At 43.5% G+C, this 144,179-nt stretch overlaps 2 protein-coding genes across 2 annotated transcripts in view; both read right to left on the bottom strand.

The window, feature by feature from the left end:
• Pygo1 (pygopus family PHD finger 1) overlaps nt 1-15,394 on the bottom strand; it is a 16,585-nt gene extending 1,191 nt beyond the window's left edge. The window contains exons 1-3 of the mRNA XM_027411180.2: nt 15,039-15,394; nt 1,941-2,026; nt 1-167 (exon numbers count right to left, since the gene is read on the bottom strand). The exon at nt 1-167 is cut by the window's left edge and continues 1,191 nt beyond it. Coding sequence (XP_027266981.1) covers nt 1-167; nt 1,941-2,026; nt 15,039-15,087 — 302 coding nt within the window. The 5' untranslated portion in view covers nt 15,088-15,394. The remainder of the gene's footprint in view (nt 168-1,940; nt 2,027-15,038) is intronic.
• A 7,722-nt stretch (nt 15,395-23,116) lies between these two features.
• Nucleotides 23,117-135,120, bottom strand: Prtg (protogenin). Its single transcript, XM_027411181.2, has 20 exons — nt 134,546-135,120; nt 132,352-132,654; nt 93,607-93,751; nt 91,629-91,762; nt 89,669-89,806; nt 89,234-89,392; nt 87,965-88,124; nt 86,473-86,720; nt 83,393-83,557; nt 82,102-82,407; nt 80,587-80,775; nt 48,639-48,734; nt 47,495-47,681; nt 47,114-47,241; nt 44,812-44,982; nt 37,195-37,377; nt 35,730-35,850; nt 34,078-34,240; nt 30,971-31,075; nt 23,117-30,373 (listed from the first exon to the last, which is right to left on the bottom strand). Exons 1-20 carry the CDS (start codon nt 134,628-134,630, stop codon nt 29,930-29,932), a joined length of 3,630 nt encoding a protein of 1,209 aa, XP_027266982.1. The 5' UTR covers nt 134,631-135,120; the 3' UTR covers nt 23,117-29,929.
• Between the last annotated feature and the right edge of the window lie 9,059 nt (nt 135,121-144,179).

The raw sequence follows: 144,179 nt of genomic DNA, 5'->3' as shown, positions 1-144,179 counted from the left end.
TAGCCTCCAAAGCCAGGATAACCAGGGCTAAGGTAGGGATTGGACGAAGGCAGTGGTTTATAGGAAATAGTGTTATAGTTGTCATCGAAGGGATTGGCAGCCACTAGGTGGTCGGAGTTTGGGTTTGGTGGTGGTGCATACTCAGACAATGGAGGATAGGAAGGTCCCTGCAAGAGAACGTAAAGGAAAACACAGACAGTCTTCATGCAAGAGGTCAGTATAACAGATGGTCTCAGAACCCAGAACCTGGCTTTGGTCACCTTTCTCTTACAGTACTAAGCAAATTTAGTATTTTCAGTTGTCCTTCCCAGTGTTTACATTTAATTATACTTGATAGAAAAAAATACATGGGGCTGGAGAGATGGCTAAGTGGTTAAGAGCACTGACTGCTCTTCTAGAGGACCCAAATTTGGAGCCCAGCATGTGGAGCACAGCCATCTGTAACTCCAGCTTCAGGGGTTCTGTCGCCCTCTTCAGGCCTCTACCAGCTCCTGCACTCTGGTGCACATACCCACAGCAGTCACACGCATATACAAATAATTTAAAATAAATTAAAATCATTTCTTAAATACAGGTTTCCTCTCATTAAGGGATGGAAATGAGGCATGCTTTTCTAGTTCAAAACCATTGCTAGAAGACCTGGGCTCCATTCCCAGCACTCATGTGGGGGCTCACAACTGCCTGGAACTCTGGAACCAAGGGATCTGATGTTGGGTTCACAGGCACCCAACATACATGTGGTACACAGACATATATGCAAACCAACACTCATACACATAAAACAAAAATAAATACGTCAGTCATTTTTTAAAAGCCTACCACAACTTTCCTGTGTGTGCTTGTCTGTAGCTAAATTCTCTCTTAAAACTAAAGTATTCTAATCGCAACTCTTCTTAGACCCCACATAGCAATAAAGCTAGATAATGATAAACAGATTCCAAGTGTTTTTTTCTTAATGTCAAGAGAGCCATAATTAAAGCATTCTCCAAGTTTCTAATCTCTACATCTCTTAATAGAAAAATAATGGTTACATTTCAGATTTAACAGTGACCAAAATGAAAACAAAATATACTTTAGATTCCTATCAAAGTAACTCATTATCACTAGATACACAATTAAAAACAGTTTATAGCAAACAAAACCATAAGACAGGGCTGGAGAGATGGCTCTGGGGTAACAGCACTTGCTGTTCTGGCAGAGTATTGGGGTTTTTAGTTCCCAACACCCACATGGCACTGAAAACCATCTGTAACTCCAATTCCAGGTGATTCAGTGAGCCCTCTTCTGGCTTCCACGGGTACTACATACACAGTACGCAGACATCCAGGCAGGCAAACAAACACTCATAGACATATAAATAAAAACAAATAAATAAATTAAAAACCATAAAGGCCTATATTGTAATTTTATTACAACCACAAGTTACAACAAAGGAGACATCCACTATGATTATTTCATGATACCCACACAATATTGATTACTATAATAACAATAGTTACTTCAAGTTAAAATTACTTAAAAATCTTTAAATAGAACCACAGGTTAGACTAACATCATTGAATGCAGAACTCTTTTTATTAGGCTCTGAAGCAGACAGGAAGCAAAGCACATGGCCAGGTGTAAAAATTCACTGATCCACTTGATCACACCAACAAGTGAAAATTGTTGCTAAGGAAAACACTGGGGCTGGAAAGATTGCTCAGTGCTTAAGAGCACTTACTGCTCTTCCAAAGGACCTAAGTTCAGTTCCCAGCACACATTTCAAGTGGCTCACAACTCCCTGTAACTTCAGCTTTGGGAGCTAGGACACCCTCTTCTGGCCTCCCTGGGTGTCTGCCCTCACATACACATAGATACACAAATAGAAACAAACAGACAAAACAGATCTGAAAAATAAATAAAAACAAAATCTTAAGAGAAAAAAATAAAAGTCAACTTACCTGTGTGCTGGCCTTGCGTTTTTTCTTATCTGGGCTTCCTAGTTGTATATTTGGTCCTCCTAACCCATCCAGTCCACTGTCACCACCTACAAAAAAAAAAAAAAAAAAATCTGATAATATTCCCACTTGGAAGTGAAACTGTTTTATATATAGCTCATGGTAATTTATTTTGTTTTGTTTCAAGATACAGTGTAACAGCTCTGGCTGCCCTCGAATTTGCTTTGTAGACCAGGATGGCCTTGAACTCCCAGAGATCCACCTGCCTCTGCCTTCCGAGTTCTAGGACTAAAGGCCTGAGCCACCACCACCCAGGATATCTCATAGTAATATTATCAAAGCAACATACAAAGACAGGGAAAATTATGGGCTTGGGACACTGGGAAGGAGCCCTCCCCCAGGAATCAGCTGCTGTGGATCATCTTCTTTCCAAGCTGTAAACCTGCAGCCCTCAACCCCTTTGCTACTGTATTGGGTCCTGGTTCCCCTATCAAAGTATAATTTCACCCAAGGCATCTCTGGTGCATCCTACAATTTCACTTACAAAAGACAAAAGAGGGGCAGGAGAGATAGCTCAGTGGTTAAGAGCCCTGGCTGCTCTTCCAGAGGTCCTGAGTTCAATTCCCAGCACCCACATGGTGGCTCACAACCATCTATAATGAGATCTAGTGCCCTCTTCTGGCCTGCAGGTGTACATGCAGAGCATTGTATACATAATAAATAAATCTTAAAAAAAAAAAAAGACAAAGGAAAGGGATGAACATTAGGACTGCAGTCAACCTATTGAGACATAAGCTGAGAGCCACTTTTGTCCATTTGTTTCAGTTACGCATAGAATAGATGGAACAGGAAACCATGCTTATTTTTACTTCATGTGCATTAGGGTTTTTGCCTCCATGTATGTCTGTTTGAGGGTGTTGGATACACTGGATGTGGACTTACAGACAGTTGTGAGCTGCCATGTGGGTATGGGAATTGAACCCAGGTCTTCTAGAATAGCAGCCAGTGCTCTTAACCGATGAGCCATCTCTCCAGCCCCAAGCTCCTCTTTTCTCCTAACTTCCACACTTCAAGTCTACATTAACATAGCTTTAATAAAAATCTCCAACTATAGACCCAACCCTCTAGAGGTAGAGGCAGGCAGAGCTCTGTGAGTTCGAGGCCAGCCTGGTATCCATAACAAGTTCCAGGACAGCCAGGTCTACACAGAGAAACCCTGTCTCAAAAAACAAAAACAGAAACAAAAAACAAAAAACCCCAACTCTACTTCATGCCGATCAGTCCCGAAATTCTTTTCAGCATCAAAGCCACCAATCCCAGTTTGGCCAAAGTGGAGGTCCCTAAAAGGCTAAAGGACAGGAATCATCACTGAGACCACTGGCAAGATCTGTTTTATTTATCATTTTTGTTTTGTTCTTATTACTATTTTACGTGCGTGCCATAGGATGCATGTGGATGAAGGTCATATGGCTGCTTGAGAGAGAGTTGGTTCTCTCCACTGTGGAACCAGGGGATCAAATTCAGGTTGTTAGGCTGTGGCAAGTGCCTTTACCCACTGAGACATCTCACCAACAGCCAGTGTCTATTACACTTAACCCATTTAAGTTAACTGCTGTATTAGTCTCTTGCTATGAGAAAGTGCTTGACAAGACTTGGGAGGGGTGAGGCTGACTACCAGCTCACAGTTTCAGAGGCTCAGCTATGGCTGCTTTAACCATGCACTTGGTCACCATGGTGGTGGGGTGGAGGAAATGTTATACCTCAAGGATTTAAGCAAGATGCAGAGAGCAATTAAGAAACAGAGTAAGGTGGATCTCTGTGAGTTCGAGGACAACCTGGTATATAGAGTAGGTAGACCAGGACAGGCTCCAAAGCTACACAGAGAAACACTGGAGAGAGAGAGAGAGAGAGAGAGAGAGAGAGAGAGAGAGAGAGAGAGAGAGAGAGAGAGAGAGAGAGAGAGAGAGAGAGAGAGAGAGAGAAGAGAAAGAAGAGAGAGAGAGACAGACAGACAGACAGACAGACAGACAGACAGACAAGAGACAGAGACAGAGACAGAGAAAGAAAGGATCAGTACAGCTCTCAAATGCACAGCCTCTCTAGACCTCACCCCCAAGACAGCACTCCCAGCTAGGGACCAAGAGTTCAACAATATAGCACAGCCACATAGTTCCAAATCTCAAGGTCTCTGAGGGTTCAACTCTACAGGGTGGTTCCTCCAACCCTCCAGGTTCCAGTGACCCCAACTTTCATTTTTTTTTTTTTGTTCACCAAATCCTGAATGTGGAAGTTGTTTTCTGCAGTTATGTCTCTATGTTCACAACAATTTGCTTTTTGGTTAGCTCTTCTTTCTGTCTGTCTTTTTTTTTTTTTAATTTTAGATAGTGTCTCAGGCTGCCCTTGAGCTTACAGTCCTCAGCCTTCCCTGCATCATACACCTGGAGCTTCAGAACAACACTCATTTAGTCCATTCCTTACATAAAACTACATTGTAAGTTAAATTAAAGGTCATGGAGATGGTTCAACAGGGGAAGGATTCCCAGCACCTACATCATGGAACAAGACAATCAGCTCCCTCCGGCAAGTTGTGCTTTGATCTTCACATAGGTGCTGTCATTCACACACACCACACACCACACACACACACACACACACACACACACACCAAATACACACCACATAAACCAGACATATATACACACATCACACACACCATACCACACACATACACATATACCACATACACCAGACATATATACATACACCACACATACACAAATAAATAAATGTAATAAACTAAATTATAGGTATAATGAGTATTTCCCTGTCTGGAAGGTGTAAGGTTCCTGATTTCACAGGCTGTGTTCCCTTGGTATGATGTGTTTTTGTTTCCTATAAGTTGGAAGACAAGGTATTTGTGCATATTAAGTTCCTGTTTTCACAAGTTTGCCAAACACATTGTGATCTATTCTTCCATCAGCAGGCAAGGCATTTCTGTTGTGTTTTTAAACATGTGTGGCGTTCAGAGGACAACTCTCAGAGGTCGGTTCTCTACGGCAGCCTTGTGGGATCCTGGGACCACACTGGGGTCCTTGGCCCCCCTGTTCATAAGCACCTGGACCTGCTGGGTCACCTCACTGACCTTTATACTTGCTGTAATTTCCTGTAGTGCAAATTAATACATCTGACTATTTAAAACAATGACCACTTCAGTAGGGGCTGTAGCTCAAAAGCTGAGCACAAGCAAGGCATTGGGTTAGATCACCATGAAGCCCATTTAAACAAATGGGGAGAATACATCCTGACTCATTCCATTAGGCTGAGATTACCTTGATACCAAAACCAGAAAAAAAAAATAACACAGAAAAAAAAGCAAAATAAACAAACAAAAACCTACATACAACACCTATTAGAATAATTGACAGGCCAGGTGGGGGAGGCGCATGCCTTTAATCCCAGCACTAGGAAGGCAGAGATAGGCCCGATCTCTTTGAGTTTGAGGCCCCTGTCTCAATAAGGAAACAAAAAGAAAACCAAAACAAAACATTTTGACACAAACCATTTCAATACAATGCTATCAACTGAATTTAGTAGAGTATCAAAAGGCCACATCATGATACAGTAGGATTTTCACCAGAAATACAAAGTTGCCTCTGAACAGACAAAAATTAAACCATGTAATAAACTACTTTAGAATAAAGGGGGGAAACCTCACATGATCATGTCAACACATGATGTGGACAAAACTTAACAAACCTAAAATATTTTCATCATCATCATCATCCAGCCAGGTCTGGTAAGCCACACCTGTAACACCAGAATTTGAAGTCTGAGGCAGGTTTCAAGACAGCCCAGGCTTCAGACTGAGACCTTGTCTCAAACCAAACCAAATAACAGAGTAGAACTTTCCTTCTTTTGTATTTTGTTTTTTTGAGACAGGGTTTCACTGTGTAGCCCTGGCTGTCCTAGAACTTACCTCTGTAGACCAAGCTGGCCTTGAACTCAGAGATCCCCTTGCCTCTGCCTCCTGAGTGCTGGGATCCAAGGTATGTACCACCAACCACATCCTGGTTAATAAATCATTTTTTAAAAGACCATCACCACACAACCAGGTGCAGATCTCTGTGAGTTCAAGGCCAGTCTGGTCTACATAGTGAGTTTCAGGAAAGAAGGAAGGAAGGGAAGAAGGGAGAGAGGAGAGGGAGGGGAGGAGAGGGGAAGGCAGAGAGAGAGAGAGAGAGAGAGAGAGAGAGAGAGAGAGAGAGAGAGAGAGCAGCCACATTCAATATATGTGATGCTGAAGAACAAACCCAGGACTTCATGCTCACTACGCAAGTACTCTACTGAGCTACAAGGCCCCCAACTCCATGGGGTTTTGTTGTTGTTTTTTAAAGAGATTTATTTGTATCTTACTTTATTGTGTATGAGTGTTTTATTTGCATGTATGTGTACGTACCAAACATATGTGTTGCCCACATGGGCCAAGCAACCAACCTGCTTTAGCCTCCAAAATGTTGAAATTAAAGGCCTGAACCATCATACTGGCTCTTACTACCAATCTCTGAGCTGTTCACCATTATCTTCTCTTCCATAAAATGTGTGATAGTTTGAATAGCAAAGGTTCCAGTAGGCTCAGGGGGAGGGACACTATTAAGAAGTGTAGCCTTGTTGGAGTAGGTGTGGCATTGGAGGAAGTGTGTCACTGGGGGTGGGCTTTGAGGTTTCAGATGCTCAAGCCAGACCCAATGTCACTCTCTCTTCCTGCTGCCTTCGGATCCAGATGTAGACATCTCAGCTCCTTCTCTAGTACCATGTCTGCCTATATGCTGCCATGCTTCCAGCCATGCTGATAATGAACTAAACTTCTGACCTGTAAATGAGCAACAATTAGATGTTTTCTTTTGCAAGAGTTGCTGTGGTCTTGGTATGTCTTCACAGCAATAAAGCCCTAACTAAGACAAAATGCTCTCCTGTTTGATGGCTCATTTAGTTCTAGCTTCTGTTACATTGATTCTAGCAGTATAATCTAATATTAAGAATTATTGGGGGCTAGAGAGATGGCTCAGAGGTTAAGAGCACCGACTACTCTTCCAGAGATCCTGAGTTCAATTCCCAGCAACCACATGGTGGCTCACAACCATCCATAATGAGATCTGGTGCCCTCTTCTGGTGTGCAGATATACATGGAAGCAGAATGTTGTATACATAATAAATAAATAAAATCTTTTTTAAAAAAGAATTATTAGGTGGGGGGATAAAAAGATGGCTCAGTAATTCAGTGCTTGTTGCTCTTGTTAGAGAACACAAGTTTGGTTCCCAACACTCACATCAGGTAGCTCAAAACTGTATATAACTTGGCTCCAGGAGATCCAAGGCCCTTTACCAGCCTCCTCAGACTCCTGTACATACATAGAAATAAAGTAAAAGTCTGTAAAAAAAATTATTATAGGGTCCAGCAAGATGGGTAAAGGTGCTTGCCATCAAACCTGATGATCTGAGTTCCAGCCTCCAAATGTACATTGTAGAAGAGGAGAACCAACTCCTAATAATTGTCCTCTGACCTGTACCTGTGTCTTGGAAACCCTCATCCCTACCCCTGACCCAGTACATAAATGTTATTTTTTTTAATCTCAGAGAGCTTAGGCCGAAGCCTGAGCATGGTGGCACACACCTATTATCTCAATACTTTGAGAAACATAGGTAGGAAGATCATGAATTGGGAGCCAATCTAGGTTACACAGTGCTGGGAATTGAACTTGGGTCCTCTGAAAGAGCAGAAGGTGCTCTTAACTACTGAGCCATCTCTCTACCCCAGCATCAATTCATATATGTAAACCCTACTTAAATAACAACTAATGGACAGGGTGACTGAGAGAAAGAGCACTATCCATTTAAGCCACTGGCAGAACACTTGGTACGCAGTCATAGCAGGTGCCATTATACGAAGTGGCTGAGCAAATGGATAAATAAGGGCAAAGGGGGAACCCAAGGCTCTGTAACAACCAAAGGGAGAAGCAAAACCTGAAGTAAAGAATCGGTTTGGGGAGGGCAAGGAAGGCAGTAAGCTGAAATAAGGATACTGTGACCACACTGTGTGCAAACAGGGGTACATTTCAGCTACTGGAAAAAAGAGCACCCTGTGTGTCTCACAGACAGACACTGTTACTGTCTGAATCAGAAACATCCCCTGCAAGGGCTCATGGTTTTTCTTTTGAGACAGGATCTCCCTATGTAGCTGAGGCTAGCCTGGGATTCAAGATTCTCCTGCCTTAGCCTTCAGATTACAGGCTTGTGCTATGACACCTAGCCTGTGTGCTGTGCTGAAGGCAGAAGGGTCTTGAGGAGGTGAGTTTGCTGGCACAAGTAGGTCACAAGAGGTTGGCATCATCTTCTCTCCCCCCCCACCCCCCGCATTTCTCTGCGTAGCCCTGGCTGTCCTGGAACTTGAGCTGTAGGCCAGGCTGGCCATGAACTCCGAACTCACAGAGATCTGCCTGCCTCTGCCTCCCAAGTGCTGGAATTAAAGGCATGAGCCACTAACACCTGGCTTGAGACTGGCCTTTTAAAGCTTCTACTAATTCTTGATTCCGTTCCAGCTGTCTCTGCTTTCACTCTGCAGCCATGTGACCAAGCCTCCACCGAAACCACCTACAGCTGTCCCTTCCTCACTGTGAAACTTCCTGAAACCGTGACCCAACTGCTGTCAGAGCACAGGAGTTTGTGACCAGTATCCACACTAGGTGGCTATAAAGGCCTGTGACTACCTCCAAGGTAAACAACGTGGGTGTGGGTAGGTAGGGGACACCAAAGAGAGAAATCTTTAAAAAAAAAAAACCAATGCCCCAGGTGGGAAAGATGGTGCACACCTTGAATCCCAGCACTCCACAGGCAGAGGCAGGTGGATCTCTGTTAAGTTCCAGGCCAGCCTGATCTACATAGTGGATTCCAGGCTAGCCAAGGTTATAAGTAAGACTCTACTAGCCAGGTGGTGTTGGCACACACCTTTAATCCCAGCATTGGGGAGTCTGACACCGGAGGATCTCTGCGAGTTTGAGGCCAGCCTGGTCTACAGAGTGAGTTCCAGGATAGCCAGGGCTGTTACACAGAGAAATCCTTTCTTGAAAAAGGAAAACAAGGGCCAGGCATTGTGGCACACGCCTTTAATCCCAGTACTCAGGAGGCAGAGGCAGGCGGATCTCTGTGAGTTCGAGACCAGCCTGGTCTACAAGAGCTAGTTCCAGGACAATCTCCAAAACCACAGAGAAACCCTGCCTCAAAAAAAACAAAAAAAACAAAAACAAAAAAAGAAAAAGGAAAACAAAACAAACAAAAGAGTACTGGCTGCTCTTCCAGAACACTTGGTTTCAGTTCTCAGCACCCACATGGTGGCTCACAACTGCCTGGAACCCCAGTTCCAAGAGCTCCAATGCCACCTTCTTGCCTCTGCAGCCTTCTGCATGCATGTAGTACACATAAATTCATGCAGGCATGCACACTTGCACTTACTAATTATAAATCTCTTTAAAACACCAAAATGTAGGGCTGGAGAGATAGCTCAGCGGTTAAGAGCACTGACTGTTCTTCCAGAGGCCCTGAGTTCAATTCCCAGCAACCACATGGTGGCTCACAACCACCTTGAATGAGATCTGGTGCCCTCGAAGGCAGAAGACTGTATACATAATAAATAAATAAAATCTAAAAAAAAAGTAAAAAAAAACACCAAAATGTGCCAGGCATTGGTGGTACACGCCTTTAATCCCAGCACTCGGGAGGCAGAGGCAGGTGGATCTCTGTGAGTTCGAGGCCAACCTAGTTTCCAGAGCGAGTGCCAGGATAGGCTCCAAAGCTACACAGAGAAACCCTGTCTCGAAAAACAAAAAAACAAAAAACAAAACACCAAAATGCATCCATGTATCCCTCATAAACCCACACTCCTTTCTATGCATGTGACATTCTCTTAGCATTTCTCCTTCGCTGGCAGCTGTCTCCCTCTGCCTTTCTGAGTCTTCTCCATCTGTCTCCCAAATGTTGATGTTTTCCAAGTTGGTGACCTCAAGGCTCTTCTCACTGTTGGTTCTCTCGGGTACGCTTGTGTATTCCCAAGACATTAATTAGTATCCACCTGTTTACCTTCGACTTCCAGATTTCTATTTCTGGATTAAATGGCTTTAGTTACAAGCCATGTCAGGCATATTCACTACATACACTGGAATGCCCTAGGGATGGGGTGGGGCAGGTTGGGGGCACAGAGTCAATAGACTTAGAACCAAGCTCAGATCCCCAATCTTGTACTGAGCTGTACACAGTCCAGTGTTAAACACGGAAACCTTTACCTCCTCTGCTCTTCCGCTAGCTTTTCTGCCCCTAGTTCTCCAATCTCAATCCTAACCCTCCACACATCCACCCGCCTATGCCGCCAGAGCACTGGGACTAAAGGCATATGCCACCCCACCAGGCTTATTGTGATGCTTTGGATCGGCATAGCATGCTACAGTGAAGTCCTGAGTCAATGACATCTTGTTTTTGTCAAATCTAAGTTCTACCTATATTAGCTTCTTAGCCATTCATTCATTCATTCATTCATTCATTGTGGAGGAGTAGATGTGCCACAGCACTCATGTGTCAGCTAAAGGACAGGTTTTTTTTTTAATCAGTTTTCTTCCTTTTATCTATTCGTGGGTTCTGTGAACCCAATCCAGGTCACCAGGCTTACATAGCAAATACCTTCAGCTGCTGAGCAATCTTGGATTTTTGTAATATTTATTTTTATCATTATTTTAAATTATGTGTATATGTGTACGTGTGTGTGTTTGAGTGTGAGGGCAGATGCCTTTGGGAAGAAAGAGGCATTGGATCCCCTAGAGCTAGAATTTCAGGCCCTTGTAAGCCATCCAATATGGGTGCTGGGAACTCAACTTAGGTCTCTGAGAGAGCAGTGAGCCCTTGCAACTTCTGAACCACCTATCCAGCCCCTATATTCCTATATTATTTTCTTTCTTTCTTTCTTTCTTTCTTTTTTTTTTTTACAGCTGAAGTCAATCATTGGAAAAAAAAACAGTGAAGGCTTCTTTTGCAACAAAGGTCTTTCTGCATAGCCCCTGGCTATTCTGGAACTCACTCTGTACACCAGGCTGGCCTCAAACTCAAAGATCCACCTACCTCTGCCTCCTGAGTGCTGGGATTAAAGGCATGCACCACAATATCCAGCTTTATATTACTTTCTTAACAATTCATTTAGGGTTCCTGAGTGATAGCTCAGTGGTTTAGAGAACTCATTGCTCTTTCGGAGGACAGGAGTTCGGTTCCTATCACCCATATCAGGTTGCTCCAGGGCATTACATGCCCTCCAGATTTCAAGATCACTGGTGCTCACGTGCACAGACACCCCCCCCCAACACACACACACACACACAGACATAATTAGAAATAACCCTCTTTACAAAAACAATTCATCTTAATTGAAATATGTATATATCTATGACATATATATGCATATATATGTACATATGTAAATCTTATCCTAAGCCTGGGATTTAATGAAATCTGTAATGTACATAAAATAAACAAATAGCCATTACAAATAGTCTACCAGCAACAAACAAGTAGGTGAGACACTGTGAGAGGCTTTGCTCAAGAGTCTATGCCCGGGAGACAGAGGCAGGCAGATCTCTGAGTTCGAGGCCAGCCTGGTCTACAGAGTGAGTTCCAGGACAGCCAGGGCTACACAGAGAAACTCTGTCTTGAAAAAGGGAAAAAAAAATGAGTCTATGCCCACAAAAGCCATAGCTTGCAAAGTCTCAAATTACAACGACCAGGGCAGCTAATTTCAATAGAATTGTGCTTCAGACAAGCTCAGATAGTACTCATGCATGTCTGTAGTCCTCACATTCAGGAGGCTGAAGCAAGAGGACTGCTTGGAGTTTGAACCAGCTTGGACCACATAACACAAACCTGTTTTTCTTTTTTGTTTTTTAAACAAACAAACAACAACAAAAACCCACAAAACCTTTATGGATTATGAACTAATACCAAAATGTCTGTTAAATTAATGTACTTGGAAATAAGTTATTATTAAAAACACTCTCCACAGGGCTGAGAGATGGCTCAACGGTTAAGAGCACTGGATGCTTCTTCAGAGGTCCTGGGTTCAATTCCCAGCAACCACATGGTAGCTCACAACCATCTTTAATGAGATCTGATGCCCTCTTCTGTAATGTAGGCATATGTGCAGTCAGAGCACTTGTACATAAAAATAAATAAAATAAAAATTTAAAAAACAATCCACAAAGTAAAAATATTGACTGTGCGTTTTAAAAAGTGATTCTTGTAGTTTGGAATTTAACTCTGAGAGTATTCCTGAGCTAAAAAGTGAGTCAACTCTCTACTGCTGACGTGGGATTTAATACTGCAACTGCAACAATAGGAAGGATTCCCTGTGTTCCTGCCCACACTATCAGGTACTGATAAATTTTACTTGGCATTACATTTGGTTAGGACAGAGAACTAAGATCAAAGGCATAAACCTGAGAGTTCTTTCCTTGCCTTTAACCCCAAAGCGATTTATAATAATAGGCAAAACTGTACTGCAAAAATCTCAGGGGAAAAGTGCATCTCAGAAAGGCCTAAGCCTTAAGGCTTTGGCAACTCATAATCATAAACAAAACAGGGTTTCAGTATTTCACCAAGCAGGGTATTGTGGTGCATACCTTTAATCCCACAGCTCCCTGCAAAGGGCAGGTGGATCTCTCTGTGAGTTTCAAGCTAGCCTGATCTAGTCATTTCTCAGATAGCCAGGGCTACATAGTAAGACCCTGTCTCAAAAAACAAAACAGAAACAAACAGACAAAAGAACCCACAATAGCCAGGTGATGGTGACACACACCTTTAATCTCAGCACTCAGGAGGCAGAGGTGGATGGATCACTATGAGTTCGAGGCCAGCCTGGTCTACAGAGTGAGTTCCAAGACAGGCTCCAAAGCTACACAGAGAAACAGTATCTCGGGAAAAAAACAAAAACAAAAACACAATAACAACAGCAACAAAAAAATAAACCACACACACACAACAACTACAACAAAATTCACCAAATGGAAGGCTATCTGGACATCAATAAAAGCAATGCTCTACTCAGTTAAAACTTTTGCTTAAATGACTAAAAAGTCCATTTCTCTTTTTCTACACGTCTCTGTGCACGTTTAAGGCAGGGTTGATTTTTTTCTTTTGAGTTTTTTGAGTAGTCCTGGTTGTCCTGGAACTTGTTCTGTAGACCAGTCTGGCCTTGAACTCACAAAGATAGCCTGCCTCTGCCTCTCGAGTGCTGGAAGCAAAGGTGTGAGCCACCACTACCTGGCCAGGGGCTGATTCTTGATTGCTTTCCAATTTATGTATTTCAGCAGGGTCTCTCACCTGAAACCAAAGCTCACTGAGTCTAGCTTGTTCTGGGGATCACCTGTCTCCCCTTCCATCTGCCGGAATGACAAGGAAGCTGCCACACCTGCCTGGCATTTACCTAGGTGCCGGGGACCTGGATTCAGTGCTTTACCCACTAAGCCACCCCCAAACTCTGAAAAAGGGGAATTCTACCTAAATAGTTGAGAGCACATCTTTTAGATCCCATGGCACTGGTGTCACGAGGCAGTTCAGTTATGCTCACTCTGTAGTCACACTAAACCAAAACATCAATGGATGCCTTTAGTCAGTAAGTCAAATGGAAATTTATCTTACTAGTTAACTGATTTACGTGTACCTTACCTTTGTTTGGATGAAAGGGTTATTGCAGCAGCCTCCCTGCTCCAGCTGTTTCCCCCCGTCTTACTTTCTATACAACATCCAGAAAAACCCTGTTAGAAACTCAATCATTGCTTTGTTCGCAAAACTATCCAGTCTTAGAGTAAAACCTGAAGTCTGTCTTCCTCCCCTCACCCCCTCTCAACAGGGTCTCAGTATGTAGCCATAGCTGGCCTGGAACTCACTAGGTAGACGAGGCTAGCCTCAAACTCACAGCAATCCACCTGCCTCTGCCTCTGGAGTGTTGAAAAGAAAGGCCTACCAGTCACAACTAGCAAGAGCCAAAGTCTTAATAGACTCTCAAGACACACTCCCTTAACCTTAGCCCACCATACCTGAAAGTTCTGGCTGTCCTAGCTTATCTTGCCACAGTTGCCACAGCTTCCTCACCACTGCTTGGATGCACAGGCTTCCCCCAGGTATGACAGGGATTCTGCTATCTTCCTTTCAGCCCATCTTCCAGGTGAGCCTGTGATCACCTTCTGTATACCCCCTGCCTCCCCTCCCCACTGGTCTTTTCTACCCCCATTCCGTGGTTTCATATTTTGCACAGTACCATGTATATTGTTTACTGAGTGTGTGCAATCCTGCGTGAAGAACATCTATCTACAGTCTTTATTCACTGTTTCAACCTGTGCCAAGAACAGTACCTAGCACACAGTACATGTTCAACAAATATTTGCACAAGGAACAAACTTTGAGACTCACAGACTTAGAAACCCATCCGGAGCTGGAAATAAGAGCTGGCGGATATCCACACATTCCCAGATGGTATTTGGTGGCGTGAATGTTTTAAACTTACATGTAGTACCTTTTGTTCAGTACATCCTTCTCTCTGATTTTTCCGAGACAGTAAGAGGGATTCAAATTCCTCGCTAGTTTGCAAGGAAGAAAACCAATGATGCAGAAAGCTGATTTTGGATGATTTGATTCTTAATCTCATTGGTTAATAGAGAAAACGCCTTCTGAATGTATCTAGTTTCTCTCCTTAAACTAAAGGAAGATATAGCGAATATGTGTTGCCTTTTGGAGGGAGGTGCTTCCTCAAAACGTCTCAACTCTCTTGCAGTGCAACTTAGTTTTCTGGGGGGGGGGGTACTGTTCGGGGGTGTCTCTTTTTCGCCCCGAGGTGTCTATTGTGCTGTGTGGTGGGAAGCAAAAGAGGAGCCTGGTAGGAAGGGATGCTGAGCGCTGCACGTCTGCACACAAAGTGGGGACCCCGCGCGCCTGGGGCCGCGCACTTAGGCCCGGGCCGCCCCGGTGGCCTTCCCGTGGGCCCGCGCTACCCCAGTCCTCCGGACCCGACTAGGTTACCTCGAACTCTCTTCAGCGCGATGGGCTCCTTGTCCTGTTCCGCTGACATTACAGACCGCCGCGCATGGCTCGCCCCCGGGCCGCGGGAAGCCGGCGTCTTTGATGCGGTGGCCCCTCCTCCTCCGGGTCCTCCTCCTGGTCCTCCGGGTCCTCTTGCTGATCCCCGGGGTCCTCCCGGCCGAGCTCTGAGCCCAGGCCGGCCGGGCCGTGGGCCGACTTTGAAAAGTTTGGGAGGCGGCCAAGGCCTCGGGGCTCCGCACACTCTCGGGGTTCAGCCGGGCTCAGGGCCGCGGCCTGGGGGCGGCGCCCGCGCCCGCGCCCGGCCCGCAGAATACGCGCGCCCTGGGCCGCGCTGCGTTGCGCTCCGCCCGCGCGCGGGGGAGACGCGGCCTCCGCGGACACAAAAGCCCCCGGTCTGCAGCGGCCGCTCGGGGGGACGTGGCGCGGCCCCGCGGCCTCCCCGCCCCGCCTGTGCTCCACAACCCAGCACGGGGCCGGGCTTCGGGGGCGGGGACCCAGGGCGCGCGGAGCCCCGCACCCGCACGGAGCTCCGGGGCCGCGGCCTCGCTGGCAGGCTGCGCTGCGCTCCGGGGCGTGCGCGCCAGGCCCTGCGCTCACCCCGCACCCCTATGCGCCGGGGTCCCCGCGCCCTCCAAGGCCCGGTACCCCCAGCTCTGCGGTTCCAGTACGCGCCACGCAGCTTGGGCTTCACTCTCTCCGCTGCCCTCCAAGGCCCAAGACTCCCTGGCTCCTCGCACCCTGTGCGGGGCACAAGGGCGCCACGTCCTGCTCTGCGCTCCCCGCCTCCCTCCAAGGCCCCAAACCCTCCAATTCTGCGTCCAGCTCCTCTGCACCCCGGGCTGCTCTCTGCCCTCCAGGCCCCAAGATTCCCCAGCTCCACGCCTCTCTGCACGCCCAGCCCAGCCCCAGCCTCCACAAGGAAAACAGCAGCTCCCAACTTCATCCCAGCCCCAGCAGGCATCTTGGCCTCGCAGTTAGATTTCAGAAAAACTTTCTCAAAGAAAGCGGCATAGTTCTAGGTGGGGGTGTGAATGCCCCACATTTCCCATGCCCGAGGTTCGAACTCGTGTTTCTGCAACGCCCCCCTGCCTTGGAGATGTAATGACAGGGCTCTTCAAAACAGTGCATGGAATTAACATTTAGAAGAGCACTGGCAAAGAAGACCTCACATGGGCAAGTTGTAGGGAGATTTCCCCATGACAATCCAAGGAGACTGTAAATTAGATTCTACTAGTAGTTCACTTACTTCCCTTGGCCAGTGTGACCCGAGACAACTGAGGTACACACACTATCGAGGTTCAGTTTCTGATTCATCAAGTGAGTGGGATTTCATCTCTCAGGTGTCTTCTAGCTCTGACATTCTTTGGTGAACTTTTATAAGTTTTCCCGGTTTATTGTTAGGTTTTTTAGTTACTAAGAGAAACTAGGTGCAGACTATTCCATCAGGTAAAACACAGTTTGTTTCTACTTCTAACCTTAGACAAGCACTTTTTTTTTTTTTTTTTTTTTGCTTTTGCTTTTTCGAGACAAGGTTTCTCTGTAGCTTTGGAGCCTGTCCTGGAACTACTGCTGTAGCCAGTCTGGCCTTGAACTCACAGAGATCTACCTGTCTCTGCCTCCCAAGTGCTGGGACTAAAGGTGTGCGCCACCACTGCCTGGCTCTAAATGAGCACTCCTTAAACTCAGAAGGACCTATGACTGACCAAACAGGATTCTCATCTTTCTATACACAAAACTTACAGAACTCATTCAAGTGCCCAGGCAATGACCAAGGCAAAATCCTACACTAGTGGAGTCTTCTTTAGGAAAAGAATAACCTGGCTATAGCCCATGGTGGTGCACATCATTAACCCCACACTCTGGAGGCAGAGGCAGACAGATATCTGTGCTCAAAGCCAGCCAAAGCTAGGTATTGAGACCTGGTTTCAAAACAAACAAACAAACAAACAAAATCAAAACAAAACAACAACCAAAAAAAAAACCCTGAAGACTGCCTGCCAGACAAGCACGAGGACCTGAGTTAGGTTCCCAGCACTCACATAAAAGCTGGTCATTGGCATGTCTATAGTCCCAGGACTGGGAAGTTGGAGAAGGATAGGTTTCTGGAGGTTATTGACTAGCCTGTCTACCTAAAGTAATAACAAGGCTCGCCTGTCAAAAAACAAGGTATGGGCTAGAAAGGAGGATCATCGGTTAAGAGCATGCTAGCTGAGTGGTGATACACACCTCAGGAGGAGGGGGAGAGGCAGAGGCAAGTGGATCTTGGTGTTTGGGGCCCACCTAGTCTACAGAGTCAGTTCCAGGACAGCCAGGGCTACATAGAGCAACCCTGTACCAAAAAGCAACAGCTACAGCAACAAAAAGAACATGTTCCCAGTACCCACATTTTGGCTCACAATCATCCATTACTCCAGTTCCAAGGGATTGAAAAGTTCTCTTCTAGCCTCCTCAGGTACTAGGCACCTGGTACCTGACAAAAGACATGGTTTCACATACTTACATACATACATACATACATACATACACATACATATATACATAGACACATACATACACGCATACATATATACAGAGAAACACTCATACATATAAAATAAAATAAATCTTAAAAAAAAACTGGGCATAGTAGCTCATGCCTTTAATCCCACCACTCAGTAGGCAAAAGTACACATATTTCTGTGTATTCAAGGCCAGCCTGGTCTACATAGTGAGTTCCAGGCCAGCCCAGATCATACAGCAAGAACTTGTCTCAAAAACTAAAATAAAATAAAATGGAGAAAGAGCTAAGCACTGGGAAGCATCCATTGCTCTGTTTCCCAAGTGTGGACATGATGGGACCTGCTGCTTCAAGTTCCTGCTGCTTTGAACTCCTCACCATGGTGGACTGACCCAGAATTAACCTTCCTTTCTTAAGTTGCTTTTGTCAGGGCATTTTATCATAGCAATAGCACTAAAGCAGCACCTAATCTGAGTTGTGCAGGAGGCATCTTTATGGTCTGATGATTCCCTAAAGGCCTCCTGATGCTATCAAAGTGACACCTGAATTATGAAGGAGTTACATTCTAAACAATAACAATTATGAAATGATATCCAAGGAATGTGTGAGGGCCTCACCCTCTGAAATGGGGTAGAGGAGTTCAGGGAATTGCACAAATCAACAACTACATTGCATGAGGCATCAGTCATGAGCTGGCTTCCTGCCATGGAGAGAAGACAGTGGTGGTGACATGCGCTGAAGGTGAGCTCGGCTTTGGATGGCCTGGGTCTGAGGTTGGGTGACAGGGAGATACACTTATTGAATTCATAATACCTCAGGTCATATGTGTACCAGTACTTAGGGGGCACATCTGCATTGATGGCATTTATAAGCTATTGTGTGTCAGTGCTGTGTAATGACCCCAAACTCAGTGGTTTAAGTTATTATTTAGTTGTTTATAATTCTGTGAACGGGCCATCTGTGCTGGACTCTGACAGAATGGCTTTTTGTAGCACCACCAAGTGATTCAGGAATTTGTGGTCAGTTGGTGGCCAAAGCCCTTACACGTGGTAAGTCGGTGGCTTTGAGCAGGAGCAATGAGCATCGTGCCTGGGCTGTAGGGTAGCATCCGGCCTGCCAGTCTGCACTCTTTCAGATGATAATGCTTCAAGAATTGCAAGAGGCCGGGCATTGGCGGTGCACGCCTTTAACCCCAGTACTCGGGAGGCAGAGGCAGGCAGATTTCTGTGAGTTCAAGGCCAGCCTGGTCTCCAGAGCGAGTGCCAGGATAGGCTCCAAAGCTACACAGAGAAACCCTGTCTCGAAAAACAAACAAACAAACAAACAAACAAATTGCAAGAGTACCAAGCGAGGGCAAACCCTACTATGTGAGCACTTTCCAAGTCTTGGCTTGTGTCTCTTTGGTTAAAGAAATGTATTTGGTTAATGCTAGAATTACTGTAGGAGTGCATTACTAATGGACACACACACACACACACACACACACACACACACACACACACACACGAAAGGGAAAGCAAGTTGGGACTGTCACTCAAAGCATACATGTGTCCTTATCCTTGAGGCTCGTGGGATAGGGAAGGCAGACAGGAAGACATGGTGCTTTTACACAAATCTACACATACTCTTCATGCTTTCATGTCTGTCATGTTCTTCCACTTTCGTTCCTCTGGGAAATGCCAAAGTCCTATGAAGAGTTGTCACTATGCCTTAGCACACATCATGGATACAAATCCTTAGTGTCGAAGGAAAACTGAAGTAGCATCATATTGACACAGTCATGCAGACATGGAGGAAAATGTCATTTTGTCACGATCTAGGATCGGCTAGGAGACAAGCATCAGGGCTTGCCTGTGAGGAATTAGTTAGATTATGCTAACTAAGGTGGAAGACCTGCCTTAACCACAGGCAGCGCCAAACTACTTCCCCGGGGTCTTGGACTGAATAAAGAGAAAGGGAGCTGAGCACCAGCTTGTCTTTCTGCTTCCTGAATGGGCATGTGATTGGATTGGGCGCCTTACGCTCCAGCTTGGTGACACCCACCATGACAGATGGTACTCTCAGCCTGTGAGCCAAAACAAACCATGCCTCCACCCCCACCCCCCCACCCCCCCCACCCGTGCCCGGTTTTTGGAGACAGTTTCTCTATGTAGCTTTGGAGCCTGTCCTGGAACTCGGACCAGGCTGACCTCAAACTCATAGATATCTGCCTGCCTCTGCCTCCCGAGTGCTGGGATTAAAGGTGTGTGCCACCACCACCCAGCATGCCATCCTCAGGCTGCTCTGGTTGGGCATTTTGCTACAGCATAATACAGGTTCTTCCTACCCAACCCTATCACTCTCCTCATGTTTCCAATACAATATAACTCCTCTAAAAAATGTCCGTTCACCTTGCTGTAGTCAAATCCATGTGACTTTGGCTATGAGTTCCAGAGTTGATCTTTATTGCAACTTTTTTTTTTTTTTTATTTTTCAAGACAGGGTTTCTCTGTGTAGCTTTGGAGCCTATCCTGGCACTCTCTGGAGTCCAGTTTGGACTCGAACTCACAGAGATCTGCCTGCCTCTGCCTCCTGAGTGCTGGGGTTAAAGGCGTGTGCCACCAACGCCCCAATGCAACTCAGTCAGATGTGCAAAAAGTAAACAGGTTCCACTGTTCAGAGTGACAATCTCAATGCTTGGACAGAACCAGGCTACAGATACAAATGAAGAGTCACATGAAACCAATAAGGACAGCCAAGAATAGAATTCAGCCAACACATGTTTTCAAGGTTAGATGGAGATAGAGAAACCTATGGAAATTAAGAGGAAATGGAAAATTGCCATGCAGATTGTTAAGGGTAAGAAAAGGAGTCATCACCCCTTGTATGACCACACTCCAGGGCAGGCTCATGCTCAGAGTAGCTGATTTCATTCTTTTAGAGAGAGGTAGAGGTAGAGAGAAAGAGAGAACATGAAGTTGGGTGGCTGGGGAGATTGGGAGGTCCCGGGAGGACTTGGGGGAGGGGAAAGGATATCAAAATATATCACATAAAACAATGTAAAAAATCCAAAGAAAAAAAGAAAAGACAACACACACCCTATATATGACCACTGATGACATCAATATGGCAATCAAGTAGGGTTCTTGCCTTGCTTTGCTCTGGGTTTTGCAACAATAGTAAAAGGCAGTTTTGTTTTTTGTTTTGTTTTGTTTTGTTTTCAGGGCATACAAACATCCAGCATAGGCAGGTTGCAGCTTGAGAAAATGTTTTAAGAACAAGTAAGCCAGCTAGATGTTGGTGGCACATGCCATTAATCCCAGCACTCAGGAGGTAGAGGCAGGAGGATCTCTGTGAGTTCAAGGCCAGCCTGGTCTACAGAGGGAGTTCCAGGATAGGCTCCAAAGCTACACAGAGAAAAACCCTGTCTTAAAAAAAAAAAAAAAAAAAAAAAAAAAAAAAAAAAAAAAAAGGTGCTGGAGAAATGGCTCAGTGGTTAAGAGCACTGGCTATTCTTCCAGAGGTCCTGTGTTCAATTCCCAGCAACCACATGGTGGCTCACAACCATCTGTAATGAGATCTGCTGCCCTCTTCTGGCCTGCAAGCATATATGCAGGGAGAACACTGTATACATAATAAACAAAATCCTTTTAAAAAAAAGTAAGCAAGATGTGTGAGTATTTGTGAATGAAGCACAACAAGGCGGAACTAGGGAAGAAACAGGACAAGGCTTAATGAAAAACAACACTCTGAATATTGGAATGATCGGCATTTTTATGAAATCTTTGTTTGTTTGTTTGAGAAAGGGTTCCTCTGTGTAACCCTGGCTGTCCTGGAACTAGCTCTATAGACCATGCTGGCCTCAAATTCACAGAGATCCACCTGCCTCTGCCTCCCTGGTATTGGAATTAAAGGCATGGGCCACCACCACGACTTACAAAATCTTTTCTTTATGGGTTTGTTTTCAAACAGGATTTCTCTGTGTAGTTTTGGAGCCAGTCCCGGAACTGAAACTCTGTAGACCAGGTTGGCTTTGAACTCACAGAGATCCTTTGCCTCCCAAGTGCTGATTGCTGGGAGTAAAGGTGCACCACCACCACCTGGCTACAAAATGTCTTTTAAAAGATAGAAAATGTGCCTATTTTAAGCCTTTAAAAGTCTGTTTTCCTGATTCATCCATGTTGTACTGTTATGGGGTCCTCTTGAAGCCTACACAATTCACACACCAACTCAATGCAGAAAAGAAAAAATTATTGTAATCAAGTTGCTAATGATCGATCAGGGCCTCAGATTAGACTCTATTTAGAAGTGTGTAAAAAATTTCCAAGTGTCTAGCATCTTTCTTTTCATAATTAACTTTCTATCTCATTACCTTGGGGTTAAAGACCATGGCCTGTTTGAGTTTCACTCTGATATTTGTTCAGAATTCTAGCAAGGGCAATCTTGTGAGCATCTGGGCTGGAGAGATGATTCAGTGGTTAAGGGTGACTCAGGGTGCCCTTACAGAGGACCCAACTTTCATTCCCAGCATCTACATTGGGCAGCCCACAACTACTTTTAATTTTACCTCTAGGGTATCCAACACCTGTGACGTACATGGGCACCTGCACATAAGAATGTGTGCATATGCACACAATCAGTGGTTAGAGCACTGGCTGCTCTTGCAGAGGACCCAGGTTCGGTTCCCAGCACCCACATGGTAACTAACAACTAACTGTAACTCATTATCATGAATCTGACTCCCTCTTCTGATCTCAGTGGGCACTAGGCACATACACACATGCAGACAAATATACATATAAAGATATGCATCCTTAAAAAATAAAAATAATAGTTTATTTTCTTTTTACATCAGGGCTTTACGCTCATTAATTCAAGCTTGTTAAAATTTCTATTCTTACACTTAAAAAAAATCAAAATTTTACCAGGCATCTGGTGGCACAGACCTTTAATTCTAGCACTTGGGATGGAAAAGCAGGCATATCTCTGAATTCAAGGCCAGCCTGGTCTACAGAGTGAGTTTCAGGACAGCAAGGGCTACAAAGAGAAACCCTGTCTTGGAAAGCAAATAAACAAATAAAACCCAAACAAACAAAAAAAATGATTGTTTTTATTGTGTGTTTAAGATGCAAGTACAGTGCCATGGCACATGTGGAGGTCAGAGAACCATTTGTACAGTCACTTCTCCCTTCTCCATCACATGGATTCCAGCATTAAACTCAGGTCATCTGGCTTGCACACCTTTAACCACTGAGCCATCTCTCCAGCTCCATCTCTAGATGTCCAATGGGAAGGTTTGTCATTCCAAACTCTCATACTAGCACCTTCTTCATCTGGAGTCAGTGCTTTGTGTACCTGAATATGCCACAGCCTCTCAGGGTCACCTAATAATTGCTTCTTGACTGTGTGTTAATCAAGAGGAGTGGGAAAGGTTCTTGCTGCTACTCAGTAAATGCCATGTGGCTACAATTCTTAGAGGGAGGCCTTAAGCAGGGTACACACCTCATAAGTCACTCCATCCACCAAGTCTGTAAAACGCATACGTGTATTCTCTAGTCTCCAAAGAAAGAAAACGCATGCCTTTGTTTTTTAACTAAGGAAAAGTTTTATTTAAACTGTGCAATCAATCAGTATGTAGACAGCAGTTTTCATAAACATTTTGGCATTTAAACTTTTATTCATTTTTTTTTTTGGCATGACCTGTAGGGTAGAATATAAACTACCCCGGGGTGGGGTAGAGATACTAAGAAATATTTGCTATCATGCTAGGAAAAGAAAACAAACCCACATTATTAAACAATAAAGAAAAAACATGTTTTAAGAAGACATTTTAAAAAGTACATTCAAAAATCAAGGCAAACATTCACTTTCCTCATACGGTGGGATCTGCAGAGCTGGTCCCCTGAGTGAAATAGAAATCGAATGTAGCTCAGCCCCACAGTCCACCAGGAAGCCAGCAAATGCTGCCCTTACAAGGAAGCAGAGAGTGGCAGGACCCAGAACACCCACTGCATAAAATAACTTAACTGGCTCCCACACTTCATTAAATTCACATCTTTGAAACAGAAAACAAAATTCCTACATACACAGACATAAACTTTTGTCCAACAACAGTAACAGACAGACAGGTTTTCTTAATACTTGTCCTACACTCTACCAGGTGACTAAGGCAATGTCTGTGTTCAGGCTTACCACCAGGAAGGGTTTAAAGTTTGGGAATGAAACAGATAACGTAGAATGTAGCAAGTAAGAAACTCTATGACTCAGGCAATGAAGAGTAGTTTCTTTCTTTTTTCTTTTTTTAAAGTGTCCAATAATAAAAGTAACTAACACTCTTGGTAAAGGTGTATTTCTCTATCATAAAATATGGCTGAGACAGAAACTTGAGGAAGTCTGTAGCACTTGGCAGATCATCGAAGGAGTGAAGCTGGCTGATGCAAGGAAAGAGCTCCTTTGTTAAAAATGAAAGATGAGGCCGGGGTGGGGGGTAACTAACACCTTTAATCTCAGCACTCAGGGGCTGAGTTCAAGGACAGCTAGCTTTTTCGTATTCAGCATCTCATCCAGTGAGCCGAAACAGCTTTCTCCCTTCCACTGAAAAAATGCTGAACATTAGGGTAGAATTTGAAGTCATCCCTCAAAATGGAAAGAAAGCCAGTATTGAGATGATCCAGAAATCAGAACAGACTGGACCTCTGGGGTCTAAAACGTCCAGGAAAAAGACATCTAAAAGATGAAGCAGGTGAAGAAGGTTAAGAGTATCCTAGGAGATACACAAGCTGAAAGAGGAGACGCAAGGACAATGGAAAGCCTCAGAGCTGCCCAATCAGAGGGTTGAACACCCATTGCTGTTTAAGTGAAGGCAGAAACCAGGCTGTAAGTTGTAAATGCCAGTGTGCTTTGGAAAGAAAGCAGAGGATGAATCTGCCCGGTCTTGTTCATCTATCCAGGATCCCTTTCCTCAGCCCTTCTCCAGCAACAATCACTGAAGGGAGAAAAACAATTTTCAGAATTTTCTGATGAAGTCCAACACTGTTGGAGGCAAACATTTAAGAGATTTTCCCTACAAAAACAGGAGCCAGGCAGTGGCGGCACATGCCTTAAATCTCAGCACTTGGGAGGCAGAGGCAGACAGATCTGAGTTTAGGTCAGTCTGGTCTACAGCGTGAGTTCTAGGATGGTCAGGGCTATAAAAAGAAACCCTGTCTTGACTCCCCAACCCCCTCAAAAAAGACTGGAGTTAGGAAGTGAATGAAGCCTTTTTTCCAAAAATCCTTAAGGGTGAATTATCTTTGAAGAGTTTTAGAGACAGAAGATTTTTAATGAGCTTTCAACAAACTACAGGATCTATTTTCCAGTCTTTGAAATTTTAAAGGTCTCCCAGGAGCAAGGGAACATCAGATTTGCTGCAACCTCTTGAACACCTAGTACCATGCCACTGAGAAGAATTCCACAGAATTGATGGATCTGTAGTAGGAAAAATATGGACCACCCATAGAAGTCTACAGAGAAATCCTCAGAACCTGTGAGAATCTTACAATATATGACTAAAGAAACTTGGCAGACATGGTTCATCTAAGCATATCATCTGGATGATGAAGGCCAGAATAATCTAACCAAATGAATACTTAGAATTGAAGAACCTTTCTTTCTTGGGGTCAGAAAAAGAGGAGAGGGGCTATGTTGCTGGTTCTGAAGAAAAAATGAGTTTACAGCCTTTAAAAGCTGAAGAAGGCAAGGGAATGGTTCCTTCTTTCAGCCCTCAGGAGAAATGCAGCTTCATCAGCACCTTCATTTTATCTTATAGCGGTGGTGGTGGTGGCGCACACTAATCTCGGGAGTATGAGGAAGGAGGGTTGCCACCCGGTTCAAAGCTAGCCTGGTTTACACAGTAAATTTCAGGAACAGCAGAATTTCAAAGCCAAAGCAAGCAAGCAAACAAACAAACAAAACAAAAACTGCCTCAAAAAGAGTTCTGACCTATAGTTGTGTTGTTTACAGACACTAAATTAGTGATCGTTTGTTAGAGGAGATTGCAAGAAAATCAATATGGTATCTACCTGCTGGAAAAAGCCTGTAACACACACATTGCATTAGCCTGTGAACTTACATCCTGAGCATAAACAACCCAGCACAGAACCTACGGTTGCCTTCTAAACACCAATAAGATTCACAATGAGACGAACGGCTGATCAGGGTAGTCACCAGAACCCACTGCTCTGTGCTCACAGAGCCCCCGGGTGATTTTTGACTTCTACCAAAGCAATTTTATCAGAGACACATGTAGTAAGATTTGAGGCAGAAAATCTGCCTCAGAAAAGTTAACAGCTCTTTACAATACAGTTGAAACTTTTTCTCCACATTTGGTATTCAAAACGGACATTTGATGGTATGTAAATGTACAAAAGTGAACTTTGAATTATAACAGTTACTGACCCATGTGCAGCAACATTTCCTAAAATGACACCCCTCACTCCCCAACCCTCGATGTGTTACGTAGTGCAGGCAGGCTGGAGACTCAGTAATCTGCCTATCCTTCCTTTGACTGCTGTGATTGATTGAAGGAGGATACCATGGCAGTTTTGGATGACATGAAAAACTGTTTTCAATGGTGTCTTCCTAAGGACTTGAACAGTGCTCCTGAGTCATCGGCCATGAGCCTTTTTATTTATTTATTTTTGCAGAAGCTCTCTAGAAAGCATAGACATGTTACAGACCCGAGTCACTGCCGAGTTGTTGGCGTTGCTTGTGTTTGAGGTAACAGCAAGAAAGCCTGTAACATGTCAGCAGCATTTAATTCCCTTGGTACCTTTCAAAAAACCATTTAATGGATAAATCTGTCTTTTAGAAATCTCTAGATTCTGTTAAAAACAAAAAAGAAAAAGAAAAAAAGCCATTCTTCATCCAGGTTTCCATTTGAGATTAAAGCCTAGCTTCTCTGATACAATGAAAACTTTATAATTTAGGAACCACCTTTTGACTCAAAGCACTGCCCACCCAAACAGTGACTCATTTAATTTGACTTCCTCAAGCTGTCTGAATAGCCAGAGAAATGACTTTATGTGGTGATGCAACTATACAGGCAGATTTAGGGGTTGCCATAGTACCCAGTAACAGAAGAGCCTGATGTTACATCTGCCGATCTGTCACAGTCACAGAGTCCTATGGAAGTATATTGCACCATTAGGCAAAAACATCCCTGTGGCTGAACCAGCAGATTTCACTGAAAATCCTCAGGATGAGCTCTGGGCACAGAGGAGAGGTTCTGGAGAGACATCTCATTAACATAAAAACAACAAACAACAGTTCAATGTACAGCTAAATTTCCCTATATTCGGAGGTAACCTTAAATATCTTTGGTTTTTAATTTCTTTTTAATTTGTTGATATAAAGTACTTGAATAAAAAACACTGATAAATAACCAATATAAATGTATTGCCTTTAACTATGTAAACTTAGCCTTTTGGTATTTTCTTTTTGCCACTAAAGCTAGATTCCCTATCTGCTTCTAAATAAATTTATTTTAAATCTGCTCATCTTTACTTACAGGCTAAATTATATATTTTAATGGTCTTTGGTATGAAAATACTGATGAGCAGTATTTTGTAATATTTGACATTAAAAATGACAGGCAGGTTATCAGCACTTCTAGCAAATATTTCTTTCTTTGGAAAATGAAACAGTTTCCAATTTGCATATCAGCTTATTTGGACTGAAATATGATGAAGTAATGACACCATGAGGAAGAAGTGATAACCTTCACATTTTAGTTAGAATTTTGTACTTCAGACTTCAAAGAAGCTCAGATTCATCAAGCCAAAAGCCTCTGTTGAACATTAAATACCTTATTCTATGAGATTAAAATACATATTTTTAGTGATTTTTTCCTCTCCAACAAGCAATTTCAAAAATTTGAAAATACGTTCATACTATAGAGTTAAAGATTTCTTTACTTGCTGAAGGAAAAAGAAAAAACCCTACAGTTGAAATACTTTATAACCATCTGCTGGCAAGGAAATTACAACTTAAACACTCTGGTGACAGTAAGGTAGTTAACGTCACTACTCTAATTAACTGTAACTATACATCCTACAGTTTAGGGTTAGAAATTACTTGTAATTGAATCTATTTATAGCTGTTTCTAGTGACTTCAATTTAGGGTAATTATAATAGAAATTTCATTTTCTACTGGAAATTCTTTGGTAACAGAATTATGATAGAAAAGTCTGCATAAGAATAGAATGAAAAGGTTAAAAAAAGGAACTAGCAAATAGTTATAAGCTAAAGGTCTATTTTAACTAAGGGCCTATTCATCAATAAACAGAGCACTTTCTTCTGCAAGGGTCTGTCCCCTCAGACCCTTTCAGATGACCCAGGCAGAGGACACGGTTCGATGTGTGTGGCCCTAAGCCTGAAGTTTCACCTTTACGTTCTGTTTGCTTTTGAAGACTGAAAACAACTGATCCCATTGTAGCTCTTCCTTGTAGATAACTGACAGAAGTCGGCCCACAAGCTTCTACAACGAACCAAACGACACCATACCCTGTCAATGCACCTGCCCATGCGTCATGAGCTCAAAAGAAACAAAACAATAAGACAAAACAAAACACAATTCCCTGAGTACAGGAAAGAACAATAACACTAGAATAACTTTAAAAAGAGGTAGTATAAACAGGAGCACCAAGGCAGGGGAAGCCATTTTTCTTGCCTCCCATTGTTCACCTAAAGCTCTGCTTTTTTTCTTTTTTTTTTTTACCCCCCCCCAAGCATTTTGCCACAAAACCCACAATGGCAGGGACAGAACTGTGCTCAGAAGTGGTGGCTGGCACAGCCGGTGGGTCGGGTTCTAAGCACAGAGTTCTAGAATCACAATGAAAAAACCGTGTGGTAGGGTCATCAAGATAGATGGCACCGGGATGATTATCCAGCAGAGTTCCCTTGACTTTAGGACACCATTTGGCAGGACCTGTTTCATCTGTGGAGGGAGGGGTTCAAGGGAAAATCCCACAGAGGGCCTATCTTTTAAAATACCATTTCCAAAAAACTGAGGGAGGGCAAAACCAATGATTTTTAAAGGCTAAGGACATGCCTCTCTTTCATGAGTCTCATTTTTTTTTGTCCCTCCCATGTGGCTCAGCACCGAGGTTGTTGCCTCATAATTGACAGCTCTAAGGGGCTGAGTAAATAGCTTGCTGATTTCAAACCCGGCAGAAGATGAACTCACTCCTGGAGTTAGTGGGACAGTAAGCTCGGCCACTGGGGTGGGGGGGCACAACATCCCCAAGGCAAACCTGCGCTTCAACGCCAACAAGGTGCCAGATAGCAAGAGCTATCAGTAAGATCCAAGCTTTGTTAAGGCAAATTTTTGGTACCCTTTTTCCTAAACATCTTCATGAATATTAAAAAGGTATAAGGCAAAAATTTTCAATATACTGGAAGGCACTGCTATTACAAAAACCTCAAGTTCATCTTTTCTACTGCTTTATCTTCATTCTTAATACTTCATGACATGTCTTCGACCCATTTGAAGCCCAACTGGGATTTTAAAAGAGAAAATCTGAACCATTCAAAAAAAAAAAAAATCCACTTTTCTACATTGTGTTTTGCATCTAGCTAGGAAACTCTAGAGATGTCCTGAAAGCGCAGCCCTTGACTGACTATGGGGCAAAGCAGAAGGTGGTTTTTTCAGGCTGAAGGCAGGCTGGTGCAGGCTAGAGCAAAGGACTCCTGCCCTGGTGCTCCAATCCCAACAGCCTTGCAAGGATACGCTCCCCTACATGCTATGGAATGCTTTTCTTCTCCAAAGAGACATATTTGTTTCATCCATTCAAATAAATATAGTCCCATATTTTCTCCTCACAGCCAGAGGTCTTAACATTATACAAATTATGCAGATGTCACAGTTCTTAAAAAAAAAAAAAAAAAAAACAGAGCTTCAGATCAACACATTCTTCCTCATCTACCCATCGGACTCCTCAGTTACACACATCACACACACAATGGACACACGGCGTCACTAGAAGTCCCGCTGGCTATGCCGCAGAGAGAAACCAGCACGGAAGGAGGCAGCACACTTCTTCAGAGTCCGCCAACAGCAAACTGAGGTAGCTATTCAGCAGAGGGCTCGGGCAGTCTTCCCTCCGCTCCAGTGATATATCTTAGAACCAGTCAAGCATCCTGACTGCCCTTTTTCACATTGTTGACAATTGAAACATTCAAAATTCGTGCGCTTAAAAAATAATAAAAAAAAAATTTTTTAAAAGATGATGAAAAAAAAAAAAAACCAAAAAAACAGTAAGACATCAAGATTTTCACAAAAGGCTTTGGCTCCCTGTTCATTGTCCTTCGAACAGATACGCTCCGTTGTAAATCCCTGAGCACGGACGGACGGCTGCTAGATGGGAAACCCGTCGGCAGCAAAGCGCAGCCCTGCAGACTGAGCGGCTGAGGTCGAGGAGGAGGAGGAGGGGGAGGAGGGGGAGGAGGGGGAGGAGGAGGTCTGCTCAGCCGGCAAGGGCTCTGCAGGGTCCTGGTGCTTCTCCAGTGTAGCAGTCCCATCAGGATCTCCACCAGTCAGGGAATCCGAGATGCGGGGTGTGCTGCTGATGACTGAGGACAGGTGTATCTCATCATTGGACTCGTGGGAGAACCTCCCAGAATCCCCTGTCTCGTGGCTGCCTTCACTGTTCGCCGAATGCTCAGAGTCGAGGGCAGCCCCGAAGGGTCTTGGGAAGCTGGTGGTCTGGCCCGGAGAGCTGGGGGAGTCTTCATCGCTGATCAACACGGTGGTGCCTGGCTGGTAAAAACTGACGGCCTGGGTGGTAAACCTTCTTGGCGTCTATGCAAAAACAGATAAGGTAGCAATGAGACAGCAGATAGCTCACGTGAACCAACTGTTTGGGTCAGTGGTTCCCACTGACAGCTGGGGGCATTTCTGAACCACTCTACCAACTGAAATGCTAAAACCTTCCGTGGTGAGGCTGGAGAGATGGCTAAGGGCTTAAGGCCACATACCACTCTGGTGGAGGACCCTTTAGTGGTCAGCACCCATATCTTTTGTAAGTCCGGCTCCAGGTGATCCAACGCCCTCTTCTGGCCTCCAAGGGCAGTACTCGTGTACATACATCCACCCAGACAGGCATACACACATAATAAAAAAAAAAAAAATCTTTAAAAAAAACACCCCACCAAACCAAAACCTTGGATATTTTGATACAAGCTCATGTCTCTCTCTTTCCTTACGGTCCTCATGCCCCCACTGAAGACCACATCTCTGATTACTATCCCAAATGTCTTTTTCACCCAAATGTCACCCCTCTCCACTGTCACAATAGAACCAGGTCTGTCAAGGATTACTCATTACATTTTCCCATTCTTTTTAATTATCATTTCTTATGCTGTGGACGGGTAAAGGAGTCTCACATGGGTAGATTACCTGTTCAGTTTTCATCTTTTTAGTGTCTTGGAAGAAAAGCCACTTTTTCTTAGTGTTGTTTTTAATGATAGGACCATAGCTATTGATGATCAGGTCAGTCCCTCCCTGAGGAAATACAAAATGAAAATACCTCAGAATTGAGAGATTTGAGTTCATTACAAGAAGGTCACAAAGATCTGAAATGTCTTAAGGAGACAAAGGTCACATATGGCACTGCCTCTTGTACACAGGAGAAAACATATTCAGGATATTTGTCACCAGAATCACATCAAGGCTGGAGGGATGGCTTACTAGCTAAGAGAACTGGCTGTCCTTCCATAGGACCCAGGTTTAATTCCCAACACCCACATGGTAGCTCACAACCATCCATAACCCCAGCTTCAGGGGATCCTATGCCTTCTTCTGGCTTACACACACACACACACACACACACACACACACACACCAGGCATATGTGAAGACAAAACACCCATATATACAACAACAACAAAAAATAATGTGAGGTATATTTATTTTCAAAGATGTATTATATATACAGTGTTCTGCCTACATGTATGCCTGCAGGCCAGAAGAGGGCACCGGATCTCATTATAGATGGTTGTGAGCCACCATGTGGTTGCTGAGAATTGAACTCAGGACCTCTGGAAGAGCAGTCAGTGCTCTTAACCTCTGAGCCATCTCTCCAGTTCTTGCTTGCTTGCTTGCTTGCTTGCTTGCTTGCTTGCTTGCTTGCTTGCTTGCTTGCTTGCTTGCTTGCTTGCTTGCTTGCTTGCTTGCTTGCTTGCTTTTTGAGGCAGGGTCTCACTATGTAGCCCCAGCTAGCCTGGGACTCATGGTCATCCTTTTCGGCTTCCTGTGTGCTAAGGGATGACACGAAGGCACTACAACACCGAGCCTGGCTTACTCTGTACCTACCTCCTAACCCTCTCTCTTACATGTCTTCTTTAAAATTACTTCCTACCCCTTAGTAAAAGCTATGAACACACTGAACTATTTGGCAAAAAGGGTAATGCTGACAAAATTTTTGTTATAGCAAGAGAAAAGTATGGAATTATGGATATTACTGACTATTTGTGCATTTGTTTATTAAGTTCTCCATCCATGACTGAAACAGTTTAAAAGCAGTTGAGAGAAACAATGTCCTGGACTCACATTTACCCAAAGGTAAGACATTGCCATCTGTGGCCGACCAAGGGGACCGACTGGGCCTCCAGCTGCTCTCTGCCTCTTTGACTTTACATTCTGCCTCTTTCTCCCTATCTTCTCCTTCACTTTTTTCTCTCCTATCTGTTCTTGTACCTGCTGCCAAACTGATAATAACAGAACTGCAATACATATACTAGTATTTAGTGATTTTGGATTCTAGGGTGAGGACAAGGGTCACTTGTACAGTGCTTGCCTGGTAGGAAGGAAGCCCTGGGTTTGATCCCCAGAGCCATGTAAACTGGTTGTGGAGGTGCAAGCATGTGATCCCAGAACTCAACAGGTGGAGGCGGAGGAATTATTTGAAGAGTAGCTTTGTTGACATAGTGAATTGAGCCAGTATAGGTCATCTGCCTTGAGAACACACACACACACACACACACACACACACACACACACACACACACACACTAAGATTTTATGTCCTATATTAATTTGAAATAAGTTGAATAGGGCTTGATTTTTATTATAAAGTAAAAGCTAAAACAGGCTGCAAACAACACAAATGCAACAGCAAAAAAATCAAATGTCTGTTAAAATGGTTGTATAAAATTAACATAAACTTGTAGGCAAGAGAAATGGCTCAGCAGGAGAAAGGCACTGGCCACCAAGTCTGATGACCTGAATTCAATCACTGGAACCCACATAGCAGAAGGAGAACTGACTCTCTCAAGTTGTGCTATGAGCACCATGACAAACAAACGCCCACATACATCAGAAACACAATATAAAGGAATGCAAAAAGTTAATACACAACCTCCCAAAACTTTAGAATATTTTTGTCACTGTAAACTTCAGGAAATGGCTGATCAGAAGGGAGAAACCTTCCACAAGGGGTTGGCTCTGCAGGACACAGGTGGCACCCCTCCATCATCATCTTCTCTAAGAATCTCTTAAGGAATCTAGAAAACATTCTTTGCCAAGGCAGTGGACATGCACCCCAAGCTCTGGGAATGTGGGTATGTCTGCAATATTGGTGACTGGCACATGTCACATTGGTTATGGAGCATAAGAATGGGATGAGGCAAAAGAAAAAAAAAAAAAAGTGACGAGGCTGGACAGAGGGGTGGTTGCACACGCCTTTAATCCGTCAGCACTCCGGAGGCAGAGGCAGGAGGAGCTCTGCAAGTTTGAGGTCAGCCTGGTCTACAGAGTGAGTTCCAGGACAGCCAAGGCTACACAGAGAAAGCCTGTTTTGAAAAATACAGGAAGGAAGGAGGGAGGGAGGGAGGGAGGGAGGGAGGGAGGGAGGGAGGAGGGAGGGAGGGAGGAGGGAGGGAATGCTTGTAACTTCTGAGTCATCTCTCCAGCCTGTATCTTTCTAATTTAAAAAAATGTTCTTTGGAGGTGACAGAGGTGGCTCAATGGTTAAGAGCACAGGCTGTTTTTTTCAGAAAACCAGGGTTCATGTCAGCTCATAACCACCTATAACTCCAGTTCCAGAGGATATGGTGCCCTCTTCTGCATTCCTTGGGCACTGGGCACACACATGTTGCAGAGACATACATGCAGGCAAAAAACTCATACATACGAAATATTTATATAAAGTAAATTTTAAAACTTTCTGTAACTGGTGTGCTCTGAGAACCGATTCCGGCAACCATTAAACTCAATACAAATAATTTAATAGAAGTGCTGATGCCAGAAGTGCAGGGGAGCCCAAATTACACTAAATAATAGCTAATGATGATGTATCCCAGCTCCCGTAATCCTATCTAATATCTCTGTCACCACCTCTTACTGTATCTTCCATTCTTTGTTCTTTCTCATATGTCCTCAACTTCTCCCCCCAATCTGTGGGTGGAGCATATAATTATAATTAGCAGGAATATATACACAACACATTCAACACCCTTTCCTGGTAAGTTAATTTCACTCAAGGAGAGAAGCATTACATAGCAAACCTTCGCATCAATGAAGCTGCTCGGCACCATGGGTACCAAGGACTCTTCATTCTCTGTAGCTCTCTCCAGGTTCTTCCCCATTTCACTCCCCGAAGCTACAGAGGCACTGGCTCGAGATAACAGCTGGGTTCCATTCTGTGCTGTCTTGGAGGCAGATGATTTCCTGAAATATTGGTAAGAAAAGAAAGCCTTCTCATCTCATAGAAGATATGGGCAAGTGTACTAAATTTGGCATTTAACCATAAAATGCATCATCCATCCATCCATCTATCTATCTATCTATCTATCTATCTATCTATCTATCTATCTATCTGAGACAGTAACTTGTATATCCCAGAATGACCTCAGCTTGTAGAAGACAATGACTTTGAATTTACTTTTTTGCTTTTAAAATGTTTACATTTATTTATTTACTGAGTGTGTGTGTGTGTGTGTGTGTGTGTGTGTGTGTGTGTGTGTGTGTGTGTGTACATGCAGATGTATATGCGAAGGTAAGGGAATAACTTGCAAGATTCAGTTCAATCCTACCATGTGGGTTTTGAGGACTGAACTCTGGTAGTCAGTCTTGTGAGCAAGCACGTGTATCCACTGAGCCATCCTAAACCATACACCCAGGCATCCTGAACCATCATCCACTGAGCCAACTTGAACCACCTCCTCAGCCATCCTGAACCATTCTGAGCCACCCATCCACTGAGCCATCATGAACTATCTCCTGACTGCCACCATGAGAGGTGTGAGTCACCACAACTGGCTATATGTCGTGCTGGGGAATGAACCCAGGGCTTCATGTTAATTGAGCATGCTACTACACAGGGCTAGCTCCTCAGGCTGCAGGTTTGGAAACAATGGGCTTCTTCAATGCCTATGTTTCAAATATCTTTGGAATATAAATATTAGATCTTTAGTTCTACTCACTGCTGCAGTGTTTGTGATTTGCCTGATAGCTAAGGGCAATCACAGCTCTGTTCACTTCACTAGCCTGTGATTCCGGCCACTTGTTCTTTACCTCTCTTGGTGACTAACGCAACCCTGCTACCAATACTTAGACATGAGATCATAAAGGAATCCTATGGGGGAAGGGGTGTGCTGGATCAAGTTTGCCATGAAAACAGACTTCACTCAAATAGACTTCTCATTTTCTCAAAATGATACAGAAATGCCGAAACCAAATCCACATCTAGGGATTTTTATTGGCACAGCACACAAATGGCAGGAAAATGATCTCAGTATAAATCTAGCACACTCTGAGCTGTAAAGACCCCGTAACATAACACTGCTTTTAAGGAGGAAAATAACCCAGTTGATTCCACAAGGCCCTTGCTTTTAATGTGTTTCCTGCAGCTGCTGTCATTTAAGTTTTTGTAACCATTACAGCATCTCTCCCTCTGCATACATACATATACAAGTGTGCATGTGGAGAGCTGAGGATGACCCAGGTGCCAATCACTTCCCACCATTTCCACCAGACTGGCTATGGAGCTGCAGGGGCTATCCTGCCTTTGCCTCTTGAAAGCTGGGATGATAGGCAAGTACCACACCCACCTAGCATCTCTGTAGATTCTGGGACCTTTGATTCTCACACTTGGCATTTTACCTGTGAGCCTGTCACTCCAGGCCCTACATCAGCATCCTGAGCAAGGGAAACGTACCTGGCTTTGCTTCGGTATATCAAGATGAGAACACAGATGAGGATGCAGGTCAAGGCTATACCAACGCCTACCGCAATACCCGTCATGGACTTCTGGTCCAGGTGGTAATACCCTGAGTAAACTAGAGAGGGAGCACGATTATTCAAGCACAAGAAACAGCCACATTCTACATATCATTGTTCACACAGTTGCTTTTCTGTAATTTGCCTTCATCTCACAGGAAAGTTTCGATGTCCCTTCTAAGCAGAAAAGTCAAGAATTAATTTCTGCCAGTGATTACAGAAGTCAATTTATCTTCTAGTATTGAAGATTGAGACCACATTTAGACAGCATATTATTATAACAAACAATGAGCACCAATCTAGAATTTCATTTATTTATTTGCCTTTTCTTTGTTTGTTTGTTTGTTTTTGTTTTGTTTTTCAAGACAGGGTTTCTCTGTTACTGCTTTGGAGGTTGTCCTGGAACTCACTCTGTAGACCAGGCTGGCCTCGAACTCACAGAGATCCGCCTGCCTCTGCCTCCCAAGTGCTGGGATTAAAGGCGTGTGCCACCATGGCCAGGCAAATTTATTCATTATTAAAGATTCCTTTTATTTTTAATTTATGTAAGCTACCTCCTTCCTGTTTTATTTTTGTTGTTGTTGTTTTTAATTTTTTTACTGGTTTTCAAGACAGGGATTCTCCGTGCAGCCCTGGATGCCCTAGAACTCATTTTGTAGACCAGGCTGTCCTGGAACTTACAGAGATCTGCCTGCCTCTGATTCCAGAGTGCTGGGACTAAAAGTCGCCACCACAACATCTGGCCCCTTTCTGTTCAGCAGGCAGCTTCTCTTTACAGACTTTTCTATTTCTCTATAGAAACAGAGTGACCCCAGGACCCCGGGGGCACTGGCTCCCTTTAGACCAGGGGACATTGAGAGTCCTGAGTGAGGGTGGCTACTTAGCCACATTTCCCCCATTCCCAACTGTTTCTGGGTAAAAACCACCTTCTGGCTGGGAGAGCTGTTTTTCTTAATGAAACCAGGATCCTCCCAGCCTTGGTACCACAACCACCTCCACTGTTGGTTTCCTCAGAACCTTCTGGGATGCTCATGCCCACCAGTGTGCAGCTCATCCCGCCCAGTGGCTACACAGCTGGGGAAGCAACTAGAAACACGGTGGTCCGGGAAAGCAACTGGGAGCACTATGGTTGGGAACACTATGGTTGGGAGCACTATAGTTGGGAGCACAGTAATCTGGAGCACTCTCATCTGGGAGGACTGTAGTCTGGGAACTGAAAGTTCATTCTGAGGTATTTCCCCTCTGCTTTCTAGGACCACAGAAGAGAGCCACGCAGTCCAGAAAACCCAGAGCCCCACTCGAAACAATTCAGCAAACCAAGTGTAGGGTTGGGGTGTGGCAACTGTGGTAGTTGAAGTCAAGCATTAGGGATGAAATCCCTGTGACTGTGGCAACATGCAAACCTTTCGCATCAGAAGAATCCAATCGCTTGGGCCTCTGGTTCGATTCTGAAGTGTCCTTGGGGAGGACAACCAGCTCCACGGAATTCGAAAAGGGCCCTTCTCCCACCTCGTTGGATGCAGATATCTTGACAATGTACACGTTCCCTGCCACCAGGTTTTCCAGTAGAGCCATGGTTATTGCCCCTAGAAACATAAGTAAATTAAGTAAACATTTCCAGCTATACAAACATGGACCAGCACTTAAGAAATATTTTTTCTGAGAATAAAAAAAAAAAAAATTCCCCCCAGGGGTCTGGAGAGATGATGAATCAGCCATTAAGAGTGTTTGCTGGCCAGGTGGTGGTAGCGCACAATTCCCAGCACCCAAGTCGTACAGTTTACAACCACCTGTAGCTCCAGCTCCAAGGGTTCTAAAGTCCTCTTCTGTCACTCGCACACATGTGGCATTCACATAAACATAAAAACAAAAAACAGGGGCTGGAGAGATGGCTCAGCGGTTAAGAGCACTGAACTGTTCTTCCAGAGGTCCTGAGTTCAATTCCCAGCAACCACACGGTGGCTCACAACCACCTTGAATGAGACCTGGTGCCCTCTGCTGGTGTGCAGGCAGAAGACTGTATACATAATAAATAAATGAAATCTTTTTTAAAAAATAAAAAATAAAAAAAAACAAAACAAAAAAACTCCTTCCCCTGATTATAGAAGCAACTTTTCATCATGGTCATCTGGAAAACAGATTTAAATATAGGTCCACTGGTTATTCTACTGTTGACATTTGAATTACTTATGTGTGTACAAATGAACGAACACAGATTTTTCTGTTCATTTGCCTTTTCAGAAACAATGTTTTGGTTTGGCATGGTGCTAGGATTGGAGCCAGGTCCTCGTGCTTGGTAAGCAAACGCTCTTCTAAGGAGCTACATCCACAGCCCGAACACATAGTCAGCTCACACACTTCCACATCTTAACGTTTTCACTTAACATTGTACTGTGCATATATGGTCATCCCACAAAGACCTGTAGAGTGGTACTCAGGTGGAGGATTTCTGTTTGGTTGTTTTTTTTAAAGATCTGTTTTATTTTTAATGATGTGTATATATGTTTTGGGGCAGGGTACGTGCAATGTGAGTGTGGCACGCACATACACCTGAAGGGGTATCAGACCCCCCACCCCCAAGCTAGAGTTATAAGCAGTTATGAGCAGCCCTGATTCAGATTCTGAATACTCAACTTGGGTCTTCAAAGAGCAGTATGTTTTCTTAACCACCGAGCCATTTCTCCAGTCTCTTAGAAGGAACACTTTAAACATAGCATATAGTTCTGATTTTTAAATGTATAATTTATTTTATACTGTTTTTTTATATTGTATATGCCTATATAATGTCTTACTCCTTATATACACATGACACTTGGGACATATAATTATGGCCATTTCAACACATACAAGGAATGGACATGTGATGAGCCTGTATCAACAGTTATAATTAGACTTTAAAAATCTAGTGTAAGAAAAAAAAAATGCCAGTGTAAGACCAGTCTTTCTTTCTTAATTACCATCGTTTAAACTACTTAAGGTAACAGCTGTTTTAGATGAGCCTGTTCTTTCTTCTTACACAAGAATGGGGCTGAAGAAATAGCTCAGCAGTTAAAGAGTTTGTACTGCTCATGCAAAGAACTTAAGTTAAATCCCCAGCACCCATGGCAAGTGGCTCACAACTGCCTGTCACTCCAGCTCCACGGATCAGGGCCTCTGGCCTATGCAGGCACCTGCACTCACAAACATCTCCCCAGAAAGGCACGCATACATATACATAATTAAAAACAATTAGCTGGGCATAGTGGCACATGTCTTTAGTTCCAGCACCCTAGAGACACAGGCAAAGGTAGGCAGATCTACGTAAGTTGGAGGCAAGCCTGGTATTTAATGCCAGTTCCAGGACAGCCAGGGCTACACAGAGAAATCCTGTTTCAAAAAACAAAAACAAAGAAACAAAAATTACAAAAAAAAAAAAAAAAAAAAAAAAAATTGGGGCTGGAGAGATAGCTCAGTAGTTAAGAGCACTGGCTGCTCTGCCAGATGATTTGGGTTCAATTCCCAGCACCCACATGGCAGTTTACAACTGTCTGTTAACTCCACTTCCAGGGGATCAATGCCCTCTTTGGTCTCCACAGGCAGGCACCAGGCATGAAAGTGGTATACAGATATACGTGCAGGCAAACACCCACACACATAAAAATAAAATTAAAAGTAAAAATATTAAATAATAAAAACACATATTTCACTGAGAAAGAACACAAATACTTTCCACATGTTGAACGAATCTCTCAGTGCAGATTATCTCGTTTCTAAAACAAAACAAAAACACAGGTTTCCATGGGAACCACAGAGGCCGATGACCCCTCCCAGGTTAACTCCTTTGAAAGCATTTTATTACATTTCTGTCCTGTGTGTGCTGTATGTGTGTGGCTGTGTGTACACTGCCATGCACATGGCGCTCAGAGGGCAGCTTGCAGCAGTCAGCTCTCTTCTTCCATTACGTGGGACCCAGGGACTGAACTCAGGTCTTTGAGCTTGGTGGCGAGTACTTTTACCCACTGAGCCATCTCCTCAACCCCATGTTAACCTCTAACCTGCAAGGTGGCAAGGCCACGGCCATCAAGATGGCTTGCTGCTGAGCCTGAGAGTCTGACTTCAACAGATAGGACCCACAGGATAGAAGGAGAACTGACACCCCCACAGGTTGTCCCCTGATTTCCACCGTGGCATATACCCCACCTCAATACACACACACATGGAATAAATAAAAATGCTTTAAAAAGATGCCCATGCTTCTTTTTAAAAGAACAACTGCCTGAGATCCGCTTCTCTCGGAAGGTAAGCATCACTGGAATCCACAGATGTTTAGCATCTGTAGGTGTTTTTCTGTGATGGACACTGAGGATTCCTGTTTGAACCTTAGTATTTATTTCTGCATTTAAGGTATTTCCCTTTAAGAAGGTCAGTCGTAAAGCTGTCGAGTACACAGGGACACTTAGCTTTCCAAGTGTGGGGAGGGAGTGTTTTCTTTTCTCCCTGATGCACAGGGACCTACAACTTCAGAAAGCTTACAAGGGCTTACTGTAGTCAACTGCAAAGCCAGGGCTGGCTTTTCTGGTGCACTCACTAGGGTGTACCTCATAAGCAAAGGAAGTGTGGGCAATCCTATAGCTGAAGCCCCGATACGGCAGCCACTCTGCAGGTCTCACACTGTGACCTAGTGGAAGCGCCAAGAACTCAGAGACTTGTTTTCATGTTCTCTGGTTTCAACTTGGCCTGAGGAGAGTGTGAGTTACTTGAATAACCCAGCTGCTAAATAAACACAAGAAACCCTATTTAGAAGCAGGAAGAGTCTGTACTGTGTACCTTGGATGCAGGCAGAGGCATTACAAAACAAAGATGTACCGTGACAAGTTAAAATTAGCCAGAGGGCCATTCCAACTTCTTCACAAGTAGAGATGAAATTAAATACATTTTAATTTCTATCATTAAATACATTTAACTTTTCAAAATGCTTGGAAAAACTTACCACTACCAAAAGCAAATTTTTCATTTGATTAAAAAAAGAAAAAATGCTTTGGCTGGGAGGTGGTGGCCAACGCCTTTAATCCCAGAGCTTGGGAAGCAGATGCAGGTGGATCTCTGTGAGTTCCAGGACAGCTTGGTCTATAGAGAAAATTCCAGGACAGCCAGGGCTACACACAGAGAAATCCTGGCTTGTGGGGGGTGGGTGGGTTATTTGTTTGTTTTATGAGACAAAGTCTTTGTACCCCAGGTTAGCCTCAAACTTGCTACGTAGGTAAGGATGACCCTGACCTCTTGGTCCTCCTGTCTCCACCTCCCAAGTGCTGAGATACGGCATGCACTACCACGATCAGTTTTATCCAGTGTTTTTTTTGTTTTTGTTTTTGGTTTTTGGTTTTTCGAGACAGTGTTTCTCTGTGTAGCTCTGGAGCCTATCCTGGCACTGGTCTCGAACTCACAGAGATCCGCCTGCCTCTGCCTCCTGAGTGCTGGAATTAAAGGCGTGCGCCACCAACGCCGGGCTCCCAATGTTGGGGTTTAAAACCAGGATTCCATGCATGCTAAGCAAGCATCCTACCAGCTGAGCTACACCCCCAGCCCAATTAATTTAAGGTTTGTAATTGAATCAACATTATGTGTAAACACGTTCTTTCTGCCCATCAAAAATGATTTCAGTTACAAAGAGAAGAAAGAGAGAAAAAAATGAAAAATATGTAACACTCTGTTCCCCCATGAGCACATGAGACTTGTGTGTACAGACCAGACGTCAACTTGCAGGCATCAGTTTTCTCCTTCCCCCATGTGGGTTCCTGGTATCAAACCCAGGAGGTCGGCCTCAATGGCAAGCACCTTTGCCTGATGGTCCATCTTGCCAGTCACAAATATTTTGATGCTCAAAAATAATTCAATCCTTGATCCATTTGGTATTAAATATGAACATATATATGCATACATTTACACATATTAAAGATTATCAGACAGGGGGTGGGGGGATGGGGGCAGAGGAGGGCAGATCTCCAATTTCAAGGTCAGCCTGGTCTACAGAGCAAGTTCTAGGACAGCCAGGGCTACATAGAAAAACCCTGTTTCAAAAAAAGGAAGAAAAATCACCAGAAATGACAAAATCCTTATTTCCCCATCGTTTCCTACACTCGTACATTTCCAAAACTGTTGTGTTCAGATACAAAAGACAGTTTTCCATTTTAACTTTTTCTCTATTCTGAGCCGTGTTCCTTGTTTTTTAAGTAATTATAGGTTGACTCCTTTATATTTTCTCTCTCAAAACAGGGACTTGATTGCTTTTTCTTATATTATTTACTTGTTCTTTATGAGGCACAGCACTAACTATAAAGAAAGCTCTCTCCATTTAACAGAGGACAAATGCTTCTAACAAGAACGTTCCTGAAAGCCTCACCAAGTGGCATGCGGATCATGTTTTCCTGCACACAATTATGTAGTTAGGAAGGTTCGCAGCGACGCAAAGCCTACAATTACTATCCGCGTCTCTATGGAGCCAGAAATGAGGTAAGATATTCATTTCTGAGCTCTTTCCCAAACTCCAGAATGGGTCAATTTGAAAACAGGCAAAGGAAATTTTTGTTTCCTTTTAAGAAGGCAAGAAAGAGGAATTCAAAGCAACGAGCTCAAGTGGGTCCTTATTAATATTTATGGCACCTCATTAAGTCAGATTTGTCATTTGGTCAAGTATTGTGTCAATAAGCCATCCTGGAGACGAGAGACTGAAACTGAACTGCAATAGGGGGGGGTGGAGAGATGGCTCACTGGTTAAAATGCTGCTCTTCTGGAGGACCCCAAGTTCAGCTTCCAACACCAATGTCTGGCAGCTCACAACTGCCTGTCACTCAAGCTCCAGGGGACTCAACATCCTCCTCTGGCCTCTGTAGGCATTGCACATATGTGACACAGACAAATAAAGCTAAAAAGTAAATCTAAAACAAGACACATGGTAGGGCCCCCCCAAAAAAGGCAGAGAGGTTAAAGGCTCTTGCCACCAAGTATGACCAACCAAGTCCAATCCCCAAGACCCATAGTGGAGACCACCAACTCTGGTATGCCAGCGTCTGGCCTCCCTAACCACTCCGGCTGCCACCCCCCAGACATGTTTATTTTTAAAGAACATAAACTAGATTATGATATTAAACAACCCTCATTGGGTTTCCACCTATTCGTACCCATGGGCAGCCCTAATAGTCATGCTCAGGGCTTGACCATGTAATTTCCTGTATCTAACGGGACATCAGTACATGTACCACAGCCAAGGTTGGAGACACTTTGTTTCAGGAGGTTTATCTTTCCCTCCAGACCCTAAACACCTCTCCCCACGGTTCCTAGATTCCTCCTCCCTGTCAGAATCGAGATTCATGGAATCAGTAAGAAAGGGCAACAAGTGTTTGAAGCTCTAGAGGCGTCTTTGAAGCTGCAAGGGACACTGACAAACATGACACGTAACCGCCAAGTCTTTAGTGCCTTCCAATCTCCTCAGAAGCCAGTTACTACTTAGTGGGGCTCATGAGAGCTCCTCAGAACTTCAGGTGACATGGCTGGAGAGAATGATCCAGAGCTAAGAGCACTGGCTGCCCTTCCAAAGGACCCAGGTTCACTTCAAAGCACCTACATGGTGGCTGAAAACGCCTATTCTGAGAAATCTGATGCCCTCTTCTGGCCTATGTGAGGAACTGCATTCATACACACAAACCCAGTTATACATAATTAAAAATAAATTTTAAATCTTTAAAAAAAAGGAAAATTCACCAGGCGGTGGTGGTGGACACCTTTAATCCCAGCACTCAGGAGGCAGAGGCAGGTGGGTCTCTGTGAGTTCGAGACCAGCCTGGTCTACAAGAGCTAGTTCCAGGATAGCCTCCAAAGCCACAGAGAAACCCTGTCTCAAAAAACTAAAATAAATAAACAAACAAACAAATAAATAAATGAAAATTTGCCAGGCGGTGGTGGCGCACGTCTTTAATCCCAGCACTCAGGAGGCAGAGGCAGATGGATCTCTATAAATTCAAGGGCAGCCTGGTCTACAGAGCAAGTTCCAGGACAGCTAGGGCTACCCAGAGAAACCGTCCCTGTGTAGGTTTTTTAAGAAACCAAAAGAAGGGGGGGGATTATAATCCTTAAGTTTTTTTTTTTTCTTTTTTCTTCTTCTTCTTCCATGAGATAGGCTTGGGCTGGCCATAAGATTGATTTTTTTTTTTTTTTTTTTTTTAAATCTCAAAAGTGCCAGGATTCACAGATGTGAAACACCACTCTCGACTCCTTAAACTTATAATTGCTTGGCAAACCCTCCTTTTCTCAGCCTGAGTGAATTAAGGGCGTGGCAGAGTAACACTTTAGACTCCCCATCCAAACTCTGCCGTATGGAACATGTCATGGGAGATTAAATGGGAGATTTAAGATTTTAAAAAGAACGTAATGTTAAAAGCACACAGTGAGAATATTAAGAATTTGGTAATTCATTATTCCTCAGCTAAAAACAGATTAATGTTTAAGAATCTTTAACAGTGCCATTAAGTCCCAACCAGGTTTTCTCTGTACTTAAAAAAAAAACTGGGGCCAGCAAGATGGCTCAGAAGGCAAAAGCAACCCTGGCAACCCAAGTTTGATTCCTGGAACCTGTGCCAAAGCCCAGACGTGGTGGCACACATCTGTAATCCCAGCACTCCTGTGGTGAGATGGGTGTGGAGAGAGAATTGACCAGGGACTCTCGGGTCAGCTATCAGAGGCAAAAACAAATGAGACCCTGCCTGAACAAGATGGAAGGCAAGAGGCAAGCCTGAAACCATCCTCTGATCGTCATACATGTGCTGAGACATGTGCATGTCTGCACACACACACATACAATTGATTAATTGAGTTGAACTGATAGATGGCTTGCCAACGCTCTTTGATCAACCAAAAACTATAGTAATTTGTTACTTCCTGTGCAAGAATGTAAATTCAATGAGAGCTCCGTATCACTCCCCTAGTCTCCCTGTGACACTGATGATAACTTACTACTGTCATCAAGGATCACTTTTGATCACACTCACCTTCTCGGTGTAGGACCTGCCACTCGCCCGCAATCCAGGCCTTCCTGGAAGCATACAAGATGGTGTAGCGTGTCACAACCGTCTCTGGGCCATCGGGGGGTTTCCAGGAAACAAGGGCAGTGTCATCCTCTATCAGTGTCACCTTTACCCCCACTGGGGGGCCTGTGGGTGCTGTGGGGACATGAGAATAATACTGTATGAGCAGGGTTAGAGGAGTTACAAGAACTCCAATGCTGGCTGAGAGATGGAGAACCACGGACGAGTCTGCACAACCAGAAACTACTGTGAGAAATCCAAACACCACAGCTTTTGAGGTTCGTTGTAACAGGAAAGAGCTGAGGCTGGCCTTCAATACCTAACCCTTCTGCGTCCACCTCCCGAGAGACAGGAGCAGCACCATATCTGGTTTATGTGGTGCTGGGTAAAACCAAGGACTCCGTGCATACAAGGCAATCACCCAGCACTTACCCATTGAGTTATTTCCCCAATTTTAATTTTACTTTCAGGTTAAAAACATTATAAAACAAAAACATAAAGCAGAGGGTAGACTTAGCACCGGGCCAGGGGCGCAATGGATAATGCGTCTGACTTTGGATCAGAAGAATAGGGTGGGCTCTACATGGAAATGTCCTACATCTAAGGGACAGGATTTTTGGGACTTTTGAAATACTATTGTTAAAGTACCACTCAGAATGGCTTATGGAGGCAGGGAATTGCCGAGTATGAGTGAGGCCACAGAAACAATTCCTGGCACAGAGCAGGAAGGGGAGGGAGGGTGTACAGTTTATTGTTTCGTCTGTTCACCAGAGAAAAGTCCCTATTGGTACTGACTCTAAACTGTAGCTACTACTAAAATGTTTAGAACAATAACCTGATCCAGAAAGCTTGAAGCAAATGCTCCCGACATTTAGCTATTTCCCGAGACACTAGAATCTGTGTTGATCAGACTCCAGTAAGAATTTTTGTGTGTGAATGCCAGTGAAATCACAGAACATGACTGACTCCACGTTTAACGAGAGCTCAGAGTATGAAGAGATGGGGTTTCCTGCTGTGTTTTATGGGCTATCACCAAAACCACAGATCTAAGGGACACAAAACACTGTAACCATAGCCACAGATGTCATAGATGGTGCACAGTCAGCTATTCACACGGTACTGAGCACAGCACCAGGCTGACACTTATAGGAAAGTGCGTCTACTCTCAGTGAGATAACACTGAGGTTTGAACATCATGACTGATGGGGGGAAAAAATTAAAAAGGAGTCCAAAAAGGGATGGAAACTAAACCTAAATGGCTTGTGATTTTTCCTAGAAGGAAAAAAAGAAAAATTCAAAAGGGAAGAAAATGAAAAAGCACACATCAGCTGGGAGGGGCTAGGGGAGCTCTCAGAGTGGCATACATACTTCCATTCTTCTAATCTCGGCTTGTTCTTGAACTCACTATGTAGATGAGGATAACCTTCAATTTCTAAGCCTCCTGACTCTACCCCCCCAGTGGTGATGCAAGCCTTTAATCCCAGGAAGCAGAGGCAAGCTGATCTCTGTAAATTTGAAGCCAGCATAATCTACAGGATGACAAGACAGCCAGGGCTACACAGAGAAACCCTGTCTCAAAAAAACAAAACAAAACAAAAACCCTGAGTTCGTCGAGGTTGGTCTAGTCTACAGACTGAGTTCTATGATAGCCATTTTGATTATGTCTCAAAAAACAAACAAACAAACAAACAAACAACAAAAAACAACCAACCAACCAAACAACAACAAAAACCAGTTTAAAAAAATTGATAGGCAGAGGCAGGTGGATCTCTATGAGTTTGCGGCCAGCCTGGCCTACAAGGCACATTTCAGGACAGCCAATACTGTGACACAGATAAACCTTGTCTTGAAGCAACAATAAAAAACAAAATAAGGGCTGGAGAGATGGCTCAGGGGTTAAGAGCACTGATTGTTATACATAATAAATAAATAAATCTTAAAAAAAAACATAACGAAAACAACACACACACACACACACACACACACACACACACACAATTCATAGTGGGACTAGAGAGATGGCTCAGAGGTTAAGAGCACCAGTTGCTGCTATTCTAGAGGACCAGAGTTCAAGTCCCAGTCCAACCATCTGTAACTCTATCAGAGAATCGGATGCCCTCCCCTGCCTTCTGTAGAAACTGTATACATGTGCTACACAGACACCATGCAGCCAAAACATCCAGTCATTAATAAATAAAAGAATGAATGAACACATGAATAAATAAAATTTAAGAGATGAACTCCATAGGGCAGCTGCAGTTTCTACCTTCTGGCAGTGTGGAATGGTAGACCACAGGGCTCCAGGGACTGGAGAGCTGATCCACATGCAGCCGGACAGCAAATTCATACTTGGTGTTTGGTTCCAGTCCTTGAACCAACATGTGGGTTTCTGATCTGTGTTAAAGAGTAAGGGGGTTGTTAGTGCCGGTAACTTATTTCCAATAGTCCACAGTGTATCAACTCATGCCCAGGAAGCATAGTTTTCAGAATTTTCAGAACTGAATGGGAACAGAAACATCCAGACATTTTAGATTGACACCTCTGAAATGAGTGCTCTCCATGAAGCCCAAGCTGAGCCCAGGTCAGTAGTTGAATGAGTGAGCAGCCAGCATCAAAATGGAAACAACCATGAAGACAAGCTACATACGTTTGCAGGTAGAGAACCAGAGAGGCGTTCTGCAGGCCAACAGGGTTACAGCGGATGGTGTAGTTAATGACTTGGGCCGTGGTGAATGCAGGCCTCCTCCAGTGCAGGAAGATGGAAGAGGAGGTGTTAGCCTTCGCATAGAGATGGTGGGGTGGTGGTGGTGGAGGGACCATGCGATCACGAACAGCTATCGAGAAATGCAACACGAATTTACTGCAAGGGTTGGGTGTTGTAGAGAGCAGTATAATGTAAAACGAGAACTCTATGGTCGTTGGATCTGAGATCTTTCTCCCACCGTCTCATAATGGTCTATCCCTGACTCACTCAAACTAACAAACTCTTCTGTGAGTCAGATAAAGAGTCAAACGCTTCACTGTTCAAAAAACAATAGCTCTAGACAGTCTTAGTAGTGCATGCATGCCTTTAACCCCAGCATTCGGAGGCATGCAGATCTCTCGTGAGTTGGAGGCCAGCCTGGTCTACATAGTGAGTTCCAGAAAAGCCAGGGCTACATAGTAAGATCCTATCTTGAAAAACAAACAAACAAACAATGACCCTTACCCCCCCACACACTCCAAAAAAAGAAAAGGAAAAGCAAATACTCCATTGTGGTAGCAGATGCTTTTAAACTTACAAGAGGCAGAGACAAATCTCTGAGTTCAAGGCCATTCTGGTCTATATAGCAAGTTCCAGGGCAGCCAGGACTATATAGTGAGACCCTGTCTCAACCCCTGCCCAAATAAAAAACCCCAATAACAACAACAAACCAGATGGAAAAGCAAGATACTAGTCAAAGGCAGAGAAAGCCAGAGCTAGAAGAACAATGCAGAAGCAATAAGAGAAACAACTGGCCTCCAGGCTAAAGCAGACAAAAGGAAATTCAGTGTGTAGGTAACCCATGTGTTTCTCCCAGTTAATTTCAAGCAGTCTTCTGCTTGCAAAACTAAAACAGTACTTAGAATTTAAACATCTCACTTTTACTGAGTACCCGCTTATTCAAGATGTGCCCAGCAGCTGGAGGATATGAAGAAATTACACCCACCCCCACCCAGTCTTCCAAGTAGTAGGGAAATTAAATTTCAAACAAGGAGTGGGGTGGGGGTATGTCTGAGCCACAGAACAAAGCTATGTGGCTGTCACTCACACACACATCCGGGAGTACTGACAGTTTGGTCAGCCTGGTAGCCATCTTCCATGTTGTTGTAAGCCAGCAGCCTCACGTGGTATTTTCTTCTGGGATCTAGAAAGGAGACCAGCATTACTCATGGGGACCAGCTCTCTACAACACTCATGGGGACTAGTTTTCTAGCATCATTCATGGGGACCAGCCCTCCACAGCACTCATGGGGACCAGTATCCCAGCATCACTCATGGGGATCAGTATTCCAGCATCACTCATGGGGACCAGCCCTCCACAGCACTCATGGGGACCAGTATTCCAGCATCACTCATGGGGACCAGCTCTCCAGCTTTGAGCAGAAGCCCTGGCAGAGGTGCAGGTTCGGCATGAGCACTTTCTGAACATATGACAATTCTAAGAACAATGACCCTTTCTTTTTCTTTATCCAGACTCTCGCTATCACTATCTGCTGTAATACTGCCATAGGGACTACTAGTTTTCCTTAAAGTTGATCTGTTTAACCCAATTTCAAACCGCCCCAAACCACTCCTCTTCAAATGACCAATTTTTCACTAAATTTTTTATCTTTATTTTTATTATAAATTACATTTTATTTTATGCATGTTCGTGCATCCATGCCAACACACACACATGGAGGTAAGACAACTTTGAGTCAGTGTTTCTCTTTCCACTCTGAGTTCTAGATATCACTTTCACCAGGCTCGGTGGGAAGCAACCTCACCCGCTGAGCCTTCTCATCAGCTTTAGTTATTCATGTTTTTAAGAACAGGGTCTTGCCCAGGCTGTCTTCAAATTCACTATTTGTGAATTTGTACCCCAGGCTGGGCTTAAATTCCCCATAGAGTCCAGACTGGCTTGGAATTCTACCTCTCCTGACTCAGCCTCCCCTCCATGATGGGTCCCCAACGGTTATTTTATACAGATGTGTTTTGCTGTGGCAATTAAATTTGAGAGTAGTATTTTCTCCCTCAGAGTTAGGGAGAATAAGGACAAACACCCCTCAGTAGAACCTCTGAGTATTTTAAGTGGGTCTCTTCCAAGAAACCTCCATTTTCAAGCCCATATATAATTCGAGACAGGTGACCTGGAGCACCCTCTACTGGTGTCTGTTAGCTATCTCAACACTAAAATGGAACCCATCCCATACAGTTTTTTCAATGTACGTGAATATTCAAGTCATGTTTTTCCTTAAGCAAATGAAAAACATTCTCATTCATAGAACAGTTGAGGAATTCACAGTTGTCCCAAAGGCACACACACATACACCTATTAAAAATAACAAAAATAACCCCATAGTGAATTCATTTAAAACTTGAAAATAAATACATTTGTGAAATTCTCCAAAGTAATTTTTAAGATTTAGATATCTACTTTAGAAATTGGTAAATATTTTAATACTTTATATTAAAATATATTTAAAAAGATGTCCTGGGCAGACAAGAAGGCCCAGTTGGTAAAGGTGCCCATTGCCAAGCCTCACTACCTAACTTCAATCCCCAGGACTCACATAGTAGGACAGGAAATGCTGCCTCAAAAAACAAAACACTTCTGTGAGTTCGAAGCCAGCCAGTTCACACAGGGAGTTCCAGGGCAGCCAGAACTACCTTGTCTCAAGAAACCAGAAAACAATAACAAAAACAAAACCACAACAAAAACACCCAACCAAGCAAAATATGCAAAAAGACTTTGCCCACCTGAAAAACCCTTTTTTCTTTCTTTCTTTCTTTTTTTTTTTTTTTTTTTTTTTTTGGTTTTTCGAGACAGGGTTTCTCTGTGTAGCTTTGGAGCCTATCCTGGCACTTGCTCTGGAGACCAGGCTGGCCTTGAACTCACAGAGATCCGCCTGCCTCTGCCTCCTGAGTGCTGGGATTAAAGGCGTGTGCCACCAACACCCAGCTAAATAATTCATTTTTTATTTCATGTGCATTCATGTTTTATCTGCTTGCATGTCTGTGTGAAGGTGTCAGATCCCTTGAAACTGAAGTTACAAGCAGTTATGAGCTGCCATGTGGGTACTAGGAATTGAACCTGGGTCCTCTAGGAAGAGCAGCCAGTGTTCCTAACCACTGAGCCATCTCTCCAGTCCCAGACAAGTATTTTACAAAGTAATTACCAGAAAACACAAAACACTTGGATTTTATGACCCAAATAATTTACAACAATCAGCACCAAAATTCAAAAGGTTTTGGTTCAGATTAATGACTATTCAAATTTGATTCTATTTTCATCTTTCCAGTCCTTCTGTTGACTCTATCAGTCAACTGAATTCCAGGTTCCACCCTGCAGATACTCTGTGTTGCTACTAAGGGAACACTGCCCTAGATTCCCATGAACTCAGAGCGCAATGTTGGCAAATCTTTCTGTACTCAAGAGGCTGGATCTCTGGGAACATCTGCTGATGGTAGAATGGCACACTAGGGATGGGTAGACACAGAAAAGAGAATATGAGACAGACTTGCTTCAGAGCCCAACATGGTATAGCCGTTCTCATAGAGCATTGCCTGAGGAGGGCGTTAGAATGAGTGGAAGGCTCATTTCTCTGTTCTCTGGGATGGTTTGTGTATTTGCGCGTGTGCACTGTGTGTGTGTGTGTGTGTGTGTGTGTGTGTGTGTGTGTGTCTGTACGCACATATGCGTGCATTTGAGTGCATAAATATGTGTCTGTATGAAGTTATGGGCCCAGAGGTTGACACGGTGTGTCTTTCTGAGTTACCTCTCCATGTTATTTTTGAGGCAGGGGCTGACACAGAACCTAGAGCTTACCGACGCAGCTAGGATGGCTGGTCAGTGAGCTCCAGGGACCTACTTGAATTGGTCCATTCCTGGCTTCTAAGTGGGTGTTGGGGGTCCCAACTCAGGTCATCATGCTTGCATGGTAAACCTTTTAACAACTGAGCCTAGTGACACATTCCTGTATTCCCAGCCCCGGGAAGGCAGAGACAGGATCCCTGAGGTTTGCTGGCCAGTGTGTTTACCCATGCAGTGGAATAGAGGAAGACAGCCTCTGGCTCCACATACATAGACAGACAGACAGACAGACAGACAGACAGACAGACAGACACACACACACACACACACACACACACACACACACACACATGCACTCACATAAGTAAAAATAAAATTAAATACCCTTTAAAAAATGCTTTAAAGCCAGGCATTGGTGGCACACACCTTTAATCCCAGCACTCAGGAGGCAGAGGCAGTAGGTACCTTGTGAGTTCGAGGCCAGCCTGGTCTACAGAGTGAGTTCCAGGACAGATTCCAAAGCTACAAAGAAATCCTGTCTCAAAAAAACCAAACCAAACAAACAAAAAGCTTTAAAAGTTAGAAATGTATAAAAAATATTGAGTCAAGAGCGAAAGGCTCAAATAATTCAATTTAATATACATTAATCCTAATGTTTTTAGTAAAAAAAACATGTACATGTGTGCTTGGAATACACGTGGAGGCCAGAAAACACCTTTGTGGGATTCGTGCTATCCACCTTTGTGGGAATTCAAACTCTGGTCTCCAGAGTTTGGTCTCCAGATTTGGACGGCAAGCACCTTTATGCTTTGAGCCATGGTATTGGCCCCTAAATATTTTGCTTAGTAACAATTCCGATCCACAGCACTAGCTTGCATGAAGGTGACTGTGGTCTCCATCCAAAGGAATGGGCCTCATCTCTTCTAAGGAGTCAACTTCTAGTCAAAACGGGTCCTGACATGCTGCTGAGGTAAAGCCAGTGTCTCTTTGCTGGATCTGGAACTCACCTTCCTTCCCAATTCATTCTCTCCCACATGCTCATCTATTAGGACTATTAATCACAGGAGGCAGAGTGAGCCTGGCTGGCTGATGGAGAAAAGGCTCCCAGGTGCCAGGTGAACATTTACAGAGAGTCTGTCAAAAGTCAGGGGTTGTCTAAGACTCGAGGATTAAAACGACACAACTCTTGCTTTGACTTTGATTTTTTTGGTTGTTTTTTAAAATTATTTATTTTTATTTTATACACATTGTTGTTTTGCCTGCAAATATGTCTATATGCAGGAATCACACTCCTGGAACAAGAGTTACAGACAGCGAGAACTGTCATGTGGGTGCTGGGAATTGAACACTGGTCCTTAGAAGAGCAGTCAATACTCTTAAACACTGAGCCATCTCTCCATCCCTTGACTTTGATTTTTTAAGATTTATTTTTATTGGTTGGGCATTGGTGGCGCACACCTTTACTCTCAGCCCTCAGGAGGCAGAGGCAGGTGGATGTCTGTGAGTTGAGACCAGCCTGGTCTACAGAGTGAGTTCCAGGGCAGGATCTAATAAAACAATACAGAGAAATCCTGTCTTGGTGTGGGGGGGGGAGATTTATTTATTTATTTTTATTATGTGTACATGTGTCTGTGTAAGTAGGCCAGGGGCCCTTGAAGGCTGGAAGCGGGTTCCCCTGGAACTGGAGTTACAGGCATTTGTGAGCCTCCCAATGTGGGTGCTTGGAACAAAACTTGAGTTCTCTAGAAGAACAGTAAGCACCTTTTTAACCCTTAAGTCGTTTTTCCAGTCCTTGCTTTTCCTTAAAACATTTGTATGACATTTTAATTTTTATTTTATTATATGTGGGGGTGCACACATGCCAAGGTGGTCAGGTGGAGATCAGGGGACAAACAGAAAGCAATTATTTTTTTCCACCAAGTGTGTTCCAGGGATCAAACCCAGGCCGTTAGTTTTCACATCAGGCGCCTTTAACCACTGAGCCATCTTGCTAGCCTCTGCTTTTACTCTGAATACACCAAAGGAGATACTAATAAAAACATTCTGCTGGGTATGGTGGTGCACACCTTTAATCTTAGTGCTAGGGAGACAGAGACATGCAGATCTCTGTGAGTTTGAGAGCCAGGTCTACATAGCAGGTTCCAGACCAGCCAGGGCCACATTGTGAGACCTTGTCTCAAAACAAAACATTCACAAACATTCAATATGTTTCACTTACCAACTATATAGATATAAGCAAGTTCCTGTTTCTTCTAAGCCTTGTTTGCAATTGGAACATGGAGATAAAAGGGGACCTTGTCGATACAGATTTTAAGAGCGTTAGCCCAGTAGGCATTCTGTGCTGCCCTAGGATTAGTAAAACACACAAGCCTGCTGCTAGGTGGGGAAAGCTGCCTGAATGAGAAAAGGCAGTCCCCGAACTGTAAACGGAACAGGGAGGCCACAAAAACCTTGATTCAGTTTAATAAATTCACAAATCATCTTGTGGAGGGGTTTATAGACGAGAGACATCTGCTTATACAAAGCAGGTCTAGAGCCCTGGATGCCAGGAAATTAGCAACCAGCAAATACTCAAGCTGAGCTCAATTCACTGTCCTTACTAACATTCCCTGGCATGCAGGGGAGGTAAGGGTTCCCAGGTGTGTGTCTGACATGCCTATGAGGTCCAAGGGTCAACAGGAAAGTTGGTCGCCTCCCCAACCGTGGCATTTAAACCCTCTCAAAGGAGCAAATCCACCCTCACCCATGTCTAACAGCCCTAACACTCATCTAACAGCCCTAAAGTCAATAAACACTTTGGAAAACAAGTCAATAAATGTCTTCCTCAACTAAAAAACAGTAAAGTGTTTCATGACTGAAATATGGAAGCATTTGAGGGCCAGCACTAGAAACAGCAAGCAGATGGACCCCAAGATTAATCCAATCTGTTAGCTGTATCCGGTTTTTCGAATTAGTTACAACCTTCAATAGCGGCAAGGCAGAACAAGAAAAGCCAATAAAGCGACTGTCTCTATAACGCCAAATCTTCAAAAGGCATACTCATCTTTTTCTCTTAATTTTTATTTATGTGTCTAAATATAAATACAATAAATGTAACTAAAATCCTGGCCTTTCCCCAGTTTTACTATAAAACTCTGCATTTCCCCCTTTTCACCACTAGATGGCATCTGTGCATGAGTCAGGAAGGAGCATGATGAGTCCATACTAGGATGGAAGGGACTCAGACATCAACTGATGGACAGGCCAACGAACAAAGTTCCAAATGGAATTCAGCTACTGGGTAAGTTTCATCAAACCATAGTCAGGATTAACTCTCAAGCAGAAAAAAAAAAAAAAAAAACACAGGCTGGAGGCCAGAGAGACAACTCAGTGGTTAGGAGAACTTGAGGCTGAGGGCCTGAGTTTTGTACCCAACACCTACCCACATTGATGCTCACAATCACCTGTAACTCCAGCTCCAGGGGATTGAATCCCGCAGGCATCTGTGCATACACACTCACACACTCTCACTCAGAGAGAGAGAGAGAGAGAGAGAGAGAAAGAGAGAGAGAGAGAGAGAGAGAGAGAGAGAGAGAGAGAGAGAGACCAGTACACTACAGGATAAGACTATTTAAGTTTGTATTATGGTTCCTCACCTGTAAGGTAGGGATTAAAGGGGATTAGATCTGTAAAGTGTTCAGATGAACACTTGGCACTTGTGTTTACTGCTGAACAACAAACTTGTAGGGGAGAAAAACAGCTTGGGCACTGAGTGATTCAGGTCTCACGCTTAACGGCTCTGTGGATGTGGAAGTCATGATTTCCTCATCAGAACTGTCTACGGGGCTAGAATGCGGACTATACATCAAGTCTCAAATTAGTTTAGATACCAGACATTAAGGAATTGTGACGGCAGTATAAATTGGTATCACAGGACAGGAGTGACTGATGCAAAGTAACTTGTTAAGGCTCTAACAGTATTCACAAGTGGGAACAATTAGTTCTAATTCGGCGTGAAGTGACATCAGAGTGGCAGTATTGGAGAAGCTGCTCCTATGAAGCCAGGGGAGGCTGAGATGCAGGCCAGGGAGATGAGTGCAGGCAAAAAGACCAGGGATTCAGGAGCCCAGGTTCCCAGCATGAAGTTATAAGAGAGGTGGTCACATGCAACAGTCAGGCTGGGGACAGATTTGGGAAAGCAGAGAACAGCCAGGCTGGGCTCTGCAAACTGTGTTGGAAATACACATAAGGCGTCTGGCTAAATGGGGCTGTTGAGAAGAGGCACTGAGAAGCAACAAGACCGTTCCCTATTTCCCTGGGGTGACCAACACACTGGGAAGAAGACCCATGTGACAAAGGGCTGCTGACCTTGTATGCTTTGGTCAATTTAATAAACCCAGTGGCGAATGGCCACTAATGTCTGTAAGTCAGACAGTAAAATGTTCGGGATTGTGCAAGTAAGGAAAACAGAAGAACAGCTAGCTAGCTGCTTTCTTACATACTGAGTGACTTCTGGGCTGAGCCCCCTTCTCTCTCATTCCTGATTTTAGATTAGGTTATCTCTGAAAAATGGTAATAGTGTGATCCTTTAGGACAATCAAATATGTATTAGAAAAGCAAGACAAGTCAGAAACTGAAATAAGTGTCTTAGCTTGCTTTCTGTTGCTATGATAAAACCCTGATCAAAAGCAACCTGGGGGAGGGGGAGTGTTTATTTCAGCTAACAGTTTATAGTAGGTCATGAAGGGAAGTCAAGGCAGGAACTGAAGCAGAGACCATGGCGGGGTGCTGCTTACTGGCTTTGCTCCCCGTGGCTCACTGGGTCTGCTTCCTTCTACCACCCAAGACCCCCTGCCCAGGAGTAGTACTTCCCACAGTGGGCTGTGCCCTACCATACCAATAATCAATCAATCAAAATAAAAACAAAAGTGCCCCACAGCCTTTTCTACAGGTCATTCTGATGGGGCACTTTCTTGATTGAGGTTTTCTCTTCGCAGATGACGCTGGCTTCTGTCAAGTTAAAAAACAAACAAACAAAACCCAAAAGACTAACTAGCACAAACAGCGAGGGATGAATTACTTTAAGCCAGGCATGCACAAGCTGTATGTCCAGCTCTTAGGAGGTAGATAGAGGCAGAAAATGGTGGTTCCAGGCCACTCTGGACCCACCATCGATACCTTATCTCAAGACTAAAACAAACTAAAAGTTTTTTTTAGAACAATTCCAGTTCTCTGGTATTCTGATCATTGTTTTATTTTTGTACTTTATTTAAACCCACAAAACACAAAATGTAAAAGTTTCACTTAGTAGGAAATTTTCATACTGTTCTCCCAAACACCATCAAGTGCTCCCTAGGGAGGGACTAAGGCAGAACACCGATGGGCACGGAGCTCAAACCATACGAACAGTGCTGCCATACAAACCCCTTGGCTCGAGTCCTGGAAATCCCACACCAGAAAACAATTATTTACAAAGCATGGGCTGTGGACCAAAGATACAGATAAGGCAGGGTTATGAAGACCAGCCTTTGTTTCCTGCAGTTGCTGCTTGTTCAGGAGGCCCCGGGATCCTCCAGAAGAGCCAGGCCAGAGCCAGAGGTCAGGGTTTGATAAAATTAGGAGAAAACCTGAGGTCAAGACCATGAGAAAACTTCACAGGAGCAGAGTAATCCACCCTTCCAGCCATTCCTCAAACTCAAATCTAAAGTGCAGAGAGTTTTAATTGCCTATTTTTCTATGGAAAACTCCCAGGTGGTGGGAAAAGTATCCCTCCGGCATCAAAGGAACAGGAAGTAATCCGCTAGACTTAGCCTTGTCCTCTGTCTCTTCTTCAATTAACAAATCCGAGGCCACTGGAGTGGCCTGATGAAACACCCTCAAGAAATGGTGTTGTTTTATAAATCACTACGCATTGCTGTGAGTTATTTACCTCTAAGTCTGCCATGGATTTTCTTCTTCTGGTGGTGGATGAGTATACACAAATGTATTTGATTTTGAAAGTGCAAAGCCCAATGAGAAGCTTCTCAGCTTTAGAATGGTTGCTTTAACCACACAGTTCACTGAAATATATAGCGTTCTGGGGTCTGATTAATTTCAGTATGTGGATTTTTTATAAGGTTTTTTTTATTTAAATGTGTATGTGTGTGTGAAGGTTTTTTGTTTTTGTTTTTTTTAAAGAGTGATGTTTTAAAAACCACTAAGTATTGCTTTACATTATTTACTCAAAGGGCCACTGGAAAAAGCTTTGCTGATAGCAACCACAATATGCCTCAATTAAGATAGCTTCAAAGCTTAAGTGAATCAAGCCGGAATATGTTTTCAGAGGTAAAGGGCACTCTCAAACTTTGCTGGCCTGAGGTCAGCTCGTGTTAAGATACTAAAAGAGGACACGGGAATGCAGTTAGGAAGGTGAGAGACTCTGCAGGATGAAGCCCAGCACCCCACCGAATGTCCACTTTTAATTTAATCTTTTGTGTGGCCAGGTTTTGTGCAAGCCTGCTCAGGCCCATTGTTCCCCAGCAACCCCGACCAGAGCTCTCCCTGGTCTGCCTAGCCAGGGTGACTGCACTGCCCTGGAGCCTGTCCCTTCTAAACAATACTGCCCATATAATTATTCAGAGAGAAGGCTGGCAGTAGGGGCGGCTGTGACACCTGGGTCGTGGCCTCTGACACAGAATCTGGGGCCAGCCCAAGTCTGGTCCAGCAGGCAGAAGGGCAGGAAAACTGCTAAGGGGGATGGGTGGGAAAGGCAGGCAGAGAGAGCAGTTTAAGACAGCACACTCCAGGGCCGCACAGAAAGCCCAAATCACATTTCAACAGTGGGTTGTTCTCAAGTTTCCCAAGTGACTGGGGTTCTTCCACTACTGAGACATTATTGCAGGAATGGGTCACTTGTTCTTTCTTTTTAATAAATTTTTTAGTGGGCATGCAAATATAACAGTTTTCATTATTTTTACCATACCCGTATCCCAGTACTAAGTTCCTATCCAAATCACCACACACACAGCAGATCTCTTCAGGACCCTCTCTTATAGGGTCAATACACTTACTGTTAGGACAGGAAAAAGGAAATTCAGAGCCTCAAATGTGTTAGTTTTACTCAAATGTGTTAGTGTGCTGAATTAAAGTTGGGTTTTAGCTGAGGAAGTCAATTTTGCTTTAAGCGTAGACTAAAGACTCATCCCCTTTTATTTACAAGTTGATTTTCTGCATGCCTGTTTATCAGGGATGCTTTTCACCCTGTTTGTACTATAAGCAAAGTTCACATTTACTCCAACGACTGTGCCAAAATGTTACAAAACTGTTCTGTGAGTATGTGAAGTGCCTAAGTCCCCCATACAGCTGTCCTGCAAGCTAAAGGGAGGGTGTGAGTCTAAACCTGAAACACTGGAGTCCTTTTGTTTGGCTTCCTGAAAGGTCTTAAGACAAATAACACCTCTCTCCCCCAGTGACAATATCCCCTCTCTCCTACTGAGTGGAGGGTAATTTAAGGGAAAGTCCTTTCCATGTGACATTTTAGAATCAATTTCCTACCAAAATAAGCATACACTACTGGCAATCTATATCAGAAAGACCTCTGTGTCACAGTTGGCACTGTTCCAGACCCAGGCAAGGGCAAAAGGCTTTCCCAATTGTACTGTGTATGCAATATTTTGATCATATTATTTCTTTTTGGATCGTGTATTTTTACTTTTATATGTCAGATTCCAAGAGGTCTTCTTATGTTTTTTTTTTAAAATAGTTATTTTTAGAAGATGTGTCTGAAGATGTAGTTTCCCACAGCAAGATTAATCAAAGTTTAGGTGTAAAGCTCTCTACTTGAACAGTGCTGCAAGAGAACCTGACTTGTTATAGGCACACTGAACAACTGATCTAGAAGTGACATAACCCCTCCCCCATTGCTGCCAGAGAAGGGGTCAGGTCTTCCAGTATTGTCTAGGGAGACACCTTTCCCTGTGGGTCAGCATGGAAGAAAGGCAGCCTAGGGGTCCTCTTTCCTAAGCTCAGTCTCCCACCATACCACTAACGAATAGAGAGAAGTGAAGACAACTATTTCCTCCCTGTGGGTAGGGAGGAAAAAAAGACGATTCCAAAGGAACAGCAGTTTAGGGGCTGGTGAGATGGCTCAGCAGCTAAGAGATGTGTCTGTGTTTCTAGTGGACCCAGGTTTCATTCCTAGCACAAACATGGAGGCACAATTCCACTGCCTGGGGATCTGACAGCTTCTTCTAGACTCTGGGTACCAGGCACACATGTGGTCACAGACATACATGTAGGCAAGACACTCATACACAGAAGACAAAATAAAATTATAATTCAAAACCAGAAAAGTTTAACCATCTCCAAACTTATGACAGTAGCACATGAGCGGTATCAATGAGCATGTATGTGTTCACGTACGAGATCCCAAATAATTTAAGAGTAAAATGGGCCAGAGGTAATAGGCAGTCCTTCAATCCAAGCAGTCAGAGGGCAGAGACAGGCAGAGCTCCTGGAGTTTGAGGTTAGCCTGTTTTACACAGTGAGTTCCAGACAAGTCAGGACTGCATAGTGAGACCCTGCCTAAAGAACAAGTAAAATGAATGGACTGCTAATTATAAATAAATTTCAATTCTAGCAAAATTAAAGAGCGTGGGCATATCTCATAAGACAACTGGAGGCTATCAAATTTACAAGTGAGGTTTACTTAAAACGGTTATATAAGAAGAGGAATGAAGGCCTTTTTTAGCCATGTTAGTATTTTCATCACGAGCACCCCTTGCCCGGAAGCCCCCAGAGGAGGCTGTGAGGTTCGCACACTACTGTACCTACCTCACATTTGTTTAAGTAGCAGCTCTGTCCGCCCCACATACATCAGTGCCTTACAAACAATATTTTTATAGACTGGCAGAGGAAGCCTATTCATGACAGCCCAACTTCCCCTGAAGCCATGAAATAAATTTCCTTTCAGGACTAACACTTCTCCACCTCCTAGTCACGGACTCACCATGGCATTTTGACCCTTTTGTGAAGCAACGTGAAAATATCATCCATCATTCCCTGAGCCACGGGGACTAGGGGTGGAGGGGCACAGATGCATTGCAAAAACATCTGTAGTTTGATAGCTATCCCTGGAACATGCAACCCTTGGTGGTTCAAAGCATGCTTACGGGATGGGAGAGATGTAGGAAGACGGCCTGAAACCACTCTTCAATGTCTTCCCAAGTGGAAAGCACGCTGTTGCAAGAGCAGCCCCATCAATCACAGTATAAACCCTTCACTGCTTATATATGCCTGCTCAGAAGTTATGAGGCACACTGTTACAACTTACTTAAACGCACTAAGCACATCAATGAGAAACCTATTTTAATGTTAGCACTGAACAAGAGAATTCTTTTGACGCAAGCAAACATTTTAACTGATTATTAAGTAGCATATGCAAATCCTTACCAAATCATCAATCTTTCAGATAGCTAATGAAATGAAGTCCTTTGGGAGAGTGGAAGGCTTTCTCTCTCTCTCTCTCTCTCTCTCTCTCTCTCTCTCTCTCTCTCTCTCTGTGTGTGTGTGTGTGTGTGTGTATTTTAATTTTCAAATTAATGTATTTATTTTGTGAGTACATGTATCAGGGTGAATTGCTACAATGTATGGTGTGGAGATCAGAGGACAACTTTTAGGAATCATTTCTCTCCCAGGGATCAAACTCAGGTCTTCAGGATTGGACGGCAAGCACCTTTATTCTCTGAGCCATCGCCCCGCCCCAATCTTGGGTCATTTTCTATTTAAGATGAAAATTCAGGGGCTAGAGAAATGGCTTAGTGGGTAAGAGCATTTGTCTGAGAACCTGAATTTGGCTGCCCCATAAAAAGCATGACCATGTGCTCCTGTAGCCCCAGAGGTGTGGGAAGTGGAGACGGGAATCATTGGGGTGCTAGCTCCAGGTTCAGTGGGAGATCAAGTCTCAAAGGAATAAGGTGGAGAATGACTGAACTGGAAACCCAATATTCACACATATTGCTTCTCATTGAGTCCCATTGAAGACCAGTGTATAAAATGCACACAGACAGGAACATGGGAACCAAGTGTTGAGCCAAAGAAATGAGTGGCAGAGTAAACCCATGGCAGAGGGAATGAGGCTGAAGCCAGTGCCACAACCATCCAGAGTATCTCTTCACTTCTGGAAGTCCTCAGAGTCTAAAGGTAATCTCTACAGTTGTGTCAGGTCAGACTGGGAGCCCACATGCCATGATTTTTCTTCTTAGACAAAACGTCACTTTCCAAAGAGAAGGGATATAACTATGCAAGAGAAGGAACCAAGCTATAGCTCATCCTGCCTGCCTATTCAGATGGAGAACGTGAATATTAATAAGCAACCATCTGAAGTCTGGAGAGCTGGCTCAGCAGTTAAGAGCATGGGGCTGCTCTTCCAGAGGTCTAGGGTTTTTCTGCTTTCTTCTGGCCTCTGTGAGTACTGCACACATAAGCTGCACATACATGCAGGCAAAATGCCCACATACATGAAATAATCTTTAAAAAAAGAAAAATGAGGGCTGGAGAGATGGCTCAGAGGTTAAGAGCACTGGCTGCTCTTCCAGAGGCCCCGAGTTCAATTCCCAGCAACCACATGGTGGCTCTCAGCCATCTATAGTGAAATCTGGTGCTCTATTCTGGTATGCAGACAGAACACTGTATACATAATAAATAATTAGTCTATCATGGCCTTTTCCTAATAATTAAAATACCCCCGCGTCTCCTAGTTAACAACGCCGGTAGTTAGGCTACAGAAAAGCTCTGAAATGGAGTTCCTGAAAACTGTACAGAACCGTTCAGTAGCAACAAAAAAGCCAAATCCGGGTTTCAGTAACTTTCCAACCTTTACTTATCTTTGGCCCAATTTATTCATCTAAGTATATTCAATTGAAAAGTAATTTAGGGTAGTAAGGTATCTCAGTGGGTAAAGACACTTGCCATCAAGGCTGATGACCTGAGTTTGACCTCTGGGACCCACCTGGTAGAAAAGGAGAACCAACCCATTCAAGTTGTCTACACACACACTGTAGCATGTCTCCCAGCACCCCAGTACAAACACTCATACACATATCCACACAAATAAATTTCATAAATTTGAAATGTGATATAAATGTGACCAAAAGATTTGTTTTTATGTTTATTTATTTGTATAAGTGTGTCGTGTGTGTGTGTGTGTGTGTGTGTGTGTGTGTGTGTGTGTACACCTGTTCATGGGTGCCCTTGGAGGTCAGAATGGGAGGGTGGATCCCTTGAAGCTGGAGTTGATATGAGATGCCAGATATGGGCGCTAGGAACTGAACCCACCACCTCTAGAAGAATAGAAAGAATAGGAAGAAAGAAAGAAAGAAAGAAAGAAAGAAAGAAAGAAAGCACCTTAACCACTCAACCATCTTCCCCAGCCCCAATAAATATAATTTTAAAAATGGAAACATTTTAATTACTATTTTCGTCTAATTTTTATGTGTGTGCTTGTGTTTATGTGCATCCCATGTGCACATATGCAGACAAGAAGCGGGTGTTGGATCCCCTGGAACTGAAATTACAGATAATTGTGAGCAGCCATGTGGGTGCTGGGGATGGAACCTGGACCCTCTGTAAGAACAAGCAGTCTTAACTTCTGGGCCATCTCTCCAGCTCCTTAAATACAGATTTTGTGGGCCTGGGAGTACAGCTCAGTAGAGTGCTTGCCCAGCAGACACCAGGTCCTGAGTCCCAGGACCTCCCTTGTCCCCACAAATTTAGTATTTTTTTCCTTATGATCAAAAGAAAAGTTTATTATTTAATTGTTATAAAATTATATAAACAAAGGAAAAATAATCTTGATACAAGCATCTAAAGCTAAAGTACTGTTAGTTCATTCCATTGACTATTCATGTACACTATATTTAGGTTTTTACAATTTGTATTTTATAGTCTGTTTGTACTCACCAAATACTGTGAACTAGTAGGGCATTAAACATTTTTGTTTTGTTTTATTTTTAAAGTTTTAAAAAAATATGTGTAGGGGAGGTTGGAGGAGAGGAGGCCATGATCAGATGTAAAATAAATAAATTTCAAAAAATAATTTTATGGGTATTTTGCCTACAAGTAAGCTTGAACACCACATGTACTCAGTTCCTACAGACACCAGAAGAGGGAGTCTGATCCTCAGGAACAGGACTTACAGGCAGTTGTGAACTGCCACGTGGGTGTTGGAAACTGTCTTCTGGAAGAATAGCCAGCATTGTTAACCCACACATACCCCTATTAAATACTTTCCTAAAACATTCTTCTCAGGGTCCATACTTTCTCCAATTGTCTGAAATACTGTCATTTATCTTTTAATTCTGTTTTTGTTACATCTATTATCTGCTCGTGCGTGCGTGCGTGCGTGTGTGTGTGTGTGTGTGTGTGTGTGCGCGCGTGCCCATGATCAGATGACAACCTGAGAGAGCTGGTTCTTCTTCTGACAACTGGATCCCAGGGATTGCATTTAGGCTGCTAGGCTTGGCAGCAAGTGCCTTTACCCACCAAGCCATGTCACTAGCCTGACCATAGTTTATTTTTTTTACTCTGAGTGTCTAAATGTTTACCAATTCCCGGTCCTCAGCTCTCCTATTTGCCTTTGATTTTATTGTATTTTATGTCTCTATAGTGAATCGTTTCACTCTTTCTTTCAGGAAAGAAGAGTGAGGGATGCTGGGTGGTCAACATGAGGGCCTGAGCTTGGACAATCAGCACTCAGGTAAAGGGAACCAGCAGGAGGCAGGGCAGAGTCAGGAGGAGCCCTGAAGCTTGCTGGCCAATCAGCCTAGCCTAACCAATGAGCTCCAAGTTTTGGGGGAAACCACGTCTTAAAAATAAGGTGGAAAGTGATTAGGAAAGACACTTGTGTCAACCTCTAGCCCTCTTGCTTGTGGGAGCGTGTGTGCACACATATGTGCACACACACACACACACACACACACACAGACACAGACACACACACACAGACACAGACACAGGGTTGGGGTGGCAGTGATAGAGAAATGTGAAATAACAGCTATAGTAAGACAGACTTACACACCCTTCCTAGGAAAGCTGTACAACCCATGATAACTGGGTGAGAAGAGCTGCCTATGTTTTGCACAGCTTCAAACGGTATCACCATCCAAGCTTGCTGAGAAATCGAGCTGCCACCACCAAGTTCGGCCAGGGGACCAGAACCAACTCCTATGGCTAATTCAGGGGGCCCCAGCCAAGCACGCCATGTGTCCCCTGTCTTCACAAAGTGTTTGAAGACACTAAATGTCTCAAATGAAATTGAAAAACATATTTCAACAAGTCACAATGGAAGGACAGTGGAGAACTCGCCTGAAAACTACAGGTACTTGTTCAAGTCAACGGAGAAGTTGAGTTGCTTAAAGCCAGGCAAGGTGGCACAGACCAGTGATCCCAGCCAGCACTCAGGAGTTGAGTTGGGCCTGGGCTACACAGTGAGACCCCACCTCAAATCTGCCTTCTCCCCACCATCATTAAATCTCATGTTTTTTTAGACAGGAGCCTGCACCAGGTTTAGCCTGTGTCCATGATTGCTGTGACAGTGACCTGCACCTTGCTTTATTCAATCCCTCTACTGTTCCATCAGGGTCCCTCACCTTAGTTAACCACTGCAGATCCTTCAGGTTAGTTCAGCGTCACCCTCTCAGAGAAGAGCATCCACCCCCCCCCATCCTCAGATTGTCCACTACCCATTATTATATAAGCCCTTGTCTCTTTACACCTTTCCAATACAATACTGACTACAGTTTGTAATTACAGTTTATGGAGCAACCTGATGAATGTACGTGTCTTTCCTTAGACTATAAAGCTGGAGTATGGTCTGGCTATGACCGAATACCAGATTCAGAATTTTAGAACAGCAGTCTCCAATTTTTTAAATTTTGCTTTCCACTAATAATTTTATTTGAATTATTGTGTATGTATGCAGGTATGTGTGCATATATGCATGCATGATCATCGGTCTTCAAGTGTCTTCCAGCTTGTTTTCTGAGACAGGGTTTCCTGCTGGCCTCAGGCTCACATATCAGGCTAAACTAGATGATTCTCGAGCCCCAGAGATCCTTATGCCTTGGCTCCCCAGCACAGTGGGGGGGGGGGTGTAGTGGGGGAGTGAGAGATTATGGGGGTCACAAGAGTATGCCACCACATGAAGCCAGAACATGGGTTCTGCATACAGAACTCAGGCCTTCATGTTTCTACAGCAAGCATTTCACAAATGAAGTATCTTCCCAGTTGCAATAATTTTATTTAAAAAATTTTTGCAACATTTTTTTCTTCTGTAGATGAGGAGAGAACCAGACTTACACTGTGTCCCACCACTTGGCTACACCTCAGCCCCAGTAATATTGTTGCTACCATGTGTGCTTATCATATAGGCCTTCATTTACTTACATGTGTGACACACATTTCATTAAAAAATAAACATACATAACTATCTTTAAAGGCTAAGACAAAAATATTTGCCCATTAAGGGCCTCACTTAAAGTGTTCCCCCTTCACTCAGCTACCCCCCCAGAAAGGATAATTAGAACAAAGCTTATAATTCATTTGCATTAAGTTTTTAAAGAACAAAGTTTAAAACAAAACTAAAATAAAATCCACAAGGGTAATTACTGCTGTACAGCAAACTTTTTTTCTATTCACCCAGAAGTTTCTTTCATGTGCTAATGGAAGCCTTTAAAAAAAAAACAAAACAAAACAAAAAAAAACCAACCTCTTCTTTAACTTAGCTCTTCAAGGACCTCACACATCTAAGAAGCCCTTACATTCACCAGAAATTTCCAGAGTGGTCTGAGGGTCAGCCCTAGGACAGCATTGATTTAATTTCCTACAAGGCCTCTTCCCTCTTTAAGAGACGGCAAGTACTCACTGTGATTACGGACTTAAAACACAGGAGACTGAAAAGTTTAGCAAAGACCTCCATTCCTATGAACTGTGACAAAACTGTGGCCCATGAAACAGTGAGGAGCCTTCAGTACCAACCAGCAGCCAGTGGAAGGAGCCTTGCATTGGGATACACAGAAGGGCGGCAGGAAGTAAAATTGTAAATTTAGCTTAATGCACTTCAAAGCACAACACTGCAGACAGTCGTGGGGTACCCGAAAAGAGAGATAAATTAAAGAAGCTATGGAGCTGTTAGTTAAATAATTATTAAACAGTTCCAATATCATCAGATGGAAATCATGGCATTTTTTAAAAGTATCTTGAAGTGTCCCGTGCAATGAAGCTTAAAAAATTTCCCCTAGAGACAAATAAATGGTGGAAATCATGTATTTTGTTTTCTATGTGACTCCCAGTCTCCTGTATCTTTCAATTACATCCATTTTCTGAAAATGTTTCCTGTTGCTTCATTTTCTCTTATACAAATAAGCAAAGAAAACAAAAACCAAGTCAACTAAGGATGTATTTCAGTGTTAAGTTTTTGCCAAGCATAGACAAGGCCCTGGCTTGATCTGGCACCCTGAAACAAAAGCACACAAAAGCTGAGACAAACAATGAAACTAACCAAGTATCTAACTTGATAGGGCTGACATGGTGAGGGATGTGTTCAGAGCCAGGTAGTAGATGGAATAACCATGCTCCCCCACCCCCATCCCCACATGATATCAGATCCTAAAGTTAACAAGCATTAGAGTCGATTTTAAAGCACATCATAGTTGCTACTCCACTCCACAGACCAGAGGAAAACCAAACAAAACATCACAGCTATTTTAAAGAATGGGACTTCCTTAACCAGCTTATGTTCTCCACAGGGGCCTGGCTTTATTCAGAACTCCTTTCAGACTAGTGTGTGAAGTGACTACTGTAAATCTTTGCCCAGTGCCAAAGGTCAAAGAGCTATCTATCTGAAGTTACCTGTGCTGTGGGCTGTTAAGGGCACACTGGCTTCTTCACCCTTTCTCTTCCTTTTCCCCTAAGCTCGAAGGCAAGCTTGTGAGTCACACCAAGTTAATTTAGACCCTAAAAGAAGTTTCGAGCCTATGGATAGAATGCTTTGCTGAGAAAAAAAAAAAAACAAAAAAACAAAAAACGAACAAACATCAACTTCTCAGTCTCTCTACAAAGAGCCCAGATGCAGCTGAGCTCCCTCCCACCACACAGCTGCTAAAACAGTAAAACTTCAAAACCACAAAAGGGAAGGCCACTTAGGCAAATGCACCAATTTTGTTTTAGGGAGGGAGGAACCCTTTGCTTTATTGTTTTTTGGGTTTTGTTTTGTTTTGTTTTGTTTTAAGTAGCTAGGACAGTGGGCTTCTGCTTACACATCACAGCTCATTTAATTAACTAGACAGATGTTTTTCAGGGGGCAGTGCACACACTCCAGAATTTCAAAGGGAGGAGACGGTTCAAGGCAGGACTTCAAAGTTCAGGGGTGGGGGTGGGGAAGACCCAGCAAATTCTATTTTCAAAGATTTTGTTAGGTTTGGAAAAGTTTACTTTTGAAAGATGGCAACAACTCTAAGAAACATGGGAACACACTATTTTTCCCTCTCTACAATAATTTTTTACAATGAAATAAAGCAATGTATGCCACCCCACTGCCATGAGGTCATAACCCACGATGCACAGCAGAAACCAAGGGACACCTCCTCTTGGGGTGCTGCTGGGTTCTCCTTTGCAATACCCTGGATGTGAGAGAAGAGCAGCCGAGAGCCAGTGTTCAACGCTGTGTCACAAGGCAAGTTTCAGGCACGCTTTCAAATGCTGAAGAACTGGCAGCCATCTTCTGCGACTAGCTAGGAATCCGATTTCAAACAGCCTCTGCATTTCTTCCAGAACAGGGCTGAGTCCAACCCCCTTTACTCCTTTCTTCTTCCCCATAAATGGATTGTCTGTTTTTAGTCTTTGGAAACGTTCATAGACTCGTACAATGTCTTGAGCCTATCTATTCACTCTCCACTGCCTCCAGGACCCTCTCCCTCCAACTTCATGCCCTCCATACATACATATGTGTATGTGTATGTATGCTGGAGTCCAATTAGTGCTGCCCACAGGTGCTTAGGAGGGTGATCCACTGGAGCATGGAGCATCTACCAGTAGTCAGAACCTCAGAGAAGAGTGCCTCTCCCTCCCCTAATTGTCACAAATGGCCCCATGTACTTCCTATGTAAAGTTCCTGTATCTTTGGTGGCAAGAGATAGAGATTCAGTTTTTAGGATTGCACCATACTACTGCCTCATCTATTCAGAAGGAATTTCCATTTCTGGAGGTCTTAGTAATCCCCCTACACACACACACACACACACACACACACACACACACACACACACACACACACACACACACACAGACACACACGAGATTCCCCTGGAATATGTCACTCAGAAAAGAACACCTGAAATGTCACCTATCTAATCACACAGGAAGCAAAACTTCAGTGGGGTTTCTCTGAAGTGCCTTGCCTTCCCCACCCCATGACTTAACTTTCGTTTTTAACAAGCCCATTGATGGTTCTCTTCTACTCAAGCCTGTGTTATTTTCTCTCAGGACAGCCTAGCCAGAAACACTGGGTCACAGGTGTGGTGATGCATCCCTTTAATCCCAGCACTGGGGAGGCAAAGGCAGGTGGATCTCTTAAATTTGAGACCAGCCTGGTCTATAGATCGAGTTCCAGGACATCCAGGGCTACACAGAGAAACGGTGTGAATCAGAATAAATCCTTCCTCCCTTAAACGTCTTCTTGTCAGGTATTTGTCATAGCAAGGAGAGAAATAACTAATATATCCACAGAATACTAAACCACTGGGGACACTTCCACTGAGGCATCATGATTAAAACCAAATCAGTATTTCCTTCTCTGGAACCTGGCTGTTCTCCTGGAAGAGCTCCTAAAATGCAATAGTACCCACCCAGAGTTCGTGAGGAGGTTCTACTGTCTTCCTCGGACCAACCACATTTAAAGACAGCTAATAACCTCTGAGCTAACACCCCCGCATCTAAGGGGGTGGGCCTGGAATTTCAGACCCCAGCCATCTGATCTCAAAACCAATCTTCTGATTTAACAATCACCACAACTAGGGCAAACAACAATTCTGTTGTTGTTTAGAGGTTTCCATGCTGCCCCTGGGTGGGCAAGACCTGCTCCTACCCAAATCGGAGGTAATCACCAAGCTGTTTGTTGTTCCCTTTTGTACAGATCTGACACTGAGAATGCCCCATGAAAGCAATCATCTGAGATATTACCTTTTGTGAATGGCCAATCACTCGGCATTGTGTCACTGAAATTTATCATTTTTTTCCCCTTGCTAATACTGACACAGCCTATTTATTTTTATTGCTAAGTGCTTTTATTTGGGTATGCTGGACATTTGGATTGTTTCAAGAACTCTGAACTGAACTAGCAATACAGTGTGTACACATTCTTGTATGAATCTGAGTTTTATTTGTGTGGTGCTTAAATATATCATTCTCCACTGTAATCTCCTGAGACTAGGCTAGGTTTCTCAGTTAGGCTGGTGAGCCAGCAAGCTTAGACCCTCCTGTCTGCCTCCACCTCATCCTCAGTGCTGAATTATGGGTATGCACAGCCATACCAACCTTTTAAAAATGGGTTCTAGGGATCTGAACTCAGGTCCTTATGCCTGCACAGTGAATGCCCATGCCCACTGAATCATCTCCCTAGCCCTAAACTTTTTTGCCTTTTTTTTTTCCTTTGGTTTTTTGAGGCAGGGTTTCTCTATGTAGCTTTGGAGCCTATCCTGGCACTAGCTCTGTAGATCCACCTGCCTCTGCCTCCCCAGTGCTAGGATTAAAGGTGTGCGTCACCAACGCCTGGCTACTTTTTTGCATTTGTTTAAAAGAATAAACATTGAAGAAGGAATTGCTAGGTTGTATTGTATGGACATACTTTCCTAAGAAAACACTGAACATGCCTGGTATAATGGCACACATTTTTAATCCTAGCATTTAGGAGGCAGAGGCAAGTGGATCTCTGCAAGTTCAAGGCCAGCCTGATCTACATAATGAATTCCAGGACATCCAGGTCAAAGCTTTGTGGAGTCAGTTCTCTCCTTCCACATTTACACAGGTTCCAGGGATTGAACGTAGGTCATTAGATTTGTATTGTTGAGCAGCCTTTACCCTCTGAGTCATTTCACCAGCCCTTGTTTGTAATTTTAAAATTTCTTCGTCCATAGACTGGTCAGCTATTAGCCTTGTGTCCCAAGGCCTCTCTCTCCTAGGCTATACCTCTGGCCTTCCTATGAGTTAAGCCCTACTATTCACCTGCCATCTTCCCAATGAGCTAATGCTGCTCACCTTAGATTTCTATAACAAGATCTTACTGACCTTTCATCTTCGGTACCCTGGTCTTACTTGCCCTATAGCCACACCACTGTCAGTTATCTCTCCTGTTTGAAGACCACAGCAGGGGAATGGTGATGCTTGAGGGCACACAGTTTTTCAGTAAGAGCCCAAGTTGATTCCAGAGCCTTTACCCTCCACAGTTTGTTCCCACACAGCCATGGTTCCAGCCACTGCGTGGCAAAGAGGCTGCCTGTTGAATCTTTCTGGTGTTGTGTGCATGTTAAACAGCCTCTGATTCCATGGAAATTCCTCCACACCACCAGGCTAAAAAAGTCTTCTTTACCTGGTAAACATCAGTCATTTATACCCTGAGCTTCCAGAACACTTGGCCCATGTGGCGGCTCACAAGCTGCCTGTAACTCCAGGTCTAGGGGATCCAATGCCCTTTTCCGGGACACATACACACACGTACTTTTTTTTTAATCCTTAAAAAAAAGAAAATAAATTTTGATTTTCTAGGGATCTCTGTCTCCTAGGTAGTGTCTTCAAGCAAAGAACCTCAAGGGCCAAAATTTCATTTTGTGGGGGCAGTTTTGATTCCAGGGTTCGTTGTCAGTGGTTAATGAAGCTCATTATCAGAAATTTCTAGATTTACGGCATTTTCTGTTTTGCAAGACCAGTGTCTGTGATGTAATTCTAGCAGTAGCCAATGAGAACTGAGAACCGCTGGCTCTGCAGTCCAGACCTACTGAGCTCCACTGAAACACTGTGCCACTGTATTCCACAGAGTTATGGAGGGCTTTGGAAACAGGCCTGTCATGCCAGAGACTATCACATGGCTGAGTGGGCTGAAAAGTATTCTCTTTTTGAAGGACTACTAAAGGCTAGGGGGTTAAAAAAACACATCGATAACATCGTGAATTAATCAAGTGCGTGGGTACTTCTCTATTTCCTTGTTCATTCTACAACACAAAATCAAATTAATTTGACAGTGTCACAACTTCCTGATATGAGTCACATCAAATAATTAATCTTTCTCAGGGGACAGAATGTGCTTTTAGACTTGGCATTCGGAACATCCTGGGAGCTAACTCAAGCAAATTATTATAATAATTTAATAAATTAAATGCCTCACGCAGTCACAGACTTGGCTGTGAAGATGGTAAACCAGAGTGTTGATGCTTTACTCTTATAAGTGAAAGTCACAGGTATGGAGGCGCCCTAAGTTCAGTACTTCAGGAAACTTCCGGGCATACTACTGGTCTTTGTAAGGAATTTTGAAAATAAACTAGATAAAGCCTGCACTTGACTGACAAAGTATAATAACACAGCCAGATGCCTGTGGCCCAGTCTATGAACCATCAGGTGGTCCTATCTTTCGACATTGTGATGTGATATTTTCACTTACAAATGGTCAGGTTTCATTCATAGCTATGCTGGGACACATCTGGCCTTAGAGTCACAGGTTGGACATGTCTAGATGCAACTGGTTGGAAAATAATTCTAAAGAAAATACTATTTGGGGCAGGGTGTTTTGTGCACACCTATAATCTTTGCGTTTGGGAGACTAAGGCAGGAAGACCACAAGTTCAAGTCCAGCATGGGCTACACAGTGAGGTCACAGCCAGCCTGAGCTACAAAGTAAGAGATTAAAAAATAAATAAAATAAGGGCTAGGGACCTGGGAGTGTAGCTCAGTGGCAGAGCACTTACTTAGCACATGCAAAACCCCAGACTCTTATTTAAAAAAAAACAAAAACAAAAAACAAAACAAGCAAAAAACAAAAACAAAAAACCACCTAAAACAAAACAGAAACCTACTATTTTGTGACATGTCAAAATTACATTAAATTCCTCTTTTGACGTCCACAAATAAAGGTGGTATTGGAAGACAGTAACAAATGGATTTGTAGAGTTTGGGTTCTTGGTTTTGTTTTCTGAGCAGTGTATTGCTCTGTACCCCCACTAAGCCTCAGCCACATCAGCCTTCTGAGTGCCAGGAAGGCAGATCTGTTTTCTAAAGCAGCCTCTGTGTGGCAGCAGCAAGCTGAACACCTGTGGAGGCAATGTACAGTCCAGGGCTTTGGATGACCATAAAGAGCACAGACTGCTTCCCAGAGGATCTGTGTTCAGTTCTCAGCACCCATGCTGGACAGCTCCTAACGACCTCTTCTAGGGAATCTAACACCTCTAGCTTCTGCAGACACTTGCATTCACCTGGGCATATATCACCTCACCATCAACACACATGTAATGAAAATAAATTCTAAAAAAAAAAAAAATTAAAAACCTATATGGCTTGTACAGTGGGGGCTCCCATTCTCTAGCTCAGGCTGGCCTCAAATTCTTCACTACCCTGCCCTAGCCTCCCAAGGGCTGGAATTACAGCACTGTCAGAATGAACACTTAATTGGCTTTTTTTTGGGCCACCAGCTCACAAATTATGGAGACTTATCAATTATGAAAGGTTGGCCTTACCTTAGGCTTTTTTTTTTTTTTTTTTTTTTTTTTTGGTTTTTTGAGACAGGGTTACTCTGTGGCTTTGAAGGCTGTCCTGGCACTCGCTCTGGAGACCAGGCTGGCCTCGAACTCACAGAGATCCACCTGCCTCTGCCTCCCGAGTGCTGGGACTAAAGGGGTGCGCCACCAACGCCGGGTCCTTAGGCTTTTTTTTTTTTTTAAACTAGCTCTTTTTTGTTTGTTTTTGTTTTTTCAAGACAGGGTTTCTCTATGTAACAGCTCTGGCTGTCCTGGAACTCAATCTGCAGACCACGCTGGCCTCAAACTCACAGAGATCCGCCTGCCTCTGCCTCTGCCTCCCGAGTGCTGGGATTAAAGGCGTGCACCACCACCACAGGTTTAACTAGCTCTTATAACTTAAATTAACCCAATTCTTTTAATCTACTTCTGTCAGGTACCAACCATCCAGCTTCTTCCGTGTGTCCTCCAGTCTCTCTGGCTCGCCTAGACTCTTCCAGAAGTCTTGCCATACCCACTGCCTAGCTACTGGCAACTCAACTTTTTTATTACACCAATCACAATACACCTTCACACAGTGTACAAATATCCCACAACATTTTCCCTTAAGATTTTAATTATTTTTATTTTATGTGCATAGGTGTTTTGTCTGCCTGACGTGCATGTCTGGTGTCCAAAGATTCCAGAGAGTATCAGATGCCCTGGAATTAAAAGTTACAGTTCTGAGTTGCTATATGGGTGCTAGGAACTGAACCCAGGTCCTCTGGAAGATCATCCACTGCTCTTAACCACTGAGCCATCTCTCTAGCCCCAAGGCCATTTCTTGATGCGATCCTTGCCAGGCATAAACTGCTGTTTGCATGTCAAGTCTGTGTAATTGTAAACCTTAAGAAGAAAAAAGTCAACTGTGTAAAAAGCCAGGTTTATAACCTGGGAAGGGAATATGGAAATCCAAGACACTCAGAAACTCTTATGCAGCTGCAAGAAATATAAGTCAAAATGTAACTCTGCTCACTGACGGAAACCAAAGCACTATAAGAAATCTTGAATTTATGGGTGAGAGGGGAAGGGAAGGGAGAATGGAAAAGTCCCAGCCTGTTTGTCCTCCCCCATGCCACCCTCCCAACCCCCAATTCCTTCTTTTTCCAGAACTGCATGAGACCTTAGGCACTTGTGGGAACAAATCAAGGCTGTTTATCTCATCATTACATCTTTTCTTTCTAGAAATTTAACTAGCCTTCCTATTTTCCAATTATTTTGTAATACACGCCTTCCCTTCTTTTCTTGGGAAAATAAAAAGCAGCTTAAGACCCCACCATCAGGCCCCCACTTAACCCTCATCATGCTCACACAGGGTTCTATTCCTAAGCACTGTACATTAGGACTTAGGGCTCCAACACAGGGGTTTTGTGAAGACAAAAGAATTCAGGCCATAACACGCACAAAAGCTAGAGCATTTACTCTCCATCTCATCGGGAGAAATTTTTGCAGACCCTTGGCTTAGATTCTCTATTCTCAAAAGCAGGAAATGCAAAACCTTTATGCTACATCTAAAGTCACTGACAATCTGTGGCTTAAATTACTAACACACACACACACACACACACACACACACACACACACACACACACACACACACCATTCACACATGCATGCAAACACACTTTATGTCCCAAGAAACACTTGTTTCCAAATTTAATAATCACGATAGAATCTTTTTTGAGGAAAGCTGTAATCCTAGAACATGCATGGGAAAACCTTTGTTCAAACACAGGCTCCACCCTGGGAGACCAATTCTTTTTCCCAGGGCTAGAATCCAACCCAAGGCTTCATTTGTGCTACGCAAGTGCTCTGCTACTAAGCTACACTCTCGGGTCTGGGGAAAGAATTTTACAAACAGGCACAGCTGGCATCTCTTGTGGTGCATGGTGCTGCATCAACCTCCATCTGCATCATTTCACCCCACCCTCCTAACATTCTAAAACAGACAGTACTAATGTACTGTCGCCATCTAAAAGATTAAGCAAAGAGCCAGGGTTTGTCATCCAGCTGCATAATTTGAAGTCAACCTCAGGCAAAAGAGATGATGCTCACTTAGCTGGGATTTTTTTGTCTCATCTGTCAGAATGCTAGAAATGGCAGACCGTGGGGGAGTGATGATGAGCACCTTTGGATTCCCAAGACAACCACAGGAAGACCTGACAGTGGGCAAGAGTTTTTTTGTTTTGTTTTTGTTTTTCAAATCGAAGAAATAAATCTGAAGACATGTCTCTAGCTGCAATTGGCTTGTGGAAACAGTCCCACTGTGGTTAGACACACTAATGTCAGATTTGCTTTGTTTTGTTTGAGACAGGTTTTCTCTGTGTAACTGCCCTAGCTGTCCTAGAACTAGCTCTTGTAGACCAGGCCGGACTCAAACTTACAGAGATCCTCCTGCTTTTGCCTCCCGAGTGCTGGGATTAAAGGTGTGTGCCATCACCACCTGAGGCCACTAACATCAGGATTTTAAGCCTCTTTTTTGGCTGCTGAGATGGCTTAGCACTTGCTAAGGCACTTGCTGCCGACACTGAAAAGCTAAATTTGATCCCCAGAGCCCATAAGGTACAAGAAAAGAACTGACTTTGTCCTCTGGTCAGCACAGGCACACCGTGACTGGTGCATACACCCACACACATTCAAAATTAAAACAAATAAATGTAAGATTTATTTTTAAAGAAGAAAAAATTAAGAGGAATTTTTTTTCAATCTACTATTAGGGACAAAGATGTCTTACTAATTTTTTGTTTATTGTGTGATAAATATTGCAAACATTTATGTTGTAACTCAGAAGAACACTCAATGAGACAAGGAAAAAATAGGTCCTGAAGGACCCTCAGCACAACACTTAGAATGGGTCCTACAAATGCCCAAGTCACAAACCTGATGCTTCTTCCTCTCCTCACAAAGCCAGATCCCAGGAAAGCAAACTGCATTTTAGAGTCAAACCTGAAAAAACTAGAAACACTAAATATTTCCACTGCTCAACTAAAATTCATATCACACTTTATTACTAAATTCTGGGGATTGGACCCCAGGCCTTGTTCATATAAATCTATAATACATTATATTAAACTATTATATATTACATGCTATTATACATTATACATTTTATATTTATACTACACACACACACACACACACATATATATATATGTATTATTATGTATTTTAATATTAAAGGCATGAGAATTTCTTCAACTCCACATCTTAAGGGACCTGGCTTTGAGGTATTAGAGCCAAATGAGCTAAAATACCTCCCACTAATAACACCAATTAAATTTAGTTAACTGGGTGTATGGAGGAATATTGGGCAAGCCAGCCAATTAAATATCATTTGGCTTCATCTTTCCTGTTTTTAGTAGAAATTGGGCCCCTCATATCTTTAGATCATTTTTTTAAACACTTAAATTAACTTAAATTCATTTGCTTCTTCTTTCTTTTAGAACAAAGACTATTTCTAGGGAGATCATATTCCAATAACATACTTTTTAAACTGAAAACTTAATTACCAACAAAGAAAGCATCCACACTGGGAGGCGGAGTTGTTTCTAAAGGCATCAGAGGCAGTTAGTGTGAAATGAAATTTTGAGAAAGCAGTTTGTTATACAAAACTGACACTGGATCAGCAAGCAGAAGCGTGTGAATTCATTTCCAAGCCCACTTAGCAAAGCTAGCTCTACTCCGAGCATCCTTCCCAAGCAATGACTCTGTGAAAGCCGGCATTTACCAGGCGAGGCCCAAACAGGGCTCCCTTAACCTACTGCCCTCTGGACACATCACTCTCTGTTAAACAGGCAGCCACTGCCAGATGCTCTGGCTAAAAATGGTCCCAGATGGTCAGCTGTCCCCTTCATAGAACACCCTGCCCTTCCCACATCTTAACACTTGCCTGCCAAAAGCCTGGTCAGGCCTTGGTGGGAACTTAATAAAAAAGATTAGAATCAGGGTCTCAGGTTAGAAGGCACCTTGAAGACAGTCTGCGCAACAGCTGAACAGTACTGGAACCCACACAACTACACCCCTGCCAGCCACTCAGGTTGCTACTAGCAACCTGAACCTGATGCCTAGCGAGGAAGCCCTACAGCCACAGAGGCCTTGTTACCGTGAACTCAGGCAATCCAGTCACTCACACTAATCCCACAGACAGGAAACTCAGAGCTACTTAAATTGATACGGCATGTCCACTATCCCAAAATAATATTCGATTTGATGCATTGAATATGATTTTATGGGCCTGGAGAGATGGTCAGTAACATGCTTGCCTCACAAGCATGAGGATCTCCATTTGGATGTAGTAGCACAGACATAAAAACACAACCTATGTAATCCAGCACTGGGAAGGCAGAGACAGGAGTCCCTGGGGCTTGCTGAGCTCTCCGTTTATCTAGATTGATGAGCTCCAAGTTCAGTGAGAGAACGTGTTCCCAAAAAGTAAGGTGGCGAGGGAAAGGAAGCCAACTGACATTGACCTCTAGCTTCTACACATATGTGTATGATGGGTACATGAGTGAACACGTACACTTCCCCACACAAAAATGATTTTAAATGGAGCTACTTCAAATGGTATACATAACATGTTACAGCAAAACCAGTGTGTGTGTGTGTGTGTGTGCGTGTGTGCACAGATTCACACATGCTATGTGCATGTGTCAGTACTTTGTTTGGCACAGGATCTGTTATCACTGTCCCCTACCCCTACCCCCCACGGCCTGGCCCACCAGGCTAGCCGTCCCTGAGCTTCCGACAGTCTCCTGTCTTCCCATCTCCTCACTAGTACTCTACTGTCACATGATCTGTGTCCAGCTTGACATGGGTTCTGGGCATTCCAACTCAGGTCCTCAGGTCCCCATCGAGCTATCTTCCCAGCCCCATGTAACTGATTTTTAAAACATAAGAGGGAATAATAGTTTATAGTTTTGAAAGCTATTATTTGGAAAACGTTAAGAGTTCAAAGAAAAAAAAAATTTGTGGGCCTGCCTCCCTTCCCCTCCTGTCCCTCTCCAAGTGACTGAATTAAGAAGCACTTCTGTAATAGGGGTCTTTTCCTTATTTACTCCATTAACAGATGTATGTATAGGCATCACTAGGAAAAAATGTAAATGTTAACTAATGGGGGCGGAGCAATGGCTCAGCAGTTAAGAGCACACACTGCTTTTCCAGAGGACCTGAGCTCTCAATACCCACCCTGGGCAGCTCACACCCACCTCCAGGAGAGCTGGCACTCCTTCAGGCCTCTGAGGACACCTGTAATACCATACAAATACCCCCACACAGATACATACATACGGTAATAATAATAATAATAATGTCTTAACAAGACTTTAAAGAAGTGCTTTTATCTACTGGTGATTTTGTGTTGTTTTTCTGAGATGGGCTGCCCTTGAACTTGCTACATAGCTAAAAATCATCTTAAAGTCCTCATCCTCCTACCACCCCATCCAGAGTTTCTGGCAAGAGCAGAGCTTATTTTATTATTTTATTTTCTAACCAATTATTCAACTGTTTAAGATAAACTAGCTAGAATGTATGCCCAAGAAGCATGTTGAAGAATGTTTGTTTCACCTACATATTTAAATTTCTTTAACAATAAGAAAAATCAAAGTGCTGAATTTGATATATATTTTTACTTGTATATTTTTTGAATATTTATTCACTTTATATATATGAGCGTTTTTCCTGCATATATCTCTGTGTGCTATGTATGTGCCTGGTACCTTTGGAGGCCAGGAGAGATTGTCAAATCCCCTGGGACTGGAGTTACAGATGGTTGTGAGCTGCCATGTTGAGTGCTTGTGTCCTCTGGAACAGCAGCAAGTGCTCTTAACTGCTGAGCCAGCCCTCTAGCCCCTAAAAATTATTTTGATTTATGTGCCAGCAGGAGCATCTATGTGTGAGTGCAGTCACAGGTGGGTGTGAGCTGACATACAGAGGCAGGGAACCAGATTCTGGTCTTCCGCAATAACAGTACACGCTCTTAGCCACTGGGCCATCTCCAGCCCCATCTCCAGCTTTTCATCAATTGCTTCACAGCCTGTTTCAAACTGAATACAAGCAAGTCCCCTCCCTCTCATCAACAATGAGCTCAGGGAAAGGGGGGCACCCTGAGAAGCCACAGAGAGACATAAACACGGAAGGCTCGGTGTGTGTATTGGGGGGGAGAGGGGCTGGAGGCTGGGCTAACATCATCATAACCAGTGGATTAAGGAAGCTCGACCTGGACCATATGTCACTGCTCATCATTTACAAGCTTCATGACAGAGATCGACAGTAAATTTATTTAACCGAATGCTGATTAAATTAAAAACCAAATAATAAGATTACAAGCAAAACACCATCTGGAAAACTACAGCAAGGGACCACGGGATGGATTTCTGTGCTCCTGCATCCAAGGACAGACAGGTTCACAGCATGTCCAATTGACCCAGGGATGGAAATGGTGATGCCCCACACCAGGACCACTGGGCCTTTCCCCTTACATCATCTCTAAAGGCTAACCTAAAAGGAAAACCCACAATGCTTCATACACTCCTACTCTGCACATAAGACGCCATGACAGTCCAGTGTGTCTGTCTTTGTCTCGGTGTTTCTCTCTCCCTACTTCCATCTCTTCCTCTCTCATTACAGAGCTAAGGATTAAACCTAGGCTTTTGTGTATGTTAGGCTAGCACTCCACCAGTGAGTCATATCCCCAACCCCAATTTTATAATTTGTTAAACACAATTACATTGTGGAGTTCTTTTCTCCCATAAAGAAAATAAGGACAAGCCAGTGTCTCTGAGAACACAGACAAAGCCAAAAACAAGGATGCGTGTTTCATCTCCAGTTGACCTGAGACCGTGGAATATTTACAGTCATTTGGGACAGAGGTAAGGGCATTGTTATATACCACTTATGTAAATTGTTTTATACCCGTATAGCAATCAGCCAGATTCTAAGTTAAATATACTTACTGTTACCCAATCATTTTTACAGTCTTCACTCTACAGTCTTACTCTTTATTTTACGTGTGTGAACAGAAGTGTGTAACGTGAAAGTAGGCACCCACAGATCAGCAGGCATGTGGAGAACAGAGGGTAATTTTTAGGTGTCACTTCCCTCCTTCCACCCTGACATAGGGGGTGGGGGGGAGTGCCCAGCTCAGGTCATCAGGCTTGCACAAGTGCTTCTGCCCACCAAGCCATCTTGCTGGTCCCCACAACCCTCTTCCACATCCATCCGATACCCACAATAACAGACCAGAATCTCCCTGTATCAACAGAGATCTTTAAAGAGAGAAACAGACTCCCAGAGCGGGAGGAAAGGAGAAGAACCGTGTGTGTAAAGCAGAGACATCAGCTCTTCGTAGTTGAGTCAGTTCTCTTCCCTCCAATAATCCTTCCCCCAGTCGGCCGCAGCAGGAGGATAAAGAATCTGCACATCGCAGACACACTCACCCAAGCCGCTGAGTGTATACAGCAGGTCACCAGTGTCTAGGAAAATAGGTCCGTTCTCCTGCTGCCCTTCCTCTTTATAAAACAGCTTGTAGCCCTGAATGGTGGCTGGGTCCTCGGTGTCTTGCAGCCACCTCACGGAGATGGTAGTACAATTCAGGGGTTCCAAATGAAGTTCAGGGGACTTAGGGGCTAAAAGAGACAGCGCTGTGTCAACAACCCTCAGTCCACAGGAAGCCAGAAGGCAGCACACACCTCTCAGCTTCAAGCCAATGTTACAAAGTCCAACCATCACACTGTGACCTAGTAACAAGCCAGCAGGATGGCTCAGTGGGGAAAGGAGCTTGCTGCCAAATCTGATGAACTGAGTTTCATCCCCAGGTGCAACAAAGTGGAAGAGGAGACCAACTCGCACAAGTTCTCAGCTTTCCACACATGACTTCACCTGCATGCGTCCGCATCCACCCCCCATACCCCACATTTACAAATTTCACAATGATGTTTAACTTAGAAACAGGATTTTTAAATATACTACCTAAAAGACTAAGACATGTAAATAACAAGATAGTATCTATATTTGTAAAAGAGTCAATTGTGTGACCTAATTTTTACTGTAGAGTATTTCTAATCAAATAACAACAGACCAGTCATGCTAAGACTCCACATAAGTAGTAGCCTACGTCTTTTGAACTAATATGACTTAAGAACACATGATACTTTCAGTAGGTCTCAGTTACTATGCTCCTCCGGTATTCAGTCTGACTGGGACTCTTCAAGCAATTCAAGTTTTGCTAAGCAAACTAGTGGTTCGATTAGTGGCTCTCCCCACGAATGGGCAAACAACAAATTTTAATCAAATCCTTAGTTTATTTATGAACCCAGGATTTGCACATGGCAAGCAAGCCCTCTACTAACCACACTATACCCCACTCCTCTTTTCACACTCTTTTTGGATAGACTTTTTTTTTTTTGCCACACTCAAAAACCACAGTCAACGATGAACTTCCAATCCCCCTGCCTCCACCTCCACCTCCTGCTGGGATTATGGGACATAGGCGTGAGCCACTAGACCTGGTTTAAGCAGTCCTAGGTGCTGAACCCAGGGCTTTGTGCATGTTAGGAAAAGACCCTACCAACCTAGCTGTGACACCAGTCCGAAGGGAAGGTTTAGGTTTTTTCAATTAAGTTCATAATCTGTGTAATATTTGAAAACATGAAACAAAAATTTAAAATATAGGATGGAAAAAAATGGGATGGAGAGATGATTCAATAGTCAAGAACGCAGCTTGCCCTTCCAGAGGACCAGGGTTCAATTCCCAGCACCCACATGGCAGCTTACTCAGTCCCAGAGATCTGAAGTCTTCTTTTGGCCTCTGTGAGCACTGCACACAGTGTACAGAGACATGCATGGCAAACTCCCACACACAGAAAATAGAAATTTTAAAAATAAGATATAGATATGTTACATGTAACTAAGAGTGGAAAATTCTAATTCAAAAGTCCTTAGGAGGTGTTTACCTTTCACACTTGTGGCTTTGGGTGTCCTGTGTGAGGTCCACACCGATGACTCTCCCAGTCCCACACGGGTGCCAGCAGTAATCCGGACCAGATAGACACTGTCAGGCCTCAGGCCTTCCAGGAGATGCTCATGCACAGTCCCCGGGAGTTCCACAACTTGGATGGAATTCTCAGTGCTCAGGCGGAAGGACAGCCGATACAGTACCACTTGGCCACGCCGATACTTGGCCGGGATGGGCAGCCAGGAGACGAGAATGTCTGTGGGACTTCGGCTCGTCAAACTAATTTCAGGCGGTCTTAGGGGCACTAGTGAAATGAGAAAATACGTTGTTCATAAAATTTACAATCGGGATGCTACTCAGCTCAGTTGTATTTATGATATCCTCTCTATGGCAGCACACAACATTGTTACGGTGGAGACACTTCCAGCTGGAGCAGAGGTTCTCAGTGAAGCCGACTTCCAGCCAGAGGAGGGAAACACAATGAGGGTGCCATCAAAGCATGGCCATCAGTTTGCTGTGACTGTTAGGTGATTACCCAAGATGAAGATGGGCATATTTGCTAATCGTATAAAATGAGACAAATTCACAACTAAGTCTACCAAAATCCCTAGGAAGCAAGGGAGAGTGTGTCACATGAGAACAAGGAGGTCCAGGGTCCAGAATTGCAACCGAGAAGTTTTCGATGGCTAAGAATCACAGTAAAAATGAACATGAATTTTATTTTATTTTAATTATTATATTTATTTATGTGTTTGTGTGTGAGCCTGAGCATGCCCTGGTGTTGTATGGAAGTGTCCCTCTGAATTGAAGGAGCTCTTGAAACTGGTAGGGTATGCCAAATGCCAAGTGTGGAAAGTCCAAGCTTGGGAGATTCTCGAAAGCCCCTTTACAGAAGTAAACAGCTGCTGGGGAAGGAGACACTGACCAGCCTGTGCAGAGGGGGATTCTTAACTACAAACTCTCACCTTATTTTTTAGAAAGCATGTACTACCTTCTTAAAAGAGTTTATGAGTGTTTGTACGTTTGTATACTCTATGCACGCACTGCCCTCAGAGTCAGGAGAGGGCATCAGATGCCCTGAACTGGAGTTACAGCCAGTTTTGAAAAATGAAATCTCTTTTTAAGTGTCCTTTATCATGTTATGACAGAAAGCAAGGGTGAGACTTGAGAGAGCAATTGGCCTGTGATTTAACTCAACTGTTTTCATTTAACCAAACAGATTAACTCACTGAAGTGATCAAAAATCTACAAAGGTTCACTCTCGGAAACCCAGAACTGTGCTTTCTTACCATCTTCTAGAGTGTTCTGTGTCACATGGTCCGACATCTGGCTAGCTCCCATTGGCATGTATGCCACGATGTAGAAAGTGTAGCTGCTGGCAGGCTCTAAGTCATCGATGATGTAATGAGTTGTGTCATTTCCAAGGACCACCTGGTACTCCTCATTATTTAAACCTAGAGCAAAGCATCCATGTTTAAAAATGACAACTATTCGGCCAGGCTCGGTGATGGCTGAAGCCTTTAACCCCAGAACTCAGGAGGCAGAGGCAGGCTGATCTCTGTGAGTTCAAGAGCAGCCTGGTCGATAGAGTGACTTTCAGGACAGCCAGAGCTACACAGAGAAACCCTGTTTCGAAAAAACCAAAATAAACAAGACAAATATTCAAAATAAAATTAGCAAGGCCATTTCCCCTCATGGTTATCTCTGTTGACATCTATGTACCTGCACGAAAAACCCTTCAGTGTGCAGAAAGGACTTTATTGCCTAAAAGTAACCAAGTTCTTTGTCTACAAACGATTGGTTGGAACGTTTCCTGAAAAGATTCCATCTTCTCTAAGGTCATTTTTACTGTCTAGTCAAAACGAGAGGGGCTGTAAGGAGTAGTGGGCGAGGAGAGCACAGCACAACAGAATACTGTACCACTGCAGCAAATGTCCTTGCTTAAACTTGGGCTTTCTGTTGAACATAAACAGAGAGACGGTGGAAAGTGCACAGATTCTGCTTTTTACAAAAACAAACTGAGTGAAAAGTTGTCCTGCAAAGGCTCTCTCATTCTGTCCCTAGAGAACACACTACATGGGCCAACACAGGTCTCTCTCTCTCTCTCTCTCTCTCTCTCTCTCTCTCTCTCTCTTTTAATACTGAAAGTGAAATGGAAGAGTGTCCCACGGTGATCACTCAATTTTTTAAAGAGAGAAACAAACTCTCAGGGATTCTTAGTAAATCTGCAAGGCAAGGTTCAGAAGGGGTTCTGTCTGTGTGGGCTTAATCCCCGTGGCGCAGACCTGGGGAAGGGAGGCACAGTGCCGCCAGCCACCGTGTGCACGACAGTCCACCGGCAGGGCTTGTCAACTCTATCAAACTGTTCCCAGCAGCGGCCCCTTCTCCCTGCCCTGGATTTATAAACAAAACAGAAGGCACATTCCAGCACCGAGTTTTCCCACATTTCTGAATTAACTTCATAGCATTTTAATTAGACAAGATTAGAGGCGTTTCACAACACACCAGCTAATGGCTCGTTAATTAGGAACTGCATAGTACAATTTCTGACCTACTAAACAAAGTCCTTGAGTTCAGATTAAAAGGCCTTGTTCTGCTCCTGAATAGAATGCTGAGCGCCACGCAGGGGCTCTAATGAAGCCAGCACAATAGTGAACAAGAGTGGGCCCCGCCAAAGCCAGCATTCCTCTCGCCTTCCTGAGTCAGCGGAGAGAATGAACACACTCCAGCATGCCTTTACCAGAACATTCTTCTTGCTACCAGGACCCTTGATTTACATTCAAAATATCCCTTTTCAAAACATTGCTTCAAAGTGTAAAAACCAAACAGCGAACCACCTGTCCGCAAAGACAGCATGAGGCTAGCACCATTCTTTCAGTGTTCACCCCGGTCCATAATGCTTAAAAGCCAGACTGACCATTCCTGCATAAAACTAACATGTGTAAACCTTAGTCGATGGAGAAATCACCAGGATTTCTAAGTAGCTTTTCTGCTTCTGCAACAATTTTGTCTAAAAGAGAAGAAGGATTTTCTTAATCCCCCAAACCAGTAATTCTAAACCAGAATTATAAGAGTTTTTGAGACAGGGTTTCTCTGTGTAACAGTCCTGCCTGTCCTGGAACTCACTCTGTAAACCAGGCTGGACTCGAACTCAGAGATCCACCTGCCTCTGCCTCCCAAGTGCTGAGATTAAAGGTATGCGCCACCACCACCCAGCTAATATGTAACTTTTTAAGACTTATTTGTATATGTGTATTTGTGTATATTAGTGCCTACATTTTTTTTTTTATGTGCACCACATATGTGCCTGTGCCAAAGGGTGCAAGAAGAGAGGGTTGAATCCCCGAGAGCCAGAGTTACAAGCAGTAGGAAGTACCAAATGTGGGTTCTCAGACCCAAACCCAGGTCTTCGACAAAAGCAGCAAGTGCCTGAACCACTGAACTGTCTCTCCAGCTCCTGATATTTAATTTCACATGGTAAATGAGACATAACAACAATGTCTTGTTCAACTTTTATCATGGCTTCTTTTTCATTTGGTGGTACTACAGATTGAACCCAGGGCCCTTTACATGCTATTTGAGGATTCTGCCACTGAGCTTTATCCCAGCCTGTCATGTTTAATTTTCTTTCAAAATGAAAATATCCAACATACATAGAATTGAAAATTGCAGAATTTCTGGGTGGTGGTGGCACCTCCTTTTAATCCCAGCAATCAGGAGGCAGGCAGACCTCTATGAGTTCGAGGCCAGCCTAGTCTACAGAATGAGTTCCAGGACAGCCAGGACAACCCTGTCACGGAAAACCAAAAAAAAAAAAAAAAAAAAAAAATGGGGGGGGCGGGGAGACAGAGACAGAGATTGCTGTGGGGTTGCTTTGGGGGCTATTCATGCTCCTGTCCGTAACTCCTCACCCATGTTCTCTAAGTCATCCCAAAAATGTCACTGGTAGGACAGATCTTTGAATTGCCATTGAAACCTTAGAAAGAGACAAGAGTTGATGTTATATACATAGTTCCCTGGGGTGAAAATTCTCTTTAACAATTGTGTAAGCTGTTACTCATCCCGAAGACAAATATTTTGTTTGTTTTGGTTGGGCTGAGATACTGGCTCAAGTAGACCAGATTGGCCTCAAATTTGCTATGTAGTAGAGAATAACCTTGAACTTCTGATTTGCCTGCCTCCTGCCTCCAGCCCCCAAGTGTTCAGATCACAGGTATGAGCCACCACATGAGTTTCTGTAGTTATGAGGATCAAACCCAGGGCCTCATGCATGCCAGGCAAGCACTTTACCAAGTGAGCCACGTCTCTCACCACTGAAAACAAACCCATGATAGCAAACAGCGCTAGTGAAGGCTGTCAAGCCACCTACCTTCCGCTTTCATGTAGTGCACAGAGTAGGCGATGACCTTGTCAGAGTTGTACAGCGGCCTTTCCCAAGCTAGGAGAATGGCGGAGCTTGACATAGTTTCAGCATGAACATTGTAGGGAGCGCTGGGTCTATCCTCCGACATGACCACGGTCAGTCTGGCTCGAGACAGAGCAGACCCTTGGCTGTTTTCGGCCATGCATTGATAAAAAGCATCATCTTCCGGGATAATCTGGTTAATCACCAATTTGCTGAGGAAAGAAAAAAAAATTATATCTATAAGAAAGAAAATTTCTAGGAATGACATTAAAAAGCTATTGTTAAATGTACTCTTACCTTATATGAAAACACACTGAGAACAACCAGTTTTAATTAAAAATAATCTACATTACTTAAAACTACTCTGATTTATATTCCCAGTCCTCATCAGTATTTATGATAGCCAAATTTTCTTTGCTTTAATCACTGTTTTTTTTTTTTTTTCTTTTGTAAATGGTGTTTGGTAAGATTGTCTGTACTTTACTCATACTGCACTGCACACATAAAGTTCAGGCCAACAAAAAAATGTAAGGTTTGGTTCAACTAAATGAGAATGTTACAAGAATAAAAATCACACACACACACACACACACACACACACACACACACACACACACACACACACAAATATATGTTATGGGATATTTGTACACTGTGTGAAGGTGTATTGCTGTGATTGGTGTAATAAAAAGCTGAACAGCCAATAGCTAGGCAGCAGAGTATAGGCTGAATTTCTAGACAGAGAGAGAACTCTGTTTAGGTGCAGAGGAAGTACGGAAATGAGGTAATGAACTCATTCATGGAAAAAAGTAGATTAAAAACTATGGGTAAGTTTAAGTTATAAGAACTAGTTAGGAACAAGCTTAAGCTAAGGCAGAGATTTAATAAGTAATAAGCTTCCATGTTATTATTTGTCAGCTAGTGGTCCCCACAAGTACTACTGCTACCACACACACACACACACAAACATATATGCATATATGTTTATATATACATTTTTTTTTTAGACAGGTTCTCACTATGTAGCTCTGGCTGTCCTGTAGTCCAGGCTGGCCTCAAATTCACACAGATCTGCCTGCCTCTGCCTTCCAAGTGCTGGGATTAAAGGCGTGCACCCCACCAATGCCTGGCTGACTTACTTCATTCTTAGGTTTTTAATTTGATGAGACAAGGAACTAAGGCAGCAGAGTCCGTGTTTGCTGTGGTCACTCAGCTAGTGGCCTACCAGGCTAGAACTGCCATCTGGGGGACTGTTTAGCATATGCTCCATTATAACACATCACTTTTGATCCATGTATAAAATACAATAGGATAGATGGCACACTAATGCTATGAAACTTAATTTCTTAACATTTAGTGTTAACTGACAAGATTATGTGGCAGTCTGATGCTGCTATAACCATTTCATGCAAATACTAACAAAGGGATTATTTTATTTAAAAGTAGTATCACTTACCTGTTGTACATTTTAATCCTGCCATTTGAATGTATCCTTCTTCCATTTTTCAACCATGACATTTTGGGTGAGGGAGTTCCCTCTGCCTGACACACAAACCGTGCAGTGCCAGCTCGTGGTCTTGTTAAACTTTCAGGCCATTCGACAAATGAAGGAGGAGCTATTTTAAAAGGGAAAAAAAAATATGTCCCCTAGCTTCAATAGGAATGACAAGAAAGAGTGAAAGAAGTCTACAAAAAATGAGACAAGCCCCATATGTAAAGATGTCTCTTACAACCAGCTAGGCTGTGGTGGTAGCTTTCCTTGTCAACTTGACACAACCTACCATCACCCAGGAACTGAGTCTCGGGGAGGAACTGTCTACATTGGGCTGTCCTGTGGGTGTCTAGTCAGGGAATCCTGACTAGAGTGGGGTAATCAAGGTGAACACAAGCAGGCAAGCATGCACACATCCATTTTACTCTCCTCCTGACTATGGCTGTGATGTGAATAGCTATCTGGGGCTCCTTTGACTTCCCCACAACAACAGACTGGAAGTAACTTCGGGTTAAAATCCACCCTTTCTCCTCTAAGTAGTTTTCATAGGGGCGCAGTATTTTATCACAGCAATAGAAACAGAACGAGGAGAGTACTTCTCTCTAATGCTCAGCACCTGCTTTCCTCCACTGGGACCACCTGTGAACACACTGACAACACCCACAACCCATCTTAGCTAAGCCCAATAGACAACACTTGTGAACACAGTCAACAAGAGATTGAGTTTAGATCGTTAACTATGTGCAGATATGTGGGTTGCTTGACAAGGAGAAGGGAAGCTTAAGTGAGAAGGAACGTGGAAGCTATGCACATAAACACGGCAACTTTACAACATGATTCTAGAGCTGTATTTTAACACAGGAATTTAACCCCAACCCCTTCAAAACTCACTGCAGGCTTTTACAATATTTATCAACCTCCCCATCACTGCTGCCAAACTTGGAGTCAAAAGAAAGTTAAGTAGGGCTGGAGGATGCCTCAGTAGTTAAGAGCACTTACTGCTCTTACTGAGAACCCATGTTCTTTCCCAGCACCCACATTGGACAGCTCACAACTTTCTCCAGGGACTATGGTACCCTCTTCTGGAATTTTTGGGCACTGCACACACATGCATATACCTATACTCATACAGACACACTTAAAAACAAAATCTTAAAAAAGAAAACTGTGAAAGAAATTAAAATGACAAATACTGAAACACAAGCTTCTCCTGGTTATAGAAAGAATGCATACCTAACACAGTTAAAGTTGCCATAGCAACTGTGAAGTTCCGAGTGCCAGGGGTGGTGGCCCGACAAACATACACTCCAGTATGCTGCAGCCTGACATCTGATATCATGAGATTGCCATTTCCAAGTACCCGAGTATTGAAGACATCAATGGACTTGTGATCTATTTCAAAGGGAACATAGAAGTTGAAACAAGACACTTCATCTCAAATTATGCCAAATGATCACTATCTGTGAAATCAATCATTACAAAGTAGCAATTTCTCGGGAGCATAAGCTTTCCTTATATTGCAAAGCTAAAAAGAAGTCATTCAGAAGTAACAGCCAAATGTGTCTTATCTATAAAACACTTTTTTTTTTTAATCAGTTTCACCACAAAGAATAAAGTTCAAGGGAAGGACTCCCTTGCCTCCCACCCCCTGTAAGGAGGACTACTTACCAAGCCGGCTCCAGGAAATGATAGGTTTGGGATAGCCTGTGGCCATACACTCTAGCACAGCTGTCTGATGCAGTGACACGGTTACATTCTGTGGACCCGCTACAATGGTCGGCATGTAGAAAGGTCTTGACTCATTAGCTTTGGGCGGGAAAGGACAGACACATAAGTCACAAGAAACATTAAAACACCAGTTCTTACTCATTTCTTTCAATTATCATTTCATTTTTGGAGACAGGATCTCACGTAGCCTAGTTTAGCCTTCAATTCCCTATATACTCAAGGATGACCTTCAACTTCTGGGGGTCTACTCCATGAGTGCTGGGGACCGGTGAGTGCCGATTCATTTTCCTTTTTTCATCCCTTTTCCTTTTCCTGTGTGTGTGTGTGTGTGTGTGTTGTGTGTGTGTGTGTGTGTGTGTGTGTGTGTGTGTGTGTGTGTGTGTGTGTGTGTGTGTGTGTGTGTGTGTGTGTGTTGTATGGTGTGTTTGGGTGTGGTATGTGTGCACAGGTACAGAGGCCAAAGGAGGACCTCAGGTACCCTGTTTTGTCATTCTGCCCTTTATGCCTGAGAAGCAGGGTCTCTCACTGAACCTGGAATTAGGCTGGCAGCCACCAGGCTACCAGGGTCTTCCTGTTTCTAGTCCTGTCTTGGGGTTACAGGCACACAGCTTTTACGTGGAACTCAGGGTCTCAAAGTTGTACAAGTGTTCTTTCAAAGCCCTCTCCCCAGTCCCTCATTTTTTTCTTCCTTTCTTTTTCTTAAATAAGATTTTTTTTTAAGTGCTATTGAGGTCTAACTCTTATGATATACATACATTTTACCCATTTGATGTTTAACTTAACGGTTTTTAGAATTTTCAGTTAAATAGCTATTATAATTAATTATGGAATATTTTCATTGCCCCCCCCCAATTGTGCAGTAATTTCCTCAGAGATTGAAACATACCATCCTGCAGGGAAGCTCATTACCACTGAAGGTAAAGAACTCTAAATAGCCTAGGAAGTCCCTGAAACTGACCAGACTCACTCTGTCCCCTCAAACCCCAAAAGTATAAACAGTGAAGACTGCTGAGAGTCACTCTCAGAGGAGGTGAGATACAAAGGCCCAGCAAACGGTAGAAGCAGAGATCAGGGAGCTGCCTGGAAGACACACACAATCCAGTGAGTCCCTTGGAAAGGCCACTCTCCAACCTGCTGAGTTACCTGCAGGCTGAGTGCACTCCAGGTTCCCAGCTCTGCAAGCTGTCACTCATGCTGGGGTTGGCTTTGGTGATGCAGCTGACTCTGAGTCATTTCTGCTCCTATAAGTAACTCCTCACCCATATTCCTGTAAGGAACCCCAATAAACCTCATTGGTTCACCCAGTTGGACTTTGGTGGTATCTGTACTTTGGGCTGTAGTGAGATCCCTAACTGGAGTGCATGTGTCTCCCCAGAAAAAGTCTATTACATGACAACCCCCCCAATTCATATCCATTAGCAGTTAATTTAAACTGAAGAATACCATATTAGAAACAAACATCTTTACTGGCAATGGACATTGTCTTTTTGTGCCTCTCTGCATTTTATGCTTTTAAAAACAAAAAGTGAAAAAATTTATAACTCAACCCTTCAGTGTTTCTCAAGGAGGTTGACGCAGAAAACACATTTGCTTGGGAAAGATTTGCTTAGTAAAAGACTATGATCTAAATAGATTACAACCCAGGCATGGTGGCACACACCTGTAAACCCAGCCCTGGGGGAGGCAGAAGTCGAAGGGTTACAAGATCAAGGCTAGGATGGGGCACAGAGAAAGTCTCTATCTGAAAATACCAAACCTAAACCAACTCTATTACAATAGTTTAAATGCCATCAAAATTCTGACAGAAAGAATGCTACCACAGTCAGGAGGAAAGCAGAGGGACAAGCAAACATCTCATAAGAATGGAAGGGAACAAACAAGAAACACTTGAGCATGGAACCTGGAATGATGGTTAAGGAGGCCTCCATGCTTTTCCGCTTATGAGCTATAGTCGATGCAACACAGCGATAATTCCCAGCATCCTCCGGGCCAGCATCATAGATCTGTAGCACTCCTGAGGGCAGGGCAGTCACCCTGTTGAGACAAGAAATGTAACTGAACTTTTGTAATCTTTATATTTTACTAAACATACCTTCTGACAGTAATTGACAGATAACCTTTTTAACCATTGAAAAGAAACAATCCTGTAAAGACCTTTAAACAGGCTGGGCATTGGTGGCCCACGCCTTTAATCCCAGCACTCGGGAGGCAGGCAGATCTCTCTGAGTTTAAGGCCAGCCTCGTCTCCAGAGCGAGTGCCAGGATAGGCTCCAAAGCTACACAGAGAAATCCTGTCTTGAAAAACCAAAAAATAAATAGGTAGACAGACAGACAGACAGACAGACAGATAGATAGATAGATAGATAGATAGACCTTTAAACATATTAGCCTTGGTTGGGGTGTGGCAGAGAACCAGCCTGGCACCCCGGAGGCCCTGGGTATGATTCCCAACCCTGAAAAACAACACCAGTGAAAACATTAGCTTGATTCTATTATTTCCATTTGGATCATGACAGGTCTCTGAGATGTAAATAACTCTGCAGTACATAGTTTATAAAATCTAGCACACTCATGTTACAAAGAGCGTCTTGTTAACATTCTTGGGTCGATTTAGCTGATAATGGCTCAGACCTTGGCATGATTTATTCTCAAAATCCTGACTTCTTTTTTTTTTTTAAACCGCACCAAGAGCTATCTATTCTGCACGACCCAGTTTCTAAAACAGGGTCACAACCCCACATAGAGTCACAAAACCTGAATGTGGGGCAGTCATAAAAAATTGGCAATAGTAAATGGTATCTATATATGCAACAATAAAAAATCAATTCAGTATAAAATATGCAATGTTTGTTTGTTGTGGTTTTTTACGTGTATGAGTGTTTTGCCTCCCTGCGTGTCTGTCCACCACTTGTGTGCAGTGCCAGAAGAAGCTGAGCTGTTTCTGGTGAGCTGGCCTGTGTTGCAGCATGTGACTTCACTTCTGAACACAGCACATAACCCACTTGACACTGTGAATACTGTCACACCAAACAGCACCAATGAATGCTATCAGAAACAGCCAGCCTCAGATTCAAGACTACTGTGTGCTATGAAATGCAGGGTTTTACTGAAAACACAAAGTTTTTGCCATTAATGAAACATAATTGTCTTAGTATGGAAAACAAATACTTTTAGTAATCTGACAGCATGTAATTATCAAGTTAGTATATCTTTGGATCTGCACAGTGTTAGGGTTTCCCTGTGTAGCTTTGGAGGCTGTCCTGGAACTAGCTCTTGTAGGCCAGGCTGGTCTTGAACTCAAGTGCTGGGATTAAAGAAGTGTGCCACCACCGCCTGGCTTTAGGGTGCTTAATCTTAATATTAGTGTTGTTGAGTTGCTTGCTTAAGTCCAATAAAACATATTCAATGTTTCTCAGCTCATTAGTTTTGTCTGTTTGTTTGTTGTGGTTTTTTACGTGTATGAGTGTTTTGCCTCCCTGCGTGTCTGTCCACCACTTGTGTGCAGTGCCAGAAGAAGCCAGAGGGGGGGGGCTGGACCCCTGGAACTGGAGTTATAAACAGTTGTGAGCTACCAAGTGGATGCTGGAGGAGATCAGAAGTACCCACTCCCCTGAAACTAGAGTTACAGGGAGTTGTAAGCTTCAGTGTGGGTGCTGGGAACTGAACCTCTAACCTCTGCAAAAGCAGCAAGTGCTTTAACCACTGATCTATCTCTCCAGCCCCCATGATGTGACTTTTAATCCAAGTTTGAAATGTCTAGGGAAATCAATTACTGCCACACCAAATGAAAATGAGTTCCATCACGTTTACCCCTCGGAAGCTTTGTATGAAGTCTTCGTCATTGTGTGCCACATCCGAGATAAACATGCTACATTTACCTGTCCATGGTTATAGGCAGGCTTGTCCTATTAAACTCCCATGTGATGACTGCAGGGGGGTTTGATGAAATCTTGCAAGAAAATCTGGCCACTCCCCCTTCGTGGACTTCAGTAGAAACTGGATGGACTTCAAATGCAGAAATAGCTGTGACAAAATTGGACAAATTTAGAATAAGCACATAGCAGCACATTCAGAAATAGCATTACGTAGCACAGTTTACCAGATCTGAACTCCTGCTCAGGTCAAGGTAATTTAAGTAGTACAAAGATGATTTTATGAATAATTTAAAAAGGGGGAGGCGGCACAACTTGGAGAATCTTTCCTAGAATTTAAAACTCTAAACATTGTCTTAGGAAACCATCTTTTAGAGAGAAAATATAGACATAACTGAAGGAAAAATAATTATTCAAAATTGTTATGTACAGTACAAGCCAATTCTACCAGAGATCTGAGGAAATGAAGACAAACTAGGGCTGGAGAGATGGCTCAGAAGTTAAGAGCAAGTACCGCTTTTGCAGAGGACCTGAGTTTGATTTCCAGAACCCACACCAGGTAGCTTCTAATTACTAGTAACTTAGCTCTAGCATTAGTGTGTACACACACACACACACACACACACACACACACACAATTAAAAATGAAATATTTTCTCAGCTATAATAAAGATAAACTATCCAGGTAAAAACTATGTCTGTGGATTGGCTCTTAAAGAATCCACTGGATTCCAAAGAAAGTGAAGACTATATAATTTGAGGCAAGCAAGGCAACAAAGCACAGAGGGATAGAATGGTTGCCTGTGTTCACAGGATATGAGGAAACAGGAAGAATACTATAGGTCATTTCCGATTAACCCACAATGCCTGAACTGAAAAAGGGAGTCTCAAAAGTCTGGTGGGCTTTAAAGAGGACTGGAGACCCGAAGAGTCAGGGTACCACACAACAGGCCCACTCCTTAGGGATGGCTCAGGTCAAGGTGTATAAGTAACTTCGTGGGGAACACAGGCCTCGGAGAAGCACAAAGGCTGTTTTCTGGCTCATGCATTTCCAAAGTGGAGATAAATCTTGACATGTTGATGTTTCTAGAGTCGATTCCTCTTCCCTGCACTAAGCAGGCAGCCACAGAGCCACCCCAGTGTCCATAGTCCTGAATGTTGAAGGAGACCAGACATCAGGAAGAGCAAAGTGTCCCTTCCCTCAGATAAGCCTCCCAAGACACAAAGACACAGACCCAAGCATGGTCTAACTCCCTTCCTGAGCCACCAGTTAAAAATGCCCTCACAGTTTATCAACAGAGACAGAAATGAGAAAGAACGTTATGAAAAAGTGGGAGATAGACTGATTCTCCATTAGATCGGAAAGGGCAGACGGTCACAGAAGGCTGCCAAATTCTTGGGTTCAGTTTAGTTTTCTGTAGACAGTTTACTGACCTTTAGAGGTAGAGGGTTATAGAAGTCAAAATAATCCCAGAAGGCTTTACTTTCAAACCACTGAAAAGAGGTAAAGTCATACTTTGTGTCAGTAACAAGTATTTCCAAACTGAGGGTGTGAGTAGATCACAGAGTGGAAACCATTCTCAAAATACTCATCATGGGCCTTTTTAGTTTTCTTTTCTCTTCAGCGTAGAAGTTTTCTAAAAGCTACAAGCTGGGAAGTACTGCCAACAGACCCAATCAATGCAGAAGCAAAGAACCACTACACACTCTCCTGTTAAGCAAAGTAAAGGGATTTACACAACTATAAAACAATACCAGGGCTGGAGAGATGGCTCAGTGGCTAAGAGCACTGGCTGCTCTTCCGGAGGACCCGGCTTCAGTTCCCAGCACCCACATGACAGCTCACACCTGTCTGTAACTCTAGTTCCACAGCACCAACACCCTCATACAGACATACGAAGGCAAACCTAATGCACATAAAATAAGCATAAATTAAAAATGAAAACATTGTTCCATTTGTTACTAATGTAAATAACACTTTAGTATAATTATTTCCCAAAGGTAGAAGTAAATTGAATGAATATTAATTAGTGGTTTGTTTTTTTTGGTTTTTTTTTTTTTTTTTTTTTTTTTTTTTTTGGTTTTTCGAGACAGGGTTTCTCTGTGTAGTTTTGGAGCCTATCCTGGCACTCGCTCTGGAGACCAGGCTGGCCTCGAACTCACAGAGATCCACCTGCCTCTGCCTCCCAAGTGCTGGATTTAAAGGCGTGCGCCACCAACGCCTGGCTAGTGGTTTTGTTTTTACAAAACTTTTATTTCTGTATATGTGTATGTCTGTGCTCCATATACGTGCAGTACCCTTGTAGGCCTGAAGAGGGCATCAGGTCTCCTCAAACGACTTACAGACAGTTGATATGGGTACTGGGAGCTCAAAGCCTTTAATTCCAGCACTTGGGAGGCAGAAGCAGGTAGATCTTTGTGAGTTCAAGGCCAGCTTGGTCTACACAGTGAGTTCTTGGCCCAACAGGACTATACATGCAAGACAGACAAAACAAGAAAACTCAAAACTCAAAAAAACAAACAAAAAAAAAAAAAAAAAAAAAAAAAAAAGAAAATGTGGTTGTTTGAAAGAAAAGGGGGTGGTACTATTTGGAGGTGTGACCTTGCTGGAGTAGGTGTGGTCTTGCTGGAGGAAGTGTATCACTGTAGAGGTGGGCTTTGAGATCTCATATATGCTCAAGCCATGCCCAGTGTCTCTGACTACTTCCTGTTGCCTACAAGTCAAGATGCAGGACACTCAGCTCCTTCTCCAGCTCCGTGTCTGTCTGCACACCACCACAATGCACCATGATAATAATGAACTAAACCTCTGGGAATGTAAGCCACCCCAATTTCCCTTTGTAAAAGTTACCATAGTTGTGGTGTCTGGTCACAGCAACAGAAACCCTAAGACAGGGGGCTGGAGAGATGACTCAGCGGTTAAGAGCACTGATCATTCTTTCAGAGGACCAGGGTTCAATTCCCAGCATCCACATGGCAGCTTACAGCTGTCAGTAACTCTAGTTCCAGGGGATCTGATACCTGTACCCCAGTGCACATAAAATAAAGGTTAATTATAAAAAAAAAAAATACAGTTCCGCATGTTGTGGTGACCCCCAACTATAAAATTACTTTAAAAAAAAGAAAAAGAAAAAAAGAAACCCTAAGACAGAGGTCATGTGACATAAAAGTTTTTGGGGTTCCCTCAAAAGTTTTATGAGTATAAGGAGTAACGCTCAAAGTTCTAGAATCTCTATCCAAGAACAGCAAACTCTAAATATCAATACAAATTCAAAAAAAAAAAAAAAACCTCATTTCAGCTGGGCAGTGGTGGCACATGCCTTTAATCCCAGCACTCAGGAGGCAGAGGCAGGCAGACCTCTGTGAGTTCGAGGCCGGCTTGGTCTACATAGCTACACAGAGAAACAAAAGTGAAAAAACTCATTTCATTTATTTTGTGTGTAGTGGGGAAGGCACGCACACATGAGCCACAGCATGATTTGATGATCACAGGAAACTAGTGGGAGGTGGTTTTCTCCTTCCACTGTGTGGGTTCCAGGTATCAAACTTGGGTTCTAAGGCCTGGCAGCAAGCACCTTTACCTACTAAACCATCTCACTGGCCCCAACTTTTAATTCTGATGGTTTCTGCAGTTACTTTCTAGGGCACTTCTCTACAAACATGTTAATTCTAGATTGACCTTAGACCTCCACTACTCTTCATCTACTGAAGACCTAAAAGGCTAGGTCTTCCTGGGAAAGAAGGCTGGTAAGCTTTGGAGCTGACCCCTAGAAACCACAGGGCAGGCGGGAACAGAATGATCCCTGGAGTGGGGGGTGGGGGTGGAGAGGTGTCCCAGCCTAAATAAAAAGCAGCAATTGAGGTGAGTACCAACTGCAGATACCATGTGACCAGCTGCCTCAGGCTCCTGCTGCCCAGACTTCCAACATCACCGACTGTACCTACAACCCTGAGTCAAAATAAACCCTTTCGGGCTGGAGAGATGGCTCAGAGGTTAAGAGCACTGACTGCTCTTCCAGAGGTCCTGAATTCAATTCCCAGCAACCACATGGTGGCTCACAACCATCCGTTATGAGATTTGGTGCTCTTCTGGTGTGCTGATATACACAGAAGCAGAATGTTGTATACATAATAAAATAAAAATAAAAAAATAAAGTCTTTCTTCTTTAAGTTGCTTTTGTCAGGTATTTCATCATAGCCATGAGAAAAGTAACCTATAATTCCTTTTTAAAAATACATGCTCCCAGGAGCTGGAGAGATAGTTCAGTGGCTAAGAACACTGACTGCTCTTCCAGAGGACCATGGTTCAGTTCCCAGCACCCACACAGCAGCTCACAACTGTCGGTAACTCCAGTTCCAGGGGACCTACACTTCTGTGTGTTTGGTGCACACAGCAGCACCACATTCAGGCTGGCTTTCATCTGTTAACTTACGGGCCTCCATGGGTTAACCTGCTATTTCTAAAGCCATAGTCTCACACACACATAAAAACTGATTCCAATTTAAATGCTGTCAGAAAGTATCTTCACAGAATTCCTCCTTTTAAGTTTTTAAATTAGGAGCTGAAGAGATGGCTCAATGGCTAAAAGCATAATGCTCTGTTCTGATAGGAGATCTTAGTTCATTTCCCAGCATCCATGTCAAGTGGCTCATGACTGCCATGGTCTCTGACCTCGAGGCACCTGCATGCACACACTCGTGCACAAGTGCACACACATGCACACACTCGTGCACGAGTACACACACACACACACACACACACACACACACACACACAAATAAATAAATAAATAAATAAATAAATAAATAAATAAATAAATAAAATCCTGCCTTTAATCCCAGTCCTGGGGAGGCAGAGACAGGCAGGTCTCTGTGAGTTCAAGGTTACCCTGGTCTACATAGTGAGTTTTGGGCCAGCCAGGGCAACATAGTGAGACCCTGTCTCAAAGACAAAGTAAATAAGTACGGGCCTGGAGAGGTAGTTCAGCTGTTAAAGGTGCTGACTGCTCTTTCAGAGGACCTGGATTCAATCTCCAACACCTACATGGCAGCTCACTGCTGTATGCAATTCCTGTTTCAGGGGGACCCAACATCCTCACATATAGATACAGGCAAAGCACCAACGTACATAAAATAAAAACAGGTAACTTTAAAAATTAAGATAAATATTTAAGTTAAATATTTACATTGGTTAGCTTAATTACTGGACAGATGGAATGCATGTATCCTGGCTACAGTAAAGGGAAAGGGTGTAATGATTAATGTCAAATGTCTGTACTTGAGTCTTCTTGACTGGGTACCGTCAACAGGCTAGCTCTGGGGAGGTGGGAAATGCAACTTGGCATCAATTCCTTCAAAGCCAAACTCTATTTAAGGTGTCACTTTTGAATTATATAAAAGCTTATTTAGCAGCTCTGGGCACTGAAGCCAGGTCTCACACACACACTAAGAAAGAATGTCACCACTGACTGTGAGTCATGCATGACCCAGCCTATAAGGCTTTTCATAAATTGCTATGGTTTGGATATAAAATGCCCCCTCCCACCAAAAAAATGCATCTCGGCTTTTAAAAATATCCTGTAAAATTAGGATGCAAAGGAGCCAGTTTCCATGAGTCACACGTTCCCATCAACCCTGCTGTCCTGACCACATGATAACGCGACTCATCTATCCAGTGTCAAGCCATGTGGATCAGCTGGAAATCGTACAATAGCAGTCTAGATTAACCGACTCCTAACTGGAAAAATATTTTAATCCTATTCATTTCAGAAAACGCTTAGACAAAAGTGATCCCGCCTAAGTTTATCGATTCATTCAATAAATATTTATCTGCTGTCTGGTGCACTCTAGGTGGCCATAATTCAGTGAAGGACAAAGCTAGGAGGGTTCCATTCAGGAATCTAAGAGCAGAAAGAGGTATTTAACTAAATTGCTGTTTGAGTTGGTAGCTCAAACTGCAATAAATGCTGGGAAGGTAAAGTACAGAATGTTACAACACAGGTTTCAAGCCTTTTATGACATAACAGCTTAACATACGTTTTGTTGCTAGGTCCTGTGCTGTGAGTGGTATGTATACATCCTAGCTTATTTAATTCCCACAGCTGTGTCACCAAAATATTTAGCGAAAGAAACTGAGGTACAGGGAAATGAATCATCTTGCTCAAGGAATTCCAGCTGGTTAAGAGGTGGGCGCTGAGATCTGAAGCCTGGTGGTAGCTACCAAGACTGAATTCTCTGGTAAGCCTGAGACACCCAAGGTTTTTAGGGATCAGAATCTCTAACTCAGACCAGCTCTACTCAGAACAAGCCAAACTGTACTGACTTTTTTTTTTTTTTCCTCAAACATGAAAGTGCATCTACTGCCCCAGGCTTCAAGAAACAGTTTTCTTCCCTTTTTGGTGTCCACGAATGATGTGTGCAGCTGTGTGGGAGTGCCACAGTGCTCAGACAGAGGTCAGAGGAGGACTTTGAGTGTTGGTTGGCACCTTCCACTGTGTGGTCTCTTTGTTGTTTGTGGATGCATTTGGGAGGAGAGCTGCCCTGCGAGGTGAGCCTCCAAGGATTGTCCCGTTTTTGCCTCTCCTCCTGATAGAGGAGTCATAGGTGTACCTCTACACTCAGCTCTCTGTGGGATCTGGGGATTTGAACTCAGATCCTTAGGCTTGTGTGGTTAAGTACTTTATCCTCTGTACCATTACTCCAGACCTCTTTTTTGTTTGTTTTTGTTTTTCAAGATAGGGTTTCTCTCTGTAGCTTTAGAGCCTGTCCTAGAATTCGCTCTTACATCAGGCTGGCCTCAAACTTACAGAGTGCTGGAATCAAAGGTGTGCACCACCACCTCCCGGCTTGCAATGGCTTTCTAACTGGCTAAGAATTGTCAAATCCCCAAGTTTCTAACCAGAGAGATACCTTTAAATGTTCTGCTTAGAGCACTTACCCAGTGTGCATAAGGCTCACAGACCCCTGTCCCGTGGCAAAAACTAAACAAATAAAACCTTGTACTTACCAACATTCGCAGAGGCTTTGCATAGCAAAGCATGTAGATTCAATGATCTCAGTATAAAGTTTATTTAATGAGCCATATATCTTTTAAAAAAATCAATCTAGTCAGGTATGGTGGCACACACACCAGACTGAGGATGGCGGAGTACAAGCTTGCCACCAGGCGGTCCCAGGCATGGCTTCTATTTTGATTATTCTTGTTCCATTTTTCTGTGTGTATGGTGTGTACATGTATATGTGCATATATTTTCATGTATGCGGACACACACATATGCACACGCAGGCTGGAGGTTGTTACCTGGAATCATCCTCACTCTCCCACCTTAGTCACTGAGGCAGGCAACATCTCTCAAACAAAACCAGAGCTTGAAGTTTTGGCTCGTCTCCCTAGCCACTTGCAGGAATCCCATTTCCACTTCCAAGGCTTGGAATTCCAGGAAGGTTGCTGCCCTTACCCTGCAATGCCTTGGGTTTCTGAGGATCTGAACTCTGGTCCTCATGCCTGCATGGTAAGCACTTTAACCACTGAGATGGCTCAATGCCTTCTCCCAAGCCCTGATTATTATTTTTCTAGTGGGGCATTAAGCTGAGTAAGAGAATGCCGGGGTGGGTGCTGGGGCCTTCTAAGACGTGGTTGCGGAATCTTTTCCTTGCCCACATTTTTCTGCTCTTTCTTTAAGTATCCTCTCAAAAATCTCAGTTCACTTCCTGATGTGGACTTTGTTTCTTCAAGAAAAAGTACGCCTTTACGAGCCTCCAGCCTCCTTGTGAAACCTGACCTCCTCCACAGTCGGAGCTAAACAAGCCAGGAGCGGCACATGGGGCCCTTCAAGTAGTGCTGTTAAGAGGCCAGAGCTCTATAAAACAGCCGGGACACAAGGTCTCCCCAAAACATGTGCTGTCCTCAAAAACAACCTTGCAAACACAATAAATGTAAGTGCCTATTTGATTTGTGATTTCCTCTTCTTCCAAGGCCCACTTAATCTTTTCTATGATTTATAGTTGGGCTATAAACACTGCTCAGACAAAAAAAAAAAATGGTCCCCAAACTTTTACTGGATCAGAAAGCAACATATAAGTGATTCTATACCAGAAATGATGAACCATTAATTAAGTGGATGTAGCAACATTAGCTTGCTAGTAAGTCAATAGGACATTCATGTATCCAAAAAGCTAGGCATGGTGGTACATTCCTTTAATCCCAGCATTCAGGAGGCAGAGGCAGGTGGATTCTCTGTGAATTAGAGGCCAGTCAAGTATATAAAAACAAAACAAATGAAAAAGCCAGAATAAGTAAAATAGTTAATATATATTGCTTTTTTCAAAAAATGAAAAACATAGAAATACATTATTTGTAATGATAGCTCATTTGGTAACTTAAAGCAACTTTAGAAACTGGGCATGCCTTTAATCCCAGCACTTGGGAGGCAGAGGCAGGCGGATCTCTGTGAGTTCGAGACCAGCCTGGTCTACAAGAGCTAGTTCCAGGACAGCCTCCAAAGCCACAGAGAAACCCTGTGAAAAAACCTGTCAAAAACAAAACAAAACAAAACAAAAAACTTTATAGGCTCTTCTCAGTATAAGAAAATGTTACTTACTTTTAAAAGCTGCCAACAAAAATGTGCATATAATGGGCTCTTATACTAACATCAGTCGGAATGTTGATGCACTGTTTAAACAGCCAGTCCTAACACGGCAGGCACTGGGCTCCAGGTCCTGGCACTGCAGATCAGCACTGGGTTCCAAGTCCAGACTAATGAAGGACTGCACCAAATGCCACTACCCCATTCTTTCCAGGGGGATCCCAAATGGCAGGGGAACACAGCCAGCACCAGCACTCACTTTCCAGAGCTGCCAGCTTCCACCATCTTTACCAATCAGCAGGGTGTTTTTTGTTTTTTTTTTTCCTGGGGGGGGGGTGTCTGTCAGCAGCAACTCAAGAACTCGGGGTGATTTCTAACTCTGACTCAAATATTTACAACATCAGAGTTTTTAACTGAGTTTTACAGCTATTAAAATTTATTTCTGTGTCATTGGTGTCTCAACTCAACAATGCAGGCTTTACTAGCCAAATCACAGCAATAACTGTGCCTCATCAGATCTCACTTCCTGTAAGTCTCACAGTAAGACCTGTACTCAGAGACAGCCTGTCAGTCACAGACATCCGGACATCATTTAATCATAGCATGAAGGTATCAGCAAGTGTAAACCAACCAAAGAGTAAGTTTCAAACTTATTATACCTTTAAAACTGGACAAGATGGGGAAGGAGAGTTGGCTCAGTGGTTAAGAGCAAATACTGCTCTTGCAGAGGACCTGAGTTTGATGGACAGCTCACACCATCTGTAACTCCAGCCCTGAGAGAGCTACAGGAATGGCCTTATGGCCTACATAGAAACCAGCACTCAGTGCACATACCCACACACAGATATCACACACACACAGATATCACACACACACACACACACACACACACACACACACACACACAAAAGCTGGAGAAATGGCTCACTGGATAAAGGCACTAACTACCAGGCCTAAAGACCTGCACTGGGTCTTTGGAATCCATACAGTAGAAGAGTATTCCCTTGAGCTATTCTCTAATGGCCACACATACCATGTGCTTCCCCAACACACAAAATAAATGTTAAAAAATTTCTAAAAGGACACTTAATCCTCAGCACATCCTAAAATGATAAGGAATGGATGTGGGCAGGCTCACTGAGGCCTCCACTGGCATGTCCCCACCTTCCCACCTCCTGGCACCCTTCCAATGAATACTCCACAAAAGAACAAGTGTCATTGTTCCAACATCTGTCTCCTAAAATTGCAAAGAGCCAAAGAACAAGGCACAGGCAGTGATTTCAATGGGCCTAAAGTCAAAGTGCTTTAAACACAACCAACTGTCCATCATCCAAAGTCTGCTTGAAGGAGCCAGCTCACAATTCATGGTGACAGCCTGGGTCCTTAGCGGGCATGAGAAAAGATGACTTACAGTTGGTATACATTTTTTCACACTGAATACTTTCAGCACCATTAATTCATAGGTGTGAGTTCTAGCATAGGCAGAGGCAGAGGAATGTTAGCATCTGTACATGAACTCACATACAGCAGAGCATACTGGGACAGCAGACCGGATACCTGAGAAAAAGGGTGTGGGCTATAACATGGTCACCAGTCTGAAAGACTTTGGACCAACACAGAGCAGAGGACTCTTCCTCAGGGGACCAGTGTGAAGAAAGTACACAGATATATGGAGAGGACTCACCAGGCCCCGCCCTCCCTGTTGGACTGATGGATTCTGGGGGAGGGGCAGTCATTGTCTTCAGTTGTGAGCCCAGTAGGTTCCAAGGATAGTTCCAAACCCATTAAACTCAGTGGGTCACAGAACAAAACAAAACCAAACGACAAGGATGTGAGAAGGACTTCTGGGGGAAGGTTGACAGTAGTGGAGGGAGACCGGAGAGGGTGAGAGTAACCACATGGAGTACAAAACTGTCAAAGAACGAACTTAATGAAAGTTATAAAGCAATATACGGCGCTGTAAAAAAACTCAGAGGGGTGCTGCTGGGGAAATGGTCCAGTGGGCAAAGTACTAGCTATACAAGTCTTCAGACCTGCTTTTGGATCCCCAGCACCCATGTAAAAAAGCTAGGCATAGCTACCTGCACAGACCTGTAACCCTAATGTTAGCAGGTAAAGAAGACAGAAGGTCCTGGAGGCCAGTCTAAACAAAATAGTGGTTACAGGTTCAGTGTGAGATCCTGTCTCAACAAATAAGGTAGAGATTCATAAAGAAGATATTTGAAGTCAACCTCTGGCCTCTAAACATACTGGCATCTACATATACACACACACACACACACAGACAGACACATACATACACACACACACACAAAGTACTTATACCACATACACCAAAAAACCCACATGAAACTGAAGCCCAAAGAGTTTTACTGTATATTAATTGGAAGTAAATCTCAAAGGTTCTTGTTCTTTTCATGAAACAGATTTTTGTTTAATTTTTTAAAACACTAAAAATTTTTGAGGTTTTATTTATTGTTATGTGTATGAGTATTTGCCTGAATGTATATATGTGCACCAAGTGTGTGTGTAGTATCTGCTGAGGCCAGAAGAGGACACTGGATCCCCTGGGAGTGGAGTTAATAAACAGCTGGAAATTGGACCCAGGTCATCTAAAAGAGCAGTCAGTTCTCTTAACCACTGCAACATCTCTCCAATCCCTCAATGTAGTTTTTAAGGACAAAAGTCTTATAGTAAGCAGGATAACAAAACAGATTTTTTTTTTTTGTCTTTATTTGTTTTGAGACAAGGTCTCACTCTGTAGCCCTTGTTGGCCTGGAATTTGCTCTATAGACCAGGATGGTCTTGAACTCAGAGATCCACCTGCATCTTCTCCCTAAATTCTAGAATCAAAGGTGTGTACTACCACACCCAGCACATACAGATTTTAAAAGTTGACTCCTGGGCCAGCAAGATAACTCAGTGAGCAAAAGTGCTTTGTGTTCAAGACTGATGACCTGAGTTCAATCTCTGGGGCTCATACAGTAGAAGAAAAGTGACTTCAAGTTGTCCTCTGAACTACACATACAACATACATGAGGATGGATGGATGGAAGGATGGATGGATGGATGGATGGATGGATGGATGGATGGATGGATGGGTAAATATAAAAGCTGAGTCCTGAAGACCACCCTCCCCTCTTTTATGAAATTATCCTCATTTCTGATGTAGAACTAGAGATGCCTCTCACACCCCAAGATCATGGAAGCCCTCCTTTGCTTCTGTTTTATCAGCTTACAACACAGATACTAACAGCATTCTAAAGATATGTGACAAACACACAAAACACAGCCTAGGATATATTTTCTTTTAGTCCTATATTCACCCATTATATACCAATCTACAGATAGGTCAATCTATCTATTCATCGATCTACCCTGTATCTTTAGATATAGAGATACCAAGAGAATCTACATAGGGATCTAACTATAGATTACATATAAGAAGTAGCATAATGTACACATAATAATTACCTGGAGGAGTATAAGATGCCAAAATTAAAATTGTCTCTGTAATAATATACACAAATAGCATCCATTAAACAAAATTTATCTCGTCTGCTAGAAATGCATTTATGTTCCTGAGGGAAGAAATCAGAATTTCGATCTTTACTTGTGGAAATAGTAAAAGGGCAGCCACCACTGCTGAGACGCCAGGAGCTGTGCCACATACAGTTTGTCAATACACCTGAAGACCTGACCTTCCACAGCCCTCCATGAGGACACCCTGTAGGTGGCAGTTCTGGTGAAGCCATTTTTAGAGGCTGCAAACCCAGTACTTCCTGCAGACTAAAGTCAGCCTCTGGAATTCTAAGCCAACCTCCAGTCTCTTATACTCAACCTGACTCAGATTCCACCAGGTCATACTTACCATTGTTGAAAATTTGGCTCACCAAATAGGCTGACTGGCCACCACCAAGCCCCAGAGATCTACCCTTCTTTCCTACCTAGCACTGGGATTATAAATGCAAGCCACCACATCCAGCTTTTCATGTAGGTTCTGGGAGTCAAACTCAAGTCTTCTTTACAGACTGAGCCATCCCCCTAGACTAAGACATGGACCTTAAAAACTCAGCTGCAGGCTTTTGGAAATCATATTTGACCAAGACTGCTAAGCAGTCAAGCATTCCCAGTACCCCTCCTCAGCCGAAGTACAGTGTCCTCAATTGGCACATGCTGCCTTCACCCTAAAGAGATCACCAGAAACTAGGGAACAGCTGGAAGCCAGGCAGTTCCTCAGAACAAGAGGAGCACCAGAGGTAGAGATAGAAATCTTACTCTCGGGCTGGAGAGATGGCTCAAAGGTTAAGAGCACTCACTGCTCTTCCAGAGGTCCTGAGTTCAATTCCCAGCAACCACATGGTGGCTCACAACCATCCGTTATGAGATCCGGTGCCCTCTTCTGGTGTGCAGATGTACATGGAAGCAGAATGTTGTATACATAATAAATAAATAAAATCTTTTTAAAAAAAGAAGAAAAGAAATCTGACTCTTCGTGAGGACGCCTGTCTTGATTAAAATGTAAGGAACGATTGAAGACAAGAAAAACCACACAACTCAGTAAAACGAGAAGGAAAAGGTCAGAAGAGCATAGGAGAGGCTGGTGGGATGGCTCAGTGCACAAAAATCACCTGCTCAAAAGCCCTGAAACCCATGTAAAGAGGGAAGGAGAAAATCAACTCCACAAAGTTGTCCAGAGACCTTCATGAACATGCCCGAGCACCACATGTGTACACCTGTACATGCACATACAAGCACACACATGAACATACAAGCACACACGAGCACAGACACACGCACACACAGAGTATTTTTTAAGGGAAGTACTGGGAGGTATGGGCTGGAGTGATGATTCTGTAGGAAAGCACTTGCTGATCAGGCCTGAGGAGCAGAGTTCAGATTCCTAGAACCCACATCAATGCCAGGTGGGCGTGGTGGCACACCTGTAAGTACTTCCAGTGCTCAGAAGGCAGAGACGGGATCCCCAGAGCAGTGAGCTCTAGGTGCAATCCAGAGAGCCTGCCTCAGTGAATAAGGTGGACCAGCAGTAGAAGAAAGCCCCCCTGACACCAGCCTTGGGCTTTGAGACACACCCACACATGTGCTCACACACATACACCATGTAAACATACATACATACCTGCACCACATACCACACACACAAACATTTTCAATGAAAATGGCAGGTGAAAGTAGGTAAATAAGTCTTCTATAATCATGAAACTGTTACAACATTACCAGCTCAAGTTTCCTTCCCTAGAGCTGCTAAACCAATAACTGTTCACTTTGTCTTCCATTTTTCCCAACCACTATTTTATTCCTGAGCTTATAAAAAAACTCCACCTCACATAATCAGTTTCCATATGGCACTCTCATAATCCAGACAGAATCCTGTTAGTTTGGCAGTAAAATCTGATCTCTCTTTGAAAGGCATCCCCAAGTGGGATTTTCCTCTTCTCAGATTATCTATCTCCCAGCAGCAGTGTGTGGTCACATGCTAACACATTTATCAAGTGATTATTCCTGGCCCCTCTGCTGGCAAAAACAAGCAGGAAACCGTACAGAAAAAAAACATGCACAGTAAGCCACAGTAACCGGCTTCAAAGCTGTTCGACTTGTGTGGCTCCCGTGAATTCCAGGGGAAGAGAAAAAAGTCCCCTTGCTTTGTCTTTCCCAGACCACTGCCCTTCAGCAGTTTGCCAAGAGACTGCCTTATATTGCCCGATCTAAGAGATGCCTTTCTTAGGCCTTGTTGTTATTCCATAAAGAATTAGTTCTGCTTAATAGCTCAACTGTGCAGGAAGAACATTCCACAGTTTTCCACTGCATACTCGTCACAGATCCAAGAATGCATTAAAGAGTGTGGCTTTTGAAACAAAATCTGTGTCACTTAGCAACTTGGTCCATGTGGAAATTCAAAATAAGAAAAATCTCAAACTCACAACAGAAGTATTTCTTGTTCAGACTTTTTTTTTTTTTCTTTCAGAAATGGTTATTCTCAATGACTTCAAACACCTACTCGGGCCGGGCATTGGTGGCACACACTTTTAACCCCAGCACTAGGGAGGCAGAGGCAGGCGGATCTCTGTGAGTTCGAGGCCAGCCTGGTCTACAGAGCGAGTTCCAGGACAACCTCCAAAGCAATACAGAGAAACCCTGTCTGGAAAAACAAAAACAAAAACAAACAAACAAACAAAAAAGCCTACTTGGGAGCGGCAGTATATTAAATCCCTTCTTGATAGATTTCACAGTTTTGTTCTCTGTTGTTTAGATAGATAGGTAATGGAAAGATGGGTGACTGACAGGTGAGTAGATGGATGGATGATGGATGGAACAATGAATGGACAGATAATGAGTAGTTGGGGATAGATGATGGATGGATGGACAGATGGATGAATGGGTAAACAGATAGTAAATGGATGGGTAGGTAGCTGATAACTAATAAGGATAGATAGGTAGATAGATGGATAAATGGGTGATGAATGGATGACATTATAGATGAGTGGATGGATGGATGGATGGATGGATGACAATTCTGATAGATGGGTAAATGGAGAATGGACTGATAAATGGCTGAATGACTGAGTATAGTGGATGGATGTATGATGGACAGGTGGATATATGATAGATAAATATAATCTTGCTATTTCACATTATATAAAAGTTTCCTCAGAATATAAAAGACCTGGTTTTCTTTTCTCTTCCATATAATTAGATACCTGTTCTACAATATAACTTTAAAATGTATTACATCAATTAAAAAGTCAAGACCATGCATGATGTTTTATACCTCTAATCCCAGTGCATGGAAGGCAGAGGCAGCATATTTCTGTGAGTTGCAGGCCAGGAAGGGCTACCTAGTGAGACCTTGGCTTTAAAATGCATACATACACATACACACACACACACACACAACAAATTCACAAAGTAATGATTAAAAACCAGGTCTAGCTCTTCTTAATGCCACCTCCTAGGTGACAGGCTACATCAAGATAAATCTATCTCCCTCCCAGGCATGGGCTGTCAGAAACTCATTGAAATGGATGATGAACACAAACTTCACACTTTCCAGGAGAAGCGTATGGCCACAAAAGTACCTATTGTTGCTCTGGGAGAAGAGTAGAAGGGTAGTGTTGTCTGAATCCACAGTGGAAACTACAAACAAGGTTTTCCCATGAAGCAGGTTGTCTTGAACCACGCACAGCAGAGAGTACCTGCTGTGGAGTAAAGGGCATTCTTGTTATAGAACAAGGAGAACTAGAGAGCAAGCCAAGTCTGTTCAGCTGCTCACACCTGTCTGTAACTCCAGTTCCAGGGGATCTGACATCCTCACACACTCATACATGCAGGCAAAACACCATTGTACATAAAATAAAAATAAATAAATTATTAAAGAAAGAAAACCCTTAAACAAGAAAGTTAAGAAGCCCAGGACCAAAGTACTGGAGATCAAGGGAACTGTCACTCCTCATGTCCTGCAACACAAATGCCAGTGCATGGTTCTGAAGAAACTGCACAGTAAGAAAAATAAGAAGAAAGCTGAAAAATATGCCAAACTTTTGGCCAAGGAAGGAAGCCAAAGAAAAATATCAAGAGCAAATTGCCAAGAGACACAGACTGCCCTCACTGAGAGCTTGCCTTAATTAGGGTGACTGTTGCTGTGATAAAATGCCATGGAGGAAGGGGTTTGTTTCAGTTTATACTTCCAGGTATCAGTCCATCAATGAGGAAAGTCAGGGCAGGAACCTGCAGGCAGGAACTGAAGCAGAAGCCATGGAGGTCCCAGCCTGCTCAACCTGCTTTCTTACAGCACCGAAGACCACCAGCCCAGGGTGGCAGCACCCACAGTGGGCTGGGCCCTCCCACATCAACCGTTACTGGTCAAGAAAATGTCCCATAGACTAGTCTTGCAGGCCAATCCTATGGAAGCATGTTCTTGATCAAGATTCTTTCTTCCCAGATGACCCCGGCTTGTGTCAAGTTGACATGAAAACTAGTCAATGTGGAACTTCTACTTCTGAGTCCAATCAAAAACAAAGTCAAGAGTAACAAATAAGTTACCACACCTTGAAAACAAATAGCAAATAGGTTTGCATCTCTAGTCTCTCTTATTTTTATTTTATTTATTTATTTATTTATTTTTTTATAAATCTTCTAACAGCTGTTAAGGGCAGAGCCGGTGTGTGTGTGTGTGTGTGTGTGTGTGTTACTGGAGTTCGAACTAGGACCACTGAGCTTCAGTACCAAGTACTTTTTTTCTGAAACAGGATCTTGATAAATTGTCTAGTCTGTGACCTTCCTCCTTTAGGCTCCTGAGTGGCTGGAGTTATAGACATGAACTATAGTGCCAGCTAGAAGCAAGCCAATAACTCACACAGAAAAAAGTTATACACATATACAGAGAGACAGACAGGTATATACATATGTAGTTATGTGCACACACACACACACACACACACACACACACACACACACACACACACACACACACACCAGATGAACTGTTAAAATGAATTGACTTCTTAACAACTTGTCACAATTCATTTAATAATACCATAGCTCCCTTTGGGAAAACATATATATATGTATGTACGTATGGTATTTGTATGTACATTTGCATATGTGTAGGTGCATATGCTCATTTACGCACACATGTGGAGGCCCAAGGTTGATACGGGGTGTATCCTCTATTGTTTCGTACCTGCTAAACTGGAGCTTACTGTTTCAGCACGCTTGCTAGCCGGCCTGCTCAGAAGATGCCATCCCCTTCTCCTGTGTGTTGAATTACAGGCAGGCCTCAGTGTCTACCTAGCATTTTACAGGGGTCCTGGGAATTGAACTCAGCTCCTCAGCTTGCACAGCAAGCACTTTATCAACTGGGTCACAGGCACACAGAAAGCGCTAATGTGTGTTTAATAAACCAAATTCAACAGTGCACAGTTCATAGGTGTAGAGTTAAAGACACTCGAAGGTCCTATATCACCTGTCACTGAGGGTCGCCTTCACATGTTGAGGGGAAGGTTAGCTGGCAGGATTTTCATGGTGTCGTTAGCAGTGGATTGAGCCAAACAGCTCAACTGCTTCTTTGATGGCTTATAATTAACACCATACAAAAGATTTTATATTCAATGAAAGATGGAGGCTAAAGAGACGGTAAATCCGATTTCCCTGACTAATAGCACTAGTCATACCATACAGAGATATGCCAGTATCATTAATGATACACAGGTTTCAGTCCTCGAAGCCCAGTGCCTCAGGACTGGTGATGATGATTTTGATACAGATAACATGGCATTCAGAATCAGCTGTATATAACTGGGTTACCCAGCTTGGTGCCACACACTTTTCAAATTGAGCATACAGCTTCGTGAGGCCAGGTCATCCATTAGGGAAATAATCAACAATGGGACCTGGCCATGTAAAGATACCTGGAAATACACCATCACTTTGGAGGCTAGTACAATGGTGGTTTCCAACTGTTCTGTGACAGATACTGTGTTGGAGGACTGAGAAGCATTTCCCACAGCCACATGCCGGTGGTAGACAGCTTATACTCTTGGGAAAGCATGGATCGCATTGCTCAAGAGAACAGAAGCAGAAGAATCAAAAGAACAGGAGATGCTCAGTAGGCAAAGTGCTCACTGCACAAATATGACGACCTACATTCGGATCCCCAGCACCCATGTAAAAGCCAGGCATGGCAGTGTCCCAGAGCTAGGAAAGTGGGCACAGCAAGGCCCCGGGGCTCACTAGCCAGCCAGTCTAGCTGAGTTAGGGAGCTCCAGGCTAAGTGAAAGACTGTCTCTCAAAAAACAATGTGGAGGGCCTGGAGAGATGGCTCAGAGGTTAAGCGCACTGGCTGCTCTTCCAGAGGTCATGAGTTCAATTCCCAGCAACCACATGGTGGCTCACAACCATCTATAATAAAATCTGGTGCCCTCTTCCTTCTTCTGATGTGCAGGCAAATGTGCAAGTAGAACAAACAAACAAAAAAGAATATGGAAAGTGACTGAGGAAGACCTCTGGCTTTATCTCTGTCTTTAAGACACACACACACACACACACACACACACACACACACACACACACAAACTCTCACTCACACACAGAATCTTGGCCTGAAGTACAATAAAAAAGTGTTAAGCAAATAGATGAAAATTCTCATATGTGGACCTGCTTTATGATACATAGTAGTGACTGTGCTTTATCAGAGCTGTTTTTAATGATGTTGCTCAGAATGGTTTCCTTCCAGATGATGATTGAGAAGCTAATTTTTAAAAAAAATGGTGCCAGGTACCACAAGAGTAACAGAACTATGCTGTTTTTCTGGGATTTTGTTTTTTACTTTTTTTTTTAATGGAGTGTGCTGGATGTCTCTACAATTTTGTTCAAATGACTGCAGAACCTGGAAAAGCTGTTGCTGCTATTGATGCATAACATACTGCCATTATTGGTCTTTTTATATAAACATAAATATATATATATATACATATATAATTTGAATTTTTGGAAAATTTAGCTGTGCTGTCAACTTTGAAAAAAAGTATCCCAGTTTACCGTGTTGAGTTGGCATTGTACAAAAATTAACAGCCATATTGGTCTAGAAATGTTGAACTTAATTTTTTTCCATTTGTACAGGGGTAATGCACTGTATTAAATATGTAAGGTCTTAAAAAAAAAGAAAAAGAAGGGATTTTGAGAGCCCATCCAATGTGAAGGGATGCTCTCTTGACCTGGACACATGGGGAAGGGCCTAGGCCTGGCCCAGGATGATGTGGTAGACTTTGGGGAGCCCCTTTTGAGAGCCCCTTTTGAGGGCCCTACCCTGCCTGGGGAGTGGAGGGGGGATGGCTAGGGGCAGGTGGGATGTTGGGGGGGGGAGGGAGAGGGAGAAGGGATTGACATCTGAAGCAAGCTTGTTCCTAATTTGAACTAATAAAATAATAATAAAAAATAGATGAAAATTCTCAGTGAATGATACCCAGATGGGGGTCCAAAGAAAGAAGAGCGAACAATGCAGTGAAATTGTTTTAAAAGGCCACAATGACATTCTGCACACAGAATCCAAATTTCACCTAGAGATCTATCTCAGTGTCGACCCTTAGTTTGTCTTCTGCTTGATGAGTTAGTGTCTACCATGACTGGTGTAAACCCCAAAGAAAGGCAATCTGAATTTCCAGGTTAATCGGGGTATTTTGCATTTGCCTTCAAAGACAAGAACATTTCCCTGAGATAATCCCCACTGTAAGTAGATTGATCCACTGACTTTATAAACAGAGGTATTAAACTCTCAGAAACTCTGTTAATGGAAAGCTGCTAGCGAGCCGCAGTTCCTAAAAGCAAGAGTTCCGAGTTGACAGGGGACCTGAGGGCATGTGAAGCCTTTATAAGTGACCTGAGGCCCAGACCAGGCCCCACACAGGCCCTTCAGTGTTTGAAAAGGCAACAGGAAGTCCTTAATCCCCCTTCCCTTAGGAGAAGATAAAGGCCTTTGATTTGGGATCACAACACCCAGGGTCCAAGGGAGGATGGAGGATCCTATCCGCACAGCCCCAAGCATGGAAGGTCAGTGGGGAACAAACAGAACACCAGCTCCAACATGCAAAGGCTAACCCTTAAGCCAAAGAGCAGGAGGAGACTCAGCCAGGAATGCAGCCACTCCTCCCTTGCTCTGTCGCTTGCTAATCGTTAATTCCAAGTGCAGGAGAGCTAAGAAGGAGCCTGTGTGATGAGACGTGCAAATAACCACTCACTTCTCAGCTCAGACCAGCTGGAGAAGGCACAGCCCAGCTAGCCAAGCTCCTAAAACCTGCTCACAATAATTACCCCACCTCCACCCCCACCCCCATAAAGCTACAAAAGCTATCCTGCAGACAGAGTGCTGCTGTAGCATTCTCTTTGGAACTCGGCTGCCACCAATTTGTAACTCTGTACTGAAAACTCAACAGATTATCCAGATACAATTGTGTATTAATTGGGGCTGGAAAGATGGCTCAGCCATTAAGAGATTTTATTGTTTTTGTAAAGGACCTGAGTTCAGTTCACAGCATTCAATATCGGGCACCTCACAACTGCCTGTTACTCCAGCTCCAGGGGATCTGATACCTTCTTCTGGAATCTGAGGACCTGCGCGCGCGCGCGCGCGCACACGCACACACACACACACACACACACACACACACACACACACACACACACACACACACACACGAAGATCTACACATAATTAAAAACAAAAGTCTGGGCAGTGGTGGCATACTTCTCAGGACCTTTAGTCCCAGCACTCAGAAGCAGAGGCAGGCGAATCTCTGTGAGTTCGAGGCCAGCCTGGTTTACAGAGTGAGTTCCAGAACATCCAGGGTGATTACATAGAGAAAACTTGTCTTAAAAAAAGCAAAACAAAAATAAAATCTAAAAGTTTTTAATTAATCATAATATCCCAATTTGTTGTTAACCAAAACTAGCTTTTCTTCATACACCATTTAAGTGCTGAAGAATAGCAGAGCGGTTCCTCTGCCAAGTATAGATACTTCCTTACATACCTAATCCCTAAGACTCAACAGGAAGTTAGCCTCTAATGGGGTGGGGGAGCTCAGCAGAGGTTTCAAATCATCAAGAGGATTTTAACAAGATTCTGTAGTCACTTCACAACATGGAAACTATCTTGAAGACAAACTCTGGGAGGCTCCAACCTCCAAGATGACAATTCAATCTCTTTTTCCCCTCCTAAATAATCTCCATGGGACTTGGGCAGGTGGTAAACACTGCTAAACATCTGTAAAAATCACTGTGCCAGGGGGCTGGAAAGATGGCTTAGCGGTTAAAAGTACTGACTGCTTTTCCTAGACCACCCGGGTTCAAGTCCCAGCACTCACATGGCAGCCCACAACTGTCTGTAAATCCAAGATCTGACACCCTCACATGGACATACTTATGGGCAAAACACCAATGCAAATAAAATATAAATAAATAAATAGATAAATAAATGATTTTTTTAAAAAATCACTGTGCTAGCCAAACCTTGGGTCAGAACCAGCTCTTCTGACCAATCTGTGACTACCCTGAGGAAGCGACACAAGTGTTCACAGCTGCTTGCTCCAGCTACTAAGGTGCAGCCCCACCCAGCCATGACAGCTTCAAACAGTTCATATAAGATGTTTGCTATCATAAGCACTACTGAACTCTAGATGACCTTGCAAATATTTCTGCTCAGGCTAGAGAGAAAACTCATCCCCGAATGCCGGGTTCAACAGAGAGACTGCTGTGACTGGTACACAGGAGGCAATGCTGTGATTGGTGTGAACACAAACCCTCATCTGCATAAGAGGTTTGCTATGTCTGGCTGCACAAGCAGGACATTTGGCTCTCTTGGTGAGATAGCTGCCTCTCTGGTGTTGCAACATTAAGCTCAATAAAAGGCCTCTCTCAGCTGGTCTCCTCTTGCATACATTGGGAGAGTAGGCTAGGCTAGAAGTATGAAGAAACAGTAATGATGGCAGAGACAGTGAATGGCTAGAAGTGGCTGCTGCAGGTGGCTGCCACAGAGGCAGAGCTGTGGAGTGCTGCCAGTGTGCTGGGTGGCAGGAGTGGGAGAGTCCAGAGTCACCAAAGCTTTGACAAGTGGCAAAGTCAGCACTGGGCTGCAAAAGAGGGAGGGAGAGCCACAGACTGCAGCCAGTAGCATCAGAAGGAGACTCCTGACAGAAGGCCTACACAGAGCTGACGAAACACTTGCAGATCTAAGGGCTTTGGGAGGAAGAAAGACAATGAAGCAATGAGGGAAGAGGAAGAGGAAAGAAGGGGAAGGAACAGGAAAGGAAGGAGGAAAGAGGAGAAGGGGGAAAGAAAGGAAGAAGAGGAAGGAAGGAAGGAAGGAAGGAAGGAAGGAAGGAAGGAGGAGGACGAGGAAGTAGAAAAAGCCCAATGAACCTTGGATCAGAGGACGATGACAACAACAGGCCTTTGCCTTTTTTTTCTATGTATGTTAGGTTTTTAGACAACTCTCACCATGTCGACTACCCTGGACCTGAACTCATGACCTCCTCAGTGCTTAGATTCCAGGTGTTCACACAACTAGCTAGCAGTCACATTTTAGTTGTGAAAAATTCTTATGAGTCACCACAGAGAACAAAAGGATCACTTTACAGAGATACGTAACAAAAGTATATACACATGTGTACAAATGCGGGGCATGGACACAGACCCTATTGCCACAACACTCAATGGCAACTAAAACTCAAGGTGCCATGAGGAAATTCACAGATTTGCTTACATATGTGTGCACACATGCAGGCACAGATGTACACTCACGCACACGCGCGCGCGCACGCACACACACAGCAAACACAACTGCTCACTATCTGATGGAATTCATGCCTGACATCATTAGATACAAACCAGTATAGTGGCTGTGGTTAAAAAAAAAAGAAGAAGAAGAAAGAAAGAAAGAAAGAAAGAAAGAAAGAAAGAAAGAAAGAAAGAAAGAAAGAAACTAAAACCAGTGGCTGTAGCTACTGGATGGCAAAATATTTTGAAAAGGAAAAACTCAGGGTTGTGGGGGTCACAGGTGGTGGTGGTGTTGGCCAGTAAAGGGAGTTGCCACTATATGCAGTGACCTCAGTTCTCCAGAACTCACATGGTAGAAGCAGAGAACTGAGCCCTGGATGTTATCTCCTGACTTCCACACACCCACAGTGACACACACACACACACACACACACAATTTTTTAATCCTTTTTTAAAAGCACATAATCCAGACACTGAAACAACATAAATGACATGACATGCAGACAACAATATCCAACTTGCTACTCCTTCCTTTCCCATTCCAGCCCATGTAAAGGAAAGCAGAATGTTTATGTTTATGTTTAACATAGGTTACATGTTCTAATTTATTTTAAGCAGACTGCTTTAAATAAAATATGACAATACAGATATAAATCACATTTGACACAGGTTAGAGAATTCTAATGGACCACTTCCCATTCAAAGTTGTTTTGTTTTTCAAAACCCAAGAAAAGCATAGCGTTTATCTCTTCCTGGGTCCTCAACCATTCTGAGAAGCCTTAGAAGAAAAAGGCTCTCTCTCCTGCTGATTTATGAGACGCTTCTTTCAACCATCACTCCTCAGCAATTCTATACAAGACGGAAGAGGCAAAAGGTCCAGGGCGCAGGATCAGCATCTGAAAGCCCCCATTCTCCCAAAGAAAGAATGTTCCGACCTTTGACATTCTGCTAAGGTGTCAAAGCAACTGCTCATAAACGTGCGTCAATAACGAAGCAGAAATCAATCATTCCATTTAATCTCATCAACTACTATGGAGTGGGACACAATGCATTCAGAGCCACTCACAGGTCAGTCACTTCGTGGCACCAGTGCTATTTTGTTAAGTTTGTTTTCCCTGTATTACCTTGTTTTTTTAAAAAGCCTAATTCCCCTAACTCAGATGAAAAGCACCTAGTCATTTAAAGGTGATGCATCTCTCATTGTATCCTCTCTTAAATAAAACTTGAAAAGAAAAAACAAAACTATGCAAATTTTTAAAAAGATGTTACCACTGGATCTTCTTACATATGATAGGACAACTGCAACAATACGTCTCTCACGACTAACACGTCCCATAAACAATCTCACCAACAGGAAATTGGCTTTATAAGCAAACACTTTCGTACTGGAATTTTGGGATAGACGTTTTCTTTTTCAAGATTTTATTATTTTATAATAAATTTTATAAATTTTATTATTTTACGTATATGTAAACTTTGCCTGCATGAAGTTTGTACCCACATAAACCAGAAGGGGGCGTGAGATTTACAGACTGGTGCAAACTGCCATATTGGTGCTGATAACTGAACAGATCTTTGGAAGGAGCAGCCAATGCTCTTAATAACCACTGAGCCAGCAATGGTCTCTTGCCTACAGGCAAATGTCCTACCACAGCTACAGCTTGGCTCAGCTTCTGCAGCTCATGGAAGCAAAATAACTGAATGGCTCCAAAAAAAAGTCACAGAACCCAAATCCTGAGTTGAGAGATCCTTTCACTGTGAGTTTTGGTTTTACTCAACTATTTCAAATGCTTAGGTGTAAAAGAGAAACTGTTGCTGTTGCTGCACATAAACAACACCCTTCTGAGGCTGTCACCAGTACACAAAATGGGGGCTGGGCTCTGAAACTCAAAGGTCCAGTGTTTGCCTATCATGCTTGCAGCCCTTGGAATCCCAGCACAAGAAAAGCAAGACAAAAAAAGCATGGAAAAAAATGAGGGTTTTTGTTGTTGTTGTTGTTTTGGTTTGGTTTTCCAGACAGGGTTTCTCTGTGTAGCTTTGGAGCCTGTCCTGGAACTCACTCTGTCCTAGAACTCTCAGAGATCAGCCTGCCTCTGCCACCCAAGTGCTGGGATCAAAGGTGTGCACCACCACGGCCCTGCTTGAGTTTGTTTCTAAATCTAGCTTTCCCCGCTAAGCTTAGCATTAATTTTAAATAGCACATTCCCCCAGGCAGAATTGTACAACACTCATGCACATAAAATATAAGGTCAGTTTATCCATATACACTTAGTTTCTGATAATTATTTTGACATTATTGGAATGATCAAGAAACATCAAAAGCAAGGAAACATTGAAAGTGAGGAGGCAATACTGCGGTTACTGCCCAGTCCCTTAAGTGTAGTACATAAAGTATTTGTGTAAAACAAACAAACAAAAAGACTCTAAGATACTATTTTACTAAACTGTAGCTTAGGAGTATAATTTTGCCCTTTAAAACAGTATCAAGACAGGGCTGGGGCATTGCTTGTCACACACCAGCAGAGGGACTGGAGTTCAAATCCTCAGAACCCATGAAGAAGCTAGCTGTGGCCATAAGCATCTGTAATTCCAGTACTGGTGGGGGTGGACACACAAGAAGATCTCTGTAGCTTGCTGGCCACTTGAGTGAACATCTCGCTTGACTCCCAGACGTTTTCCAGGACAACCCATGCCAGACACCCAAAACTAACATCTCATGATCTTGCCCCTGTATTCTGTCTCTCAGGTGATCGCAACACCACTTACCAAGTCACACAGATGAGGAACACCAGCAGAAGGGCTGGGTTCTACTTTGCTTTCTGTTACTGTGATAAAACACTGACAAAAAGCAACTTGATCCAGGCTGTGGTAGCGCACACCTTTGATCCCAGCACTCAAGGCAGAGCCAGGTGGATCTCTTAGTTTGAAGAGAGTGAGTTCCAGGACAGCCAGGGCTACACCTTAAAACAGAGAAACCCTGTTTTAAGACGAAAGAAAGAAAGAAAGGAAGGAGGGAGGGAGGAAGGGAGGGAGGGAGGGAGGGAGGGAAGGAAGGAAGGAAGGAAGGAAGGAAGGAAGGAAGGAAGGAAGGCAGGAAGAAAGGAAGAAAGGAAGAAAGGAAGGAAGAGAGAAAACTTGAGGAGGAAAAGGTTTATTTCATCTTCCAACTCTCAGGTCTCTATCATGGAAGGAAGTCAGAAAGACACTCAAGGTAGGAACCAAAGCAGAGATAATGGAGGAGTGCTGCTTATTTACTTGCTCCCCCGGCTTGCTCAGCCTGATTTCTTATAAAACCCAGGACCACCTGCCTAGGGATGGCAGCACCCAGAGTGTGCAGGGCCCTCTCAGATCAATCATTTATCAAGAAAATACTCGCACAGACTTGCCTACAGGCAATCCGAAGGAGCGAATCCCTCCTCTATTGACATTTTTTCTCTTCCCAGGTGACTCTAATTTGTGCCAAATTGACAAAACCTACTAATCTGCACACTATGCAGGAGTGAGATGTGGAGTTCAGATCCTCAGCACCACATAAAATGTTGGATAAGAGCCAGGTTGTGGTGGCGCATGCCTTTAATCCCAGCACTCAGGAGGCAGAGGCAGGCGAATCTCTGTGAGTTCGAGACCAGCCTGGTCTACAAGAGCTAGTTCCAGGACAGCCTCCAAAGCCAAAGAGAAACCCTGTCTCAAAAAACCAATAAAATAAAATAAAATAAAATAAAATAAATGTTGGGTAAGGGTGACAGCCCCCCACCCCACCCCCATAATCCCAGGGCTTTGGAGTCAGAGACAAGGGATCCCAAATGCTAGATACACTACCTCAATCATAAGCTCTAGCTTCAGTGAGAGACTCTGCCTCAAATAAAATGAAGATAGATGGAGAAAAACACTCAACACCTTTTTGCTGTTGCTGTTTGTTTTGTTTTGGCTTTTTCAGACAGACAGACTAAAGCTGAGGAAGCTTGTCACTACTGTTCTACAGGAAATGCTACAGGGAAGTCTGACAGATTGAAAAGGAAGGACACAGGACAGTTCTCAAACCCACCCAAACACATCAGCATCACCTATTTTTCACTTCAGATTTATTTTGTTCTTATTTATGTGAATACGTGTATCTGCATACATCCATGCACATGTGTGTGGGACCGGGCAGAGACCAGGTGAGGGTGTCACAATACTCTGGAGCTACAGTTACAAGTGGTTATGAGCTACTGACACCAGTGCTGGGAAATAAACTGGGATCCTCTGGAAGAGCAGGAGTGGCTAACCACTGTGCTATCTCTCTGCCCCGGCAGTATTCATCTAAACCTCCCTGTTTTATCCTACTTATTATTAGTAGTTATTGTAATACTTTATTTGGGATGTGTGTGCCAGCTCAAATGGGAGACCCTGTCTCAATCTACAAGTTAGAGAATGATTAGAAATACCTGACACCAACCTCCAGCCTTCACACACACACACACCACCACCACCACCACCAATAAATAAAAACAAAAGAGATATCTTTAATTTCAGTATCAGTTCAGTTACATTGCTTTTTTTTTTTTTTTTTTTTTTTTTGGTTTTTTGAGACAGGGTTTCTCTCTGTAGCTTTGGAACCTATCCTGGCACTCGCTCTGGAGACCTGGCTGGCCTCGATCTCACAGAGACCTGCCTGCCTCTGCCTCCCCTTTTTATATAGTGTGGATTTGACAACTATGTGAATATGACCTATTGCTACACAAGCAAACCTGCAGGCAGGCAAAACACTTGTACACATAAAATAAAAATTAAAGAACAAAGCTGGGGGTAAAAAAAGCAAAGTCAGGCAGTGGGTGAAGGTACACACCTTTAATCCCAGCACATCTGGGACACAGGCAGGCAGATCTTTGTGAGTTTGAGGCCAGCATGGTCTACATACAAAGAGAGTTCCAGGACAGTAAGGGCTACATAGAGAAACCCTGTTTCAAACAAAAGTTTAAGAAATCATATCCTGTCAGTGACATATGCAGATAACTTCAAAAGTGTTTTTGGCAATCACACAACTTTAGTCAAAGTAGTCCCTCAACTAAAATTATGTTAAAAACATTACTAACTGGGTTGATGGGATGGTGCAGTGGGTAAAGACACTTGCTGCCATGCCTGAAGACCTAAGGTCAATTCCCAGGACCCACATGGTGGAACAAGAGACCCAACTCCTAACCGTGACATATGCATGCCTTCACACACACAAACACAAGCAATGATGAATAAATGTAACCAAACGTGTTTTTTTTAATTGCTAAGTTAGAACATGAATGTGAATTTCTGGGAACACAGAAAACTCAGTGGGTAAATGCTGCCAAGCCTGGCAGCCTGAGTTCTAGCTGGGACCCACATGGGGGAAGGAGAGAACTGACTCTGCAAGTTGTCCTGTGCACTGTGACACACGCAAGGGCGCGCAGCACACCATTTTATTTGTTTGGTTTTTGGTGACAGTGACAGACAGCACTGTCTATCCTGGACTTGGCTTTGTAGACCAGGCTGGCCTCAAACACAGAGATCCGCCAGCCTCTGCCCTCCCAAGTGCTAGGATTAAAGGCGTGTACCACCACCACCAGGCTAACAACTTTTTACCATTCTTCTTATTCAGAAAACAGCAACTAGTAAAAATCTCTTTTTTAAAAGATTTTATTTATTTATTATGTATACAACATTCTGCTTCCATGCATATCTGCACACCAGAAGATGGCACAGATCTCATAACAGATGGTTGTGAGCCACCATGTGGTTGCTGGGAATTGAACTCAGGACCTATGGAAGAGCAGTCAGTGCTCTTAACCTCCGAGCCATCTCTCCACCCCTAAAAATCTCTTTAAAAACACTGTCTAGCTGGGCGTTGGTGGCACACACCTTCAATCCCAGCACTCGGGAGGCAGAGGCAGGAGGATCTTTGTGAGTTCGAGGCCAACCTGGTCTACAGAGCAAGTGCCAGGATAGGCTCCAAAGCTACAGAGAAACCCTGTTTTGAAAAACCAGAAAAAAAAAACAAAACAAAACAAAACTGTGCTACACATACACACACACACACACACACACACACACACACACACATTTCTGAGATAGGATTTTAATGCAGGGATTGAAAGCATGAAGAACCACAGCCAGCTTCTTCTTCTTCTTCTTTTTTTTTTTTTAAGATTTATTTATTTACTTATTATGTTTACAACATTCTGCCTCCATGTATGTCTGCAGGCTAGAAGAGGGCACCAGATCTCATAACGGATGGTTGTGAGCCACCATGTGGTTGCTGGGAATTGAACTCAGGACCTATGGAAGAGCAGTCAGTGCTCTTAACCTCTGAGCCATCTCTCCACCCCTAAAAATCTCTTTAAAAACACTGTCTAGCTGGGCGTTGGTGGCACACACCTTCAATCCCAGCACTCGGGAGGCAGAGGCAGGAGGATCTTTGTGAGTTCGAGGCCAACCTGGTCTACAGAGCAAGTGCCAGGATAGGCTCCAAAGCTACAGAGAAACCCTGTTTTGAAAAACCAGAAAAAAAAAACAAAACAAAACAAAACTGTGCTACACATACACACACACACACACACACACACACACACACACACATTTCTGAGATAGGATTTTAATGCAGGGATTGAAAGCATGAAGAACCACAGCCAGCTTCTTCTTCTTCTTCTTTTTTTTTTAAGATTTATTTATTTACTTATTATGTTTACAACATTCTGCCTCCATGTATGTCTGCAGGCTAGAAGAGGGCACCAGATCTCATAACGGATGGTTGTGAGCCACCATGTGGTTGCTGGGAATTGAACTCAGGACCTATGGAAGAGCAGTCAGTGCTCTTAACCTCTGAGCCATCTCTCCAGCCCCCAGCTTCTTTTTTTTTTTAAATGCTGACATCAAAGCACTTTTTCCCTATTCTAAATCCACTTTGAGGTCAACATTTTAATCTGAATTACTTTAAACCCAATCAAAGAGACTCACACTAATTCAGACTGAAAGCTGGGGAAAATTAAACCTTATTGTATTAATAGAAACTGAGGGCAGAACTGTCATCTGTTCTACACAAATGCATTAGCAGAGCTCTCAAGAGAAAAGTCTTAACTGTATTTTTAAAATGCTGAATCAATACACATTAGAGTTTACCATTAATATTTATAAAATCGTGTATCACATGTGCAAACTTTCAAAGAAACACAGCAGTAGAGAACTGAACCCAACAAAATAATAATACTCTTTCCTAGAGTCTTAAAAACCAGGTGCTGGAGAGATAACTGATGGTTAAGAGTTCCCAAGGACCTGGACAACTCACAACTGCCTATAGCTACAGTTCCAGAGGATTTAAGTCCCTCATCTAGCCTCTAAGGGAACTGCATGCACATGGTATGAATACATACACACAAGCAAACATTCATGTACATAAAGTAAAAAGAAATCATAAAAAAATGGAAAACAGTAGTCCTAGTCAAGCTGGGACTAAGGGACCAAGTGAATTCTTGCTATGGAGAAGGTCCAGGATTTAATCTCTAGTACCACGAAAACAAACATAAATAAATAAAATACAAGTATCTAAATTATCTGTATTTGGCTTTAAACCTCCCATGAACAAAGTCCAAAATGGTGGATTAAATATCAGCCAAGTTACTTTAATTTTCTTCTCAGGGGCTTAAATGGTCCTGATACAACGGGGCTGAACAAAATCTCATGGAATAAATCCTTAGGGCTGAAGAGATGGCTCAAGGAGTAAAGTGTCTGTTGCACAAGCATGAGGACCCAAGTTCTGGTCTGTCACACTCACATAAAAGCAGGCACAGCAGCATGCACTGTAACCCCAGAATCAGGGAGACAGAGATAGGAGGGTCTCCCGGGGCTCTGGCTAGCCAGAACACCAAGTTAATGAGTTCAGGCTCAATGAATCTCCACGTCTCAAAAAACAGGTGGGAAGAGGCTAAAGAACACAATAGATATTGACCTCTGGCCTCAACAAGCACATGCAAACACATGTATCCACAGGCATACCCATGATCACGTACACACACACACAAACATCTTGAGAAAGATGAAGACTGAAATCTACCAGATTCCTTTCCTGCCACTAATAAGTAATCTAAAACAAATATTTTAAAAACAATCACTTGAAATTTTGTCTGTAAACTTCCTTGTGTGCTGGTAAACACCCAGTCAAGCCCAGTGCCTTCCCCTTTCCTTGGCTCTCTCAAGATTCTGTCATCCACACCAGGTGGTGGTGGCACACAACTTTAATCTCAACACTCGGGAGGCAGAGGCAAGTGGATCTTTGAGTTTGAGGCCAGCCTGATCCACAGAGCAAATTCCAGGACAGACAGAGCTACATAGAGAAATCCTGCCTTTAGAAGGGTGGGGGGAAGAGGCTACCATCCTAGCATCATTATGAGAAGAAGTTAAAAGGCTTCTGCTCAAAACAAGAGAAGGGTACTGCTGATTTACACAAAGAGACTTGTGTTTGCCATTCACCCACATGCTACCACATAGCCAACACTCTATGGCCTGTCAATGGCACACAATGGGCAGAACACCCCAAGACACTCTCTTGGGTAGAAGTTTCCTTCTACCCACAAAAGTATCAGTGGTCCTCAAACAGGAATATCTGGGTTTTTCTGGTTATCACAGAAGGACTGGGAGGGACTTAAAGGCCAGAAATTCTGGAACACAGCATGGAAGGCACCAGATAACACCATAATGAGGCATTATCTGGCCCAAATTTAACCATGCCAAAGCTTAGACCTCTGAGAATGTTACCCACAAACAGAAATACCTTTATAAACATTTTACTGAGGCCTGGTGAATGTTGGTAGCACAGATATAACGTCCCTGAGTTTTGTTTTTGTTTTTTTTTTAAGATTTTATTTATTTATTATGTATACAACATTCTGCTTCTCATAATGGATGGTTGTGAGCAACCATGTGGTTGCTGGGAATTGAACTCAGGACCTCTGGAAGAGCAGGCAGTGCTCTTAACTTCTGAGCCATGTCTCCAGCCCCTTTTTTTTAATATTTTATTTATTTATTATGTATACAACATTCTGCTTCATCCCTGAGTTTTAATATGGTCTGAGTACCTCTAAAAATTACAAAACAAATGCCAGTAAGATGGCTCATGAGTTAAAGGGCCTGCCACCAAGCCTGAGGACCTGAATTCAATTCCCAAGGCTCACAGAGCGGAAGGAGACAACTGAACATTCATGTTGTCCTCCACATTCATGATATATCATATATGTAGACAGACAGACAGACAGACAGACAGACAGACAGACAGACACACACACACACACACACACACACACACACACACACACACACACGGTATAAAACAGTACTACAAAAGAAAAATTTTAAATAACTATGATAGGAGTGGAGAGATGGCTCAGTGGTTAATAAGAGAACTGGCTGCTCTTGAAGAGGACCTAGGTTCAATTCCTAGCACTCACAAGGCATTCACAACTGCTCTTAACACCAATCTCAAAAGATTCAATGCCTTCTTCTGGATTTACAGACACCAGGCACACACATGGTACACAGAAATACATGAAGACAAAAACATTTATATACACAGAATAAACAAATAGATCCTAAATAAATAAATAAATAAATAAATAAATAAATAAATAAGTACCACACACCCAGATGTATTCCCAGAACTGGTCTACAAAGTGAGTTCCACGACAGCTAGAACTATGGCACAAAGAAACCATCCGGGGGGGGGGGGGGGATCCTGTTTTCCACAGTGCCAGCACTAAGCCAAATGAAGACACAGATGAGAAGCTAGAGTCCCAAATAGTACCTGCATTCCCCAGTCTCTTGATTAATCTTAACAGTTGCCAACAGTTGAAGCTCTCAAACACTCATCTACAAACACTCTAGAAAGGGCAAGCCCTCCAGAAACAAACAAACAAAAAACCTAACACTTTAAATCCATGCCTTCTGCTTAGTCTGTAAGAATTTTGCTTCTTAAGGTTCATCAAAAGAGTTTCTAAGAGTCAGAGATTTTTTTTGGTTTTATTTTTGTTGAATTCCTTAAAAAAAAAAAAAAAAAGTCAGGAAAAAGTTTGTAAGGGTAATACAAGAGATCTTTGCCAGGGTGTGGCCTCCACCCTCTCTGCCAGCACAGCACCTCACATCACAGCACTGGGGAGACTGAGGTTCATTTTCACCATCAGCTCCGTCCCTCTTCAAGCTGTGCATGCTGCCAGGCTAAGGAGCTGCAAACATTATGCCAATGGTTTCACCACTAGCTGTTTCCTTTCTTACTTACCAAGGTGTAAGCAATGAATGTAAAGATAGTTTACAGCAAAGTGGCCAGACAATTAATAAACTCAGAGGATTAAAATAGACTTACTTCGGAGGTTTTTAGATTTTTTTTCTAACTTAAGTCATTAAAGTGTTTTGTTGTTGTTGTTGTTGTTTGGGGTTTTTTTTTGTTTTTGTTTTTTTGGTTTATTCAAGACAAAGTTTCTCTATATAACAGCTCTGGCTGTCCCAGAATTCACTTTGTAGACCAGGCTGGCCTCGAACTCACAGAGATCCACCTGCCTCTGCCTCCCAAGTGTGGTGTGAGCTACCACACATGTTTTTTTTTTTTTTTTAAAGATTTTTTTTAAATTTTATGATCATTAGTGTTTTGCCTCCATGTATGTCTGTGTGAGGGTGTCAGAAGCCCTGGAACTGGGGTTACAGACAGGTGTGAGCTGCAATATGGGTGCCCTCCTGGAAGGGCAGCCAGTGCTCTTAATCAACGAGCCATCTCTCCAGCCCCACTTGCTGCCCTTATAGAGGATCAGAATTCAGTTTCCAACACCACATCAAGATGCTCACAAATGTCTGGGACACCCTCCAGTTCCAGGAGATCTAGCAGCATCTGTGGGTACCAGGCATGTATGTAGTGCATATACCTGCAGGCAGGAATAGACATAGGCATAAAATAAAAGTAAATATGTCTCTTTTCAAAGAGATCAAGCATGACTCAACATGGTTGATTATTTTGCAAGTAAGTCTTCATAAGTTTTCTAGCTGAATACTAGCAAGTTTACTGTTTACTAGATCCTGGCTGAGCAACTCTGGCTATAAGACAAGATCTTGTCTCCTAACCATAGTTAAAATGTGGCTTTCACAGAGGTAACCTCAAATGCTTCTGATTTATTAACTGAAATATGCATTAAACCCAAAGCCTCACTTAAAAGATTAGTTTTTGGCTAGTCTCTTAAATTGCTGAGAGCTTCCTCCACAGGCCCAGCTGTTGAATTTGGGAGCACAGATCCCCAGGGGTTTGTACAAACAACCCCTGACTGTGAAGATTTTTCTCTGGATTCATAAGAGACAGCTGACCAAAAGGGTATAGACCCAGGACCCTTTTGGGATTTCCTTTTAAAAATGGACAGAAATAAAAGTGTGTGTGTGTGTGTGTGTGTGTGTGTGTGTGTGTGTGTGTGTGTGTGTGTGTGTGTGTGTATGTGTGTGTTCAAGAAACATAGAACTCTACCCTCTTGGTGGATCCTGCTTTGCTTCCAAAAAAGAAAAAAAAAAAAAAAGAATCCAACAACTTTGAAAAGAGGGAGATAGTGTTACAAGTGGCAGAAAATGAGACATCAATCACATATAAAAAAAGGAAAAACTGGTTCTCTGACCCAGAGATTATCGGGCCCCTGATAAGCAGACCTCAAGTAGAGACCTTCAGAGCCCAGCCTGGCAGTGAAGGCTGCAGGACCAGGTGTGTGCAGCTTTTACTGAGTTGACTTCATGTATCCAGGATAACTGACTGTAACTTAAACAGATCGTTTAAACCACACACTCTCTAGGACATCAGGAAGCAGTAACTACACTTTATTTTTACAGAGTTAGCAAACCAGTCTCTCAAAATACCTGTTTCATTCTCTTTATTTTTCCAAAAATCCAGCGACTTTGAGTTCCCTGTTAGAGTTGCTGAATTAGGGCGTGTGACTGCTAAGAGCTTGTGTGCCCCACTGCCCCTCAAAGTCCACAAACCCCACTGGGACAGGGATGCTGCAGAAAAATTTTACCAGCTTTGGGTTCAGCATCTCTAATAAAATCCAAATATCTGAGCTATATTTTCATATTCTTATTCTCTCTTCATACGCCACACCATCCTCTTTTTCCAAACATTATTTTAAAAGTTTTAAACGTTCTTTACATTTCAAATTAAACTTGGGATGACACTTGATAAATTACTCTTTACGGCAGAAAACCATACCCACAAAATAAAAATCCTTGAAAGTTCATCTTAAACTGAAATAGAAGCATTTTATTTATGAAAAGCATATCTTACTAAAGGCAAGGACTCTTGCCCCTTAAAAGTTATAGGAATGGCTCGCCTGAGCGTCACTGGGGCTAAAATTAATCTCAAATCTCTAAGAAGCATTATGAAGTTAAGAGAATTCCCATGTTCTTTCATGTACAACTTCTTTTTTGTCTTTGCTCAAGAAAAAAAAGTCACGAAAACCTAAGAAAGACAGGACAGATTTGTGCTCTCATTCTATCTAGGGGCTTCGATTCCCACCTTTTATGGAAAGGAGACAAACATGGAGCTTCCTGTTCAGCCTCACTGATGGCCAGACTTCTACACATCACAGAATACGCCCACCTCCTCGTTTACTTCCCTTATCTTAATTTAAACTTGTTGAAATATGATACTGTTTAAGCACACTAATGCTTTCCTATGGGATTTATCTTACGCCAGCATTAAGAACATCAAGACGCTCCCTGGTCATTTGGTATCCCTAAAATATTTTAGTTACAGTGTTTACATAAGGAAGACTTAGCACTCAAGTAGGTGAAATTTTGATGTACTAAAACTTAACATAGTTACATTTATAGGTCCTATTTTAATGTTCTGATTACTATTATATGCAACTAGAAAAAAGGGCTCCCAACATCCTTTACCTCTTTTCAAATTACATGAAAATGTAAAAAGGGGATGATAAAATGGCTATCAGTACAAAGGATTACTTAAAAAAAATAGCTATATATTACTTTAACCCTGTGTCTTCCTTTTTAAAACGGGATGCCTTAGCAAAACTAAACTAGACGCATTCTTTTGTGCTTGGGTGAACAACTGGAAAGCCAAGCCTCCAGGCCTTGGGGAAGAACCCTGTGCTGATGTGCTGGGAGATAAGGCCCCACAGTGACACTTAAGGAAGGGCCTGCTCGCATTCGAATTTCTGCATTCCTCAAGAACAATCCATGGCAATAAGCAACTTTGCAGAAGAGCTACATGAAAGCTGGGCCCATGAATGAGGGTCATCTGCTCTTTATCACAGGGTAAACCTCACCCGGCCATGTCTAACCTTTTAACCCTGCCGATTCCTAATTTACACATGAATAATGGAATTCTGGCCCAGAGTGCAACTTTCCGCTTCTAGCCGCTAAATTCAGAAACTAAGAGTCAGCCTGTGTGTTAAAAAACCCAAGAGTGGCACAGATTAAGGTTTTAGATTACAGGTAGTGACTACCACCGCTAAACCAAAAGATGCATTCACTCATAAAATCCCTAAGAAAACAAAAGAACACACTCGTACCCTGCTGTTATCAGTAAGTGGAAGAACTAGCTTTAAAAAAACACACACAAAAACAACAGAATGCCCACTTAATGCTCCCCTCTTCCTGGTCACTTTGGATAACATCTGCACAGGAAGAGCGATTACAGCCCCTGTCACAAGACGAGGCCTCTTAAACAACAAAACTGTATGGATACAGGATCACTGGAAGCCTTCTTAAAGAAAAATGTAAATTTAAATCCACTGTGCATTTCTTGTTTTAAAATCCGTAATAGTGACTGGATGAAAGATCACCATCTAAAGCAAGGTGATGATCTAAGCAGTTAATCTGGGAAGTTTTGCTTGTTTCTGAGTGCCTTTGAGATGGCTGAGTGAGTAAATAAACGTTTCTAAGACACGGTCTGGATAAACAGTCCAAACGGGCCTAGAACTCGCCATCCTCGTGCCTCAGCCTTCCACAAGATGGGACCACAGGTATGCAACACACCTGATTTTTTTTTTAATCCAAAAGTCTGTATTTATAATATGAAGATTAGGTCATTTACTTCCCCACAATACTTTGTAAAGTAATTAATATGTGATCAGGTGTTATTAATAAAAAAAATTTAAAGATACAAAAATGTGAAGATACTCAAAATGTTATGCTTTTTGGATGATTAGGGTTTTTGGGGGGTGTTGGTTTAGGTTTGAACTGAACCCACACACTAATCATGTCAAGCACACACCATCATGCCAAACACAGGCTTCAACACTGTGTCACTAACCAAGCCCCTGGTCCTGATATTTGCTTCATTTCAGATTTTATTTATGGAATCAAAAAGTAGGGTAAGTTGTGGGATTCTGCCAAGCTTCTCAGGAGGTCCTGGAAACAAGTGTGGTCCTGATAAATGTTTGTCTTTTAAGCCCTGTCCACTCCCCCTCCACCACCCACTTCCCCACAAAAGAAACACAAACTACAGCTCCTTGGCATGAAAAAAAAATTTGAAAAAAAAAAAAAGATTCCACAAATATGAAAATATGGGGATAGAAGAACCCCAGAGTGATTGTTTGTTACACAAGACTCAAATGACCCGGGCATAGGCTAAAACTCAGTCTCCTCAAAGTGATCCTGAACAGGGAAACCAGTACTCAAAGAAAGATTTCAATGGCCAATGATCAAAGCCCAAGGGAAACGGCAGGGGGCATTGAGGGTGGAGTTTATCAGAAATCTTCTCAGAGAAATGTTAGTCTTTGGCAGGGGTGAGGGTGGGGCTAGGCTTGGAAGCATCTCTAATTTGCCAACACAGCTCAACACAAGTATCTCTCTGCCGTTATTTTCTACACTTCATCATCACCACACAATTACATGAATTACCTCTATTAAGTGCAGCAGAAATATGCCCCCCTGAGTGTAGTTAAGTTACCTGGGAAACTCGAAGCCACCTTCGGAGCTTCAATTGTGGAGACCTTGGATAAACCACTCCCTAAAGGTTATATGGTTATCTCAAGAACACACTCTTCCTGTTGAATGCTTTATGAACGGATTAGTGTGTGTATAGTGCAAAAATCTGCCCTCCGGGAGGTTAAGAGCATAACCAGAGCTGTAAAACTCTTCCCAACACCCCACCTCGTTGAGTGTGTCGCCTGGTCACCTGAAGAGGTGGTAACCTTAAGGTGCTCCCTTACCTGTCCTAGGCAGCTCCTGACACCCTGAAGTTACCAGGTCAACCACCACCCAATGGATCATAAGGCTGACAGTTGCTCAGATGAAGTGAATACAAAGGAAATCCTTAGACAGCAGAGTTTATAATAATCGGAGAAACTAAATGAGCAGATCTGGCTTATTAGGCCTAAGACAGAAATGGCCTTGATATCTCCCCTCCCAACTGGAAAAGACTCGAAACATTTCAAAAGCCTCAGAGTTGGAGTTACTGACCAATGCCTCTCTTGCAATCAAAAAGCAACACGAGTGTTAAGAACGACGGTCTGAGAGATGGAAGGTTGGGCTGCAAGAGTTAGCACTCAAGAGCCAACCACACAGCAGAAAGATTTGCTTGTGATTGTTTCCATTCAATGATTTCTAAAAGATTGAAATTTTACCACAAACTTCTTCATGTAATTCTTACAGTGTGCAACGCTTGAAATTTAGATAGTCACCTGCCATTTCCAAACTCTAATTTGAATTTGGCTCTCAACAACTCAAGTTTATGTAGTTTTTGCAGAAGTCTCTGCACACCTCCGTTAACATCAGCTATTATCATCTCTGGTGAAATTCTTAACATATGTATGATTTTAGTGCTACTCATAAACCAATAAGAAAAAAACCTTCTAACAGAAAACTGTTACCACCAAGAAGAACTTAAAACACTTACTTGACAATGTCAGATGAGCTTTCTGACTGAGAATGGCCCCGTATTTGTTCACTGCCAAGCATTGATAAAATCCTTCATCTGACTGCTCTCCTCGCCTGCCCTCCACCTCACTGATGTATAAAGAGCCGTTAGATAGAACCTGGATCCGTTTATTTTCAGACAATTTCGCTCCATTTTTCATCCACGTGACCTTAATGGGACCTTCTCCGTGAGCCTGGCAATCTAGAGAGACGGAGTCTTTCCTTGTGACAGTTACATCCTGGGGTTCTTTCATGAAAAACAGTTCGCTAAAGCTCCACACTCCTGTAAAGAAAAGGGGGGAGAGGGGTATATCCAGAATTACAGGTATAAAATCATTTAGCACACAACTGTAAAACACATATTTGTGGTATAAGGCAGTTTCCCTAGCCATAATGGTTAACTTCCAAGGACCTTAATAACTGCAAACCCTTTCAACAAGTCAGAGCAGTCACCCTTTACAATGTCTACACTCAAAACATGGGGAAGACTCTGATACCTTCTATGAAGCCTAAGATTTTGGTTCTCAGGTTTCTGGCCAGAGACCCAAAATCATCAGAACTCACTAGCACAAGCCATTTGCTACTTTTACAAGCTTGTCAAAAAGATCTTGAACAGGGTTAAGTCATAAAAGTCTAATTTTACAAGAAATCATTAGCAAAACTCCAACTCTGTGAACAAGCGAGTTTATTTCCTTGTCTCTTGAAGTGTTTTTGGAAAACCCGGCACCTACTCCTTTGGGAAGTGCGTTTATCTTTTGTGACAAATTACAAGTTTGCATTTTTTTTTTCCTATCTGCCCTTTTACAGCAGGGATGCTGTCTCCGCTCCTTAAGAGAAATCCATTTACTTCATTTCTGCAGAGCCAGCTAGGTATTTAAAGGACACACAATAGACTTTGAAAAGTCGGTAACTCTGGCTGCTTGTGCTCAGTGGGTGATCGGATTAGGAAACCTTTATTTCACTTTTTTCGAGCTACCAACTGTTGGAAAAAAATGCGTGACTAATTGGTCCTTACTGTCTAATAGGGATAGGAGATTGCTTAATCAACCAATACACATTTTTATCAGAGCAGAGGAAATGTTTTATCCAAGCACACACAAGCCTCTGGTCTCCCAGAATAAAGCATGTTGTCTCTCTGGTTTAGAGCAAAAGCATGTTGATCTGGGCCGACATAAAGTTAGGGGGCTTGGTGGGAATTTGGCTTTTTTTTTTTTTTTAACACTTCTCCTGCTCAGTTTGAAGCCCTGATTACAAATGCCCAGCATTGATTTATCTGTTTCTCATCAAGACAAATCCTGAAAACCTCAGGCTGGAGCTCGGAACTTCCACTAAGGTCCGCCCAGGGCAGCTACCCCAACAACCCCATGCAGCATGCAACTACTCCGGAAGACGCCCATTGTGTTTCTGAGTCGCATCCTACTTTGATCTTTTCTCTTGCTAACTGAAACTAACCCTTCCAGAAAAAGAAAAAAGAACGAAAAACTGTTTGTAACATATAAATAACTCAAACCCCTTAACACCTTCTCAAATCGCCTCCTTCCCCACTTTATACGTTTCCGTCTTTGAAGAAACCAAGATTGAAGAAAGGGAGATAAATAAATTTATGCAAGTTTGTGCAAGGCTAATCTGGAGGTTTCTGGGACCTCCAGCCGGGACCCCAAAGACCTACATGCAGAAAGTGAGTTCTGTACAGACACCTTCCTCCTGCTTCTCTTGGGGTACAAATGGGCCACACAACTTTCAAGCTCCTTCTCGTTGCAATTCCACCCTCCCATCTCCTTGCTCAGTTTCGAACTGCGGAAGCGGGGTGGGGGGGGCGCCTGGCTCGGCCACCCCGCGACCTGGGGGGACCCACTGCAAACCCTAGAAACGGCGCGCAACCGCGGCGCCCCCCTGCGCGGCGAGGCTGCCACTCAGGAAACAATATAAATAAAACCACGTGCGGCCGCGGCCCGGGACGCAGTGCGGAACCCCCGGCTGGCCGCAGCGCGGACAATGGCGTGAGCAAGGCGAGCGGACAGCGGCCCCGGGGAGACTCGGCCTCGGCCTCGGCCTCGGATCGCTCGGAGCGCGCATCCCGAGGGAACCCCGGGCCGGCCGCACCACCCGGGGCATCCCTGCCCGAACCCCTCCCGGCGCACGGTCGCGCACACTCGCTCGGGGAGCGCGCCCACCTGGAAGCGAGCCGAGCGACGGCAGCAGCAGCAACAGCAGCAGCAGCAGCAGGGGCGGCATCCCCGGGCGCACGGGAGGCGCCATTCAGCGGGGCTGCGCGGGCATGCTCCGGGGCCGTGCGCCCGCGCCCGCTGCTCCCGCTGCTCTCCTGGACCCGCAGCTCCTGTTGCACCCGCTGCTCCGGCGTGGCTAGGCGACGCGCCGCTTGCAGGCGCACGGAACCCCGTGCGTGCGCCAGGCCGCGGGGACCACGCGCGTCGCGTCCAGCCCGGGGCGGAGGGAGGCTGCAGAGGGCGGCGCAGTGGACAGCCTGGCCGGCCGGGGACTACTTTCTACATCTGGCCCCTGGGCCCCGCACGGCGAGGTCGGCGCTGCTGGCGGAGGGACACGCTGCGATCGTTTGGGCGACCCCGGGGACAGGGGGAGGGCCCCGCTGGACAATGCACCTGGGGGTCAGACCCCCGCCCCTCAGCCTGCGCGCCACGGCCGGCCACCGGGCCACAAAGGCCAATCCTCCTGGCCTCGGCCAGCCCCCCGGGGCCCTTCTCCCTCCTGCCGGCCAGTTAAGGATTCTGCACGGAGGAGGGGAGGGGGGAGGGGGTGGAGGGATGGTGTTGAGAGATGTGGAAAGGCCGGAGACTTCTCCCCTGATGGCCCCCTGCCCATCCCCCTGCTTTGCTCGCCCGCCCAGGCCCTGTTCAGGGAAGTCCAGTTCCCACTTCTGACGCTTGTCAGCGCCCCTGGAGGCATTCTATGGCGACACCCCCCCCCTCCACTACCACCCACATTTGGAGACTTCTTATCATCCCTGGTCTCATCAGATACAGCCTTGGCTTGAAAGTCATCTAAGAGAGCTCTAAAACTAGCAGTTACCTTCGGGGAAGAACTTTTAACTCTGCTTCAAGTTAATTAAGTTTTTAATGTGTGAGAACTAAGCGCATAAAGGCCCTTGTCCTGGGAATAGAGGCGAGACCAGAGGGTGTCCAGCGCTTGATATTCGAGGCCAGACTTTGGTGGGTTACCTGCTTAAGAGTTAGGCTGATGAAAGGAGACACCAACGATGGGAATTTGTTCACAGCTCTTGAAATTAATTATGGATAACCAGAGGAGTTGAAATGTACATTTAAAAAGGGCGAGGCGAACGAGGGGGGGGCTACCCGTATGGAGCCCACAGAGCCTTTACACGTGGATTAGCGTTTGCTAATCCCGATCTAAATCTTAGGCACATGACGAGGGCACAGGCTAAAAGCTAACTTTAATTAAAGCCGCTGACGGAAATCTAGCTTTTGTCACTAACTGCCTTTAGCAAGTTTCAGGAATCCTTCTGATTGCCTGAGACAGGGTGGAAGTGGGAGGGGAGAGAGTAGTTTTGGAAATACATTAGGGCCCCGTACTACTTACCCTCAAACTTACTTTAAAAAAGTCAATCTACTTGGCAATTTTATTTTAACCCCATGTAAAACAGCAGTACCTTGACTCTGTTGCTTCCAAGCCCGTCTCATAAATGAGTTTGAACAATTTCTAATCCTCAGAATAAAAATGAATAGAAAAGGAAAAATTATTTGGAGTATTAAAATGCAGTATTGCAGAAATCTTTTAAATATCTGGTCACTGAAATTTACAGAAAATGAGGTACTTAACGGTTGGCTTTGAAGCTACATTTTCGTTTGGATTGTTTTGAGACAGTCTCCCTTTGTAGCTAAGACTAACGTGAACATCACTTTTGTGTGGTCCAGGCTGGCACAGAACAGGCTAGCTGGGTTTTACGTTGTTATATGATTATTTCCTTCTCCCTGTTGCCTTCATATTCTTGGTCCCAACTGGCCCCAAGCACTCCTGTTTCCCGGATAAGCACTGCTAATAAAGATGTTTTCATTCAGTTACACCTGGGAACCTTGTGACTTGGAACCTGGTGTTGCTTTGTGGAAGGATATTTGCATTGAAGAAGGAAGTAACACATTAAACAGTCTGCTGAATCAAGTCTGGCGTGTATGTATGGCACCACACTAGACAGGAGTAGAGTTCCTCTGACCATACATATTATGCCATGTTGTAAGATTTGTGGTCTATTCAAAAGTTTTCATATGCACTCATTGGCCTCTCATGGCAAACCTATGAGGCAAACATTTGGGAGGAAAGGGTTTATTTTACCTCACAGATAACAGCCCATCACTGAGGGAAGTCAGAGCAGGAACCTGGATGCAGGATGCAGGTAATATTGAGGGGTACTACTTCCTGGGTTGTGCAGATATTTGTGTATACATGTATATATAATCGTACAGGACCACCAGCCCAGATGCCTCACCGTCCACAGTGAGCTGGGCCCTCCCACATCAATCCTCAGTTAAGAAAATGCGCCAATGATTTGCCCACAGGCCAATATGAGGTGGGCGTTTTCTCCATCACTGAGCTATATCTCCCACCCATAATGAGATTTATTTGGGGGGGGTGCAATTTTGAGACAGGGTTTCTCTGTATTTCAGCCCCAGCTGTTCTGGAACTCACTTTGTAGAGCAGGCTGGCTTCAAACTCACAGGGATCTGCCTGCCTCTGCCTCCCGAGTGCTGGAACCACTGCCTAGCTTTAACATTTTTTTTTTTTTAAATCACAGATGTTCTTATAGTTTGGGTTGTGAGCCTAGTCTTGACCAGCTGAGCCATCTCTCCATCCCCATAGATGTTATTATTAGTAATATATCCTATTTAATTATATAAATATTATTATATAAATATATAAAAATAAAGAAATAGATTTAGCCAAGGTCATCCATTAATAATAAATAACTAGGGGCCAGGGTTCACATTTCATAATTTCCAAGTTTTACCTGTTTTCTGTGTAGAATCCTTTCTGCCTTTAAACTTTTCTTTTTAAGTAGTTTTTCTAGTACTAGAGTTTGAAGCTCAGGCTCCATATTTGCTAGGTAAAGCACTCTACCATTGAGCTACACCCCCTCAGCCCCTTATCTTTTCTATTTTGTATCATTTTTAAGATTTACTTTTTATTTTTAAGTATTCATGAGTGTCTTTATGTGGTTAAATGCTCAAAGAGTACATACAGGTACCCACGGAGGCCAAAAGAGGGTATCAGTTCCTCTAGAGCTGGATTTGTGTGTGGTTGTAACCCTCCTGTCATAGGTAATGTGAAGCAAAATTGGGTTCTCTGTAAAAACTGTATGTGTTCTGAACTGTTGAGTTATCTCTCATTTTATTTGTATTTTACTTTTGAGACAAGGTCTTATGTAGCAGAGACTAGCCTTGTACTCCAGATCTTCCTGCCTTCCCCTCCCAAGGGCTGTGATTACAGGAATGGACCAGTTTGTTCTGTGCTTGGGGATCAAACCCAGGGCCTGGTGCATGCTAGGCAAGTCTCTAACTGACCTCCTATTCCCAGCCTCCCCTGTCTACTTAAAAACAAAACAAGCCGGGAGGTGGTGGCTTTAATCCTAGCACCTTTAATCCTAGCACTCAGGAGGCAGAGACAGACGGATCTCTGTGAGTTTGAGGCCAGTCTGGTCTACAGAACTAGTTCCAGGACAGCCAGGGTTACACAGAAAAACCTTGTCTCCAAAAACCAAAACAAAGAAAAATCTATTCTGATGAGAATTTACAGCATTTTTCTTTGAATAGCACAGTACCTATCTTCTCACAGATTGTTCTCACATATTATTATTCTTGTATCATGTACTAAGTCCCATAGCTTAATCCGGCTCTTGGAATGACCTGGAATTTCCATCCAAAAGCATATGTTACATACACCAGACAACACCACATTGGTAAAGCCTGGTTTGGGGTTTCTGACACACTGAAGTTCAGATTTCAATATTGTGTAAACAAGTTCTTTAAGTTCCCAAACCTCATCTATTTAATGGGAAGGAGGATAATGCCAGTAGGCTACAGGGATATACTAACAAGTATGGAAAGCCCCTGCCACCTAGCCCCGTAATTGCCACCATTACTGTTTGATAACCAGATAGTACCACTAATGACAAATCTTCATCCTTTCAGGCAGGCTTGATTTTGAAAAGTTCCCTTCTGAGAGTCAGATCTGATTGACTTGGAGATGACTTTAAGAACTCCTGTGTCTGTGTGGTCCTGAAGGAGTTAAGACCTGCCTGGGTTTCCAGCCCCCTAAGATTTCTCCATTAGAGGATGACACTTGGAGACTACTACTTACACCTTGTTCTACTTTCCTAGGCTGACACAAGGCCACTGATTTTCAGGCAGAAAGAGTAGGTCATATTTACTGAAAGTGAAGAACTGAAGGGGCCGAGGAAAGTGCGGCACAGCTATGAAGGCCTGAGTTCAGATCCCTAACACCCAAGTGAAACACAGGCACAGGAGACAACTAGCAGGAGCAGACAGGCGGGTGCCCCGGGGCTCACTGGTAAGCCAGCCTAGACAAATCAATGAACTGCAACCTCCGCAAAAGACCCTGTCTCCGCAAGTAAGAGAAAGGGGATGGAGAGATGGCTCAGTGGTTAAGACCACCTCCTTCTTTCAGTGGGTCTTGTTCAGTTCCCAGCAACCACACAGGGTCTCATCACCCTCCATGACTTCAGTTCTAGTAATACATGCAATGTATCTGTATGCATGCAGGCAAAACACTCATAGGCATAAAATAAAAATAAACAAATCTTTAAAAAGAATGAGGAAGATACCCAACATCAACCCCAGACTTCCACAAATATGAACACACACACACACACACACACACACACACACACACACACACACTGAACTCTGAAGAAAAGTTGTGTGTGTGTTTTTGTTTTTTTGTTTTTGTTTTATTTAGTTTTTTAAAATAAAACCCAGAAACTAGTTTCCTAAGTTCCATGGCCTGATACAACATCAGGGGAACATACTTGCAACTATCAGGCTGTGGAGTGGCCTCGAAGACCACTGACTCCTGAACATTACCTGACTCACAGTCTCTGTAGATCACAACTTGTGCTCCTTTCCGCAGCACATTTATTAAAACTGGAACGATACAGAGAAAATATGACACAAAAATTCGTGACAAATTCTATGAAAAAAATTCACAACTCAGAGACAGTAAGAAAGCGGCAAACCAAGGACTTCTCAAATAGCGACTGAAGCCAATAAGCATCCTGGGCCATGATCCTCACTTAGGAAGTCCCTCCCAGGCAAGCCTGGCTGCTACCATCCAAAGCTCTGAGATGAATCATTGTGAACTCGGTTGTAGCTGCTGTGAGAGAGTGTGGGACTCCCCCAAAGAACAAACAATATGTCAGGCACCATCACACACCTCTGTAAGCCCAGGACCAGGAAAGCTGGGACAGGAGGATCAAGCATTTGAAGTCAACCTGGGGTACATACCATGACTTTGAAAAACAAAGTTAAAGTCATCATTTAAGTTGCATTTATTTATTTATTTAGTGTGTGTGAGAGACAGACAGACAGACAGACAGACAGACAGACAGACAGAGAGCATGTGCACATGCATGCACGCCACTGCACATAGGTGGAAGTCTGTGGAAAGACAACTTTCAGGAATTGATTCTCCTTTGCCACCATATGGGTCCCTGGGATTGAACTCAGGGTGTTCAGTTTAGTGGCAAGCGCCTTTACCCGCTGAGCCATTTTGTCAGCCCCAGCAATAATTTTGTTTGTTAGTTTTGTTTTGCTTTTTGTTTTTTCGAGACAGGGTTTCTCTGTGTAGCTTTGGCTGTCCTGGAACTCACTCTGTAGACCAGGCTGACCTCAAATTCACAGAGATCCACCTGCCTCTGCCCCCTGAGTGCTGGGATTATACCACCGCCTACTTCTTGCTGAAATCTTTTTTACAACAACAACAAATCTATTCTTGGACTGAGGAGATGGTTAAATTGCCTTGCAAACATGAAGATCCCGGCACTTAAGTAAAAAGCCATCAGCATTAGTGTGCACCTGTAATCCCAGCTCTGGGGAGGCTGAGACAGGCAGATCCCTGGAAGTCCACTGACCAGCTTAGCCTGGCCTACTTGGTGAAGTTCTTAGCCAGTGAAAAACTTCTCAAACAAAAGAGGGAAGCACCTGAAAAATGATACCCAAAGTTGTCCTCTGACTCCCACGTGTGCATCCTCACCCATACAAAGATGTGGGAACTCATATTACGGCCCCCCATGGACACACACATCTCTTCTCGCCCATTGTCTCTTGCAGTTGCTAGCTCCCCAACCTTTGGTGCCTCTCCTCTAAGCCATTGCAGATTTCCCCAAAGCCTTTTAACCTTCGATCCCAGTCTATTTTTATAGTTATTACCAGGTAAACTTTTCTGTAATAGGCTTTTGCTTATCGTTGACACCGTTTAACTGTACCCTTGTTGCCTGTAAAATGCCCCAGCATTCCTTATAAACTCCTTGATTCTAATAGTCCTAGCTATGGATCCAAACCACCACCTTTACAACTTTGTGGTCAGTATCTCTCTCTCTCTCTCTCTCTCTCTCTCTCTCTCTCGTTTTGTTTTTTCGAGACAGGGTTTCTCTGCAGCTTTGAAGCCTGTCCTGGAACTCACTCTGTAGACCAGGTTGGCCTCGAACTCACAGATGTCATCTGCCTCTGACTCCCAAGTGCTGGCATTAAAGGTGTGCGTCACCAACACTGGGCTTAGTATTTCTCTTATTCTTATTCTTATGTTTGCCTGATGATACCTAACTTATCCACTGACCTCTGCAGGAGCTTCTTCCTCAAACCTAAATATTCTTCTTACCCTTGTTTACATCCACTCTCTAACTGTGGCCTTTCCCAATCTTAACTAATGGAGAAGGCACAGAGATTATGTCTAAAGCTTTATGCCATGTTATGCCACATGGCATGGCTTGTTCATAGTCTATCACTCAGCAGCTGGTACCAACCAGGCTCTAATTTACCTTGTTCCCCTCACAGCATGAAGAACACTGCCTTGCAAGCAAGAACTGAATATATACATTTTTAAAGGTATGTTTGTGTTTGATGTGTATGTGTTTGTGTTTGCATGTATGTGTGTATACCACATGTATGCCTGGTGTCCAAGGAGACCAAGAAGAGGATGTTAGATACCCTGGAACTGGAGTTAAAGGTGGTTGCAAACCATAGTATGGGAACTGAACCAGGTCCTCTGGAAGAACAATACATGCTTTTAACTAATGAGCTATCTGAATAGATATTTCTTTTTAAATTAATTTATTTAACTTTATGTGCATTGGTGTGAAGATGTCAGATCTGCTGGAACTGGAGTTACAGACATTTATAAGCTGCCACAGAGGTGCTGGGAATTGAACCCAGGTCCTCTGGAAGAACAACCAGTGTTCTTAACCACTGAACCATCTCTCCAACTGCCTAGATATTTCTTGTATGAATGCATTCCAGGACAGCTTAGGCTCCACAGAGAAACCCTGTCTTAAAAACGAAACAAAACAAAAAAAATCTGATTTATATACAATTTATAAGAAAGACCTCAGCTCCTCGTGGCTGCCACTCAAAACTTACACTTATTCACTGATGTACATTGTCCAGAACAAGCACAGTGTGGTCTCACACGTGCCACCACAATCATACTAGGTCCAGCCTAGTGTGCTTATCTCAGAATCTCACATTTTAAAAGCAAGGATAGGCCATAATGTGTGTAAAATGTTTGGAAACCAAAACAACCAATCAGAGAGATCCCAGGCTAGGAAAGGTCAAGAAACTTCTGGAAGGTCATAAATAAACAAATGAAATGTGCAATTGAAATGTGAGCTTGCACTTTCAGTGTCTCATTGATTTGTGGGTAGTTGTTTCCCTACCATACTGAGTCTACTGCCAGGCACCTGCTTATCTTTGACTGTCCATTGATCGATAGTAGATAGGATTCGCTGTCGACTCAACTTTTTCTTTTTTTTTTTTTTTTTTTTTTTTTGAGACAGGTCTCCTGTATTTCAGGCTAGTCCCTAACCTGCTATATAGCTGAGGATGACCTTTGACTTCTGATTCTCCTGCTTCCATCTCCTGGGCGCTGGGATTACAGGGGCTCACCACCACAACTCTTTTATGAGGTACCTCTGAGAGATGGCTCAGAGGGTGCGGATACTTGCTGCCAAAACTGAATACTTGAGTTCAGTCCCTGGGTTTTGTAAAATTGATCATTTGCTTGTCTTCAGCAATGATCTTTTGTTTCTATAAGAGCTTCATTCCCAGCTTTGCTTGATACAATGGTGGCTGGGGAGGGGGGAGGAAAACAGGGCTTGAACCAGGGGCCTTGTGCACATTAAGCAGTCATTCTAGCAACCAAACTATATCTGTAGCCCTGAATTGAGCTTTTCCCTCCCTCCTTCCCCCTCCTCCCTCCCCTCCCTCCTTCCTCCCTCTTTCCCTCCCTTCTTTTTTTTTGGGGGGGGCATGTAGTGATGGATCTCTGAGTTCAAGGCCAGCCTGTTCTACAGAGTGAGTTCCAGGACAGCTAGGATTACACAGAGAAACCCTGTCTTGGAAAAAAAATTACACTTAGTGGATAGAGAGGGGGCTCAGCAGTTGAGAGCACTTGTTGCTCTTGCAAAGGACCCAGGGTTGGTTCCTAGCACCCACATGGTGACTCACAACCACCCATAACTACAGTTCCAAGGGACTCAATGTCTTGTTCTGACCTCTGGGGAACACATACATACATGCAGACAAAATACTCATACATGAAAAATAAATCTAAAACAAGTTTTATTGTTTTAGCATTTATTCATTCATTATTCTCTCTCTCTCTCTCTCTCTCTCTCTCTCTCTCTCTCTCTCTCTCTCTCTCTCTGACTGTGCATGTGTGTGTGTGCCACTGTACATGTGTGGGCGGTCAGAGGACAGCTTTAGGAATCTGGTTCTCTCCTACTATGTGGGTCCCAGGGATGAGTGAAAGCATGTGCATTTCTTTGTGTTTTGTCATCTCTTAAGGGCATTGCTAGAGCCCTCAAATAAAAGATCACTTGAGTCAGAGAGATGGCTCAGAGGGTGCGGATACTTGCTGCCAAAACTGAATACTTGAGTTCAGTCCCTGGGTTTTGTAAAATTGATCATTTGCTTGTCTTCAGCAATGATCTTTTGTTTCTATAAGAGCTTCATTCCCAGCTTTGCTTGATACAATGGTGGCTGGGGAGGGGGGAGGAAAACAGGAAACTTGAAGATACTGATGGAGGTCTATAAAGTCACACTGATGGGAAGAAGGGATGCAAACCCTAAGAAGCAGAAGTAGTAGAAGAAAATTACAACAGTAGAGCTGTGGTTTTGAGAAAGTTTCCAGGTACTAACCTGTCCTACTGTTAAGTCTCCTGCCAAGGAAAGATTGTGCCATCTATTGAGCTGTTGGGTGGATGAGGAAGGGCAGGGAATGCTATGTACAGAGATACAGGCTGTGACACCTTCATGCTCCATTAAAGGCTCTCCAGGGGTCTAAAGGACTCCAGCACACTGTTCCTTTTATGGCTGAGCTCAGAGAGTGCCCCAGGCCTCAACACCTTTGTGTAGCACCTAACTAAGTGCTTTGCACACAGTAGGCTGAGGGGGGGTCCCCGAATTTTATAGAGGAGGGATGCCATTTTAAATTGGTTCTTGCCAAGTAGAAGGTTTGATTGAGCGGTGGGATGTTTCTAGGGGTATGGGGTAGAGAACAAAAGAAAAATGGTTCACAGATAGAAGC

Source organism: Cricetulus griseus, chromosome 4, assembly GCF_003668045.3.
Source record: "Cricetulus griseus strain 17A/GY chromosome 4, alternate assembly CriGri-PICRH-1.0, whole genome shotgun sequence".
Lineage (NCBI taxonomy): Eukaryota > Metazoa > Chordata > Mammalia > Rodentia > Cricetidae > Cricetulus > Cricetulus griseus.
This window is presented reverse-complemented; position numbering and strand designations above follow the sequence as displayed.

Excerpts from the sequence above, each read along its gene's own strand:
- Prtg (XM_027411181.2), bottom strand. The coding sequence starts at position 134,630 with ATGGCGCCTCCCGTGCGCCCGGGGATGCCGCCCCTGCTGCTGCTGCTG. Across the intron at positions 80,776-82,101 it reads CAAAGCCACAAGTGTGAAAG|CCCCTAAGTCCCCTGAACTT; the intron begins GTAAACACCTCC and ends TGTCTCTTTTAG. Across the intron at positions 47,682-48,638 it reads CAGTACTCCCGGATGTGTGT|CTGTTCGTGATCGCATGGTC; the intron begins GTGAGTGACAGC and ends ATTTCTCGATAG.